Genomic DNA, 127,590 nt, shown 5'->3' with positions numbered 1-127,590 from the left:
GTCTGCTATCTCCCTCCCACTGTATAACAACCTACCGATCGAATAAAGCCCTATTAAATTTTCTGCAACTTCACTTTCAAACAAGACTGCATGTCGTCTCCAGTGTTGATCTTCTTCTGTTTGTAGATCTCCCTGAGTCTTCTTTGGTCTCCTGCTGCAAAGATGTTTCATAGTAAAAAGGTACCTTTGACAGAGAATGTGGTGAATAGTAGTCTTTCAATGTCAGTTGTTGCTCTTTCTGGATAACTGTCCAAATGCCTGTTTTTAATACCCCAAACATGGAATAGTCTAATTGGTTCAATTTGTCAAATTTGTAAAATTCCCGTTCTGTTGTGATTTCGTATTTTAGGGCGTAATTTAAACTGCTTGGTTAAATTTGGAAGTGCTGTGAAAACAACTCAGGTATCCAGGTTACAGCCAAATGTTACAACTTTCCATTCTCCAGCAGACTCTGTCACTGCTCGGTAGTCACGTGACAGGTCGAGAGTGTGGTGCTGGAAAAGCAGAACAGGTCAGGCAGCATCCAAGGAAGAGGAAAATCGACGTTTTGGGCAAAAGCCCCTCGGCAATAATGAGGGCGCTTTCTAGCTTTCAGCTTTCACTCTGTCTTCAAGGTACAGTACACGTTTTCAACTGCATAACAATAATTAATTTCCTCTTCGAGGATTGGACATATTTGGGTAATTTTCCACATTGCCAGGTAGACGTCAGAGTTGGAGCTGGAATTAAACTGCTTCCCCAGGGACATGGCTTGTTGTACAGCACAAGTCTTCACTCTTATTGCAGGAATGGTGTCTTGGCCCATTGCCTTCGGCGTATGTGCTGTGTTCAGCTATTCCTTCATGTCACATGCAGCGAACTGAATTGCTTGATGATAGCAATCTGTGAATCTGTGGGCATCATGACGAGGTGGAAGTGGATCATCTAATCCACACTTGTGGCAGTCGATGGTGCACAAACTTTTCTTTTACACTGGTGTACAGGGTTGTTCCATTATTTAGGATAGAGATATTTGGGGTGACGCCTTCTCCAGTGAGTTGGTTATTAGTTGATTACTATTTATGACTGAACATGGGATTACTGCAGAGCTTCAATTGCATCTGTTTGTCTTGAAATCAATTCGTCCTCTCTATCAAATGTTAATTCTGCTGTTTGGAATATAAGCAGTCAAGTGCAGTAGTTTTAATGGTTTTTCAACATTTATGGGTATACAAAGCATTGACCCTAGCAAGTTCACCCAAGCTCATTACTGAACCATGGATCGGTTTGATGGTTTTAATAGACTAATGGATAATCCTGTGGCAACAATTTCAGATTGCAGCTGAATAAAATCCTGCTTCTGCAGGGTTTACAGCACCACATCAGTGTCAGACGTTCTCTACTTAAGAGGGTTGGATAGGTGGGTCACTATTTACAGTGGGCTTTTGATCCGAGAATTAATTTAGGACAGTGAAGAATTGTTGATGAAAGAGGAGTTGTGCAGTCATAAACTCTGAGAGTCATACAATATGAAAACAAACCTTTCGGCCCAACATATCCACGCTCACCAGTTTTATAAAACTGAACTAGTCTTAGTTTCCCGCATTGGCAAGACTTTTCCAAACCTTTCCTATTCAAGTACACATCAGATTGTGTTTTAAATGCTGTAATTGTATTCACCCGTTACCATTTCTTCCGAGTGCTCGTGACATATACACACCACCCTCTGTGAGAATCAGCTGCATCTTTGATCACTTTGAAATCTCTCCCCTCTCACCTTAAAACTATGCCCTCTCGTTTTGGACACCAGTCCCCTGGGGAAAATGATTCTGGCTATTCATCTTATCCATGCCTCTCATAATTTTATAAACCTCTATGAGGTCGCCCCTTCATTTCCTACGTAAATGGAAATACATCCAAGCCTGTCCACTCTATCTCAAAACCTCCAGACTGTCACATCATTTAAAATACTTTTGCATCATTTCTAATGTGTGGCATCCTTCGTATAGCAGGGTGACAGGAATTGTATTCAATATTCCAAATGTGGCCTTTCCATTGTGTTGTACAGCCACAACATAATGTCCCAACTCGTATACTTAACATACTAACTGATGAAGACAGGCGTGCCTCACGCCTTCTTCATTGCCCTGTTGAACTGCGATTCCAATTTTTAAGGAACTATGCACCATGATCCCCTTCGACTCTCTGGTCGGTAACATTCTGAGTGCCCTATCATTGGCTGTGTAAATCTTGCCATGTTTCGTCGAAAAAAATGTAATACCTCACGTTTGTCTGCATGAAGCCCCATCTGCCATTCCGTGACTCACTGGTCCAGTTGATCAAGATCCCATTGTCTTCTTAGATGGACTTCTTCACTGCCCACTATACAACAATTTTTAGTGGCATCTACAAACTTACTATCCATGTTTCCTATGTTCCCATCCAAATCATTTATCAAAATAACAAACGCTAGAGAGCCAGAACTGAACCTATGGCATACTGCTGGTAACAGAGCTCAAGCTGGACCAACAAATCTCTTCCACCACGCTATGTCTCCTACAGATAAGTTTTTTTAAAAAAAATCTAATTGGTTGGCTTTCCCTGATTCTCTGTGATCTAACCTGATTAACCAGTCAACAAAGGACAAAAGGAAGACTGCAGATGCTGGAGATCCGCAGTCAAAAAGTGTGTCGCTGGAAAAGCACAGCCGCTCAGGCCGCATCCAATGCACAAGAGAGTCGACATTTCAGGCATAAGGTCTTCATCAGGAATGGTTGACCAAACCTTCCAACTCACCACCGCCGTCTTGGACTGTCCTACCTGTCTATCTTCCTTCCCACTTGTCTGCTCCACTCACCTCTATGATGTATACTTTTACCCCCACCTCTGTCTACCAATCGCATTATCACCTGCCTTTCCCTCAGCCAAGCCCACTCCCAAGTACCTTTCAGTCCGCTGGGGACACACCCCACATTCCGGCTGAAATTTGTATGCTTCAAACGCCGACTCTCCTGCTTCTTGAATGCTATCAGATCAGCTGTGCTCTTCTGGTGCCACACTTTTTGACTCTGGGTCTCACTATGGACCACGTTGCTAACGTGTGCTGCTTCGCTTTTGACTAGTTTCTTGGTCATCTCTTGAAAAAAATCAGGCATGTTTGTGAGACGCATTTTAGCTTGTACAAGATAATGCTGACTATCCACAATATGTATTTACCTTTCTGAATGCATGCAAATCCTGTCTCTCAGAATCTCCTCCAAACACATCCCCACCCCTGACATCAGACTCACAGGTTTGTAGATCCCTGGTTTTTCTTTGCATCCTTTGTAAACATAACGTCACAGCATTAGCTGTCTTCCATTCCTCCAGCACCTTGTCCGTGGCTGTCAATCATACAAACACAAATCTGAAAGGACTGCGGATGCTGTAAGTCAGAAAACAAAAGGACTTGCTGGAAAAGCTCAGCTGGTCTGTCAGTACCTGTGCAGAGAAATCAGAGTTAATGCTTTGGGTCAAGTGACCCTTTCTTAGAACTGTGAGGAATGATATAAATATCTCAGGTAGGGCCCCCACAATTTCTTCCACAGCATCCCACAATGATGTCAGATGCACTTGAACATTTCTTAGGTTTTTATCTATGGTTAAGCATTTTAAAACCTCCAGAACTTCCTCTTCTGTAATTTGGCTTCGTTTCAAAACATCATTTTATATATTTATTTCTACGAGTTCACTCGCTCCCATGTCTTCATGAGACGTGTTTGTATACTTTCTCATTCATCCAGCAGTAACAAGCTATAAAGCAGCGGAGTGGAGAAGGTCGAGTCCATGTGAAGAGTGTTAACCCAGCATTGCTAGATGCTTATGGACTGTGTTGTTGATCTGTTTACAGTGTTTCTCCGCTTTACCACTTTTACAGGCAAGTCTGTAATGTTTACATTTTAACATTGTTTTCTTTACTTTTGTGTTTTGTACACTCATTCTATACTTTGGAGTGGGAATAGCGGGGTAGGGAACCTAAGAGCACGTCTCATGTGGCGACTGAAATATTTTCATTGTATTCATGGAGTATATGTGACAGTAAACCGAATAAACCCAATTCATTTCGTGTAGTTCATGATACGTAGATGGCTTCTTTAATTTTAAGGTATCCTTTTCTCTCCGTAGTTACTCTTTTGGCCTTATTATACATGTAAAATCTCTTGTGATTCTCCTTAATTGTATTTGCCAAAACTATCCAATGCCCCATTTATCCCTCCTGATTTCCCTCCTACATGTATGCCTACATCCTGTATGCTCGTCAAGGGATTCACTGGATCCCCGCTGCCTATACTTGACTTATGCCTCGTTTTTTTTCTTGACCAGAGTCTCAATATCCCCTGTTATGTTCTTTTCCCTACTCCTGCTCGTACTGCCTTTCTCACTGACCGGAACATGCTGTCCCTGAACTCTCAGTATCTCCATTTTGAAAGACTCGCACTTGACAGGCATCCCTCTACTTGCGAAAAAAATCCCTAATCATTTTTTTAGAAAGTTCCTCCCTATTACCATAAAAACTGGCTTTAGAACATTAATCTGTTGAACAGGTCTATACTTTTCAGAACTATTTTCAAACTAATAAAATTGATGTCATTGGTCAAATGTGCCCACACTCTACCAACTCAGTCATTTGCCCTGCCTTATTTCCTAAGAGTAATTAACGTTAAGGCCTAGATCAGGTATGGTATACATGAATATATAACTACAAAGTAAGACATGTTGGGATGCTGTGTAAGTTTAAGTTCAGGTTGCGCGTTGGAGTCAACCTTGCATGACTGAAAACAAAAGACGAAGAAACATGACCTCGGCACAATGTGCAGCAACACAGAAGACAATTGTGACAGAGTGTGATTGGTTCATGGGGTGTAATGTAGGGTTAGAGCAATTGTTTATGCTAATGTAACAGGGATAGGGCCAGACTTTTAGAACAGCATAATCATTAGGGTACTCTCACTGTTCACGGGCTTTCAGGGTTGTCTGATCTGAAGGCCACAGCTTTTGTTCGCAAATAAAGAGTTATCATAATGAGGCGTTCTTTGCGTCTCCTGGTCATTCCGAACAGATGCTATCAACCATAACAGAATATGGCACTGCGAGCAGGGTGGGAAAGAGACCTACACAAAGGAGGCAGTAGCCCGAGGTTGCTTCCTGGTACATCCGCAACCCTCCCGAGTCTGACAGAATAAAGTCTGACCACCCTCAAAAAGAGATAAGCGTTTTGCTGATAATTCTGATTAAGTTCTGTTGAGTCAGAGAGGTCCTTGGAGATGCAGAAATGCAGAAAAGCTGGTGAAAAGTCTTTCGAATCCAAAGAACCAAAAAGACTGGTAAGAAATTGAAATTTTTGGAGACTCAGAGGATTGGTCAAGATAACTGTGCAGTGGGGTGAGTAACAATAGAAAGGATAAATTGTCTGATATGAAATTCCATTTGGTGTTAAGTCCGTGAGTTTACCTCCTCGCCAGCAGCGAGTGCCTGCACGGGCAGGCTGTGTAGTGTTAGTATGTCCCTGTGGTTACTGCCTGGCCAGTCACGAGAGTATGCACGGGCAGGGCTGTGTTGCGTTACTAAGTCCATGGGTTTACTGCCTCGCCAGTCGCGAGGGCCTGAATGGGCAGGGCTCTGTATGCGTGTGAGAGAGAGAAACTGTGGTTCAGTGCTGTGTTTCCGAGTGCTTGCAGAAAAGTTCGTGTGTGTGTGTGTGTGTGTGTGTGAGAGAGAGAGAGAGAGAGCGAAAGACACAGAGGCACTCTGAGTTTAACCGTTTGTGATCTGGTTTGAATGCACACATGCTTTATCGTGATTGAAGGTTTATGTCTTTTTTCACAGAGCTCGAGGTCCGGGAGTGTTTTTATTTTGATTTGCACTTTTTGAATTTAAGATAATTTCGTTAACTGTTTTTAATGAACCAGCAGTGATTAGTAAGTTCCACGGATACCACCCAAGACATTAGGGGTCTGCATTGGCAGAAGGAACGAGCTTAGATGGTCTTTATTAATTAGTTGAAATCAAGGTTGTTTGGGGACTGACAGATCACTAAGAGACAATTACAAACTGTAGAGTTAGGGAATACTTATAATATTCCCTAATTGACGAGGCACTACCAGACTTGTAAGGCAAAGAGGAGTGAACTGTGAGAACAGAGGCAATAGATTAGCTGGATTGAAATATATGTCAGGATGGACAAAGAAGCTCAAGTCGAAATATTCGGTAAAAAGGTCCCTGTATCCAAACATTACATCGTGAACATCTCAGTGAAATGGGAAACAAATAACTAAGAACTTTTTAACTAAGTGGCCCAAATCAGATATTCTTGATATAAGTATATGTGATGAAATGGAAGGATTAATTAAAAATCTCATACCAAAAGATGATTTCAATAATAAGAATGGAACAGGTGATAGAAATGTTAAAACTTCTCAGACAAAAGAGGGAGTAAAATTGATAAGAGCATACCAGGCATATGCAGGTACCAGGCAAGCTACTAAAGGACAACAAAAGCAGTATGTAACTGGTGGTCAGGCAGATAAGTCTCTTTATTATCCTGGCCTGTTGGAGCTAGATGAACTCCCGCCTTAATTGAACAGATGAAACACACAGCAATATCCTTTGATTAATGGAATGATGTAAATAGGAGGAGAGATTGAATGGTTTGAGGACAACGACGATAAAGCTAAACTGAACTAGAGAAGGGAGGAAATGAAGGAATTAAGAAAAGGTAACATGAGAGAGAATTGTTATGGGACGCAGTGGAAAGAAATAAACCAATGCAAGAACTTGGAAGAGGAACTTAAGTTACTGTGGACAGTATGAGTACAGAAAGAGTATGAGGAGTTTCTAAACTTTAAACAGGCTATTGATTGGAGTCAGGGAGAACGTGACCCATGGAAGGAGCAAACGGTTTTAGAACAGCGTGATCAGTAAAGTGTCTGAAGGGAGATGGATATAGAATCAGGGTCAGCATCCGAAAAGGACTCCATGGATGAGTTTGATTGTCGGGACAAAGAATCCTCACGTACAAAACGAATTATGCCCTTGAACATAAAAGAAGGGGTTGGGGGCGCAGACAGTCGCAATATGTTACCTGGGGGATCCAACATCTGGAGGGGCTCAGAAATGCATTGTCCCGTACATTTATGAGGGTGCAGGGAAGTAGATTAGAGCCTTCTAGACAAAACGATAGGACGATTGCTGGCTATGGGAGTGGTGAAGGGTCTGCTATTATGGGTGACAGGGCTCCAGAAGTTAGGTCGCAGACTAATGCAGGGGCACAATCAACTTGCCTTGAAAATATTGTTAGAATTGCACATGGAACGGCTAAGCGGTATTAGATTTTGCACACTTGGTTAGGCAGCTACGTGTCACAGCTAGGATGTATAAGGCTCAACTCCCTAACTTTGACTGTTCTGCAATGTGACTGCTTCATTACCCTTGCAAGCAAGAATTAAACAAAAGCTACAAACTGAGGTAGGAAGAAAGGTGGAACATTTTCATGTGTGTGTGCAAGAGAGAGGGGGAGAGAAAGAGAGAGAGAGAGAGAGAGAGAGACTGAAAATCTTGTGAAAAAATATTAATGAAATATTTACCCACCCGTTCTTTCTACAGACCATGACTGCTCTACTGTCAAATTCCAACTAGTGGCATTTTATGTTTACATGACAGCCAATCTTATTTAAATTCAAATTCGTTTAATATGGAGGAAGACGACACTACAATTTGACACCAGTATAAACCTGCTCTCAGATCCCCTATAATTCCATGCTATTGCCAAAGATCAGTTTCACCCCTTTCACCTTATTTGATGAATCAAAGATTTGACTAAAGGCAGTAAAAGCAGTAGCACTGTAAATCCTGACCTCAGTAGGTGCCTGCTCATTTTTCTTTCAAATAATAATCTAAACCTAGCATTATGGAAAGTCACATTTGTTAATTGAATGGAGAATTTTTTTTAGATTATATTAGATTACATTATAATCTAATGGCCCTTCGGCCCAACAAGTCCACACCGACCCGCCGACGCGCAACCCACCCATACCCCTACATTTACTCCTTACCTAACACTACGGGCAATTTAGCATGGCCAATTCACCTGACCTGCACATCTTTGGACTGTGAGAGGAAACCGGAGCACCCGGAGGAAACCCACGCAGACACGGGGAGAACGTGCAAACTCCACACAGTCAGTCGCCTGAAGCGGGAATTGAACCCGGGTCTCTGGCGCTGTGAGGCAGCAGTGCTAACCACTGTGCCACCGTGCTGCCATGAACTTTTTAGATTTTATTTTAAAATGAATTAGAACTGAAAGAATAAGGATAGATCCAAAATATCCTGACCCAACAATGTTGTTTTCAGAAAATTATGATGGCAGAATTAAGTTCTTCGTTGTTTTGTTCCCACTTGTTGCTCCCATTTTAAAACGTTGCGTCTCATTAGTTATTACGGAGTGCCAGTTATAACTTTATTCAAAATCAATTCCCATTCCTCACTAAGAATTGAATTTTTGATTGAACATTATGTTGTGAAAATTGTGTGAAAAAACTTAATATCTTATTGATATTAACTATGTCTTTGGATTCGGCCAATATTTGTGCATTAGAAGGATTTTGTTACCATGTGAGTAGTCAAGACTTTTTAGTGCAGCTGTTGTTATTTCACGGACTTTAAAATTGTAAATGAGCGATGACTGGTCAGAACCGCTTAAGGTACCTAATCTGGGATTTAAATGAAGGGACGAGAACCAGGTAATTATAATGGTTTCAGAGTTGGAAACTGTGTACATTTTACATTTTTCTAATTGATTTTTGAATAAATTAATTTCTGGTTTATGTTGATGGCTTTTACAAGGTTTTAATTACTTGTTCAGTTTCCACCTCTGAATTACAAGCAATGATTATATTAGCTTTCTTTAAAAAAAATAACCAATTGCATTAGCCTTGAATCACAAAATCAGAATTAATTGGCAGGATCGATTGGCTTTATATCTTAACACATTGTCAGTAATCTGTGTCATTGCCTCATGGTTACTTTGAAGAATGGCAGCATTGATTAATTACTAATTAAAGAGTGGAAGGCTAAAGCTGCTAGTAAATGAAAAGAGACTTTACTTCCCAGTTGAAGGAATGATGACGTACAGCAGATGGAACTCCCAACAGCTGGGAGATGTTCATAGCTGACTTCGAATGGGTAGATGCAAAACAAAAGGAACAGGAGAAGCAGAGTAAGGTCACTACGGCTGAGGAATATAAAAAGTGTTAAAGCAATAATGCTGTAAAAGATAGCTTACATTTTACTCGCAATCCTTAGCCAACTTCTGGCATGTCGACCCTGTTTGAAGATGGGGTGACGCTGGTAGGGATGAGAGATGAGGATTTTATTCTTGAATACTGGATGAGCCCTTAACATCTCCTGATTTCCCCGAGTATACCCCCCCCCCCCCCCCAATACAAACCTTTCCGTATTTTGAAAATGAGGCATCCATCTTCATAGCTTATATGATGGGGATGAGCGGCCTGAGCCTTCCTAACCAGGGGCCATCCTTGGAATCTGAGTAATGTTAATGATGTATATCCATAACTACAAGAAGAAACTGGCCCAATTTGCTCAAAGAATGATACAGATTTAAATGCAGAAAAATTCTAGGAGTGGCCTTAAAACGAATGGCTTGTGTTATAAGACTGACGTGAGTGGCCGTCTCTTTGATGGAAGTGGTATACAGCCCACAATTGAAAAATATCGAGAAACCGAGTCACCTTTCTTTAACCCTATGCTTTTGCTATGTATTCCTTGTGGTGTCGTAGACATGATCTGAACAGACAATAAGAACTAGCCCATGATTTCCCAGTCTTCTGGAAAAGGTGAGCAGTGATTTTCTATTGGGATGGCCAGAACCAGACTGAACCACGATCCAGGATACAGGTAAAATTGAGTATGTCCAGCACCTTCGTGATTTCAAACACAGTTGATTGGGACAGGCTTGATTGGGACCAGACTTCTCACGGTATGCACACAGAATAATGTTAGAAATGGAATATCGAACCTCATAATTCGCATATCAGTGCCCGAAGAGCAGTTTAAACATTTGATGGTTGACTATGTGGACATGACTAAGACAGTGAAAGGGAAACGATATCTGATAATGGCGATTGATAGATTCAGTAGAGGGGTGGAGGCAACACACTTTGAAGACTCAGGTGCTGGAACGGATATGAACTTTTCAACAAATGAAGGAGGTCAACGTGATAGGCAATGCCCTAATGAAATTATGTCTTACAGAAGAAAGCACTGCCTCATAAATGGCACCTCTTACCTCAAGTGCACTAGCAATGTGCCATATTGCCCAGATTGGTGTATATTGTACCAGGAATCTCCTCTATATGATCAACGTGAACTCATCTGAAAATGTAAATATGGTACGCCGTGGTCTACCTTCAAAAACAAACGCGTGTCCCCAATACAAGGCCCTGCACTCCATCACCATTTGGGCTTTGAGTGTTTCACGTGACGTGATGATGTCCTGTTTGGCCACTTTGTGGGAAAGTGCACCTGGACATGGGATGTCACACCTGGCGTTGTGCCTGTTGCAGGTGTCCCAGTCGCAGATCGTGCATTGGATGCCCAGCTTATCCCGATAGCACATACTTGTTGGTTGTGTGGCATGGAAGGAAGATTGAGGCTGACAATTCTCCTAGAATGGCCAGGCACCTGCACCGGTGTAATGCTATGACAGGAAATTGTTATTTCCCTGAAGGCTCTGTTTGACACTCCACTTCAACAGATAGTACGTCGCCATAGGGGAGATTATATCCTGGACCCGGTGAACCACATTGACCATACTCGGCAGCCAAGGAGCATTCCTAATGAATTCAAGGCCAGAAACGAGATTTGCTGAGGGCTGGGAAATGCTTCTCGCTGCCTTTGGTGTTAGCTAAAATGCTGAATGGATTATTTTTATTTACTGTAACCAGCAGAGATTTATTAATTACACCGATGATGCCATCTCAGCATTAGGTGTGCAGTTGGATGCAACCAACAAAATGGCATGTAAAATTGGCAAACCTGGGACTGGCTGGTGGCTGAAGAAGGTGGTGTCTGTGTAAAGTTTGGGGAACATTGCTGTTCCTTCATATCTAATAACATTTGTCCTGAGGGCTCGTTTACTAAGGCAATGGAAAAGCTGAGAAATTCTGAGAAGAGAGCTTAAGGAAAATGTAGGTCTGGTCATCAGTTCTTTGAGTGTTTAGGCAGCGTCTTGGGAGGTTGGGGTGGGGGGCGGGGGGGGGGGGGGGGGGCTTGGTTTGCCAAGATTGCAACCGTTGCTGCTATTGTTTTAAAAGCCCTTGCCGTTGTGTTGTGCTGATCTTTATTTCTGCTTAAGAAATTTTAGTGTGCATTACTGCAGAGCAACGCCTCGTCGTGCCAGTCTGTTCTGAGTTGTCTCCCATCGCAGAAGAGGTTTCAGCGCCAGGTTCCAGTTATTATGACCCGCTGTCCATGGAAGTGCAGACAACAAGTGGGGCCACGACTTTTTGATTTTTTTTTCAGTTTCATATTTCCTTTGACATAGTCTGCAAGGGATTCTGTTTTTTTTTCCTGTTGTAGACAATGGGGGAAGGGTTTTTGGCCCAGATACTCCAGAAATAGAGGAAGAACCCTTTGAGAACTGAATTTCTAAATTGCTTGGCGCGTTTTTCAGCCACATTAATTAGGTTCTGAAGGTCTTGCCTCATGGTGCTTTTTTTTTCTTTGTGTGGGAACAATAGTTCTCAAAGGGGGGAGGGGGAGACATATGGCAAATATGTACGTATGACTACAAAGTAATACATGTTGAAATTATGCATAAATGTTAGGTCTGGCTTGCGTGTTCGAGTCAGCCTTAGTTGACTGCATCCCGTCAGTTGACAAAAGCTGAAGGAACATGACCACGGCACAACATAATGGTCTGCAGCAAACCAGAAGACAATGTCGCAAAAATCTGATTGTTTAAGGGGATGAAATGCAGGCTTAGTGCGATTGATTATGTTAATGTAACAGGCTTAGGGCGTGTCTTTTAGAACAGCATAAATATTCGAATACTATCATTTTTCGCAGGCTTTCAGGATTGTCTGCTCTGGTGGCCACAGCTTTTGTTTGCAAGCAAAGGCTCATCATCTTGAGGAATTATCTGCATCTCCTGGTCATTCCTAAATGTGCTATCAACCACAACAAAGGCAGGCTTGAGGGGCCGGATGTCTGTGTATATATGTGTGTTCATGGTTAGAATATAGAACAATGCAGTGCATAACAGGCTCTTCGGCCCTCGATTTTGTGCCGACCCATGAACTATTCTCAGTTCGTCCCCCTACACTATCCCATCATCATCCAAGAATTGTTCAAATCTCCCTAATGTGGCTGAGTTAATTATATTGGCAGGTAGGGTATTTCACGCCCTTACCACTCTCTGAGTAAAGAACCTGTCTCTGACATTTGTCTTAAATCTATCAACTGAATTTGTAGTTATGCCCCCTCGTACAAGCTGATGTCATCATCCTAGGAAAAAGACTTTCACTGTCGACCCTATCTAATCCTCTGATCATCTTGTATGTCTCTATCAAATCCCCTCTTAGCCTTCTTCTTTGCAATGAGAACAGACCCAAGTCTCTCAGCATTTCCTCATAAGACCTTCCCTACAGACCAGGCCACATCCCTGTAAATCTCCTCTGCACCTTTTCCAATGCTTCCACATTCTTCCCGAAATATGGCGACCAGAGCTGTACACAATATTCCAAGTGTTGTATAGTTGCAGCATAATATTGCGGCTCCGGAACTCAATCCCTCTACAATGAAACCTAACACACTGTATGCCTTCTTAATGGCACTATCAACCTGGGTGGCAACTTTCATGGATACATGTACACGGACTCCAAGGGCGTGTATGCGTTTGTGTATCATTTTTTGTTTTTTTGTGTGTGCTTCCATGTGTTAGTGTGTGTACCTGTGCCTCTGTGTCGCTGAACATTTGAGTTTCTGTTGTTTCGGGAGTGAATCTGTTAAAATGGGTATAAAAATGTCTCTCCTCACTCTCTCACTTTGCCTGACACTCCTCTTCTGTTTAAAGTGTTGTAATACCACCCTCTTCTGGCCGGCCACACTACTGCACACGCAGCAGCTTTTACACAGTGACTTTCTCGCATTTGAATTGAATTAGCTTTATTTTCACGTGCATTCCAATGGGTGCAGTGAAATGTTTTCAATGTCCACGATTATGGCACAATCTTAGAAACAATATAGCCATGTATAAGTTCTTAAGTGTTTGCTGTAAAACTGAAAGTATAATGAGTTAAAGCCCAGCAGAAGAATAAAAACGAAACAAAAGAACAGACTTAATTACCAGTTTTTTCACCCCAGTCTGTGCCAGCACTGAATCTCCAAATATGCACCAGGTCCAACCTCCAGACTGTACTGGACCCAGTCTCCAGGCCACAATGGACCAAGAATTGTTACCACACTGGGCCTTGTCTCCGTGCTGCACTGGGCACAGTCTCCAGACTGCACCAGACTAAGTCACCACACCACACTGGGACCAGTCTCCAGATCACCTAAGACCCAGTCTCCAAACGAAACAGGGCCCAGTCTCCAGACTGAGCTGGGTCCAGACTCCAGACCACATCAGGACCAGTCCCCAGAACCACCCTGCCCAGTCTCCACACTGCACCCGTCTGAATCACCAGACCACACCCGGCTGAGATTCTTGATCGTACTTGGCTCAGTCTCCAAAATGCACCGGGTGCAGTCTCCAGACCACTGAACCCTGTCTCGAGACCAGAAAAGCCCCACTCTCCCGACAGGACTGGTCCATGTTTCCAGAGCGCACTGGGCCAAGTCTCCAGACTGAAGTGGACCCACTCTCCAGACCGTTCTGGGTTGAGTCTCCAGACCGCACTGGTCCTAGTCTCTAAACTGCACCTGACCCAGGCTCCGGGTTATACCAGGCCCAGTCTCCTGACTGCACTCGGCCCAGTCTCTAGACCGCATCTGGCCCCATCGCCAGACTGCACACAGCCCAGAGTTCAGACCACACCGTGGTCATCCTTCAAGAAAATCGGATGCAGTCTCCAGACACACCGGACCCAGTCTCCAGGAAACATTTTGCTTTAAATTTCGAGGTGTCATTTCCTCGTGCCAGCCTCCAGTCTGGGGTTCACTTCCTTTGCTACTCTCATTATAACTTTAAAAACTTAATAGTATGTGGGGAAATCAATTCAGAATAGAGAAAACAATAAGAAAAAGAAAGAACGGGTGGAGCAGAGGAGCTTTGGCTGGAAAATTCCGAGTCCCAAACTTAGTACTTCTTATGGCTGTTTCCTTCTTTTAACAGTGACTTTGGAGATTCAGAGCAGATTTGTCCGATTCTTTGGAATGCTCTCCCTGACGTATTAACAGTAGGAGATTAACATGCCCAATGCATCCCATTTGCTACCATAGTTTCTGCTTCAGGACTTCGCAATCCATTCTCAGTGAAATTTGAAGAGCACATCAAGAAAAAAAATCTTTAAAGTTAGAGGAAATGTAATAAACTATATGCTAACCGCTTCCAACGTGCTTCACTCAGAGTAATCTGGATGCAATTGGACAGCTTTGGCTGCATAGCTCCTCGTGGTGGACAGATATCTAGTACGGGTTCATTGATCAATGCACTGCTGTGGTTTGCATGGCTTCTGGAGCTGGACAGATATGGAAGGATGTGAAAACTTTGGACAGAGTTCAGAGAAGATTTAATTGGATTTTGCCTGGTATGGAGGGAAGGTGTTGGGAGGAAAGGCTGAGGGACTTGAGGATGTTTTCATTAGAGAGAAGAAGGTTGAGAGGCGATTTAATTGAGACACATAAGATAATCAGAGGGTTAGATACGTTGGACAGTGAGAGCCTTTCCCCTCAGACGACGATGGCTAGCACAAGTGGAGATAGCTTTAATTTGAGTGGTGATTGATATAGGGCAGATGTTAGAAGTAATTTATTTACTCAGAGAGTAGTAGGGGTGTGGAACTGCAGCAGTAGTAGACTCGACAACTTTAAGGGCATTTAAATTGTCATTGGATAGGAAGATGGATGAGAATTGAATAGTGTAGTTTAGATGGGCTTCAGATTAGTTCCACAGGTCGGCACAGCATCGAGGGCCGAAGGGCCTGTGCTGCGCTCTTGGTTAAAGGCTGTCCCGTTGATACCTGGTTGAAAACATCGTCCCCACCACCAACCAACCATATCAAAATAGCCCGTGTGTACAGAGGGCAATGGGGTTATTGGAAATATCGGAGAGCAGATAATCAGGGAGATATAGCAGCACTTCCAATGTCTGAATGAGTTGGAATGAACCGTCCAGTGCACATTGTATCGCTAAGTCCTGCAATCGTTCTCCATTTATAGAACATACAGCCTTTTATTCTTCCTGAAAAATTCACAGGTTCATTGTACCCACTTTATAATACATCTGCCAAATTGCTTAACCATTTACACATACTCTAACTCCTCTTGATAACTTAGATTCCTGTCTATGTTAACGTCATTGACAAATTTGGCAGAACATAGAACAGTACATTACAGAACAGGCCCTTCAGTCCACGATGCTGTGCCGAGCATTTATCTTAATCTAAATTCAACCTAATCTACACATCCCTCAATTTATTGCCAATCATGTGCTTGTCCAGCAGTCACTAAAAATGTCCCTAATGACTTTATCACCAACGCTGGCCAAGCATTCCATACACCCAGCACTCTCTGCGTAAAGAACCTACCTCTAGCCTCTTCCTCTATCTTCCTCAAATTGCCTTAACATTATTGCCCCTTGTGACAGATGTTTTATGCCTTCTGGAAAGTCTCTGGCTATCTACTATATCTATGCCTCTCATTATCTTGTACACCTCGATCAACTCACCTCTCTTCCTCCTTCTCACCAATGTAAAAAGCTCACTCAACCTCTCTCCAAAAGGCAAGCCCTCCAATTCAGACAGTCTCCTGTTAAATCGCCTCTGCACCATCTCTAGAACATCTGAATCCTTCCATTATTAGGTGATCAGGAACTGGACACAATATTTCAAGTATGGTCTACCTAGGATTTAATAGTGCTGCCACAAAACCTCGTGGCTCTTAAAATGAACTTCCCTGTTAATGAAAGCCAAAACACCACATGCCTTCTGAACAACACTATCAACCTGGGTATTCTCTGTCCATTTCTGTGTTATTTTCTAGCTACCGTGTAATACTCAAAAGCTGTTTCAAGCCCTTGCTTCCTCAACCTTGTGGAGGTAGTGCCCCATAATACAGTGGGGTGGCAACTTCAAAATGGCCAGGACTGTGTACTGGGTGCTCCAACAGATACTGTTAGGGAGAGATCGATTTACAACAAATAGTTTGGTGACAATGTTTCCTTCTTGTTGTTTCCCCCATCACTTCCCACAGTCTGGCTGCTGTGCATATGAGGCTTCGCCCTGCTTAGTCAATGTTGGGCTTGTGGAGACACTCTTTGTCATGAAGTTTGAAGTCCCACACCCAGAGTACGTTCTGTTTTCTTGTCACACTCAGTGCTTACTCCTATTTGTTTCAACATTGAGGGGAACTGAGTTATCACCGAGATGTGGAGGGCAGGAGATTTAGAACATAGAACATTACAGTGCAGTGCAGTGCCTTCGGCCCTCGATATTGCACCAACCTGTAGAACCAATCCGAAGCATATCTATACCACACGATACCAGTTTCATTGATACGTTTATCCAGTGACCACTTAAATGACCTTAAAGTTGGCGAGTCTACTAAAGCCAGTGCATTCCACGTAAATACTCTCTCTGAGTAAAGAAACTACCTCTGATATCTTTGAGGAGAAAGTGAGGTCTGCAGATGCTGGAGATCAAAGCTGAAAATGTGTTGCTGGAAAAGCGCAGCAGGTCAGGCAGCATCCAGGGAACAGGAGAATCGACGTTTCGGGCATAAGCCCTTTCTGAAGAAGGGCTTATGCCCGAAACGTCGATTCTCCTGTTCCCTGGATGCTGCCTGACGTGCTGCGCTTTTCCAGCAACACATTTTCAGCTTTTACCTCTGATATCTGTTCAATATCGATCACCCATCAATTTACATCCATGTCCCCTCGTTCTAGCCATCACCATCTGACGACAAAGGCTTTCATTGTTCAGCTTATCTAACTGATTATTTTGTATGTCTCAATTTAGTTACTTCTCAACATTCTTCTCTCGAACGAAAACAGCCTCAAGTCCGGAATCCTTTCCTTATAAGACCTTCATCATCAATGTCCATCATCAATCAATTTTCTTGTCCATCTTTAACCTGTTACCATGAGATTTCCCGGTCTCTGGAATCAATGTTTGGGAATTCCAGTGTAACCCTTTCCCTGACTGTAGCCCATGGTGCCCCCACATCGATGGGACAGGATATACCCAGAATGATGATGGGTTTTCATGAAACTTTACCCACCAGGTTTAATTCCGTGAGTATGACGATGTCACACTGCTTCCTGAACAGTCCAAATGACGAAAAGAGGTAATAATGGAGCAGGGAATAACGGGTTAAAAAGCTAAATGAAATGAACTCTGTCTGAATGTGTGTTGTATTCGCAAAACAGATGAAGGAATAAATGCATACATTCAGGGAAATTGATATGATTCAATGGCATTAGAGAAACATAGCGACAGGGTGACGGACAATGGGAACTTGAATATCCAGGACATTATATATTTGGGAGTGTTATACAAAACTGAAATGGAGGTGGGCAACGTCTCTGAGTGAGGCATAGCATCTGTAATTTTGTTAAAAGGGACCTTACATCAAATGATCGAGATATTGCCTTACCCCTATTGTTTTTGCTGCAAACTGCCAGTTGAATTAATTTTGGGGAGAGATTCCCACCCTGAGGCTGAGTTGGTTATCACCAAACGTAAAGGACAGAAGGGCATTTGTGATGTGGGTATTCATGACTCTATCACATTCTATACCCGACATTCCGTGGAAAATTCTGTACCCGACATTCACTGGAATATCCTATGACTGACTTGCCCTGGAGCATTCTGTAAATGACATTCCATAGAATATTCTATGACAGATAATCTCCAGAATATTCTGTACCTAACGTTCACCGGAACATTCTATGAACGACATTCCCTGGAACATTCTGTACCAGACATTACTTGTGAACGGCCGGATATCAGTGTTTTAAACAAAAGATCAGATCCCGAAGGAAGACATTCCATTCGAAAGCAGTTCGAAAGTTCAAAGGCAGTGAAAGAGGTGAATACGTTTCCCTGCGTTTACATTTCTTCACTATGAAGGGTCAACCTCAATGTAGAATAAAAAACAAATTTTCACCCTTCGCTTTTCTTCAAGGAATTGGGTGAGAATCCTTCAGGAGAGCAACGTTTTCACCCTCCGTATTATGAATTATAAAGAAGTGACCAGTATCTGGCCTTGATTGATCGAGTGTGTTGTAATATTCTGGAAACCATCTTACTTATGGACATGTGTCTGTGTGTTTGGACAGGCAAGGATTCTTGTGCTTTATGACACACTTTTCTCATTAATTCAGACCTTCACCTTTGTTATTTCAGCTCCAAGTATTTCAATAAATTTCTGAATGATGTGACAAATTTGGAAATCTCACTGTTTCCTCAATCAAACTCGTAACTTTGCCTCCAGTCTGATGTATGATTTGTTGTTTTTCCTTTCTCACAATTAACGTAGTGACTATCCGTGTCCTGCTTTATAACGATTGCAGATTGTTTCCATGTGTCAGATGTTACTGGGGGCCATTGCAGTAGCAGATCTACTGGTCATTATCACCAAACTGATATTGAGACTCAAACTGACATTGTTTATGATGAACAGTTTTATTTCATGTGGTACATCCTCGTGTGTAACATCCACATCTTCCTGCTTTATGCAGCCGTTGACGGTTCTATCTGATTCAACGTAACTTTCACCTTTGATCAACTTGTGGCCATTTGTTGCCAGAAACTAAAACGTAAATATTGCAGTGGGAAAATGGTGGCTGCAGTTTTGGGAGTAGTGACGGTGCTGAGCTGTTTAAAAGATCATTATCTGATATTTTATGCTCGTACCTTAAATCGGCTGGAGAAGCAATCCTGGTTTTGTGAGATAATATGCGATGTTTATGAGTCTCCTGCCTGAATTACAATCGAGTTCCTCCACCACATTTTAACTCTGGCCTTCCCATTTCTCCTGATTCTGCTGCTCAATATTTTCACTGTCAGACACATTTTAGTGACCAGCAGAGCCCGCAGGACAATCCGCGCTCACCCGAATGGGGACGCTCAATCTGACACAGAAATGAGAAACCGAAAAAAATCCAACATTTTACTGTTGTGATCTCAGCCAATTTCATCCTGTTCTGACCTACGCTAATGTTGTATTCCATATGGAACCGGGTGTATTGGATTGGGCATGATACTGTGAATCTACAGTCCTTTTTGCAGGAATTGCCTTTAATTCTGCAGCTGTTCGGTTGCTGCCCAAACACCACAATTTATGCTTTGACCCAGACTAAGTTCAGAAAGTAGCTGAAAAATGTGCTGAAATATCACTTTACACAAATTAATCAATCGACAAATACACTCATTAATCAATCCATCTGATATTTTCCCATTCCAGTTCAGTGCTTCAGAAATGAAGCAGCCTATCGATATGGTAGCAGAGTGTGGGTAGTGCTGGTTTGTCCAACCTTCATACACAGAGGGAATTTCAACATTTCTCTCAAATCATGGATCACTGCAAAAAGCCACCATCCCACAGAAAGTATCTATCACTTCAATTTTTAAACAACAGAAATGTTCATCACAAAGTGCCAAGCAGCAGAGTGAAGTATATTGTTGGTGGTCTTTGTATTGAAGAAGCTGAGCTGGATAAAGACAGAGTCAGTACCAACCCCTGGTCCTCAGGAAAGGGGAGGGCACCGAGCCCGAGCTCAGGAGTTGAATTTAAGTCACTCTGCCCTTGCTTTCACCTCTGGTGTTACACAAACTGCCCCATTCTCCTTCGCTCTCTCTCTGTCTTCCACTCTCTCTGTCTCCCACTCTCCTTCTCTCCGACTTTCCTCACGCTTGTGCTCCCTTCCATGGTGATGGGATCTGTTCTTAGAAGTACGGACGGGCTCAATCGCCGTTGTTCGGAGAGAAGAGTTGGGATGGGTTCCTATGTTGATGCTTGGAGAACCGAATGGTGATGAGTTCAAATGTCATTGCTAAGGGTACAGAATGTGGATGGGTTCGCAGGTTGATGTCACAGGAACAGAGTATGGATGCACTCACAATTCGTTCCTCAGAGAAGAGAGTGGCAATGAGTCCACAGGTAGCTGCTGGAGAAAATAAGTGAGGATGGGTTTACAGGCTGTGCCTAGTGGGACAGAGTGGGGATGGGTTCACAGGCCATTGCTAGGAGAACAGAGTGGGATGGATTCACAAGTCATTGCTGGGAGAACAGAGTGAGGATGGGTGTACAGACCATTTTCATGGGAACACTGTAGGGATGTGTTCACTTGTCGTTGCCAGTAGAACAGAGTGGCAATGAGTTCACAGGCAGTTTCTGGGGAATATGAGTGAGGATGGGTTCACAGGCCATTGCTACAGGAAAAGATTGTGAATGAGTCTCCAAGTTGTTGAGAGGAGAACAGAATGGGATGGGTTCACATGCCGTTGTTAGGAGAACAGTTGACGATAATGTTACAGTCTGTTGCTAGGAGAAGAGTGTGGAGAAGGTTTCACAGACTGTTGCTAGGGAACAGAGGGGTAATTGTTTGGGGAACAGAATGGGGATGGGGTCACAAGCCTTTGCTAGGATATTCAGCTGGCGATGGCTTCACTGACAATTCGTGAGAATGCCACAGAGGGAATAGTGTAGGGATGAGTTCACAGGCCGCTACTAGAAGAACAGAGTGAGGACTAAATTACAGTTCATTGCTGGGGACACAATGTCGCCGATTGGATCACAGGCTGTTGCTGGGAGATCAGAGTGGGAATGGAGTTACAGGCTGTTGCTAGGAAATAAGCGCAGGGATGTTTGCAGAGACCGTTGGTGAAGGAAAAGAGTGGAGGTTAGTCCACAGGCCGTTGCTAGGAGAACAGGGCGGTGATGTGATCACAGACTGTTGCAAGGGAAACAGAGAGGGATGAGGGTCATGGACTGTTGCTGGGAGACCACTTTGTGGATTATGTTCACAGACAGTTGCTAGAAGAAGAGAGAGAATGGTTTGACAGACTAATGCTAGGAGAACTGAGTGGTGATATGTTCACAGGCTGGCGATGTGGTCAAAGGAAAAGAGTGGGGATGTTGTCACAAAATGGTGCTGGCGAAACTATGCGGGTATGGATTCACAGGCCGTTATTGGGGAATATATTTAGGATGGGTTCACAGTCTTTAGCCAGTGAAACAGAGTGGGGATTGTTCACAGGCCCATTCTAGGCAAACAATTTGGGGATGAGTTCACAGACCATTGGCAGAAGAACAGAGTAGGGATGGGTTCACAGGCTGCTGCTGGGGGAAAAAGTGGAAATCCGATTACAGTCGTTGCAAGGGAAATAGAGTGGGGACAACGTCGCACACCATTGCTCTGTGAACAGAGTGTGGATGGGTTTACAGGCGTTCCTATGAGAACAGGGTTGGGGTGGATTTATAGGCCGTTGCTCGGACAGCAGAGTGGGAATGGGTTCACAGCCATTGTTAGGAGAACCAATAGAGAATGGGGTCAAAGACCATTGCTAGGAAACAGAGCGGGGATGAGGTGTCAGACTTTTGCTTGGAGAATAGAATGAGGATGGATTCATAGGCTGTTACCATGTAAATATAGTGCAGGCACATAACATTCCATTGCCATCGAACAGATTGGGTTCAAATGATGAAGCTGGGTGATCAGACTGAGTATGAGTTCAAACGTCTTTGCTTGGACATCCCACAAATGATGGGTACACAGATCATTGCGAGATGATAACAGCAGGGTTAGGTTCCAGGTCGCTGTTAAGCGAACAGACTAGGGTAGTTCCACATGCCATTGCTGGGGTAACAGAATGGGGACATGTTCCCAGGTTGTTGCTAGGAGAACAGAGTTGGGATGTGTTCACATGTTGATGCTATGGGAACAGAGTGACAATGCATTCCCAGGCTATTGTTAGGGAAACAGAGTGGGGATGGGTCACAGGTTGTTTCTAAGGAAGCAGAGTGTGCATGGTTTCACGGGACATCCCTCGTGGGAAAAGATGGCTGGGATTCACAGGCTGTTGCCAGGAGAACTTAGTTGGGATGAGTTTATTGGCCATTAGGGTGGAACAGCCATTGGACAGTTCCACAGCCCTTTGCTAATGAAACGGAGTAATAGTGGGTTCACAGATTGCTACTAGGTGAACAGAATGGGGATGGGTTGAGAGGCTGTTGCTGGGAGAATTATGTGAGGATGGTTTTACAGTTTGTTGCTAGGGGAACAGAGTTGAAATGCGTTCACAGGCTGTTGCTAAGGAAACAGACTTCGGATGGATTTGCAGGCTGTTGCTAGGCGAACAGTTTGACAATGGATTTAAACAGTCCTTACTAGGAGTACTGAGTATGGATGGATTCAGACATCGTTAATAGAGCAGCAAAGTCTGGATCCGATAAAAAGCCATTGCAGCTGGATTGACACACTGTTGGACCTTATGTTTCATAGAGAGTCCAATACTGCTGGTAAGTTCAAGTACAACTTTATCATGATACAGCTTTGTTACTGCTTCAGATTTTGATAGCAATACGTGAGGGGTCTTGTTCATTCTCATAGTTCCCAATGAGGATCTAAGTTCCAGAGGGGAGCTGTGGTGGTTTCAGCTCATATTTATTGCAGCTTTAGTTTTTTGACCAGCGTCATTTCTCCAGAGTGGTAAGCCTCTAGGGGATTTGCTCAACCCGACTCTCCCCCCGCCCAGCCCAATTCTAGCTCAGGGTATGGGGAAGTGGGGCATTGCGTGAAGGCTTTTCCATTCATTCCCTTCTTATGTCTTAGAGATGAGCTCATTGACACATACACATTACTGAAAGAGATAGTCAGGCTGGAAGCATGGAAGATGTTTCCCTATGGTTAGGAAATCTAGTATAGGTAGTGTGGTGCGGTGGGGGATGAGGTGATGCCATTTAGGAAAAAAACAAAGAACTGCTGCTGCTAAGATCTGAAGCAACAACAGATTTTTTGGGGGGAGCACTGTAATATATGTAGAGAAAAGGTAGTGTTAAATTGCGTGGTCCAGGAACCCTTCTTTGTTAACTTGGAGGAAGTTCAGTCATAGAGTTATTGTTATACAACTAGGAAACTGACCCTTTGGCCCAACTCATCTACACTGAACAGTTAGGGTGGGACGACCAAATGGTTTACTTAACAACCAGAAGTTCAATCTAGCATCAAAGATTTTCTACCCGGAGGTAGAAAATCCAGAGAGTTGTGCCCGAACAAAGGAAAACATCCATATTTATGTATTTGTGTCAACTCAACTGTGGAGCACATTGAAATTTGGGCGATTAAGCTAAAGCATATCAAGGGTTCCATTTCCAAATGCAATTGCAAAGAGCTGGCTTGCAAATGCCGTTGAAAATCTGGTTGAAGCCCACATGAGACACATTCGTGACAAACAGACTGTTGCCGAGGCCTTGGAGTTACAATGCGAGGAACAGCTTGCGAGTAGGTAGACGAACAGAATACACTGACCGCTTTTTGCTGTTTCAGGAAGGATCAAGTAAAACATATGGAAGGAGCATAATCAAAGCTGTTGCTGAAGATGTGTCTTGCACTTTCGTAGTCTATATATAGAGGAAATAAAGCCAGATGTCTGAAAAGATCACAGTCTCATTCCTCAATTCCGAGGAACCAAACAATTTTGCGTAGCTGACAGGTTTTCAAAGTCAAATGTTGGAACAGTGAAGAATCCCTATACCATATTAGTGCCTGAAGGTAAGGACTCTTCTCGATTTTAAATGTCTTCAGGTGATCATGAAAACCAAGATCCACTATATCCGACACAGTTCATAACTTGTCCATGATCTCCCACTAGAGGCCATATCACTAACAGACATAGAAACGTACAGCACAGAACAGGCCCGTTGGCCCACGATGTTGTGCCGAGATTTAATCCTAATGTAAAATATGGTAACTTAACCTATGCACCCTTCATTTCACTGCTATCCATGTGCATGTCCAGCAGTTGCATAAATGTTCCCAATGACTCTGCTTCCACCACCACTGCTAGCAATGCATTCCATGCATTCACAATTCTCTGCGTAAAGAACATATCTCTGATATCTCCTTTATACCTTACTCATAATATCTTCAAACTATGACTTCTCATACCAGTCAATCCTGCCATGGGGAAAAGTCTCTGGCTATTCCTTTCATTATTTTGTACACCTCCATCAGGTTTCCTCTCTTCCTCCTGGGGACTTATCAATCATAATGTTTTCCAAAATTTCTAGCACATCAACGTCATCAATCTTGATCTGGTCAAGACTGTATCCCAGCTCCTCTAAGCTTTCATTTACAACAAGTTCCCTTTCTTTGTTGAAAACTGAAGCAAAAAACTCATTTAGGGCTTCCCCATCTGCTGACACTCCACGCACAAGTTCGCTCCGCTGTCCCTGATCGGCCCTACCTTATCCCTGAGTATTCTCTTATTCCTCAAGTATGAGTAAAATACCTTTGGATTATCCCTAATCCGACTTGCCAAGCCTTTTTCATGCCCCCTCCTGGCTCTCCTCAGTCCATTTCTGAGCTCCTTTCTAGCAAGCTTGTAATCCTCTAAAGCTGTGCTGGATCATTGCTTCCTCCACCTTACGTAAGCTGCCTTCTTCCTTTTGACGACAACTTCCTCTGTTCTCGTAAGCCAAGGTTCCTTAATCTTACCCCTTCTTAACTGTCTGAGAGGAACAAATTTGTGCATCACTCGCAACAACTGCTCCTTAAATAATCTCCACATGTCTGCTGTGCCCTTTCTGTGGAACAATTGCTCCCAGTCTGTACTTCCCAACTCCTGTCTGATAGCGTCATAATTTCCTTTTCCCCAGTTAACTATCTTCCCTCGGTAACTACTCCTTTCACTCTCCAAGGCTATGCTAAATGTGAGGCAGTTGAAACTTTATTGCTGGAACAGCACAGCAGGTCAGGCAGCATCCAGGGAACAGGAGATTCGACGTTTCGGGCACAGGCCCTTCTTCAGGAATGAGCAGAGAGTGTTCAGCAGGAGAAGATAAAAGGTAGGGAGGAGGGACTTGGAGGAGGGGAGTTGGAAATGTGATAGGTGGAAAGAGGTCAAGGTGAGGGTGATAGGTCGGAGTAGGGTGGAGGCGGAGAGGTCAAGAAGAAGACTGCAGGTCAGGAAGGCGGTGCCGGGCTGGAAGGATCCGGCTGAGACAAGGTGGGGGGAGGGGGGATGAAGAAACTGGTGAAGTCCAAGTTCATCCCCTGCGGTTGGAGGGTTCCCAGTCGGAAGATAAGACGCTCCTCCTCCGACCGTCGGGTTGTTGTGGTTTGGCGGTGGATGAGTCCAATGACCTGCATATCCTCGGTGGAGTGGGAGGGGGAGTTGAAATGCTGTGCCACAGGTTGGTTGGGTTGGTTCGTCCGGGTGGCCCAGAGGTGCTCTCTGAATCGCTCCGCAAGTAGGCGGCCTGTCTCCCCAATATAGAGGAGGCCACACCGGCTGCAGCGGATGCAGTAGATGATGTGGGTGGAGGTGCAGGTGAATCTGTGGCGGATATGGAAGTTTCCCTCGGGGCCTTGGAGAGAAGTGAGGGGGGAGGTGTGGGCGCAAGTGTTGCACCTCCTGCGGTTGCAAGGGAAGGTGCCGGGAGTGGTGGTTGGGTCGGTGGGGGGTGTGGATCTGACAAGGGAGTCGCGGAGGGAGTGGTCTCTGCGGAAAGCTGATAGGGGAGGGGAGGGAAATATATCCTTGGTGCTGGGGTCTGTTTGGAGGTGGCGGAAGTGACGGCGGATGATGCGCTGTACATGGAGATTGGTGGGGTGGTAGGTGAGGACCAGTGGGGTTCTGTCCTGGTGGCGGTTGGAGGGGCGGGGCTCAAGGGCGGAGGAGCGGGAAGTGGAGGAGATGCGGTGGAGGGCACCGTCGACCACGTCGGGGGGGAAATTGCGGTCCTTGAAGAAGGAGGCCATCTGTGTTGTACGTATTTTGAACTGGTCCTCCTGGGAGCAGATGCGGCGGAGACGAAGGAATTGGGAGAATGGGATGGCGTTTTTACAGGGGGCAGGATGGGAGGAGGTGTAGTCCAGGTAGCTGTGGGAGTCGGTAGGTTTCATCAATGTAGCGAAGAAAAAGATGGGGGGTGGGGCCAGTGTAGTTGCGGAAGATGGATTGCTCCACAAATGTGAGGCAGTTGTGGTCACTTTCACCAAAGTGCTCTCCCACCGCGAGATCTGACACCTGTCCTGGCTCGTTGCCGAGCACCAAATCCAAAATGGCCTCTCCCCTCGTCGGTCTGTCTACATACTGAGTAAGGAAACCCTCCTGAACATACCTGACAAAAATGGCTCCATTCAAACCATCTGCACTTTGGAGGTTCTAGTCGATAGTGGGAAAGTTGAAGTCACCCATAACAACATCCCTGCTCCTTTTGCATTTTTCCAGAATCTGCCCACCTGTAAGATCTTCAATCTCTCTCCTGCTATTAGGTGGTCTGTAGAAAATCCCCAAATGTGGTGGCTGTTCCCTTGCTGTTCCTAACTTCCACCTATACTGACTCAGTAGACAAACCTTCCTCAGCAACCTTCGTTTCCGTAGCTGTGATGTACTCTCTGATTAGCAATGCTGCACCCATTTTTTTTCTACCCTCCCTGTTCTTTTTTAAATATTCTAGACCCTGGAATATCAAGCAACTATTCCTGTTCGTGTGAAACCCACGTCTCCGCTATAGCCACAACATCATAGCCCCAAGTACTGATCCATGCTCTAAATTTGTCACTCTTATTCTGGACACTCCTTGCATTAAAGCAGACACACTTTAACCGATCCCTACGTTTCGTCGCATGACAAACCTTTCTGATAGATTCAATATATCCTGTCACTGATCCCCTCTCAGACACGTGGCTCTGATTCCCACCGTCTGCCAAACTAGTTTAAACCCTCCCGAATCTCACAAGCAAATCTCCCACCCAGGATATTTGTTCCCCTCCAATTCAGGTGCAACCCATCCTTTGTGTACAGGTCGCATCTTCCCCAGGAGGTATCCCAATGGTCTCGGTATCTGAAGTCGTCCCTCCTGCAGCAGCCTCGCAGCCACGTGTTAAGCTGCATTCACTGACTGTTCCTCATTTCACTAAGTCGTGACACCAGTAGCAAACCTGAGATCACTACTCTCCTCGTCCTGCTCTTCAGATTCCAACCAAACTCCCTGTAGTCAGTTTTACATCTCACCAACTTACAAACTTCCCAGAAGTCCTTCGCTCCTCCCTCGCACCTCTTGGCAAATGGAGGCCCCCACGCCTGAAGAAAGTGTTTTAAACTGTTAGACTCACCTTCCGAGAAGTCCTTCGCTCCTCCCTCGCACCTCTCGGCAAATAGGTACAGACATCTGTACTTATCAGAGAAAGCAATAATTAGGCATCTCCCCTAAAACAAATTGATATGACTAACCTATCAGCTGAGACCGACCCATTGACGAGTGGAGTGCGACTCATGGCCTCCTAACCGACATCTAACAGTGGCAGAGAGAGAATCTGTGAAGTCTAGCCTATTGCTTATTGAGTCCATGTAAATATTCAGAAACAATGAGTCAGCCCGAATTAACAATAACAGTAAAAAGAGGACAGGCTTCCACCAGATATTTCTAAAGGAAGTTCTCCAAAAATTAAAGGAATACATTGAACAATACTGTGATCTCTCAAACATTTTGTTAAAAAGAAGTATGGAAACTCCACACGCCAATGGTCCCTGGATGATATTAAAATTATTTGGAGGAAAGACATCTGTTACAAAATGCATTCGCTGGTTATGCAACAAATTAGACAGCGACAAGAGATCTTAGCCAAATCCAATCATGATCGGGAAATGAATAATCTAAAGGAACAATTTAAAGCTGTTTGTGAATAACTTAAAACGGCAAAACAAAACATTGTCTGAAAGGGAGAAGTGTCTATCAATGAAAAATCCTTAACCTTCACCATATGCGAATACTCCATTATCTACAGACTCTGGGACACTCCAAGACCTGGATATGGTGAGTGTCTTGGAAAATGGGGGCAAACAATCTGGTCGCAGATCCAGTGAGTCTGAAGAAGAGGACTAGCCAGTTTTAACAACAGTACAGAGCAGGATTCAGAAAGAAAAATAAAAACAGAGGGCAAAAAGTTTTACGTTAAATATGAACATGCACAATGGGCAAACAATAATCTTCCCAACCCCAAACTGGTGAAAAGATGGCCTCTCATCCTAATGGGATATACCCAGATACGCAATGAGATAATACAGAAGATAAGTCATGATTGGGAGATCAAATTCCAATGAAATGATGTCTGTGAGCAATTCAAATTAATTCTGGAGAAACCAGAAGAAATCCCCAAACAAAGGAATCGAGATCCCCAAACAACTCCTCCGAACTCTATCATCCAGGAGTTCAGTAGAAGACCATAGTACTCCTCACTAAGCTAGTTGGAAAGTGAAATATGAGAAAGAGAAAAAGAATTGAATCCACCACTGAATTCAACAATGACTAAGGGCCCTGTTTATTCCCCTTATTGATCAAACAACACAAAATACAGTCCCAGCAAAACAAAATGTTAAAATGGGGGAGGATTGAATACAGATACAAACGGTCCAGCTGGCATGGACATGACCGCTCGCTGCCAAAGATGGGAGATAAATTGTCCAAACCACTAACCCTCCCAATCCCAAAAGAGGATGCTTAAGTACCTGGAACTAACTGGAATGGCTGCAAAGGGAAATGAATTATAGAGAGAGAGAGGGAAAGAGAGAGAGAGAGGGCGAGAGAGAGAGAGAACAGCTTTCAGGGCAGCGTTCCTGAAACAAAAGAGTTTTCCCACAGTTACGGCTGCACAAGAGGAATCATAGAAACATAGGAACAGAAGGAGGAGGAGCCTGCTTTGCCATTTATCATGATTATTGCTGATCATCCAACTCAAAACCCTAATCCTGCTTTCTCTCCCAGAACCTTTAATCTCATTCATTGCTCTATCAACCTTAATTGCTCTATCAAGCTGACTCTTGAATACATTTAAGGTTTTAGCATCAGCAGTTTCCTGTGGTAATGAATTCCACAGGCTCACCACGCTTTTCGTGGAAAAATAGCTCCACATCTCCTTCTTATATGGTCCACCCAGAATCCTCAGACATTAATCCCTGATTCTAGATGCACCTACCATAAGGAACATCCTGCCTGCATCTACCCTCTCTCGTAAGTGTATTTGAGATCGCTCTCCCATCCTCTCGTCTGAAGTCCAGTGAAAACAATTCTAACCTCGTCAGTCTCTAGTCATGCATCAATCCCGTCATCCACAGAATCAGCCTTGTAAACCCTTGCTGCACTTCCTCGAGGGCAAGAGCATCCCTCCTCAGAAAATGAGATTAAAAGTGCCCATAATATTTTAGGCGTAGCTTCACCACTGTCCTGTCTAACTGCAACAACAACATCCCTGCTCCTCTACTCGAAACCTCTTCAAAGAAGGGAAACATAGCATTTGGCATTCCCTACTGCCTGCTGCCACGCGTATGCTTACCTTCAGTGACTGATGCACAAGGACACTCAGGTATATAGAAATTGTTACATTAGTCCAAGATGGAGAAGTTGATCACACTAATCTATATTCCTGCGATTCTATTTCTGTATTTTTATTGTTGCGAAAAGTTATCAGCAAATGCTGATGGCTAAATTTCGGCATGTAACTACTCTTCAACACTGGAGGTCATGTCTATATTCTTAGCTTGCTTTGAAATCTGAAAATTATATAAATAAGCTACAGCATAACAAAGGTTAAGTTTACACAGTCTATTCCAAAGGCTGACTTCAAGTGCAGTTGAAATCTGTTCGAAGCAGACAGGAGAGTAAGTGATAAACTTCGTCTTCCTGAGATTTTATTGATTGTGGGAATAACTTCCAAATAAATCGACTAATGGAATGGATGGTCCGGTTTTCTCATTTTCTGAGAGGAACAAGTAAACAGTGTATGAAGAGCATAATTAAAGCTAGATCTGAGAAATAATTAAAGTGTAATTATATAGGCAATTTATAAGATACAAAACTGGATTTTTGAGACAATCAGGATATCTTTTCTTATTTCGTCGGAAACCACCATGCAGACAAATTGGGGTCAGTCTGCTCTTCCCAGAGTCAAGGAACCATCACGGGCGATCAGAATGCCCTCCCCTTGGTAATTGAGCAGACACAATAGGTCTGCCTATACTCCCCAGCATCAATCAGACACTCAATTTAGATGCAGTCGGCTCTCCATTGTGTCAGTGCCACATACATATTGAGGGTCAACCTACTCTCCCCGAGGTCTATGATGCAGACACAATGGGTTCGGTCTGCTCTCTTCCACGTTGTTACACGAATGCAAATGGGTCAGTGTGCTCTCCCTGGATTTGTGACACAGGCCTAGTGGGATCAGTCTGCTCGACCTGGCTTCAGAGATACAGACACAGGTGGATGGGTGCGGTCTGCTGCCTCTCTTGGGTCAGTGATGCAGACATAGTGGGGCCAGACTGCTTTCCCCTGGATGAGTGATATACGTCTGCTCTCCCAAAGGTCAATCTGTTCTCCCCTGCGTCAGTTATTCATACATAGTGGGGTGATTTTGCACTCCTCTGGGAAAGTGATATGGACTCAGAAAGGTCAGTCTGATCACCGGATTCAGTGGCACGCACACAGTGGGGTCAGTCTCCTGTCCCTGTGGTCAGTGTGTTATGGAGTTGATGGCGTGTACTGTACCATTAAGAGTGAGTAGAATCTGTTTTGCACTGAGATCTTGCAGGCACCTGTCATGTGACTGATTGGCAGTCTTAGAGTGTACTGGAAAATTGAAAATATTTAACATTTGGCTGTACACTAGATACTTCACATTGTTTTGACCACAATTTGCACCTAACCAATAAGTTTAAATTGTGCCTCGGGATATTAAAACCCTTTGAGTTTGAAGTTATTCTTTTTTGATAGCCTCAAACTAATCAGATGATCAGAAGTTTGGATCTTTAAAAGATTTTAGACATTTTAAAATTTAGACAGAGCCCAACTGCCATCGACATATAATAATTGCCTTCTAGAAAGAGACTGGCATTCAAAACTTGCTCCATCTTTTGTACCTTTGATTCATATGAAATATCTTTGCAGGAAAACGCAGAAGATGGCCCAGGGAGATCACAGCTGAAAGAAGAAGGACACCGTAGACGACAGCTGCTGTGTGGTTTGAAGTTTAGTTGATACAACAATAATACGACTAGCTATTATTGTGAGAAACTGGGAGGCACATAACAAGCAGTTCAGAGACAGGAGTCTTAGAGTTGTAAGCAGAAACTGTCTAGCATTCACTTTTAGAGATAAAACATAAATTGACTTTTTTTCTCTGTAAATATTGAAATTTGAGAGGTCTTTGTCACTCATACTTTAATTGATTAGGAGATTGTGAGTGTTCCTAATTCTGCTTAAATTAGCAGAATGGTTCACCGCCGTGTCGTAAGAGTTTGGGGGTTCGGGTGCATGATTTGGATGGGTCTAGGCACAGCTTGCCTTATATTTGGACTGATTTGAATAGATTTGGTGTACGGAAGATCCCAGCAGATTTAAACACTCGCCATTTACTGTCCTAGATCTTTAAATAGAACGTAGGTGAGACAATTTCTTTCATTTCAGTTGCATGTGGTTGATTAAAGTAGAAGTAAGAAGAATGGCTCTTAAGATTTTTAAAGAGTTTCTGTGATTGGAAGATATTTTCCAAATTTCCCAAGAAAGTTTAAAAAAACAGAAAAAGGTCATACTTTTAGAATTAGTAAAGAGATTAGAATTAGGTTAAATCAACGATAAAAGTGAAGCTGATAAATAAAGTAAGGGGGTTTGTCAAGCACTTAGGTGTGTCAGAGAAATAGACAAGGGCAGTAGAGTTAGAAAAAACTGAAATTACATTTTGAAAAATATAGGTAGAAAATAAAGAAAGGGGAGGAGAGAGATGAGAGAGAAAGAAAGATAAGAGAGTCAAAGAGAGAGAAAGAGAGAGAGAAGAGAGAGAGAAAGAGAGAGAAAAGAGAGAGAAAGAGAGAGAGGAAAAAGAAAGAATGAAGGTTCTTAAATGAGCAAAGAGTGAGAGAATAAAAGGGAGAAAGAAGAAAAGGAAAGAGAGAGAGAAAGGGAGAGAGGAGAAAGGGAGAGAGAAAAGAAAGAGAAAATGAGAGAGACTCGAACTTCAGCAGTTGCGAATTAGTCAATAAAGTCAAGTTAACTGGATGAAGGTGAAAATGGAATGTAGTGATATCGACCAGTATGTTATAAAAACTGCCACATTTTGATGAAAAAGATGTTGAGGCCTTCTTTATTTCAGTTTAGAAATTAGCTTTGCAGATGGAGTGGTCATAGAACTTGTGGGTAATACTAGTTCAGACTAAACTGGTAGGGAGAGCAGGTTATGTATTTGCAGTGCTGTCAGATGAGGGGTCAAGAGATTATGAAAATGTCAAATAGGTTAGAACATAGAACATAGAACAATACAGCACAGAACAGGCCCTTCGGCCCACCATGTTGTGCTGAACATTTGTCCTAGCTTAAGCACCTATCCATGTACCTATCCAATTGCCGCTTAAAGGTCACCAATCATTCTGACTCTGTCATTCCCACAGGCAGCGCATTCCATGCCCCCACTACTCTCTTGGTAAAGAACCTACCCCTGACATTCCCCTCTATACCTTCCACCCTTCACCTTAAATTTATGTCCCCTTGTAACGCTCTGTTGTACCCGGGGAAAAAGACTCTGACTGTCTACTCTATCTATTTCCATGATCATCTTATAAAGCTCTATCAAGTCTCCCCTCATCCTTCACCGTTCCATTGAGAAAAGGCCTAGCACTCTCAACCTATCCTCGTACGACCTATTCTCCATTCCAGGCAACATCCTGGTAAATCTCCTCTGCACCCTCTCCAAAGCTTCCATATCTTTCCTAAAATGAGGCGACCAGAACTGCACACAGTACTCCAAATGTGGCCTAACCAAAGTCCTGTACAGTTGCAACATCACCTCACGACTATTGAATTGAATCCCTCTGCTAATGAACGCTAATACACCATAGGCCTTCTTCCAAGCTCTAGCCACCTGAGTGGCAACTTTCAAAGAGCTATGGGAACATAGACACCAAGATCCCTCTGCTCCTCCACTTTACTAAGAACCCTACCGTTAACCCTGTATTCCGCATTCTTATTTGTCCTTCCAAAATGGGACAACCTCACACTTGACAGGGTTGAACTCCATCTGCCACTCCTCAGCCCAGCTCTGAATCATATATAAGTCCCTTTGCAGCCGACAACAGCCCTCCTCACTATCCACATCTCCACCAATCTTCGTATCGTCTGCAAATTTACTGACCCACCCTTCGACTCCATCTTCCAAGTCATTAATAAACATTACAAACAGCAGAGGACCCAGAACTGATCCCTGCGGAACTCCACTTGTAACTGGGCTCCAGGCTGAATATTTACCATCTACCACCACTCTCTGACTTCGACCAGTTAGCCAGTTCTCTATCCAACTGGCCAAATTTCCCACTATCCCATGCCTCCTGACTTTCCACATAAGCCTACATGGGGAACCTTATCAAATGTCTTACTAAACTCCATCCACTGCTCTACCCTCATCCACATGCTTGGTCACCTCCTCAAAGAATTCAATAAGACTTGTAAGGCAAGTCCTACACCTCACAAATCCGTTGTTTTGAGTGCTGATCAATTGGTACCAGAAGCGTATAGACAACGGTTCAGAAACATAACGAAGGAACCAGTTCTGACTTATATTGAGTTTGAAAGAATTAAAAATATTTTTGATAGATGGGTGCAGGACACAAAAATATTTAAGACCTATGAAGCTCTAAGACAGATGTTTCTGGTAGAGGAGTTTAAAAACTCATTTCCAGAAATGTTAAGAATTCATTTGGATGAACAGAAAGTTCGAGAAGTGAGAAGCGCAGCAGAGATTGCAAATGAACATACATTTGTGCATGAGAAAAGGTTTAGCCTCTGGCTAGAAATTCATCTAGTAAGGGATAGAAATTGGGATATGGGGTATTCTATCATATAAAACAAAGAGTAGAGCACACTGGTAATAGTTTACCCAAGGTTAAAAAAGAAGCCAAGATTGGGGAAAGGAGGTGAAAGGCCTTGGGTGTTTTCATTGTAATGGGGTGGGACACAGAAAATTACAGTGCCCGTGGTTTAAGAAAGGCACTGGAAAAATGCGTTTTCACTGCCAGAAAGTGGGACAAGGAAGTCATAGTGCTGATTGGTGAAGAAAGACGCTGTGGGAAAAGATGCGGTCAAAGAAGCTAAGCCAGTGGCATAATGAAAGTAGCAAACGAAACCCGAAGAAAGGTCGAGAAGCTGCAGCAGACTGCACAGCCTGGCAGGGGCTATGTGTGCAGTTAGTGCCTGAGCTCTATAAGGACTTCACCACTGTGAGTAAAGTTTACTCAGTAAGAACTGCGGGAGTAGGGGTAAAGATGTTATAATTTTGAGTGATACAGATTTTAATCAGTCTCTAATAGTAAAAGATTAACTTATTTGCACATTTTCTGATCTGATACACGAATGAGTGGTAATTTGTGGGATAGATGGACAGAACTTTTGCAGTCCTTCACTTAACATCAGGTTGCAGTGCCAATTCAAGATTAGTGGGAATGACTGACAGTGTGTCAGTTCCAGGAATCCAGTTTTATCTTTGGAACGATTTAGTGGATTTTTTTCCAGACTGTGTAGTAACAAATCCCACGATCAGAAGCTACAGACAGAAGAAAAAAATTAAGGAGAAAGATAAAGGTGTTGAGGTGCAGTTAATAGACAGACTGTTTGATGTCATGGTGCAGGAAATACCTAAACAGGCAGTGGGTCAGGCAGAAGTGTTTAGCCTTGAAAGACTAATGGTGTTGCAGCAGAAACAACACAAACCCCAGGAACCCCATCCAGGAGAAAGATATAAATCGGAAGCAGGAGACAACAGCTTCACTTCACTTGGAGGTCGCTACTGATGATGTTACTTAACCAGGTAATGAAATATCTGGATATCAAACCTACAGCTCAGCGAGCAAACCTACACCCTAAACCTCAAACCTTCATAAACCTTCAAAAACCTATGGGCGCAACACGCTACAACTTGCCCGAAGATGGGAAAGGAATGCCATCCGAGAAAGTTCCACCCACGAACAACTGTACTTCCTGCATGAATGTTTCAGAAAACAGGTATTGCCAAAATGTCTCCAATATAAACCGCCGATAAAAACACCTCAAGCCAGAAGTTTAACAGAACAAAACGGCCGCAGAATGCTCCGAGAACTAATCAATGACGCCCACCACAGACTGCGAAAATACAACCGGGAAATTGCGCGCCAAAAACTGTTATTCAAACAAGCAACAAATCAAGAATGGACAGACCCGGTAGAACGAGCCACAAAGACCAAATAACGACAAACACAGATAAAGAAAAATCGGGACCTGAAGAAAAAACTTGACAAACTCACACAAAAAAAGACAAAACCGATAACACAGGGGCATGGATAAAGAACTTATCAGGCCGGACCCTATCAGACACAGAAAAAGCGGTACTAGTAAAAGGATTAAATTTCAATTACCGAGCCACTGACAGGAAGGATTTCCTAGCGGCATTAGAAACCACATTGAAGGGCAACAATCTCACGGAAGAAACACAACAAACGATCAGACAGACAGTTGCACTTACTCTGAGCCGAAAGAGGGAAGGAAACAAACTGAACACACAAGAAAAGAAAGCCCTAGAAAACCTCAAAAAAGACAAAAACATCGTTGTATTACCTGCAGACAAAGGTCGGCTCACAGTCATCCTGAACAGAAGGGATTACATAGAGAAAGCCAATGCACTACTCGCAGACACTAACACCTACCAACAGGTGGTGCTAGACCAGACCCCACAACCCCACACTCTTCACCTCCATCAACATCGACCTGGCAAAGGAAACACTTACCACACTTTTAGAAGAGACCATCACACACACACCAACCACCATCAATCACATTACCAACGAAAATATCATGAAGCTAGTGGACCTGTGTCTCACCACCCACTTCACTTTCAACAACATAGTCTACAAACAAACCAATGGCACACCCATGGGATCTCCGCTATCAGGATTCACAGCCGAAGCAGTAATACAAAGGCGAGAACAAACAGCCCTACCAACCATCAAACCAAAAATCTGGGTCCGCTACGTAGATGACACCTTTGTCATCACAAAACGAAACAATATAGAAGAGACATTTAACATCATCAACAACACCCTCACAGGCATAAAGTTCATCAAGGAGGAAGAAACCGACAACAAACGCGCATTCCTGGACGTCACAGTAGAAAGAAAGGACAACGGAGTATTACAAACCTGTGTATACAGAAAACCGACAAACACTGACTAAATACTCAACTACACCAGCAACCATCCCAACACACAGAAACAAAGCTGTATCAGAACACTATTCCAACGAGCCACCACACGCTGCATCACAGACGACCTTCGGAAAACAGAGGAGAACACAGGAGAACGTATTCAAGAAGAACGGATACTCAAAAATTACAGTGCGCAGATTCCTCAGGAACAAACCACGACAAGCAGACCAAACACAGCCAGAAACCCTAACCACCTTACCATACATCAAATAAGTTTCAGAAATGACATCCAGACTACTAAGACCCCTCGGAATCCTGGTAGCACACAAACCCACCAACACTCTCAAACAATAACCAACAAACTTAAAAGACCCAGTACAACCCATGGACAAAACCAATGTCATCTACAAAATTCCATGCAAGAACTGCCACAAACACTACGTAGGAAAAACTGGAAGAAAGTTAGCCACCAGGATACACGAACACCAGCTAGCCACAAAAAGACACAACCCTCTCTCCCTCGTAGCCCTACACACGGATGAAAAAACCCACCAATTCGACTGGGACAACACATCTATCCTGGGACAGGTTAAGCAAAGACATGCCAGAGAATTCCTAGAGGCCTGGCACTCCAACCACAACGCCATAAACAAACATATAGATCTAGATGCCATCTATCAACCCCTCCGGAAACGAACAGGAAGTGACATCACCACAAGCCCCAGGAACCCCATCCAGGAGAAAGATATAAATAGAAAGCAGGAGACAACAGCTTCACTTCACTTGGAGGTCGCCACTGATGATGTTACCTAGCCAGGTAATGAAACGTCTGCATATCAAGTGTGCTTCCAAATAAACCTGTTGGACTATAACCTGGTGTTGTGTGATTTTTAACTTTGTCCACCCTGACCAACTGTCATTTCCAGTGAACCAATCAGACTCCAACAATTCTTTTCCTGCCTTTTCTTTCCTTCCGCAGCTGTTTATCTGTGGGTTAAGGGACAGGGCTGTATCCAATCCCAGCTCTAGGGCGGGCTCTCCGTTCCCTTAAATAGGCAGCACCGCAGCAGCCTCAGCATTGACAGCAGCAGCCTGTGTGTGTGTTCCAGAGAGTTAAAGAAAATGGCTAGAACCAAGCAGACAGCGCGCAAATCCACCGGAGGGAAAGCTCCCCGCAAGCAGCTGGCGACCAAAGCGGCCCGCAAGAGCGCTCCGGCCACGGGCGGAGTGAAGAAGCCTCATCGCTACAGGCCCGGCACGGTGGCTCTGCGGGAGATCCGCCGCTACCAGAAATCCACCGAGCTGCTGATCCGCAAACTGCCCTTCCAGCGCCTGGTGCGAGAGATCGCTCAGGACTTCAAGACCGACCTGCGCTTCCAGAGCTCGGCGGTGATGGCCCTGCAGGAGGCCAGCGAGGCTTACCTGGTGGGACTGTTTGAGGACACCAACCTGTGTGCCATCCACGCCAAGCGGGTCACCATCATGCCCAAAGACATCCAGCTGGCCCGCCGGATCCGCGGGGAGCGCGCCTAAACGGAGCATAGCCGGCCCTGCACATTCACCCCGAGAGAGAGAGAGAGAGAGAAAAACACAACGGCTCTTTTCAGAGCCACGAAACCATCCAGAGGGGGCAGGAAGCGATAGGGGACCTGAGAGCACGACATTAATTTGTTCCCTCCGCACGAAGTCAATTCTGTTGTTCTTCAATATATTTTGAATCTAGCCGAGCCGGGAGGGGAGTTAGTTGGAAGACACGGCTTTCTGCGGCACCGATTAGTACATTGCCATGAATGTTATGCAATTATTACATTATATATTAGGTCGGGGAATGTTTATTCCGGATGAAATCTCCTCTGTCCTCATTGTCTCCCTTGGTGTTCCCACCAGCTGTCTTTGCTGAGAAAGCAGGCGGGAAAACATGGCGCCAAAATCATCAACCGTTTTCTTTCACATTTGAAAATCCCGCCACGATGTAGATCAGAGAAGGCCGTTTTATAGAACACAACGCATTCGTACTTAGTCGTTAATTTGCTTTTCGATTATAAAAGTCTTTCTTTAGGGTACTGAGTCCAGAAGCTATTTAAAGGATTCGAGATTCTCTTCGAAGGGAAGTTTCAGTCTCGATGGGCCGAATGCCCTCATTCAGCCCTGTCAGGATTTCATGAACGTTCTTGTCCGTGAGCGCATTGATAACGAACACTGCCTTTCGATATTATTTTAATACCGTGCTCCCTTATTGCAGAAGCTCCACATTAACTATTCCAGTCCGGCAACTGTTCTGGTTCTAGCTGACAGCAGAAAACCTCATTTACATCATTCAATCATCATTGCCGCCCCCGCGGAGTTTTGGAAATTGAAAAATCAGTGTGTAATGTATCTACCCATGGATCTGTTTCCCGGGGTTGACACTCAGGGCTCACATCCCAACCGGGGCTTGTAGCTCCTGGAATAACCAAATGTTAGAGAGTAACTTGAGCAGATAGCAGCAAACAGAAGGAAAAAAAAGATTTACTGGTGTTTAATATGCTCCCAAGAGGCAGGGAGTAGAGAGGGCACGTTTCCTTCTCTTGAAGCCAGCGTCAAATCATCAATAACTTTCTTTCCGATTTGAAAAGCCCGCCGATTTACAAACAACGGAGTATGTTTTACATTGAAAAAGAGGACGTTGTTCAGAGGAGAATCCATCAATACTTGTTAATTCGGTTACAAATATATACCTCAGACAAAGTTAGAAATCACACAACACCAGGTTATAGTCCAACAGGTTTAATTGGAACCACACTAGCTTTCAGAGCGCCGCTCCTTCATCAGGTGGATAAACCTATTGGACTATAATCTGGTGTTGTGTTTTTTTTTTAACTTTGTACATCCCAGTCCAAGACCGGCATCTCTAAACCATACTTCAGGCAATCTCTCTCGCTCATCCATTTGCCTAACTGCATCTATCTCTTTCTACTTTTTTCTCTTTTCTGGACCTGAAGAACTGGCAGAAACAAAAGCATGCGCCAAGAACTGCAATCTGCAATTAATCTCTTCATTTCACATTTCGAAAACACTCCGATATGTTGATTAAACATTACAGAACGTTCTTCCGGCTGAGCTCATTAATCGTCTTTAGACAATATTTTAATGTCGCCTAGCCTTTGTGCACTAGTTCTGACATCAGCAAAAGCTCCACATTTGCCATCCCAGTCCTGCAGCTGCTCTGGTTTGATCTCGGTTCATTTTGATAATCTCTCACCGACAGCAGAAAGCCTCATTTACTGTCATCTGGAATCGGAGAAAACAGCGCCATCTGCTCCTCGTACTCAAAAACGGGGGCACGTTTCTTTTTCGTTTGCCTGTAGTATTATTCACTGTTCATATCCCACCGTGAATGGTGGCTCCGGAACTGATCAAGTGTTAAAGTGTAACTTCAAGAAATAGAAACAGCTGAAAAACGACTCACGAGTGCTCATATGCTCCCCAGCAAGGGGAAACGGGACTGAAGACACAATAATTAAATAATGTGCAACAATTAAAAAAAACATGCAGGATGAATAGACAAATGCAGAATAAATCTCACTTTCAAACAAAAGAAACTTCAACAATGTCTACGTTCAATTCGAAACCAAATGTCTCAGTGATAACACAGAACCCAAAGCAAGGAAATATCCTACACTGATTGACAGGACCATTTTTTTTTTAATAAACTGATCTGTCCATTGCTACATGATAGTTTTATACTGATACTATGTACAATAGGATGTGAATGCCTTTTATTCACCTGAATCACAGAATTGGTACAGTACAAACGCAGGCCATTTATCCCATTCTATTATTTTACTGTTCTGCATACAAGTTTTCAGTAATTGTTGGGATTCTGAACTATATGCCCGTCTGCTTTCCTCTTCCTTAACCCACAGACTAAGCAAAAACTCAGAATTCACAAAATGCTTAGAGGTTAAGATAAAGACCCCATTTCAACATCCTCATAACTTTTCCAATGGAATAAATCACAGTCACGGAAAATATTAGTGGCTGCCAGGGAATTAAGCCAAATTGGTATGTAAGAGTAGAAACTGATTAATACAGATTGAGAACTTCACTCCCACAGTCACACCGCAGAAACTGACTAAGCTGCTCCCACATATTCACATTGCAGAAGCTGACAGAGAGAGAATGTAGTTACATATACATTCTCATAGCTCAAAAAAGGGCAGGACTTATTGTTTGGCAACACTCCCCATAGTCCTACCATTTACTGTATAAGACCACCAGTGCATATGAACAGCTGCTTGAAAGTTGTAAAAAAGGTGTTTGGCATGCTTGTCTCCTTTGGTAAGTGCACTGAGTTTAGGAGCTGGGCCATCATGTTCGGGCTGCATAGGACATTGGTTAGGGCACTGTTAGAGAACTGCGTACAGTTTAGATCGCGCTGCCATAGGAAGGATGTTGTTAATCTTAAGAGGGTGCAAAAAAATTGACAGAAATGTTACCAGTGTTTGAATTTATCGGGAGAGGCTGAATACGCTGGGGCTTTTTTCCCTGGAGCATCGGAATCTGAGGGGTGATTTTTACAGATGCTTATAAAATCATGAGGGGCATCGATAGGATGAAAAGCCAAGGTATTTTTCCTTGGGTGGAGGAGAATAGAGGGCATAGGTTTAAGGTGAGAGGGCAAAGATTTTAAAAATAACCTGAGGAACAACCTTTTCATGCAGAGGGTGATGTGCATATGGAATGAGTGATGAACGTGGAAACAATTACAACATTTAAAAGGAGCCTGAATGGGTAAATGAACAGGAAGGATTTAAAGGGATATGTGCCAAATTTAGACCAGGTATATTCCTGTCAAGGTGAAAGGAAAGGCTGGTAGGTATAGGTAATATTGGATGACTAAAGAAATTGAAGGCTTGGTTAAGAAAAAGAAGGAAGCATATGTAAGGTATAGACAGGTTAAATTGAGTGAATACTTAGAAGAGTATAAAGGAAGTAGGAGTATACTTAAGAGGGAAATCAGGAGGGCAAAATGGGGACGTGAAATAGCTTTGGCAAATAGAATTAAGGAGAATCCAAAGGGTTTTTACAAATACATTAAGGACAAAAGGGTAACTAGGGAGAGAATTGGGCACCTCAAAGATCAGCAAGGCGGAGAAAGTGGGGGAGATACAAGATGAGTATTTTGCATCAGTATGTACTGTGGAAAAGAATATGGAAGATATAGACTGTAGGGAAATAGATGGTGACATCTTACAAAATGTCCATATGACAGAGGAGGAAGTGCTGGATGTCTTGAAACGTAAAGGTGGATAAATCCCCAGGACCTGATCATGTGTACCGAAGCACTCTGTGGGAATCTAGAGAAGTGATTGCTGGGTCTCTTGCTGAGATATTTGTATCATTGATAGTCACAGGTGAGGTGCTGGAAGACTGGAGGTTGGCAAACGTGGTGCTACTGTTTAAGAAGGGTGGTAAGGACAAGCAGGGGAACTATAGACCAGTGAGCCTGATGCCGGTGGTGGGCAAGTTGTTGGAGGGAATCCTGACGGATAGGATGTACATGTATTTGGAAAGGCAAGGGCTGATTAGGGATAGTCAACATGGCTTTGTGCGTGGGAAATCACGTCTCACAAACTTGATTGAACTTTTTGAAGAAGTAACAAAGAGGATTGATGAGGACAGAGCAGTAGATGTGATCTTTATGGACTTCAGTCAGGCATTCAACAAGGTTCCCCATGGGGGACTGGTTAGCAATGGAATGCAGGGAGAACTAGCCATTTGGATACAGTCCTGGCTCAAAGGTGGAAGACATAGGTTTCTGGTGGAGGGTTGTTTTCCAGACTGGAGGCCTGTGACTACTGGAGTGCCATAAGGATCAGTGCTAGGTCCACGACTTTTCATCATTTATATAATGGAAATGAAGGTGGACAGCGAAGAGGGTTACCTCAAATTACAACAAGATCTTGACCAGATGGACCAATGGGCTGAGAAGTGGCAGATGGAGTTTAATTCAGATAAATGCGAGCTGTTGCATTTTGGGAAAGCAAATCTTAGCAGGACTTATACACTTAACGGTAAGGTCCTAGGGAGTGTTGTTGAACAAAGAGACCTTGGAATGCACGTTCATAGCTCCTTGAAAGTAGAGTCACAGATGGGTAGGATAATGAAGAAGGCGTTTGGTATGCTTTCTTTTATTGTTCAGAGTATTGAGAACAAGAGTTGGGAGGACATTGGTTAGGCCCCTGTTGGAATATTGCATGCAATTCTGGTCTCCTTCCTATCGGAAAGATGTTGTGAAACTTGAAAGGGTTCAGAAAATATTTACAAGGATGTTGCCAGGGTTGGAGGATTTGAGCTATAGGGAGAGGCTGAACAGACTGGGGCTGTTTTCCCTGGAGCGTCGGAGGCTGAGTGGTGACCTTATAGAGGTTTACAAAATTATGAGGGGCATGGATAGGGTAAATAGGCTAAGTCTTTTCCCTTGGGTCAGGGAGTCCAGATCAAGAGGGGTTTAGGGTGAGAGGACAAAGATATAAAAGAGACCTAAGGGGCAACGTTTTCACACAGAGGGTGGTGCGGGTATGTAATGAGCTGCCAGAGGAAGTGGTGGAGGCTGGTTCAATTGCAACACTTAAAAGGAATTTGGATGGGTATATGAATAGGAAGGTTTTGGAGGGATATAGGCTGGATGCTGGCAGGTGGGACTAGATTGGGTTGGGATATCTGGTCGACATGGACGGGTTGGACCGAAGGGTCTGTTTCCATGCTATATATCTCTATCATTCCATGCCAGCCAATGAGATTTGATTAGTTTAGGGTATCTGGTCAGTGTGCACTAGTTGGATCAAAGGTTGTATGTGTCTACAACCTGAAAGTTACAGGTTTGTAACTAGACTTTCATATATACACTGCAAAAGCTTGACAGGTGGCATATGATAAATGCAATTACATAGTCAGAAACCAAACACTGACAGATACAAATTATTAACTGCACCCTGAGATACACAGAGCAAAAGCTGGCATGCATATACTCATACAGACAGAAAAGCCGTTCAGGCATCGTGTCTGCACCCACAATATCTACCACTGAATGTTTGCTAATTTCCTGCACTTGTCCCATATCCTTAAATGGTATGACATTTCAAGTGCTCATCCAAATACTTTTACAAGGTTCAGCTTTCCTGGTTTCACTGCCTTCCCAGGCAGTATCTTCCAGATTTCCACCACTTGCTGAGCGAAAGAGACTTTCCCTCAATATATTTACCCCCATCCTACATCATAGTGAGAATCCTTATTTTTTACCATATTCTAACCCAATCACCACTTGTGATTGATCGCTCAAACAAGGGAAACAGCTTCTCGACATTCACCCTCTCCATACGCCTCATAATCTTTCACACCACAATCATGTGCCACCTCAGACATCTCGGCTCGAAAAAAGAACAATCCAAGCTCATTTAGTCTCTCGTTTTTTTGGAAGTAATATTTGTGCTTTGATCCTAATCCCTGATACTGAGTCTGAGTTTAGCACTGCTGCTGTCACTGTCGGTTTATTGTAAATGATTTGTTCTGGCTACCTGAAATAGCGCATGCGCGGTGCTGCCCCTTTCCCAAAGCTGATTGGTCCTGCCCAGAGGAGCGCATGCGTGAGTCCCTCCCCCAGCGCTGCCATTGAGGAGCGTTGACTCAGTGAGTGCAAGAGGTTTGTTTGAAACAGACCGCAATGGAGAGATCAGCGCCCAGGGAAGCGAGGGAACAGCAGGCTCCTTCCAGCAGCACATCGGGATGGGAGCCTGGGACACAGGGGGTCTCCGAGACCGGGATTGATTCGGGGTGAGTTCAGGGAGAACCGGGGGCTGTATGTAAGAGGCCGAGCGGAGCAGGAACTGGGCCCGGAACTTGGAGTGAGCGGGCTGGGGGGAAGAGAGAGGCCTTTCTCGGGCTGTGTGTGGGCCTGCTGAGGGAGGCAGAGCGGGAAGAAGCTGCTGTGGGACATTCTTGGGGTTTGTAATCCCCTAAACACTGATGGGAATTCTGCTTAACTTCTGTTTCACGCTGTTTATTGATATGGGGCGCTGAATAATGGAAGCACAGACCATAATTTTGGAAATCGTATAAAGGACACGTATTAGAGTGAACAGATTTGAAGTTTCGAGTAAAACAATAGACATAGCGTCACTTGTTCTTTCCTTCAACATTTAGTGTATTGGCAGCTTACTATTGATATTTGTCAGCATTGCAGCTGCATCAAGAATTCTCATTCATGGATGTGTGCAGACGTTAGTTCTGGATCTCACCCAATTGTTGCAAAGATGCAAATAAAAGGTGACCAGGAGCCACTCGGGGAAAGAGTGGAATTGAAACCTGGTTCTGTTTGAATTGCGAGGTTTAAAAATATCCTAATGATTATTAACTGACTATCACACTGATCAGTTTAATCTTGCCTAACTTGGCTTATGTTGATTTACAGCTGAAAAATCTTCCGTCTTCCTCCAAACAAGTATTTGAATGATGAAGACAATGTCATATTTCCTCAGTACAAAGCCAAGTTTGACCAGCTGCTTCAAACAAACAGCAGGTATGTTACCACTGTCAAAGCTGAAAGCACAGATACGGAACTGATTGGATCAGACTTAGTTTGAGCTCAATTTCCAGAGATATATCCAAACAAGCAAACAGTCAGATACAATTGCGGAAAGACAAGTTTCTTTTTTCTCTGCATTCTCCATAGACATCTTCCCAGTTTCAATTGATATGATTCATAGGCCACAACCATTCACAGTATTTTTGAAGCTGACTGGTTGTCTGATGTAGGCAATTGGTGTACTAAATCAAGTTTACATTTTAAATGGGAATTTTAAATGTCACAAATTGGACAAACAATGAAATTATGTAAAAGCATGATGTCAACAACCATATGTGACAAGTAGTGAATAATTACTGAGCACACACACACATACACAAAGGTACTGACTGATCCAGATTGAACCATCATATCAACACCCAAGATACAGAGACTAACAGCGATGTACACACATTAACACTGGAGGAAACAGAAATGAATATTTACGAAATGCTTACACAAAAACAAGCAACTAAATCCCATTCAGCCAGCATTCCATTTCACTAAGTGTGTCATGGCAGCAGAGGAGCTGCCAACCCCACCTTGATCTCAACATATTCACCTTGCATGGATAGAAATTACATTTTCACACTGCCCAGTATTCATTTTTTAATTTAAAAATGTGTAACTTGGTCTCCAAATTCACTTTAATCTTCTACAAAGAATCCCAAATTCCCCACCCTATGAAATATCACAAACAAGCAAGAAAATCAAATGTCATATCGTCAATTTAACAATATAATCAAGTAATCACCCTTTAATTCAACAAAGAAATTAATTTGTAAATTCTCCTTTTTTTGAAAGTAGAGTTCAATAAATTTGCCTGAATGATTTAAATCTTCTCTGCTGCATGACAAAAATACAAGTGTTTTCGCTTTCCTCATTGCCACCATAGAGCACCAGGAGAGTACTGCTAATGGCTTGCACCATCACTCCACAGAGCAGGATTATGTAATACTCACAATAGAATAATGAAGTGAACTAGCCAATTCTCTTTCCTGTAGCAGAAACATTGTGGTCAATCGGCTACAATACAATTTATTTGTTTGTTCCCCTTTCATTTTGACACTACCAAAGGAATGTAACACCTATCCATTTCTCAACATTATTCACAAAAGTATGTAGCTATGCACTGAGGAAAAACTGATGACATCCTGAAGAACAGCCCATGGTATCATTCCTGCCAGTTTGAGTCTGCACTATAGGAGTTGGAAAACCCTTTAATTTCCCATTGCACAATCCATGACACAAATCAAATGCACTGAGCAAAAACTAACAGGTACATATTGATAAGTGCACTCACACATTCACGTAGCTGAAATTGACAGGCAAAGATTAATATCTAAATTCATAGTCAGAAAGCAGAAGCTGGCATGTATAGTTTGATGACTCTACTTATACATTTACAGAGCAGTTAGATTGGTAAGTATATTCTAATTTTCAAATTGCAGAAAAGTTCATGTACAGATTACTAACTGCACACGGTAACACATATAGGAGAAATCGATAAGGAGAAATTGAGGATGATATTTAAATATCGGAACTGGCAGGTACAAATTGTTAAGCACATTCACATATTCGTAACACAGAAGCTGATAGGATAAATGCACTCGCACATTCACATGGCAGACACTGAAAGTTACAGATTAATAACTGCACACTTAAATACACACAGCTGAAACTGCTAGGAACAAATTAGTAAATAAACCCTGACATTCACATTGTAGTTACTGTCAGGGAACGTTTGATAACAAATGTATCATATCCACAAAGCAGAAACTGACAGGAACAGATTAGCAATAACACTCAGTTTCATATTGCATAAAGCACAGCAGAATCTGACAAGTATAGATTGATAACAATACTCAGTTTGACAAACAAAGCCTGACAACTACACTCTCATATTCAACTCATATTCACATGGCAGAAACAGTTGCAGGTTGATATCTACTCACACCCATTCACATTACAGAAACTGACTGGGACAGATTGATGATGACACTCACACATTCATATGACAGAAACTAACAGAGGTTCAGCTCCATAACTAACATCACATATAGATGTTGGAGAAGCTGACTGCTAGAGACTGATAATTATACTCTCATTCACATTGCAGAAACTGAGATGGGTAACTGCACCCACATATTCACATAGAAACTGACAGGTACAGATTTATAACCACAGTCACAAATTCACATTGCAATAACTGACAGGGATAGATTGACCCTCCCTTTGAGATATTCTAAAAAAAAGTAAGCAAACAATATCATTTATTCAAATTACCAATACAGCTTCCTACAACATCAAGGGATATACTTGATCAGGTCTGAGAGTTTGATACACCTTTATTTATTTTTTAACATCTCTAACACCTGCACTTTTGGCATGTGCACTGACATCAAATATTTTTCAAGATATCAATATCCATTTCCCCAAGTTTCCTAGCTTCCACTCCTATGTCTCCAGGCATAGAACAGTAACTGTACTCCCATATTCATATTACAAAAAAATAGCAGATTCAGATTGATAAGTGCGTTCATACATTATCAAATCAGAAACTGATGGGGAGAGATTAATAACTAATCAATTTATATGTAATAATTCATCTAGCAGAAACTTTCAGATATAGTCTTTTAGTTAGAATTAGAATCCGTACAGTTTCAAAACAGGACATTCAGCCTGACCCTCTGAAGATTATCTCAACCAGAGCCATTCCCTTATCACTCTACATTTACCCCTGACTAATGCACCTAACCCACACATCCCTGAACACTATGGGCAGTTTAGCATGGCCAATTCACTTAACCTGTTCTTTGGACTGTGGGAGGAAACCGGGGCAGCCAGAGGAAACCCACACAGACACGGGGAGTATGTGCACTCCATGCAGACAGTCGCCCGAATCGAATCCAAGTCCCTGGCGCTGTGAGGCAACAGATCCAGCCACTGTGTCGCATAATGTGCCGCATTCTACAATAATATTCATACTGCAGAAACTGGCTGGTACAGATTGATTACAACACTTGTATATTCACAGAACAGAAACTGACAGTTACAGATTGATAACTACATTTTCATATTCACTTTGCAGAAAATGACAGGGATAATTTAATGAATATATTTGCATTTTTACAAGCAGAAACATTCAGGGATATATTAATAACAGCATTCATACATTCACATATCTGAAACTGACAGGTACAGATCAAAGATTTAACTTGCTTATTGATGTTGCAGAAACTGAGACACACAGATTGATACTTGCACTCATACATTCAGATAGCAGAAACTGGCCGGCACAGATGGATAACTAAACTCACTTGGAGGAAACTGACAAGAACTTTCCCACAGCATAACCGAACAGGTAAAAATTTATTACTACACTTCCAAGTTCACAGAGGGATAAATACATTGTCATGTACAGTTTGATAACAATACTCAATCATAACAGATCAGAATCTCACAGGTCCATATTGGGAACTACACTCTCTCATTCACCTTGTAGAAATTGACAGATGCAGACTGTTAACTACTCTGACACATTCACAGCACAAACTGACAGGAACAGGTGGACAACTCCCCTCATTCATTTATGAAGCAGAAACTAACAGGTACAGATGATAACCACCACTTACATATGCACAGAACAGAAAGTTACAGTTGTAAATTGATTACTGGACTGACACATTCACATTACAGAAACTGACATACATTTTGACAAAGGCATTCAAACGTTACCAAACCAGAAACTTGCAGCTACATGTTCATGTCAACACTCCCATAGACAGCAGAACCTCACAGGGGTAGGTTAAGAAATACACATACGCATTCACATAGTGGAAACTGACATGTCCATATTAATGACTATATTTGGATGTTCACAAAGCAAAGACAGATTGATTACTGCACCATATTCACAGAGCAGAATCTGACGGGTATATTTCCATACGTACATGTCTGAAACTGACAGGTTTACAAATTGATACCCTCATTCACATATTCACAACACAGATACTGACAAGGAATGATTGTTATATGCACTCACATATTCACCAAGCAGAAACTGATTGGTACAGATAGATAACTAAACTCACATGTTGAAATAACAGAAACTGAAAGGTACAGACTGATAGCAACACTCTCATTCTCATAACTCATACTGCCAGATATTGGTTGAGATGTACACTCTCATTCACATAGCAAAGACCGGCAAGTATAATTTAATTACTACCTCGGATTTATGGAGAAGACAATGACAGGGACAGATTGGAAATTACACTCTTCTAGTCACATATCAAATTGTACCTGTGACTTTTTGTTAACAACACTTCACTTTCACTTAACATAAACTCTCAGATACAGTTTGATAAGTACACTCAATTTCACGCAAAATATGACAGGTAGAGATTGAAAACTGCACTCTCATATTGACTTGGCAGAAACAGATAGGCATAGATTCAAACCTGTGCTCACATATTCACATTGACGAAACTGACTGCTAAACTTCTGTATATGCAGAGAAAATTTTCTGACAAGTATAATTTGATAAAGACACTCAAATATTCATAGGGCAGAATGTATTGATCACAACACTGTCTCACCGAGCAGAAACTGACAGGGAAATATTGATAAATACACTCACATATTCACATTGCAGAGACTGACAGGAAGCATTGCTTCCGAATTTCTCATATTTACACAGTGGAATTGGTCAGGGATAGCCTGACATTTCGCACACATATTCAGCCAGAAAAACTGACAGGTATGGATTGGTAACTACATTTACAGATTCTGACAGGGACAGATTAAACTAAACTCTCAGAAAAACTCAAAGCAGAATCTGATAGGTACGGCATGATAAATTCATTTACACATTCACAAAGCCAAAAACTGACAGTTACTCATTGATAATTAAACACTCTGATTCAGAGAACAGAAACTAATGAGGAAAGATTGATCAATTTACTTTCACATTGCAAACACTGACGGCAATAGATTCATAAATACACCCTCAGACACAGAGCAGAAACTGTTAGGTACAGATTGATAACTGCATGCCTGTATGCATATAGCAGACATGGACAGATTGATAACTCCATTCAAATATTCATACAGGAAAAATTGACAGCTATATTTACATATCCATGAAACAGAGACTGGCAGGAACAAATTGAAAATTGAGATTGCAGAAATAGGCCGTGCTCTCAGCTGCAGGGTTATGGGCTGTTAGCAGGAACATGGGATTAAATGGCCATCTGGTGTGTTTGTGTTGGAATGGACAAGATAGGCTAAATGGCCCTCTTATGTGCAATGTCATTTCAATGGATCTATAGTTCTATATCAATCTGTCGCTGTGTGTCACTGCTATGTGAATACAGAAGTAATTTAAGTAAGGCTTAGAAGGACAGAATGTGAGAGTGTGGTTGTTATTCACAAAGTAGGAATTGACATGAATAGTTCAATAACTAAACTCATATTCACAGACCCACTTGCATTGGATAGTCCCATTCATGGAGCTGTACAGTTATTGGTTCGTTTCTGGACCTCAGTCAATTGGTATTGAATTAACAAAAAGAAAAATCACCAGACATGGAGCAAGAGTAGAATCAGACATGTTGTTCTGTTTGAATTCCTGGCTTTAAATACAAAATTCATGATTATTAACAGAATGTTGCGTTGATCAATTAAAGATGGGCAAACTTGGCTGATGGTGATTTACAGGAGATTTCACTTCTGTTTTCCTCCAGGTAAATACTTGAAGGATCAAGACAATGTAATATTCCCTCGGTACAGAGCCAAGTGTGACCAGCTGCTTCTAACAAACAGCAGGTATGTTACTGCTGTCAGAGCGAAGAACATTCTTTCCACTGTCGGAGTGAATTGAGTCAGCTACACATTGAGCTCAGTTTGAGAGAGATGTTCAAACAATTGAGAAGATATCAGTTTGTTTCTTTCTCACAGTTCACAATGCACATATGTCCAGTTTGAACAAATTCACCATTCACAGCTCATTGATATTTGCACAATTTTGAAACTGGAAAGTCTGAATTCTAGTCCAAAATATGCACTCATGAACTGAAACAGATCTGCCTGCAATCACCCTCATAACAAGTATCACATAACGAATCACACCCTCACAGAGAATATTAGTGGCTGCCAGAGAGATACATCCCTTTACCAAATAGAAACTGACAAGCATGCATTGATACCTTTGTTCACTCATTCATTTTGCAGAAACAATGTCATGGATAGATTCCTAACACTGAGATGTTCACATGACAGAAAGTGACACACACTCTCTTATTTTCATTGCACACACCAACAGGAATGGGTTGACAACTACACTTTCATATTCAGATATCAGAAAGTATCACGTACAGATGAATGACTGTGCTCAAATGTTCACCTATCAGAAAGTGGCATTACGGATCAATAACCAAACTCAAATGCTGTCAGGTAGAGACTGAAGGTGACACACTCATTCGCAGAGATAAAAGAAAAACTGATAGGTATGTTAGGATAGCTAAAATTACATTCAGATGTCGGAAACTGAGACGGACAGATAGGTAAGTACACTCACACTTTTACACAATAGTAACTGTCCTAGAAAGATTAATAAGTGCACTCCCATATTCACAATGCAGAAACTGACAGGTACAAGTTGATAACACTCCCATTTCACAGAACATGAACTGACAGGTACAGTTTGATAACTAAATTCACATTCACACAGCAGAAACTGAGAGCGTAGATTTATAACAATAGTCATACACTTGAATTGCAATAACTGACAGGGACACATTAATGACAACATTTACATGTTCATGTGAGAAGAATGGACAGGTACAGGTCGATAAATGAATTTTCATATCCACAATGCAGGAAATGAGAGATTGAGACTGTGGCTTTAACGGGTTTTTGTCTTTTTGTTCTTGAAGAGCAAATTTAAGGCAGAGCCACCGAGCCACGAGAGCAACAGTTTGAGGCCTATCGGGCATCTTTACAGAAAGCTGAAGACTCATCAACAGAAATACTTCATGTTTGAGAAGGACACCTTGAGTTTATTGTTTTTGGAGAAATTTAAGAACAAAAATTACAGACTGTTTAGATGAAGCTTACTGTCGCAGCCATTCAATTTGCAAATTACATACATGGCAGGGCGAGGGAACCTAATTGCCAAGGTGTTGTTGTGACTTTGATGAAAAAAGATGGAAGCGTTACATAGCAGGAAAAAGTGGGCTGTCGTAGTGAGTGTTTGCATGCTTAGAGTCAATGAAGTGTGTAAGTATTGTTTACTAATAATGTAAGGCTAAGGAATTTTTAAAAATTGGGCCATCTCTGTATATTGATTGGCTCTTTTTAAGAGGGGTGGAAGGTTTGATGATATTGTGGCTTGAAGATATTTATTTTGTTCTTTCTTTCTTGTTGAAGAGAGGCTTTATGGCAGAAGTATCAAGAAGTCTGCACTAGAGTAAACAGTTTAAGGCTCCTTTTAAAATTGGAACAACAGAAGCAGCCTGGATGGATGTGGTCAAGCTCTCACAGAATGACATTTTTAGTTTTGGCTTTCAGCAAAACTGTTGGTGTCTTGAAGACAGGAAAGATAGTTTTTTCCTCTCAGTTACAGCCAGAAGCTGCAGATTCTCTTTCTGCTACTGGAGTCAGATGTGAGACTATATACTTTATTGAATTTATCTTTTGCCAAGGATGTTTATGGGATATTACTGTATTGGAACAGTTAATTAGGAAGTGATACTGTATCCATTATTCTGTTAAGTATTCCAGTAGAGTTAAGTAATTCCAATTTCTTCTTTATTGCTTTGTATATTAACTACTATGGACAGGACAAAATGCACCTTTTAAAGCCACACAATCATTCTAACTGATAGCTGCCCTCATATTCACGTAACAGAAACAGACTGGTACAGATAGATAACTACACTGCCATATGCACACCAGAGAAACACTCAGGAATAGATTAAGCCAAATTTAGATATTCATAAAGCAGAAGCTGACAGGTACAGATTGATAACCAAACTCTCATATTCACAAACCAGAAAATGTCAGGGAAAGATTGATGACCATGTTTACAACACAGAACCTGACAAGGTGAGACTGATAAAAGCATTCACACAGACTCGTAGCAGAGACTGATAGGGATAGACTGTTCATTACACAGACATATTCACTGAGCAGACACTGATAGGTACTGATTGGTAATGCCAGTCAAACATTCACATAACAGAAATGAACATAAAGACATGGATAGCAAAACCCCCATTTACATAGCAGAAACTGTCAGGGACCAATTAGTAAATACATTCTCACATTCACAGAGCAAACACTGACAGGGACAGATTGATAACTACAATTACACATTCTCACAGCAGAGACCTAAAGGATAGACTGAGATACTCACAAAACAGAAGCTGACAGGTACATGTTGATAACCACATTGACATATTCCCAACAGAGAAATGGACAAGGTAATACTGATAAAAGCACTCCCACATTCACATAGCAGAGACTGATTTTGGGAGACTGAAAATTACGCAGACAAATTCATTGAGCAGAAAGAAACGGGTACAGATTGATAAAGCCAGTCAAACAGTCTCATACCAAAGACTGATAGGCACTGCAATAGTAAATACCCTTACACATTCTCACATCAGAGACATTCTGGGATTGTGATAATTACACTAATGTAATCACTGTGGAAGAACGGACAGGTACAGACTGATGACTACACTCACACATTCAAATGGCAGAAACTGACAGGGACAGATTGTGAGAGAGTAATAATCATTTACCTCCTGAAAGCTCACATGAACAGATCAAAAACCACGGTCCCGTTTTACACACCCTTAACCAACCTGAAATTCTGAACAACACTATCTCACAGTGTAAGCAGGGAATCACGGTGATAAAACAAGTTTTTTTAGATTAGATTAGATTACATTACAATGTGGAGACATGCCTTTCGGCCCAACAAGTCCACACTGACCCGCCGAAGCGCAACCCACCCATAGCCCTACATTTACCCCTTACCTAACACTAAGGGCAATTTAGCATGGCCAGGTGAATTGGCCATGCTAAATTGCCCGTAGTGTTAGGTAAGGGGTAAATGTAGGGGTATGGGTGGGTTGCGCTTCGGCGGGGCGGTGTGGACTTGTTGGTCCGAAGGGCCTGTTTCCACACTGTAAGTAATCTAATCTAATCTAATCTAATTCACCTGACCTGCACATCTTTGGACTGTGGGAGGAAACCGGAGCACCCGGAGTAAACCCACGCAGACACGGGGAGAATGTGCAAACTCCACACAGTCAGTCGCCTGAGGCGGGAATTGAACCCGGGTCTCTGGCGCTGTGAGGCAACAGTGCGAACCACTGTGCCGCCCAAACACGCGATTGTCACAATTAAAATTCACACAAGTATCATGTTCGAAATAATCCTGAAATAACAGTGACCAGTTCAGAGTGAGTACAAATGACTTGTGACCAAATAAAGTTCAGAGAAAATCCACATAGCAAAGTTCATAATGAAAAAAAATCTGCTAGAAACTGAAATGCACTAAATAATATCTATTCTAATGTAGTGCAAAGTAAGATTTCAGGAACTGAAATATTGGCAGGAGGCTGCTGACACTGATTGAGGAGCCGAACAGGGAGTAAAATTCATGTTGTCAGCAGAAAGCAAAAGGCACAGGTCACAGTACGTCAGTTCCCTTTAGTCATTGAGGTAATCAGAATAGAACTGGCAATGATACACAGGCTGGCAGCTATTCTGAGTAATGTATGAATACTTTGGCTGATACTCATTGGAGATTTGAAGAAGAATAGGGGAAAAGATAAGTGAAGGGAATTTACAGAGTAGATGATGGTAGAATGTCCTTTATCTTCAGAGAATGTAGAGCAAGAAACACAAGCAAAAAAGAACATTCCTTAACTCCCATTTTCCTCTAACACAATGTAATTGTCAAATAGTTTCATCATTTCCAGGAGTAAAACACACACCCTGTCAGATTGCAATGCATTTTCTCACTTGACAACAAATGTGATGCCATTTTAAAATGGAACAGAAAAGAAAACCATTATCAAAAGATACAGAATACATTACAATTAGAATCTCACATTTTAGAGTAAGGTCGGAATTTGATCCCTTAACAAAATTTCGGTTTGTGTTTCCGATGATATTGCAGATCTTCACAGATCCACATTGAGTCCCAAACTAACCAATCAGAGAGAAGCTACCGTGCCTACGACGTAGCCAATCAGGAACCAGGCTTTCCCCCATCCCTCATTAGCATTGATGACGCCGACAGTCTATAAAGAGCGAGCTCCGAGTCCGCTTTCCCTTATTCTGTGTCTGAGAGTGAGCGGCGCTATGGCTGAGGAAAAGAAGGGTCAAGTTGCCAAGAAGGGCGCGAAGAAAGCGGTGAAGAGGGCGCCAGCGAAGGGCGGCAAGAAGAGGAGGCGGTCCAGGAAAGAAAGTTACGCCATCTACATCTACAAAGTGATGAAACAGGTTCACCCCGACACCGGCATCTCCTCCAAGGCCATGAGCATCATGAACTCGTTCGTCAAAGATATTTTCGAGCGCATCGCGGGGGAGGCTTCCCGCCTGGCCCATTACAACAAGCGCAGCACCATCAGCTCCCGGGAGATCCAGACCGCCGTGCGGCTGCTGCTGCCCGGGGAGCTGGCCAAGCACGCCGTGTCGGAGGGCACAAAGGCGGTGACCAAGTACACCAGCTCCAAGTGAGGGACCGCATTGCACTGAAACAAACACATCCACAACCCAAAGGCTCTTTTAAGAGCCACCCACACCTTCCCCGAGACGGCTGAATCATTGTGTTTTTACAATTAATACGAGATTTGTGTTTTATAAACGTTCTGTCAAGTATTGATTGATCGCTGACCCGGTCCGCGCCTTATTCTCGGATACGTTCATGTATATCTTGTAGTCCGTGCCTGGGGAGAGAGATCATGTTAAACCTCGCTGTGTCATTTTTCAGCTGATTGTATGTATCCTTGTTACTCTGTTATGCGATCAGTTCTGGAGCTACAAACCCCGGTGGGGCATGAACCCTGAGTTTCATCCCCATCAAACCAAGTGTCCCCAGCGCCCACCGGCAAGCAAAAAAAAAGTTTCCCTCTGAGTCCGATTTTACTTTATTTATTTTTAATTTCCAAATCTCCGCACGGGTATTGTCCGGATGCAGAGCTCGGAAAATGCACCGAAATAAAACTAGAACAGCTGCAGAAGTGGCAGAGGGAATGTGGAGTTTTTAGCGATCTATGATCCTGTCCAGCAAGGAGGGCAACTTGACAATATTCTCGAACGATCGTGTTCACTATTAATGCGCTTACTCGGGAGGACGTAATCTCATGTTGTACCAGTATATCGGGGTGCTGTTGAAATGTGAAGTAAATGATTAGTTGCAGAGTGCAGGGTTTGGCGCCTCTTTTTGGGTCCGCTTATGTTTAACGTTTGGAAAATCCCAATTCATGATTAGAAATGGGCAGGTTCTAGTAGGCTAGGGAATGAGGTCGAGAGTTAATGTAAAGGGCCCACTTTTCATGTAGAAGTAAATTATCTTGAGTATTCGTGCATTCTTCTGTGTTTAAACTGCCTACTTTTCGGTACATATTGGCGGGCTTTTCAAATTGTAAAGAAAGCGGTTGATGATTTGGCGCCGGTACTTTCCGCCCTCCTCCCCGTGCCCTCTCCGGATTGGGGAATGAGGCAGATATCTGATTGGGAATTGAAACAACGTTAGGAGGGGCTGGACAATGGGACCAATCAGAAATCGCCGCCCCACCATTCCTCCCGAAGGTATAAGAGGCCGCAATGTGGGCGGAGTGCAGCATTCTCTGTGAAAGTGCTTGTGAGATTGTGGCCATGTCCGGAAGAGGAAAGGGCGGTGGGAAAGCTCGCGCCAAGGCGAAGTCTCGGTCGTCCCGGGCTGGCCTGCAGTTCCCGGTGGGCCGTGTTCACAGGCTCCTGAGAAAGGGTAACTATGCTGAGCGTGTGGGTGCCGGTGCGCCGGTCTATCTGGCTGCGGTGCTGGAGTATCTGACGGCTGAAATCCTGGAGCTGGCCGGCAACGCGGCCCGGGACAACAAGAAGACCCGCATCATCCCCAGGCACCTGCAGCTGGCCGTGCGCAACGACGAGGAGCTCAACAAGCTGCTGGGAGGGGTGACCATCGCTCAGGGCGGGGTGCTGCCTAATATCCAGGCCGTGCTGCTGCCCAAGAAAACTTCCGCTGCTGGATCTGCTAAAAAATGAAGAGACCATCCTTGAATCTGACAACCCAAAGGCTCTTTTAAGAGCCACTCACAGCATCTGTGAAAGGAGCTGAACACCCCGGTCTGTCGGATTGAATTACCTTCATTTAATTGGTATCGGTGTCAGTCCCTGCCTTATTCGATACTGTACTGTCATTGTGTAGGATCGAATATGAAACCTTTCCTCATGACCGTTTACCGTTTGAGCCGTATTGATACAACGCTATCTTAACAGTGCTCGGAGTACATAATTTATATTGCTTGTAGATGTCTGTGGTCTCGTCTCTTTAATTATCGTCCTATAAATCAGATCACATCACATTACAATGTGGAAACAGGCCCTTCAGCCCAACAAGTCCACACCGAACCGCAACCCACATTTTACCTCCATTTACCCCTTCACCTGGCACTACGGGCAATTTAGCAGGGCCAATCCACCTGACCTGCACATCTTTGGACTGTGGGAGGAACCCGGAGCACCCGGAGGAAACCCACGCACACACGGGGAGAACGTGCAAACTGCACACAGACAGTCGCTTGAGGCGGGAATTGAACTCTGGCGCTGTGAGGCAGCAGTGCTAACCACTGTGCCACCGTGCCGCCCACTAATGAATCACTCTGTCCCTGTACTACCCGCTCACAGACAGTTTCACGTTATCTTGAACTGCATTTAGGAAGAGCTGAATGACCCCAGTGCCGCGAATAAGTTTATAATGAGTGGTCGCTGACCCTGGTGTTTTATTCTCGGCTGAGTTCCTGTGTCGGGTCCTTTCCCTGGCCGGAGAGAGGGAGCAGAATTAAGGCAACAGTCATTTTTCAGCTGCTTCGAGTTGGTCAAGTTGCTATTTTATACTCGGCCAGTTCGGGAGCTACCCGCCCCTGTGGGGTATGACCCTGATTTTGATCTCTGGCAAACAGAAGTGAGTCCACATTCGAGTGGTGCTGGAAAAGCACAGCAGGTCAGGCAGCACCTGAGGAGCAGGAAAATCGACGTTTTGGGCAAAAGCCTTTTGCCCGAAACATCGATTTTCCTGCTTCTCGCATGCTGCATGAACTGCTGTACTTTTGAAGCACCACTCTGATCTCCAGCATTTGCAATACCCACCTCTGCCAAACAGAAGTGCCCTATCTTTGAATTCCACAGATAGATTCATTTTACAGTTAAATTTCCCATACACCGAGACTGTTGTTTAATTGCACAGTGCTCTGAATGAGACTTTCTGCTGTCGTTTCCAAGCTTTCAAAATGAACTGAGATCAAACCAGGACAGTTGCCTCACTCTTGCAAGGGTCAGTCAAATAGCACAGAAACCAATCCTTCTGTCCAACCAGTCCACACCCAATATAATCTCAAACTAGACAAGTCCCACTTGCCTGTCCTGCCTGTCCTTGGCACATAACCATCCAAAATCTTAACAATGATCTACATTGTGACTGTATCCATATGCATCACCCCCTTTTGAAATTAATTCCATACAATCCATACTGTTTTTAAAAACTTACTTTTAAAATCTTTTTCCTTTTACTTAAAAATATGTCTCATAGTTTTGCGATCTCTTACCATAAAAAAAAACCTACCGTTCCCTTTACCTTTAGCCCTCATGATTGTCAAAACTCTACCACCCATCAAGATCTTAGGCTCCAAAAAACAGAAGTCCCAGCCTATTCTTACAACGGAATCCCTCCATTCCCATCAATATCCTAGTAAAGTTTTTCTGAACCCTTTCCAGCTCAATAGTATACTTTTGATAACAGGGTGACCAGAACTTGATACGGTAATCCAGAAGAGGACTCATCAACATCCTATACAACTCCTGTACTCAAAGGTCTGAGCAATGAAGGCAAGCACGCTAGATGTTTTCTTCACCACATTGTCTACATGTGAAGCAAACTTCAAAAATATGCAGCTGGCCAACTAGGTCTCTCTGTTCAACAGCACTACCCAAGGCCCTACTCGTAATTGTATAAGTCCTACCTTTGTTTGTTTTGTAAATATACAATGCCTCAATAACTCCATCTGCCATTCCTCATGCCATTGACTGATTTAATCAAGATTTGTTTCTAATCTGAGATAGCCTTCGCTGTTCACTATACCATCAATTTTGATGACATCTGCAAAATTACTAACCATGCCTTCTGTATTTTCATCGAAATCATTTACATAAAAAACAAGCAAAAGTGGACCCAGCACCGATTGGGGTGGAACATCATTGGTAACTTGCATCCAGTCTAATAAGCAACTATCCACCTCCTGCTGTTATGCCAATTTTATATTCAGTTGGCACACTCAATCTGAATCCCATGTAATCTAACCTTGCTATTTAGTCTACCACGCAGAATCTTGTAAAAGGCTTTACAAAACTTCAAGTCAATAATGTTTACCACAGTGCCCTCAATCTTCTTGGATACTCCCACAACAATCTCAATCAACTTTGGGAAATATAATTTCCTTCTACAAAACAATCCTGACAATTCCTAATCATTCCTTGCCCTCTCCCACCACCCTTCCCCAAACCGTACATTTGAATCCTATCTTTCAGAATCACCTCCAACAATGTACCCACCACACAAGTCAGACTCACAGGTCTATACTTCCCAGGCTTCTCCTTACATCCCTTCTTGATATAATGGCGAAATATGACCTGATATCCAATGTCTGCAAGGGGCACCAGAATATCCTCCTTAACTTCCCACAATGTTCTGAGACACTAGATCAGATCTCTGAGATTATCCAACTTTGTTTTCAAAGACCTCCAGCATTTCCTTTTCTGTAATGTGAACTGTTTTTAGATGTACCCTCATTTGCCCTGGACAAACTAGATTATTCACAGCTATTAATGACAATGTACTAAGGGTAGACATTTGTCAGCCATTTTGGGTGAGCAGACATGGGCCATTTTTTGTTACCAGCAGATCCAGTTCACCCCTGCAATTCTGTTTGAATTTCAGAAGATGGGAGAGGCAGAAAATGAATTTTTACATCAGTATTTTTACTGGGAAGCAGGCAAACTCAGGAAAATGGGTATTGCTGTTTTGAAAACCGTTCACATTACAGAAAAGGTCTTTGAAAACAGGCCTAAACTTAACTAACCAGAACAGAAAGCATTCTTACAAATCTTATAGCAACTAGTTAAAATTAAATGTATTTGGTATTTTAAACACACATTTTAATTAGGACAATGGGAAATATAAGACGAATAACAGAATTTCATAAAGAAAGCACATGAGATACAATGAATAACAGAATTCAAACTGACTCACAGATCAAGCCAGCCTGAGAGGTGTGAAGGAGTCTAGCAATTAACTTTGGAATGTGAATGAAGAGTGATTATCGTGTCTGTTCAATGCCATGAGGTCATGGGAAGCTGAGGCCTGGTAAGGGACTGCCCGTCATTGATTCGGTATCTTATAGGATTGAGTTTACGAAGTATGAAGAAGGATCAGAGTGATCAAGTTGTATGTGATTGTTATCAGCAAATTTATAAAAATACTGCTTTATGTTATAAATTTAGAGTGTGTCATGATCTCCCTTTCAGGGCAGGTCTCTGGAGAGAATCCTTTTCCCCTGCTTCAAACTGGGTTTTGCACGAATAAATCTCCATTTGCCTGAGTTCTGCCTGCCTGCTGAGTTTGCATTCCCTTTCGGGGGGAAAAGGCTCCAACAACAACTACCTCTTTGATCTTTAAGGTGCCCTACTCTCTTTCTCTCCCTCATTGTTAACTTGCATTGAATGATCTTGTTGAATCTCGTTGAATTATGCTTAACCTTATCTGCCAAGACTATCTGGTATCCCCCTCTTTGATTTCCTAATCTCCCTCTCAAGAATGCCCTTACTATTTGCATAATGTTCAAGAGATGCATTTCACCCCAGCTGTCTATGTCTAATATATGATTTATTTGTACTTGCAAATAAAACATTGACTTTGCTGGTCCTCTGATGCTGTGCTTTTCCAGTTTCATTTTTATCAACTCTGACTGTCCTTACTAAAAACCTTACATTTATCCACCGTATAGGCAGCATTTTGGCACAGTGGTTAGCACTGCTGCCTCACAGCGCCAGAGACCTGGGTTCAATTCCTGCCTGAGGCGACTGACTGTGTGGAGATTGCACATTCTCCCCATGTCTGCGTGGGTTTCCTCCGGGTGCTCTGGTTTCCTCCCACAGTGCAAAAATGCACAGGTTTGGTGAATTGGCCATGCTAAATTGCCCGTAGTGTTAGGAGAAGGGGTAAATGTAGGGGAATGGGTCTGGGTGGGTTACGCTTTGGAGGGTCGGTGTGGACTTGTTGGGCCAAAGGGCTTGTTTCCACACTGTAAGTAATCTAATTAAGTTGCTTTTGCCCATTGACTTCTCCTCAACACAATCACAATGCATCTTCTTTCACACCTCACCATCCAACCCAGTTTTATTCATTTCTCAAGCTGGAAATATTACATTTAGTTTTCTCTTCTAAATCATTGTGACTATATTGTGAAGAGTAGGATTCTAATCATGATTCTTGCCATGATTCCTAGTCATAGCTTATCAACGAAAAAATTATCTATTTACTCCCTCTACGTGTTTTCTTTCAGCCAACCAGTTTTGTTTTAAAATCCATCTCAACACCATGTTCTTTATTTTGTTTTATGTGTTTTACTTTGTCAAAAGAAACATCTGAATGATGCCATCTGAATATTACCTCTACTCCAGCAGATTTGCCAAGCTGAGAACATAAAACATTATGACACAAGAACAGACATTTCAAATCCATGGTGACTTTGTTTGGTAGGAGAAAGTAAGGACTGCAGATGCTGGAGATCAGAGCTTAAAAATGTGTTGCTGGAAAAGCGCAGCAGGTCAGGCAGCATCAAAGGAGTAGGAGAATCGACGTTTCGGGCATAAGCTGAAGAAGGGCTTATGCCCAAAATGTCGATTCTCCTTCTCCTTTGAAGCTGCCTGACTTTGTTTGGTCCCAATCTTTTTTTTCACAGACACTCTGCAAGTATGTGTTTATTTTTCCTGCGGGCTGAGTGGCCAATAATTCCCAGATTATCTCTAACTTGCTTTTCAAATAGATTGGTTACATTAGCTAACCCACAATCTGTGGAAAACATTGCAACGCCCCTGGAATCTTGGAACATGGCTATTCACTATTTCTGTGACCACTATGTTAAGTACTCTGGGATGTGGATGACCAGGCCCTGCTGTTTCCCAGCTTCAATCCTATCCATTGTCCCAACACAATTTTCCAAACAATACTGATTTGTTTCAGTTTTTCGCTCTCACTGAACTCTGTGTTCCCCAACATTTCTGGTGCTTCATTTGTGTCGTCCTTTGTGATCAGAGAACAACAGTTATGTATTTGGGTGGATATCCACTTTTGCTCCCTATTATGGACTGCCTCTTATTGATCTTTGTGTTCACGAACCCATGTTTTTTTTCCAATTTCCTCTTTACACATTTATCAATACTTTAACAGTTAGTTTCTTTTTCAAAACATCTGCATGCTTATTCCAGTCCTCATTTTCTCTCTCTTAATCAATGCCCTTGATCTCATTGTTTGCTGAACTTTAAATTGTGGCAAAAGTGAGGACTGCAGATGGTGGAGATCAGAGTCAAGATTAGAGGGTTGCTGGAAAAGCACAGCAGGTCAGGCAGCATCCGAGGAGCCGGAAAATCAATGGTTTGGGCATTCCTTCATCAGGCATAAGGTTGGGAGCCTCCAGGATGGAGAGATAAAAGGGAGTTGGGTGTGTGTGTGTGTCCTGGGGAGAAAGTAGTTCAGAGTTTAATAGATGGATGGAGGTGGGGATGAAGGTGATAGGTCAGAGAGGAGGGTGGAGCGGATAGGTGTGAAGGAAAATTGGCAGGTCGGACAGGTCATGAGGATGCTGCTGAGCTGACAGGTTGGAACTGGTGTAAGGTGGAGGGAGGGGAAATGAGGAAACTGGTGAAGTTCACAAAGTTGATTTTAAGCATACTGCAAAATCTTTTGTAAGGATGCCTACCTTGAAGAAGTTCTCCCCCTCTCTCTATAAAGATCTCAGTGAGTCTCTCTCTCACTGCAACCCCTATATCATCTCCTCTGCCCTGAACTCTAAATTGTTCCCAGGCTTTATATTTGTCTGTTTATTTTCTAACCAATTTGTATGCCTAGTCTTGGGATCTCACAGAACCTGAAAGTTTTGTTAAGTTTACAAAAGTAATACAAAAATTGTGTAAATTGTAAAACTTTCCAAACTCAGGGCAAGCTCCATCTGAAAAGTTAAATGCAGTTGATGTAGGGAGACATCAGCTTGATAGAGGGCAAGTTTCTCTCTAAGCCACACACCATAATCACTTGGAAATATATCCCCTTTCCTTCACTGTCACTTGATCAAGACCTTGGAATTCCCTGTTCATGGCATTGTAGGCAGGACATGGACAACAGCTATTCCAGAAGGTGGCTCACCACTGCCTGCTCAAAGGGGAATAAATGCTAGGCTCAGCCAGCGACGTCCACGTCCCAGAGTGAATAAACAGAAACACCTGGGGTCTCTCGTTGTGGCATACAATACATCAGGAGAAAGTGAGGTCTGCAGATGCTGGAGATCAAAGTTGAAACTTTATTGCTGGAACAGCACAGCAGGTCAGGCAGCATCCAGGGAACAGGAGATTCCAGAAGGGCCTGTGCCCGAAACGTCGAATCTCCTGTTCCCTGGATGCTGCCTGACCTGCTGTGCTGTTCCAGCAATAAAGTTTCAACATACAATACATCACAAGGTCACTTTATGTCTTTCACTGTGTCTCACACCTGCACACACACACACCATGGGTGCTGGGGAAAAAATAAGCACTACCGCACTTAGGTGGTAGTGTGGGGGTTAATATATTAAAAAAATATAAAAAGAAAAAAAAACAGGAGACTCCAAAAAGAAAAGAAGAAAAAAAAATACATCACAAGGTTTCTGTCTGCAGCATACCTGACACTAACATCTGTTGTCCACTATACACTAAATCGAGGCCCAGAGACGTTACTGCACACCCCTGCTCCAGGTCTGATTTTTGCACACGCCTCCTGAACCAGAAACAGGGACTAACACTGTGATGCAAGACTCTCTCCAACAGTTACATTCTGCCTGAGTAAGAGTGTTCCACTTATTTCATTTGTGTTTCTATTTTCCAGTTATGTTACTTTCTTAAAGGAATTAATATTTGTGGATGAGGGTCAGCAGGATTACATACCACAGTTAAAATAAGATCAGACGTGATGTTATTGAATGGAGAAGCACAGGGGATGGGCCGAGTGGCCGCCAGCTTCTCCGCTCCCTGATCAGATTGTGAGCCGAAGGGAGGAGTTATTAACATGACCCAGGAATGAGCTCCATTGGAACTTCCTAAAGGGGGAATTCCCAGCTTGAAACCTTCTCTGCCCTTTCCCCCACATCCCCAGTTCCTTTGCTCAAACTAGGAGAAAAGGGAATTGGGGGAAATGACTAAATTATGTTTGTTTCTGGGAAGCAGTGGGTAAAGCAGCGCGTACGCGATGCAGTCCCTCCCCCAACGCTGACAGTTCCCGAGTAGAGGAGCGCATGCGTGAGGCCCTCCCCCAGCGCTGCCATTGAGGAGCATTTACTCAGTGAGTGCAAGAGGTTTGTTTGAAACAGACCGCAATGGAGAGATCAGCGCCCAGGGAAGCGAGGGAACAGCAGGCTCCTTCCAGCAGCATATCGGGATGGGAGCCTGGGACACAGAGGGGGCTCCGAGACCGGGATTGATTCGGGGTGAGTTCAGGGAGAACCGGGGGCTGTTTGTAAGAGGCCGAGCGGAGCAGGAACTGGTCCCGGAACTTGGAGTGAGCGGGCTGGGGGGAAGAGAGAGGCCTTTCTCGGGCTGTGTGTGGGCCTGCTGAGGGAGGCAGAGCGGGAAGAAGCTGCTGTGGGACATTCTTGGGGTTTGTAATCCCCTAAACACTGATGGGAATTCTGTATGGCTTCTGTTTCCTGCTGTTTGTTGCGAATAGACATTGAAGTGTTGGGAAATAAAGGGCAGTGTATCTAAATGTGATAAAAGTGCCCGTTGTTCTTCCTTTAACAGTTAGTGTCTTTTTTAGGAGCTGAATATTGAACCGTGCAATCATTCTATTTTTGGAGCTCTTTCATCTGAGTAAATTGTTTCAGAATTTCGCAAACAGAAAAAGACTGGCAGCAGATCAGTGTTACTTTGTAACCAGACCTTGCTGTTTAAAAACAGAAGTATCATGATCATGACCTGAATGTTGCGTTGATCAGTTGATGTCTTTCTACTCGGAACTCATGATATCTCTCTTTTCTTCCTCCAGGCAAATGTCTGATGGACCAAGACAATGTAATATTCCCTCAGTGCAAAGCCAAGTGTGACCATCTGCTTCTACCAACCAGCAGGTATGTTACTGTTGTCAGATTGGAGAACATCCTTTCCACAGTCAGAGTGGATTGAGTCAGATACACATTGAGCTCAATTTCCAGAAGTATGCATTCAAACCAAAAATCTAACTCAACTAATGAAATATTTTTAAAATTTCTCCTTATACTCAATGCACAACAGCACAACTCCAATAAATTCCATTATACAGAGCCAGTTATCATTTGCAACATCAGAAGAGGGATAGACTGTATCCTGATATGAAATATACATTCAGGAATTACATGTAGTAAAGGCAATTTTAAAGTTACAATCAAGGTGAACAAATAAGTCATGCTGTTACATTGTTACAACAAGGATATATGAAGAAGATATTGAGTGCAGATGCAGAAGGAAACTTTGATATTTTCAGTAACTGAGAAAGTCAAAATTACATTTTTGATAAATCATTGTCCTGGAAAAGACACAACAATTAAACTATGTAAATTCCAAATGAACCTCTGGGCCAAAGCCTGATGTCGAGAGAGTGCTCATTGCATGTGTACACACCCACAACCACTATCTCCATCCCACCCCCATATGTGTGTTAGCGCGCGCACACACCATTCTATCTCCCACAAAGCTACTGACTGATTAACAATAGCTGCAAATTTGTACACCATCCTGAAATACACATTACAACATCTAACAGTGATGAAGATCCATATACACCGCAACTAGCAGAAAACATTTCATCAAACTGATTTCTACTCTCAGATCTCAAGTTAAAGAGATCTACAGCACAGAATATGTCTGTTCAAATTATTAAATCTGCACTAATCAAAACAGTCTATAACAACACAGTTGATTGAAAGGGATTAGAATTATTAACTCAATGAGTATTCCGTTTCCATAGATTTTTCATGGCAGCAGAGAAGTTGTCATCCCCACCTGTGTCATAACGCCATTCTCCATTTCATTATTTTGTAGGATTTTTTTTTTCAGTCCAGAAAGAAAGTTTTTCTTATTAACGTGTGTCTTTCAAAATTTGTTTCAAGAAATCTATGAAGAACCCTGCATTCATCTTGACTATCTCTTCATTAAACTATAAAAAACATCAAGGACCAAGGGTATAGTTTTGTTAAGGAGTCAATGGAATCAGATCATTACTATTTAAAGCAGTGCAGAAAGCAAGAAAAAGCTAAAATTGATAGGTTTGTCAAGCTGCTCCTTTATTTTAACCACCAAGAGTTGGTTGTTCAATAAATTGAGCTTGACTGTTTAAATATTCTTCACCGATAGTGGAAAATAAAAGACCTTTGTTTTCCCCCGCCCTACCAGAGAGCAACACAGGAATACTGCTAATGGCTTGCACTAGATCCTGTCCAGATTGGTAAATAAAATAGAATTGACCAAATCTCTTTTCTGCACAAGGAGCATTGTCTTCAGTCAGTTGCAATGCAGTTGAAGTGTTCACTTAGTTGCAAATTGATTTGGTTAATACTGATCATTAATTCATTGGTAATGTATGTCACAATACAAACATTGATAGCATCCTGAAAACCAGACCTTGATATCCCCACTGTTCCTGGTTAGACTCTGCACTATAGGAATTACAAAAGTCTATTGCTTTTCTCCCCTTGATTCTGAAGAAAAGCACAGATGCTTTTCTGCTGTAATGTGTTGCATGTTTACCTGTCCATGGCTGTTATAGGCTCCAAAACTAAAGAACATAGGTTGTGGACGTTATGCAACTACATGTACGAGGCCAATTATTAGGAGATATACAAACACATCCACTTTCACTGACGGGAGCTGACTCCAGTGGCAATGGATGAAACTTCATTCATGTCAAGTAGCAGAAGTTTAGTAAAATTAATTGTGCTTGCAGTTACTAAAAGTGACATGTTTCAATTTAGATGACACTGAACCACTTTGAAATACAATAACCAAGAATAAGGACCATATTGGTATCAAGTATCAGAGACTGATCGATTGAATTTAGTTCTCAGTCTCAGCCTGGTGCTGATGCAAACACACTTTATCCACGCTCCCATTTTGTTTGAGGGCCTGAGTAATGCAGAAACATTTCCATACATTTTATTGAATGAAACACTGATTTATAAGGCATTATCAGATCATGACATGCAGAACTGGAAACATAAGGAGATATGCAGAAAATGTCAGTGTTATATAGACCAGTACCGCTCCTTCAAAGTGATTCAGATTGGCAGCACAACAGAAAACTCACTCGCGCACTCAGACAGTTAATGGAGAAAGGGAAAAAAAGAATGAAATTTAGGCCCAGGTATTTCCAAATATGGACAGTTATAAATTGACTCACCAAACCATTAATCGCTTCAGTTAGTGTTAGATGTTACATTTTACAGTGTCCAGCAGCAACTGATAAAGACTCCTGCATACACAATGTAAAAAAAATTCTGAAAACAATAGCATTCAGATTCATGGCAAAGTAAACAATGAACCAACATTAATCCCTCGCTTACAAAGTGTTAGTGAATATTGATTGAGTTCATCCAACGCTCAGACCAAACAAATACAACTCATGGTGTAAGGAGAATGAGATTCACACACTCCACCTGATGCTGTTGCATACAAAACCAAACTGGCACTATAGTTATTCAATGGCAGAATACTGCAAAACTAATCTCACATTAGCATTTACCTTGAGATACTGGCAGTGAGTGGATGATGTTCAGACGCCCAACAGTTAGTGGAAATTAGTATGGAGAACAGATGAACAACAGAATGTCCCAGTGCAGACACAATGGGCTGAATGGCTGTATCAATTCTGTGACTGTCATAAATCACAAAATGCAGAAGAGTTTAAGGCCCAGTCACAACACCCTTAAAAACTATCACAGAATGAATCTCAGTCACAGAGAATTCTTTTTCCTAAATTCATTCATGGGATGAGGGCGTCACTGGCTAGGCCAGTATTTATTGCCCATCCCTAACTGCTCAGGGGGTAGTTATGAATCAACCACATTGCTGCGGGTCTGGAGACACAAGGATGGCAGTTTCCTTATAGGACATTAGTGTACTAGATGGGTTTTCCTGACAATCAACCATAGATTCCTGGTGATGATTGGACTCTCGGAATATTATTGGCTGCCAGAGAATTAAGCAACTTTCATACATAAAAGAGTTGAAAGTAGTTGGTACTGATTGAGTACTTGACTCTCTCAGTCACACAGCAGAAACTGACAAGTATAGATCAATTCCAAAACTCTCCTACGGGCAAAACAGAAACTGACAGGTGTAATTGATAGCTGCTCTCACATATTCACTCTGCAGAAACTGAAAGGGAGAGAATGATACATAAATATCCATGCGCACATGCACGCCCGTGCACACACATGTGACTAAGCTAACACATTTACTTAGCAAACACTGGCATCTATAGTCTGCTTAATGTATTTGCACATTTATAAAGTAGATGTTGACAAATATAGATTCATAACTCCATCCTGAGATACACAGAGCAGAAATTAACAAGGACAGATTGAACAATCACACTCACATGGCAGGACATTTCAGAGGAAAACTGATAACTACATTCTCATCATCAAAACTTATTGGAACAGATTAATAGCATTCCCTGTTTCAAATCGCATTAATTGACATGTACAGTTTGATAATGACACTCATGTTTACAGCACAGAAACTGACAGGTAGAAATTAATAACGAAAATTGCTGGAAAATCACAGATTTGGCAGCATTGGTGGAGGGAAATCAGACTTAACATTTGAGGTCTAGTGACCCCTCCTCAGAACTGATTATGTGCATTTTCCTACCATTTGGTGTTCTCATTGCTGGGGAAAATGAGTGTAGATTGGGTGTCCATTGTGCAGAAAACCTACATTCTGTCCAGAATCATGTCCCTGAGCTTCTCGTAGAATGCCACTTCAACACACCACCCTGTACCCCGGCCAACATCTCTGTCTCAGGCTTGCTGCAGTGCTCCAGCAAAGTTCAGCGCAAGCTGGAAGAACAGCACCTGATTTTCTGCTTAGGAACTCAACAGCCTTCTGGACTCAATATTGAATTCTACAACTTTAGAGCTAGAGCTCTCCCATATCATTACCCAAAACCCCTCTCACCACACAGTGTTATCACAGGGTCTTCTATTGTACACCAAAACTCACTAACAGTCTCTATTAATAGCTATTACCATCCTCGTCTGACTGTGATCCACTAGTTTATCTGTTCAACTGTTCTTCCCTCTCTGGATTCTAGATGCATTCACCATTTACTCCCTTACCCTTCAACACACCCTGTCCTCTGCAGAAAATCTAATATTTTCCTGGCTACCATCTCTTCACAGGAAGGTTTACTGGACTGGAAATTTTAACTATGATTTCTGTCCACAGTCTCTGACAGACCTGCTGAGCTTTTCCAGCAATTTGTTTTAGTTTCTGATTTCCAGCATCTGCAGTTCTTTTGGTTTTCATTTAGAGATTAATAACTACATTTTCATATTCACAGAGCAGAAACTACCAGGGAAAATTGATAACCACATTCACATGTTCACAAAAGAAAATCTGCCTTGCAAACAATGATAAATGCACTCACATTTACATTACAGAGCCTGACCAGGAAGGGTTCTTAACTAAACAAAACATTCATGAAGCAAAAACTAACAGGGACTGTTAAAAAGTAAATTGTCGTATTCACATAGCAGAACCTGGCAGACGTAGATTGACAATTACCCAAACACATTCAGTATTGAGTACAGTTGTTGAGAGGTCACCTTGCAGCTGTACAGGACATTGGTTAGGCCACTGTTGGAATATTGCATGCAATTCTGGTCTCCTTCCTATAGGAATGATATTGTGAGTCTTGAAAGGGTTCAGAAAAGATGTACATGGATGTTGCCAGGTTTGGAGGATTTGAGCTATGGGGAGAGGTTGAATAGGTTAGGGCTGTATTCCCTGGAGCATCGGAGGCTGAGGGGTGACATTTTAGAAGTTTATAAAATCATGAGGGGCATGGATAGGATAAATAGACAAAATCTTTTCCCTGAGGTGGGGGAGTCCAAAACTAGAGGGCATAGGTTTAGGGTGAGAGGGGAAAGATATAAAAGAGATCTAAGGGGCACATTTTCATGCAGAGGGTTGCACTTGTATGGAATGACTGCCAGGAGGAAGTGGTGGAGGCTGGTACAATTGCAGCATTTAAAAGCCATTGAGACTTGTATATGAATAGGAAGAGTTTGGAGGGATATGGGCCGGGTGCTGGCAGGTGGGACTAGATTGGGTTGGGATATCTAGTTGGCATGGACAAGTTGGACCGAAGGATCTGTTTCTGTGCTGTACATCTCTATGACTATGACTCTATGACATTCACCAAGGAGATTTCCTCACTTGGATAAGGGAATTCAGCATGTCCATAAAGACTTATGCAAATTTTTATAGATGCAACATTTCCACTTCCCCCTGTCTTGGGAAAGCAACCAACAACATGAAAGACCCATCCGACCCCAGTTATACGCTCCTCCCCCCCGGTCTGTCAGGTTGAAAATTCAGAAGTTTGAATACACCATCCAACAGATTCAACAACAGCTTCCCTGCTATTATTAGATTTTTGAACGGACCTCTAAACTTTGATGCTAATCTCTGCACCTTTTCTGCAGCTTTAACACTGGATTCTGGATTCTGTTCTAATTACCTTGATGGACCTTGGATGAGATGAACTACCTGTAAGGTGCACAAAAAAATACTTTTCAATTTATCTCAGGACATGTGATAATAATGATCAAATTACATGAACAACTGCAGTCTTATGTTCATATAGCAGAATCTGAGGGGTACAGAGTGATAACTACAGTCACACAAACTGACAGGAAAAGATGAATAAATCCACTCAAAACACTGGAATTACAGGGCCTGACAGGGTAATATTGATAATTAAACTCTCTCATTCACAAAGCAGAAGCTGATAGCAACAGGGGAAACCTCAGCTCACACATTCACATAGCAGGGATAGATTGACAATTACATAAACATATTCACCAAGCAGAAACTGACAGCTACAGATTGATAACTATATTTATGTATTCATGCAACAGAGTCTGAAAGGTACAGATTGAGTTACACTCACTTTGTCAAAGAAGAAATTGACAGGTAGAGAATGATAACTGTACTCCCACTTTCACATCGCTGAAACAGACCACTACAGTTTGATTAATACACCCATATTCACAGCAGAATCTGATGGGTACTGATCAATAACTGTATTCACATATTGACAGGAAATAAACTGACAGGGACAGGTTGGTATCAACTCTCTCAAATTGATGTAGTAGAAACAGATTGACAAAAACACTCTGGTGTCAATAGCAAAACCTGACAGGTACTGTTTGATAATTGCATTCACACATTGGTATCGCTAAAGCAGACAAATAGAGATCAATATCTACATTCACATAGAAGAAACTGATGGGTACAATTTGATGATTGCATTTAATATTCATACAGCAGAAACTGACGGGTAGATACTGATAATGACACTTGAGTTCTCATAGCTGAAACTGACAGGTTCAGGTTGATAACTACACTCTCAGATACACATTAGAAACTGTTCAGATTGGTATGTAAGCTCACACATTCACAGGGCAGAAACTGACAGGTACATATTAATGACTAAACTCTCACATCCCCATCAGTTAAAACACACAGGGAATGATTTTATTTACTTAAAATGTATTTAACAACCAGTCCCTGCAAGTTTATTGTGTTTGGATATATAAGTTTAGTTATCAATCTATATCTGTTAGTTTATGCTATGTGAATGTATGAGTGTAGTTATTAATCTGTCCTTGTCAGTCTCTGCAATGCCAAAATGTAAATATATTTACTAGAGTGTGACAGGGACAGATTGATAACTACATTTACTCACACATTTGCACAGTTTATTTTAACAGGTACAGGTTGACAGCTGTACTCCCACATTCACCTCACTGGAACTGACAGGTATGGCTTGATAAGGAAACTCTCACATCCAGATACGCACTTGGGTAACCCTATTGTGGAGGTATTGGTTAGTATCTGGTTCTCAGTGAATTGGTATAGATATTTTTATTACAATCACCAAAGAGCAGCTCAGGCCAAGAATAGAATCAGACCTGTAGTTCTGTTGGACTTGCCAGTTTGAAAGAAAAACAGCCTAATGATTATTAAATGAATGTTACATTCAAAGGTTTGATATTGTCAAACTTAATGTTGATTTACAGGAGATGTCTCTTCTGTCTTCCTCCAGACAAATACTTGAAGGACCAAAACACATTCCCTCGGGGCGAAGCCAAGTGTGATCAGTTCCTTCTAACAAACAGCAGGTATGTTACCGTTGTCAGACACTAAAGAACATCCTTTCCACAGTCACAGAGCAGTTTGAATTAGATGCACATTGAGCTCAATTTCAAACAAAGAGTCAAATACCACCAAGGAATAACAATTTTTTTCTCTCTCTCCATTCTCCATGCACATCACCCCATTTCCAATACATGTTATTATTCACTGTCATAGAGTCATAGCTTTACACAGCACCGAAACAGACACTTCAGCTGGACTCATCCATGCCAACCAGCTATCCTGAACTAATCCAGTCTCATTTGCCAGGACATGGCCCATATCCCTCTAAACCCTTCCTGTTCTTGTATCCATCCAGGTGCCTTTTAAATGGTGTAATTGTACTAGTCTCCACCAATTTCTCTGGCAGCTCATTCTATACACACACTACGTCACATTGAAAAAATTGCCCTCCAGATCCCCTTTAAATCTTCCCCTCTAACCTTAAGCCTATGCCCTTTCGCTCTGGACTCCCCTACCCAAGGGAATAAATGTTGTTTATTTATCCTCTCCATAGCTCTCATGATTTTATAAACCTCTATTAGGTTACCCCTCCGAAAACAGCCTTAGGCCTATTCAACCTCTCCCGATACCTCAAATACTCCAACCCTGGCAACATCCTTGTAAATCTTTTCTGAACCCCTTCAAGTTTTACAATATCTTTCTGATAGGTAGAAGACCAGAATTGCATGCAATATTCCAACAGTGGCCTAACCAATGTCCTGTACAACCGCAACATGATTTCCCAACTCCTGTAATCAATTCACTGACCAATAAAGGAAAGCATACCAAACCTCCTTTACTATCCGATCAACCTGCCACGCCATTTTCAAGGAGCTATGAACCTGCACTCCAAGGTCTCTTTGTTCAGCAACACTCCTTAGGGCATTATCATTAAGTGTCTAAGTCCTGCTAAGATTTGCTTTCCCAAAATGCAGCACCTCACATTTATCTAAATTAAACTCCATCTGCCACTTCTCAGCCCATCTGATCAAGATCCTGTTGTAATCCGAGGTAATCATCTTCACTGTCCATTACACCTCCAATTTTGGCGTCATCTGCATAATTACTAACTATACCTCTTGTCAGGTGGGTCAGTGGGCTGAGGAGTGGCAGTTGTCGTTTAGCTTACATACATTTTGAAAAGGCAAACCAAGACATGAATTCCACACTTAATGGTAGGGCATTGGGGAGTGTTGGTGAACTAAGAAACCTCAGTGTGCCGGTGAAGATTTCCTTGAATGTACTCCAACAGGTTTATTTGGAAGCACTAGCTTTCAAAGCACTGTTCCTCTTTCAACCACCTGATGAAAATCAGTGCTTCAAAAGCTAGTCTTTCCAAATAAACCTGTTGGACGAAAACCTGGTGTTGTCATTTTTCACTTTGTCCACCCGAGTCCAACACTGGCATCTCCAGGTCCATGAAAGTAGCTGCAGATAGACAGGGCAGTGAAGAAGGCATTTGGCGTGCTTGCCTTCATTGTTCAGAATATTGAGTGTAGGAGTTCGGAGGTCATCTGGTGACTGTGCAGGATATTGGTGATTGTGTACACTTTTAGGAGATTGTGTACAATTCTCATCAACCTGCTGCAGGAAGAATGTTGTTAAACTTGAGGTGGTACAGTAAAGATTTACAAGGACGTTATAGAGATATAGAGTTGTACAGCATAGAAACAGACCCTTTGGCCCACCATGTCCATGATGTTCAACAAACACCAAACTGCATTCATCCCATTTACCTGCACTTGGCTCATAGCTGACTATACCTTGGCTTTTTAAATGCATGTCCCGATGCTGCTTAAATGTTGCGAGAGTACTCAATCACCCTCTCAGGCAGAACGTTCCAAACTTTACCCACCCTCTGGGTCAAAATATTTTTCTCACATTTCCTCTCAGCTGTTTTCTCCTCAACTTCAACTGGTGCCCTCTGGACTTAGACACATTGGTCACGGGGAGAAAGATTCTCTCAATCTACTCTGCCTACATTTCTGATAATTTGGTATTCTTCAGTCAGATCCTCCCTTAGCCTCCTCTGCTCCAAGGAAACAAAACTCAGTCTATCCAGTCTTGCCTCATAATGGAGACTTTCCAACCCACTGCACCCTCTCCAATACAATCACATCCTTCTGATAGGGTGGCAGCCAGACCTGCACACAGTATTCCATCTGTGGCCTAATCTATGTTCTATAAAATTTAGGAGAAAGTGAGGACTGCAGATGCTGGAGATCAGAGCTGAAAATGTGTCACTGCAAAAGCAACCTGCTGCAGGAAGGATGTTGTTAAACTTGAGGTGGTACAGTAAAGATTTGACCTGCTGCGCTTTTCCAGCAACACATTTTCAGCTCTATAAAATTGTAATAAGACTTCCTTTCTTTTAAATTGTACAGCTCAGGTACTAAAGACCAGCATTGTGTATGCCTTCTTCAGCAGCCTGTCTGCCTGAGTTGTTTCCTTCTGGGATCTATAGACTTGTATACCAAGGTCCCTTTGTTCCTCAGTACTCCCTTGGGACTTACCTTTCATTGTGTAATTCTTTCCCTTATTAGACCTCCTAAAATACATTATATCATACTTTTCAGGAATATCAGAGCCATTGTTCTACCGGCTGTATTCCTACTGTAGCCTGACACCGTCCCCTTCGCTGTCAACAGTGCTGCCAATTTTCATGTCGAAGAAGAAAGAACAGTACAGTCACATGCCCTTTGTCCTCCAAGCCTGCACCAACACATTTCGCACTTCCACACTAAAATCTCATCTACAAACATAGTAATTGTACCTTCTGCATTCACATCCAAGTCGTTAATGTACACAATGAACAGCAAGTGTCCCAGCACTGATCCCTGTGGGACACCGCTGGTCACAGGCTTCCAATCACAAACACAACCCATCACAATCACACTTTGCATCCTGTCTGCAAACTAATTTCAGATCCAGTTTGCTTAAGACTCCAAGAGCCAATCTTAGACCAGTCTTTTATATGGGACTTTGTCAAAGGCTATCGGAGTTGCCTGTACCTGCCAGAATAGAGTGGCCCATATCTGTGAACACAAACTGACCGATAAGTGGAAAGTATAATTAAACAGCAAAATGTGAGAGACAATGGCAGAAACTAAGCACATCAGCCTGCTCACACACTGAGGCATAATGATTCCATTGAACAAGCCACTCAGAGGACAGTAAAAAGGACCTAGCCTGTTCACATTCGAAACAGTTCTGACACGCAGACCTAAGGTCTGAGAAACGAGTAACTCCAGCCACATTAAATGAAAGGGAATTGTGCCAGTAAATGATCAGGCACCAGATGTTAGATACAGCCCATTAATCCCCTAAAACAACTGAGGGGGCAACAGCTAGAGTTATCTTATACTACTCAGTTTCGTAACTGTATGACTTTACACATTTTAACTAACTTTAAGAGAAATCAAAGTTACAAATTTATAGCAAGTAATGCAAAATTAACTGTTTTCTGTTTTTTCTTCATATACAATAAGGACCATGGGGCATGTAAGAAGAGCAATAGAATTTGATTAAAATTAAATATAATGAATAACAGCATTCAGGATGTCCCACAAGAAAAGCTAGACTGACAGAAGCCCGAAGCAGTGTAGCAAGTAACTCTGGAATGTGAACAAATAGGAGACATAGAAAGATCCCAAGGCTCAGAGATTACAGTATCTGCTAATCACCTTCAGATCATGTTAACCAGGAGCTGTCCAATGGATGCCCATCATTGATAAGGTGTCTCATAGGATAGGGTATGCAAAGTAAGAAGAAGGAACATATAAATCACATTGTATGTGATTGTTCACAGAAAGTGTACAATAAATACTGCTTTTTTTATTGTAAAATCAGAGTGTGCCATGGCGCTCACCTCCGAGGCCAGTCTCAGGGGAAGATCCTTTGGCACTCTCCCGGCATTAACTGGTTTCTGGTTGAAGAAACACCTACCACTTGCCTGAATCCTCCCTGCTTCCTGAGTCTTTCTTCTTTGGTCGGTGGTTACGCTCCTTCAAAGGCCTTTTTGTTGTCCATGTAAACTATATCAACTGCACTACTCCCATCAGTACGTTTCGATGCCAGAACTAGAGGATTTGAGTTATGGGGAGAGGCCGAATAGGCAGTGTTTTTTTTTATCCCTGGACTGTCTGAGGCTGAGATATGACCTTATTGAGGTTAATAAAATCAAGAGTGACATTGAGAGGGTGAATATGCAAGGTCTTTTTTCTAATGCTGGAGAGTCCAATAATAGAGGGCAAAGGTTTAAGTTGAGATGGAAAAGATTTAAAAAGCACGTGTGGAGTTACTTTATCATTGCAGAGGGTGGTGCTTGTAGGGAATGAGCTACCAGAGGACGTGGAGGTGGTGGGTACAATTACAATTTTTTGTAGGCACCTGGATTGGTACATGAATAGGAAGGGTTTATAGGGCGACAGACCAAATGCTGGCAAATGGGACTTGGTCAGATGAGGATCTCTGGTCAGCACTAACAACTTGGACCAAAGGACCTGTTTCTGTGCTGTATAACTATATGACACTCTGAAGGCCAGACCTTGATATCACTACTCTGGATCAGTGGTGCTGGAAGAGCACAGCAATTCAGGCAGCATCCGAGGAGCTTCGAAATCGACGTTTCGGGCAAAAGCCCTTCATCAGGAATAAAGGCAGAGAGCCTGAAGCGTGGAGAGATAAGCTAGAGGAGGGTGGGGGTGGGGATAGAGTAGCATAGAGTACAATAGGTCAGTGTGGGAGGAGATAAAGGTGATAGGTCAGGGAGGAGAGGGTGGAGTGGATAGGTGGAAAAGGAGCTGGGCAGGTCGGACAAGTCCGGACAAGTCAAGGGGGACAGTGTTGCTGGAGGTTAGAAACTAGGATGAGGTGGGGGAACGGGAAATGAGGAAGCTGTTGAAATCCACATTGATGCCCTGGGGTTGAAGTGTTCCGAGGCGGAAGATGAGGCGTTCTTCTTCCATGCCTGGTGGTGAGGGAGCGGCGGTGGAGGAGGCCCAGCACCTCCATATCCTCGGCAGAGTGGGAGGGGGAGTTGAAATGTTGGGCCAGGGGGCGGTTTGGTTGATTGGTGCGGGTGTCTCGGAGATGCTCCCTAAAGCGCTCTGCTAGGCGCCCAGTCTCCCCAATGTAGAGGAGACCGCATCGGGAGCAACGGATACAATAAATGATATTAGTGGATGTGCAGGTAAAACTTTGATGGATGTGGAAGGCTCCTTTAGGGCCTTGGATGGAGGTGTGGGCACAGTTCCTGCGGTGGCAGGGGAAAGTGCCAGGATGGGAGGGTGGGTCGTAGGGAGGCGTGGACCTGACCAGGTAGTCACGGAGGGAACGGTCTTTGCGGAAGGCGGAAAGGGGTGGGGAGGGAAATGTATCCCTGGTGGTGGGGTCTGTTTGGAGGTGGCGGAAATGTCGGCGGATGATTTGGTTTATGCGAAGGTTGGTAGGGTGGAAGGTGAGCACCAGGGGCGTTCTGTTCTTGTTACAGTTGGAGGGGTGGGGTCTGAGGGCGGAGGTGCGGGCTGTGGATGAGATGCGTTGGAGGGCATCTTTAACCACGTGGGAAGGGAAATTGCGGTCTCTAAAGAAGGAGGCCATCTGGTGTGTTCTATGGTGGAACTGCTCCTCCTGGGAGCAGATACGGCGGAGGCGGAGGAATTGGGAATACGGGATGGCATTTTTGCAAGAGATAGGGTGGGAAGAGGTATAATCCAGGTAGCTGTGGGAGTCTGTGGGTTTGTAGAAAATGTCAGTGTCAAGTCGGTCGTCACTGATGGAGATGGAGAGGTCCAGGAAGGGGAGGGAGGTGTCAGAAATGGTCCAGGTAAATTTAAGGTCAGGGTGGAATGTGTTGGTGAAGTTGATGAATTGCTCAACCTCCTCGCGGGAGCACGAGGTGGCGCCAATGCAGTCATCAATGTAGCGGAGGAAGAGGTGGGGAGTGGTGCCGGTGTAATTACGGAAGATCAACTGCTCTACGTAGCCAACAAAGAGACAGGCATAGCTGGGGCCTATACGTGTGCCCATGGCTACCCCTTTGGTCTGGAGGAAGTGGGAGGATTCAAAGGAGAAATTGTTAAGGGTGAGGACCAGTTCGGCCAAATGAATGAGTGTGTCGGTGGAGGGGTACTGTTGGGAACGTCTGGAGAGGAAAAAATGGAGGGCTTGGAGGCCCTGGTCATGGCGGATGGAGGTGTAGAGGGATTGGATATCCATGGTGAAGATGAGGCATTGGGGGCCGGGGAAACGGAAGTCTTGGAGGAGGTGGAGGGTGTGGGGAGTTCCTGGATTAGGGGGTTAGGACAGTGTCGAGGTAGGTAGAGATGAGTTCAGTGGGGCAGGAGCATGCTGAGACAATGGGTCGGCCAGGGTGGTCAGGCTTGTGGATCTTGGGAAGGAGGTAGAACCGGGCAGTGCGGGGTTCCCGGACTATGAAGTTGGAAGCTGTGGGTGGGAGATCTCCTGAGGTGATGAGGTTCTGTATGGTCTGGGAGATGATGGTTTGGTGATGGGGGGTGGGGTCATGGTCAAGGGGGAGGGAGGAAGAGGTGTCCTCGAGTTGGCGTTTGGCTTCAGCGATGTAGAGGTCAGTGCGCCAGACTACCACTGCGCCCCCTTTGTCCGCTGGCTTGATGGTGAGGTCAGGATTGGAGCAGAGGGACTGGAGGGCTGCGCGTTGTGAGGGTGAGAGGTTGGAGTGGGGGAGTGGGGTCGACAGGTTGAGGCGGTTAATGTCCTGGCGGCAGTTGGAAATGAAGAGGTCGAGGGCAGGTAATAGGCCAGCACGGGGTGTCCAGGTGGATGCAGTGTGTTGGAGGTGGGCGAAGGGGTCCTCGGAAGATGGGCGGGAATCCTGATTGTGAAAGTAAGCTCGGAGGCGGAGGCGATGGAAGAATTGTTCGATGTCACGGCGTGTATTTTTACCTTGATATCACTACTCCCAGTTAGATTCCGCACTATCAGAATTGCAAATGTCCATTGCTTTTCCCACCTTGACATTTAAGAACAGCACAGACTTGTGTCTGTGGCAATGTGTTGCAGTTTTACTAGTCTGTGAATCCAAAGATACAAACAATTACAGAAAATAAGATCTTTCCCATTCACTTCAGGAAACATGAACTGAGAACTCTCTCCTGTCCCAATCTGCTGTCCGCTTTATAACAAGCATTTAAACTGCTCAGTAACACAATGCAGGAAGACTGAAGCAGGGTCAAATCTGTCTGTATACACAATGGAGAACAGCCTGAGTAGTCAACATTAAATTTTAGTTTCTAAGGTCTTCACTAGACAAGGTGGCTCTACTCTGTGGCGGCCTGTCACATCTGATGAGAGTTTTGAAGGACCAGTCCCATTGAATAGCACAGACTGGCAGGTAGATAGTAATTCCCAAGTACACAAGCCGTACAAGTGAATGGAAGAGCAGAGCAAACAGTTACTGACTGCGCCTGTTATTGTCCTTATTCATGTAATGAAGGGTGTGAAGGAAACTGATTTCTGGACTCAACAAAGAATGAGATCGTGCCAATACACAGTGGGTATAGAATAACTTGCAAAGCACAGAAATACTGTCAGGTTAGTAGGTCCACAGGCAAAAATAGAAAAATCATGCCTGATTAGATAGCAGGCTAAGTGTCAGATTGAAACAATATTGCATTTTACTTCATTTCCACAGTGAAAACAGAACACATCTCTTACAAAATGACTGAATAAATACTTTGTTTTCAAGTGGTCCAAAGGGAAATTAAATATTGACATGAAAAGGTACACATTCAGACAGATCCCCAGAGATTATTGGACACAGAATGAAAAACCTGTCAGACAATGGTCTTGTTATAAACATGTGTACAATAAATTCAAAATGCACATTCAGAATATAATTCACAATCATAAACCCTACCGTAGAATAACAGTTGTGGAAATTGTCCAAACTACTCTATACTGTCAAAGACTGACAATGGTATAAAATCTCTCATTTTCTTTTACAGTACATAGAATTTCTCCAGTGCAGATAGAGATCATTTGGCCCTCCCCTGCAACAACTCTCCAAAGCGGATCTCGCCCAGATGTAGACCCCCACCCGAGATATTGATAATAATGTTCAAATTTTAACAATGCTGAAACTGACATGGACAGATTGATAATTAAACAATCACATTCACAGAGCAAAAACTGTCATATTCACATAGCAGAAACCAACAGGTATGGGGTGATAACTTCACTCGAGTATGCATGGACGAGAATCTTATTGGGAGAGAGTTATACCTCTACCCGTGTATTCAGTGAGTAGAAACCCAGGCAGATAACTTCACTCAAGAATGCACATCGCAGAAACTGACAGGGAGAGAGTGACAACTGTACTCACATATTCACGTGGCAGAATCTGTGAGTTGCAGATTGATATACAGTCTAGTAACATACCGACATATAAAGACTGTGAAATAGGGTTTACAAAAATGCTTTACCTCCCAGAAACAGACGGGCACAGATTGGTGTACAGAATGTGGTGCTGGAAAAGCACAGCAGGTCAGGCAGCATCCAACGAACAGGAGAATCAATGTATCGAGCATAAGCCCTTCATCTCAACGTTTCAGGCATAAGCCCTCTGATCCTCAGCATCTGCAGAACTCACATCTCCTCGGGGCACAGATTGCAGGAATATTACTAAGTGGCTGGCAAATAGCGTAACGTTTTACTGCTTACATCAGTGCTTGATGGATACAGAATAAAACCTCTCTTGAAGTAACACTAGTTGACTATTACACAGAGGAGCGGAGTCTGAATGGACAGATGCTGAGTTAATGAAAAATGTGTAAATAAGGACATGACAGATACAGAGTAAAAGTGACACATCTATTGCATGCTAACAGTTGCTGGTTAACAGGTATTCACATAACACTGAGAAATGCTATAAATCCCTACATGAAGCTGCATGATGCCTAAGCAGTTATCGATAGGTCTCTGGGCCCATAGCTATCAATCAAGTTCTCAGAAATGTATTAATCCCACACTCGAGATGTGACTCAACTCTTGACTCAAGAAAAGTATGACACAGAAACTTTTTCTTTCCATTTCTCTTTAACTCTGTGCAATTGAGAATGCGTTGCCTCAACCCCAAGCGTAGAAAACACTCACGGTCAGGTTCCAGCGGATTGTGTAACTTGATGACAAATGTAATCACAATTTCAAATAGATGATTTTTTTTCACACAGTGATAAGTTCTGTGTTAATTCAGCATTCAGAGGAAACTAAGTGACAGAGCAGGGCAATGTCTTTGATCATCCAGCTCACTCCAGCCCCAACTGTATCTGGGATGGAACCTTTTCTCCCCAACGCTAACTATTCCTGAGTAGAGGAGCGCATGCATGAGGCCCTCCCCCAGCGCTGCCATTGAGGAGCATTTACTCAGTGAGTGCAAGAGGTTTGTTTGAAACAGACCGCAATGGAGAGATCAGCGTCCAGGGAAGCGAGGGAAAAGTAGGCTCCTTCCAGAAGCACATCGCGATGGGATCCTGGGACACGGGGGTGGGGGGTTCCGAGACCGAGATTGATTTGGGGTGAGTTCAGGGAGAACCGGAGGCTGTTTGTAAGAGGCCGAGCGGAGCAGGAACAGGTCCCGGAACTTGGGGTGAGCGGGCTGGGGGGGGTGGTGGGGGAAGAGAGAGGCCTTTCTCGGGCTGTGTGTGGGCCTGCTGAGGGAGACAGAGCGGGAAGAAGCTGCTGTGGGACATTCTTGGGGTTTACAATCCTCTGAAATCTGTTGAGATTTCATTGTTTCCCACTGTTTGTTGAGATTGTGCAGTCAATAACAGAATTGCAGACCGACTTTAGGAATGGGATACTCCTGTAAAAGGTGTGGGTCTTGGAAAAAATAAGGTATAGCACCGTTTTTTCTCTCTCCAACAGGTAGTGTATTGGGAGTTGGATATTGAACTGTGTGAGCATTCCGGTGGTGAGTAGTCCCACTCATGGAGCTGTGCCATTGTTGCTCAGTTTCTCCATCTCACTCAATTGGTATCGAATCATATGAAAAACAAACACAATCTCCAGACAAAGAGCAGCTCAGTGCAGCAATGGAATCCGATCCGTGGTTCTGTTTAAGTTGCTGGCTTAGCCTAACGAATATGCAATGAATGTGACATTGATCAATATTACCAGACTCTCCTCATGTTGGTTAACAGGGGGTGTCTCTCTATCTTCCTCCAGACAAATACCTGAGGGACTAAGACACTGTAATACTTCCTCAGTTCAAAGGGAAGTGTGACCAGCTGCCTCGAGCAAACAGCAGGTATGTAGCCCATTGACATTTACACACCAGTTTTGAAGATGGATAAACTGAATCCGTATCCCAAATGGACACTCAGGAAAAGGATTAAAATCTGCATTTAATAAGAATATTTTCTACAATGTAGATAAACAAATAGATCATACTGTTACATAGTTTCAACAACCATCCATGAGGTAGCTGCTAAGTACAGAGATGGAGGGAAACTGTGCTCATCAACAGTTTCTCTCTCTCCATTCTCAGTGCACATCACCCCATTTCCAATAAGTGTTATTATTCACAGCCATCGAGTCATAGACATGTACAGCACAGAAAGAGACCCTTTGGTCCAGCCTCTACCACTTATCCATGCTGCTCATAATTTTATGAACCTCCTATAAAGGTCCCTCTCCAGGGAAAACAGCTCCAGCCGATTCAGCCTCCACCACTAACTCAAATCCTCCAACCCAGATGAAGCACATTTACAGTTTATCTGTGACTGAGAAGGACAGCATTAATCTTTTACTGAATAGTCATCACAGACAGAGACGACAATTAAATAATGTAATTTCCAAACAGTCTCTGCAAAAGTCTGAGTTTTTCTCACACCTAAATGACGACCTAGTGGTAGCTCATGTGCTACTCACAACACCTCCTTTCCATAACCCACTGGCAATACAACTTCATACAGTTCTGCCCATTTCTCATCAGCCTGAATGTGTGATGGTCTCCATTTCCTCATTAAGACATCATTATTAAGATAATAATATGCAGGGATATATTCAGATTCTTTTTGTGTTGGCTTTTTGGTACAATTCCTTTAAATTTTCATCTTTCTGCTGTAACTTGGTTAATTTATCTCAGCTAAAGATGTCTGCTTTGTCATCTATCTCTTCCCGGTTTGTCTCAACCATCTGATCAACCAGAGTCTCTGCTAATTTCCCTTCAACTTTCTTATCTGTACTCTTTGATCTCTCCTGTTTCAACTGGTGACTTTGTCACCACACAGTCTGGAAAATTCCCAGGTTATATGTCCAGCAATAATTCAGTTGCCTGAGTTTTCACTGGCTTTTCAACAGCAGCACTCCTACCGGTGAATCAACAATATCATTAGCAGGACAAATTGTATTCCCGGAGCTGAGAGTTTGTCCACTACCCCTACCACAACATCTCCACTCGTCACTGCACTGGACACTCTAACCTCACTTCTCACAATTCAGTGTTTCTTGCCTCAACATGAATTCCCGTTACTAGTACATTTTCGAGCAATAGTCCTTCAGAGGTACATATCACCTCATCTTTCAGCATCACAGATTGAGAGGATCTTTGTATGTCTTAATATTGTAACCACTTTACCTGATCCACCTGGCCTTTGCGAGTAAACGTTACCTTCAGAGGTGGATGGTTTAAGAAGATCTGGCACCTCCGTCCAGCTTGTACATTCTGGTGCAGCTTTCGAATCTCCATTGTGCTTTCTGTTACCACTCCAACAAAATTCATTGGCTTATCCTGTTTCCTACATCTGGCTTCCCAGTGTTTTTCCTAACCCACCAACACTCTGATTTCATGTGGCCTACTTTATTGCAGGGAAAACACCAGAGCTTTTTAACTTCCCTTTCCCCTTCAAGGATTTCCTTTTTAACTTGCGATAAGTCATCCTTACGACCTTCACTGAGATCTATCATTTCCTTTCCACGTGAGGATTTCTCTTATCCTCAATTTCTATCGCTCATGGATTGAAAATGGTTTTAGAAGCCAAACTTTGATCAACTCATAAGCATCAGCCGTTTCAGCTGCCAGTCTTGCCATTTTAACTCTCTGCTCTTCCTGAATTCGTGAAAACCCATGTGGAAGTGAATTTTTGAACTCCTGTCTAAGTGCCAATTTCCAAAGTTCAAACTCCCTCTCTTTCTTTCTTTCCTTTCTCTCCTTTTCTCTCTCTCCTCGTCCTCTCTTCTGCATTTAATCATAATTCAAATGATTTCATTTCTGTTGCCCTTTCCTTGTCTTTTGCCTCTAACTCAAGTTGCTGCATTTTTCATTGAATGTTAGCCATTTCTGAAGATTCTGATGGTGTTTCCAACAAATGTAAATGCTGAGATACTGCTGTAATTATCTCTCCTTTCCTCATGGAAGGACACAGCCTCAATCCCAGTTTGTCTGCTATTTCCAGCAGCTTAACCTTAATCATCTTTTGTAAAAGCCCCAAAATCGCTTCTTCCACCTGCAGAAAACTCTTGTTGACTGAAAGAGCTATTGCTCTCCGAAGCACAGTTTAAACCAACTGAATTCAAAACCTGGAACAAAAGACACTAACACCTACCACTCGCTGCCTTCAAGTCCAACAACCCTAATCCCAAATCAGAACTACAGAATAAATCCTGCAAAGAGCCCCCTAACTGGTATGGACCAGGCCAGATCCCCTCAAAACATTTCAAGTAGCCCGGATCCTAACTTTGCTAATTGTTTTAAGCAGGTGTAACTCAGATATTCCAGAAGTGATGTAGCTGGTCAAACCACATAGTTTTAAACAAAACAGAACTGATTTACAAGATTATCAAATGAAACACAAACAAATGCTCCTATGCCTTAAAAGAAAACAGAATACTAAATAACTTAACCTATCTCAAAACCCAACAGATTATACCAACTTAATGATGCTGTTCCCAATACTTGCAATAATCCCCACAAAAACACCCTTTGGCACAAAAAGATAAAATCAAACACAGGGTCCTACAGGAGGGATGTCAGAGAGAGAGAGAGAGAGAGAACCAGCATGGACCAGCTTCTTTGGGTTCAGCAGCTTTTTCAACTGCCTGATTGCTTTCAGTCAATAGCCAGACAGCCAAAAACCAAATCAAACCAGAGAAAAGCTGAGCTGGGAAAACTGGGCCACTCCCCTTTCATTGTACAAGTGTTCTTTTTAAAAATGTGGAAGCCTTTTGCCTGAGGCATTATCTATTAGCTATAATTAAAATGGCCCTAAAACCCATCAAGTCAGACTTTTCGGAGCCTGTGTCTTTTACAAGCTTGTTAAAGGAGCAGCATCATCACAGCAAACTGGTTCAAAAAGTAAAAGCCATGGGATACAGGGTAATGTGTTGAATTGGATGCAAAGTTGGCTTAGTAACAGGAAACAAATGGTAATGGTTGATTTCTGCTCTTGTGAATGGAAAGTTGTTTCAAGTGGTGCTCTGCATGGCTCAGTGTTGGGACCTCTGCTGTTTGTTTTATACATTAAGGATTTGGACTTGAATATTGTGGGCAGATTTGTGAAATTTGCAGATGACAAAAGTTGGCCATTTAGCGGATAGTGTAAAGGATAGCTGTCAGCTCCAAAAGTATTATAGATGGTTTGGTGGAGTGGGCAGGAAATAGGCAGATGGAGTTCAGCTCTGAGAAGTGTGAGGGAATGCATTTTGGGAAGTCAAACAGTAAATGGGAATAGACAATAAATGGGAATCATTTATTGATCATTGATAATTGATTCAAACGAAGTGGTGTAGGATTACATGATATGTGAGGAAAATGTTTTTTATGCACAGAGTGGTGGGTATCTGGAATTTGCTGCCTGATTTGGTGGTGCAGGCAGAGACCCTAAACTCTTTTAAACAAAAATCCCTGGAACTGCACCTCAAGTTCCGTTAACCGCAAGGCTACGAGCTATGGCAAGAAGATGGGATGAGAAAGGGCCTTTGGGGGTCTTTGGATTGGCATGGACAAGATGGGCTGATTAGCCCCCTCTGTGCTGTATTATTTTTATGATTCAATAGTTATCAATTGGACCCTGCCAGTCTTTGCAGTGTGAATATGTAAATATATTGACCATATAATGAATGTTACATTTTGATAACTACACTCTCACATTCACCAAGCAGAAACTGACAGGGAAAGATCAATAACTAAACTCACATATCCAAATACACACTTGTATCTGGTAAGCCCCATTTATGGAGCTGTATGGGTGTTGTTTCATTTCTGGATCTCATTTCTTTGGGCTTAGAATTTTAAGAAAAAATGGGCAAGGAACAGCTCAGGTCCTCGGATGCTGCCTGAATTGCTGTGCTCTTCCAGCACCACTAATCCAGAACAAGGAACAGCTCAGGGCAGGAGTGGAATCAGACCCGTGGTTCTGTTTAAATTGCTGGCTTGAATTTAAAAAAACCTTAATGATGAGGAACTGAATGTTACATTGATGTTACCAATCATAGCTGATGTTGAATTACAGGAGGTACCTCCTCTGTCTTCCTCCAGGCAAGTACTCAAAGGACCAAGGCAATGTAATATTCCCTCGGTACAGAGCCAAGTGTGACCAGCTGCTTTGAACAAACAGCAAGTATGTTACAATGATCAGAGTGAAGAACATCCTTTCCACAGTCACAGAGTGGATTGAGTCAGGTGCACATTGAGCTCCATTCCCAGACAGATATGTTCAAAGCAAGAGTCAAACACCACCAAGGAAATGGAAGTTTATATTTTTAAATCTATATTCTAAATGCATCCTACCCAGTTTCAATCAACTTGAATGAATTCTCATCCAAAATATACACTGCATTGAAATCTGAACATCGAACAGTACAGGACAGAAATGGGTCCTCCAGCCCACCATGTTGTGCCGAACATGCCGCCAAAATGCAATTGATCCCTTTTCCCTGGCCTTGGTCCATAACCCTCCATTTCTTACATATTCATTTGCTTACCTAAAAGTCCTTTCAATACCCTTGTTGTATCTTCCTCCAACTCCAACCCTGGCAGTGTGTTTCACTGCTACCACTCTCTTTGTTTAAAAATAAAACTGCCCCTTGTGTCTCAGAGTCACAGAGATGTACAGCATGGAAACAGACCCTTTGCTCCAACCCGTTCATGCCGACCAGATATCCCAACCCAATCTAGTCCCACCTGCCAGCACCCGGCCCATATCCCTCCAAACCCTTCCTATTCCTATACCCATCCAAATGCCTCTTAAATGTTGCAATTGTACCAGCCTCCACCACTTCCTCTGGCAGCTCATTCCATACCCGTACCACCCTCTGTGTGAAAAAGTTGTCCCTGAGGTCTCTTTTAAATCTTTCCCTCGTAAGTATACTCCTACTTCCTTTAAACTCTTCTAAGGATTCACTCGACCTATCCTGTCTATACCTGACATATGCTTCCTTCTTTTTCTTAACCAAACCCTGAATTTCTTTAGTCATCCAGCATTCCCTATACCTACTAGCCTTTCCTTTCACCCTGACAGGAATATACTTTCTCTGGATTCTTGTTATCTCATTTCTGAAGGCTTCCCAATTTCCAGCTGTCCCTTTACCTGCGTACATCTGCCTCCAATCAGCTTTCGAAAGTTCTTGCCTAATATGGTCAAAATTGGCCTTTCTCCAATTGAGAACTTCAACTTTTAGATCTGGTCTATCCTTTTCCATCACTATTTTAAATCTAATAGAATTATGGTCACTGGTCCAAAGTGTTCCCCCACTGACACCTCAAGTCACCTGCCCTGTCTTATTTCCCAAGAGTAGGTCAAGTTTTGCACCTTCTCTAGTAGGTAATCCACATACTGAATCAGAAAATTGTCTTGTATGCACTCCACAAATTGCTCTACATCTAAACCCTGAATACTGTCAGTCCCAGTCTATGTTTGAAAAGTTAAAATCCCCTACCATAACCACCCTATTATTCTTACAGATAGAGTCATAGAGATGTACAGCATGGAAACAGACCCTTCAGTCCAACCCGTCCATTCCGACCAGATATCCCAACCCAATCTAGTCCCACCTGCCAGCACCCGGCCCATATCCCTCCAAACCCTTCCTATTCCTATACCCATCCAAACGTCTCTTAAATGTTGCAATTGCACCAACCTCCACCACATCCTCTGGCAGCTCATTCCATACACATACCACCCCCTGCGTGAAAAAGTTGCCCCTTAAGTCTCTTTTATATCTTTCCCCTCTCACCCTAAATCTATGCCTTCTAGTTGTGGACTCCCCGACCCCAGGGAAAAGACTTTGCTTATTTATCCTATCCATGCCCCTCATAATTTTGTAAAGCTCTATAAGGTCACCCCTCAGCCTCCGATGCTCCAGGGAAAACAGCCCCAGCCTGTTCAGCCTCTCCCTGTAGCTCCGTTCCTCCAACCCTGGCAACATCTTTGTAAATCTTTTCTGAATGCTTTCAAGTTTCACAACATCTTTCCGATAGGAAGGAGACCAGAATTGCACACAATATTCCAACAGTGGCCTAACCAATGTCCTGTACAGCCGCAACGTGACCTCCCAACTCCTGTACTCAAAACTCTGACCAATAAAGGAAAACATACTAAATGCCTTCACTATCCTATCTACCTGCGACTCCACTTTCAAGGAGCTATGAACCTGCACTCCAAGGTCTCTTTGTTCAGCAACACTCCCTAGGACCTTACCATTAAGTGTATAAGTCCTGCTAAGATTTTCTTTCCCAAAATGCAGCACCTCGCATTTATCTGAATTAAACTCCATCTGCCACTTCTCAGCCCATTGGCCCACCTGGTCCAGATCCTGTTGTAATCTGAGCTAACCCTCTTCGCTGTCCACTACACCTCCAATTTTGGTGTCATCTGCAAACTTACTAACTGTACTTCTTATGCTCGCATCCAAATCATTTATGTAAATGACAAAACGTAGAGGGCCCAGCACCGATCCTTGTGGCACTCCACTGGTCACAGGCCTCCAGTCTGAAAAACAACCCTCCCCCAACACCCTCTGTCTTCTACCTTTGAGCCAGTTCTGTATCCAAATGTATTCCATAAGATCTAACCTTGCTAATGAGTCTCCCATGGGGAATCTTGTTGAACGCCTTACTGAAGTTGAAATGACTGGAGGCTAAATCCAGCACTTTAGACCACTTGGCCACGCTACAGTGGTTATAGCTGAGATCTCCTTACAAGTTTGTTTCTCAATTTCCCTCTGACTATTCGGGGGTCTATAATACAATCCCAATAAGGTGATTATCCCTTTCTTATTTCTCAGTTCCACCCAAATAACTTCCCTGGATATTTTTCCAGTAATATCCTCCCTGAGCACAGCTGTAATGTTATCCCTTCTCAAAATGCCACACCTCCTCCTCTCTTGCCTCCCTTTCTGTCCTTCCTGTAGCATTTGTATCCTGGAACATTAAACTGCCAGTCCTGCCCGTCCCTGAGCCATGTTTCTGTAATTGCTATGATATCCCAGTCCCATGTTCCTAACCATGCCCTAAGTTCACCTGCTTTCCCTGCATTTACTTCCCTTGCTTTGAAGTAAATGCCGTTTAATTTATTAGTCCTACGTTGTCCCTGCTTGCCCTGACTGTTTGACTCGCTTCTGTTCTCAACTGTACCAGTCTCAGACCGATCTCTTTCCTCACTACTTCCGTAGTCACCCCCCCTCCCACCTTACTAGTTTAAATTGTCCCGAGCAGATAGAGGAAATTTCCCTGCCAGTATATTAGTCCCCTTCCAATTTAGGTGCAATCCGTCCTTCTTGTACAGATCACTTCTACCCCAAAAGAGATTCCAGTGATCAAAAAATGTGAATCCTTCCCCATACACCAGCTCCTCAGTCACGCATTCATCTGTTCTATCCTCCTATTCTTGCTCTCACTAGCTTGTAGCACTGGGAGTAACCTCCTTTTTAAATTTCTGCCTAACTCTCTGTAATCTCCCTTCAGAATCTGAACCGTTTCCCTTCCTATGTTGTTGGTTCCAATGTGGACAATGACCTCTTGCTGTCCCCTCTTCCCCCGTGAGAACATTCTGTACCCTCTCTGAGACATCCTTGATCCTGGCACCAGGGAACCAACACACCATTCTGCTTTATCGCTGCTGGCCACAGAAACATCTGTCTGTACCTCGGACTACAGAATCCCCTCACACAAATGATCTCCTGGAAGCCGATGTACCCCTCATTGCATTAGAGCCAGTCTCAGTACCAGAAACTTGGATTCTCAGGGGAACGTAGTATGAACAGCCATCACCCCCCTACACTTTCCAAAACATCATACCTGTCCAAAGGGAAATCAAATATTGACATGAAGAGGTACACATTCAGACAGATACCCAGAGGTTATTGGACACAGAGTGAGAAAGCTCTCATAAAGTGGTCTGGTTATAAACATGTGAACAATGTGAACAATAAATTTTAATACAGATGCAGAATATAACTTACAATCAAAAATTGTACCATTGAATAAAAGTTGTGGAAATTATCCAAACTGCTTTACACTGTCGAGACTGATAATGATAGAAAGAGTCTCACTTTCATTTACAATACATAGAATTTCTCCAGTGCAGAGAGGGCTAATTTGGCCCATCCCCCTGCAACAACTCTCCAAAGCGGATCCCACGTAGATGTAGACCCCACCCTATCCCCATAACTCCACGTTTACCACAGTTAACCCACTGACATTGCACATCCTTGAATAATACAGGACAATTTACCATGGCTAATCCAGCAAACCTGCACATGTTTGGACCATGCAGAGAAACTAGAGCACTCAGAGGAAATTCATGCAGACACGGGCAGAACGTGCAAACTGCACACAGATAATAAACCAAGGCCGGAATTGAATCTGTGTCCCTGGCACCACTGTGCCACCATGCCGCCCTGACATGGATGGCAATAGATAAAATCTTATTCATGTTGAGCAACAGAGATTTGAAGCTCCTGCAGTTTCTGCAAGTGTCATGTTTAACAGAGACAAATATATAAGTACACTCACTTATTCACAGAACACAAACTGACAGGTACAGATACTTTCAGGTACAGATGCACTCATCCATTCATATAGTTGAAGCTGTTAGGGATAGACTGATGATTGCAGAAACTGTCAGGTACAGATTCAAATCTGCACTCAAACATTCACATTGCAGAAACTGACAGGTACATTTTGATAGCAGGATCTCACAGTTATATATTGATAACTACATTTTTACATTCATCTCGAACCTAATGAGGCAGATTGATAACTAAAATCACATTGACATAGCAAAAGCTGACAGGTGGAGACTGATAATGCCACTCTCATATTCACACAGCAGAATCTGACAGGGGCAGATAGATAATTGGACAGTCATCACATCACAGAAACTGACAGGGAGAGATAGATAACTAGACAGTCATATTCAAATTACAGAAACTGATGGACAGATCAATAACTACACTTCCATATTCACAGATCAGAAACTGACAGGTGCAAATGGATAGGCAAAGCTGAGGACTGCAGATGCTGGAGATTAGAGTCAGGAGTGTGGTGCTGGAAAAGTACAGGTCAGAAAGCATCCAAGGAGCAGGAGAATTGACATTTTGTTTAAAAGCCCTTCATCAGTACAGATGGATAACTACACCAATACATTCGCATTGAACAAACTGACAGGAAAAGAATGATAACTAAACTCATGTATTCCTGTCGCTGAAAGCAACAGGTATATTTCAATATGGACCCCCACATGTTCACTTCGCAGAAGATGGCAGGTTGACATTGATAACTACGTTCACATTTTAAGAACGTAGAAACTGACAGAGACAATTGATTAAACTATCCCATTTACAGACTAGAAACTGTCATATTCACACAGTAGAAACCACAGGTACAGGCTGAGAAATTCACATAGGTATGCACAAAGCAGAATCTTACTGGGAGAGGGTGATACCTTTACTCTCATATTCAAATAGCAGAAGCTTAGAGATTCAGATTGATAGGCTCTCACTGTATGTATAAAATGGTTGGGTATATTCTCATTGGAGTTTTGAAGAACAATGTATGACCTTTCGAGCAAAAGAAAAAGATCTGAATGGAGTTGGCAGAGTTGATGCTGGGAGTATGTCAATGCTCATGAGAGAATCCTGAGTAAGGAACAAAGTTTTGAACAGGAAGCCTTCTGTCTAAGAAAGCAATGCAGAACATTCTCCCCTTGTTCAGTTCCGCAGAGAGCAGTTAGGGTTGAGTTATCAGCTTAATTTATGCTAATGTAGCCATATATCTTTTTTGATACATAAGGAAGTCTTTGGTTATGGGCGCTAAACATCAAAATGAGATGAAGACCATAACTAAAGCCTTTGTGATCTGTTCTCAGGACAGAGTACACACAGGCAGATAGAAATTCACAGAATTCTCATGCTTCTTATGGTCTTCTGCTTTGAGATATTTAAAGTGACACAAGATTGAAAGAAATTAATAACTACAGCCCATATACACTGTATCTGCAGCATCATTCACCATACATTTTATCTTTAACTTACTGATGTGTGTGCTCACAGATCACACTGATCAATTCAGTTATAAGTTACCCTGATGTATCAAGGATGGAGTTAAAAAAACATTAACCATGCATTTCATCAGAAACTTTGAGATGTTGAGATATTTGCTCTCTGTCATGTCAGTGATTGACTGAAACTGAGTAAATACAAGATTAGAAACAATAAACTGGCAGTTACAGAATGAAATACTGAGTCACTTGCAAAGCAATAAATTGTGAGGATATAATACAACTATTGATTAGCTAGAAACTGGCATAAACAATGTAACATCCGCAGTGACATTGCAGATATTGTCAGTAACAATGTACAAAGTATTATCCTTTATCAAAATGCTGCAGTTATAAATACAAACGCAAATTCAATTTGCAGAAGCTGATATTCATAGGGCATGGGAGTGGAGGATAGTGAGTTCTATCTGAGTCTGTCCAAAGTGGTATCTGGTACTTTCAATATCGGTACACCAACAGAGTAAAGCAACAAGGTACACTTCAGAAGGTTTGAGTTACAGTCCAGTAACATATTGACATGTTAAGACGGTGAAGTAGAGTTTACAAAAATACATCCTAGAAACAGACGGGCACAGATTGGAGTCGAGAGTGCGGTGCTGGAAAAACATAGCAGTCAGGCAGCATCCGAGGAGCAGGAGAATAGATGTTTCAAGCATAAGCCCTTCATCTCGACCTTTTCGGCATAAGCCTCTGATCCCCAGCATCTGCAGTTCTCACTTTGTCCTGGGGTACAGATTGGAGGAATATTTCCAAGTGGCTGGCAAATAGTGTAACGTTTTACCGCTCACATCAGTGTTTGATGGTTACGGAATAAAACCTGTCTTGAAATAACACTGACTATTAGATGGAGGACCAGAGCCTCATTGGACAGATGTTGAGTTAATGCAAAATGTGTAAATTAGGACACGACAGATATAAAGTTAAAGTGACGCATATATATAGCATGCTGACAGTTGCTGATGAACAGGCTTTCGCGTAAGACTGAGAAATGTTATAAATCCCTGCATGAAACTGCAAGACGCCTAATTGAAAAGTGCAGCACGTTACACTGCACGTACTTTCAAAGCCCACAGTAATCGATACGTCTCTGGGTCCACAGTTATCAGTCAAGGTCTCAGAAATATATTCATCAATATATGACTCAACAAAAGTATTACATATAAACTTTTTCGTATAATTTCTCCAACTCCGTGCAATTGAGAACGAGATGCATCAACCCCAAGTGTAGAAAACACTCACAGTCAGGTTCCAGTGGTACGTGTAACTTGCCGACAAATGTAATCGCAATTTCGAATGGATGAGAGCTTTTTTTCACACAGTGAAAAGTTCTGTGTTAATTCCAGCCTATACAGAGGAACAGAAACAGCCATGCGGAGATAGAAACACATCAGCACAACAACGAGCAAAAGGAAACCGAGCTAATACCACAGTCACTTTCTGTATCACAGACACGAAACAAATTTCCCTCAGTCAGACTGACAGGAACAGAATCACCATCCACTTCACATGTCGTTGCAGATCCAAAGTGGATCTCACACTAACCAATCAGAGAGACTCAATGTTTGGGAATGACTCTGTGTAAACTACCCAATCAGAAGCAAGGCGTTCGCCCATCCCTCATTAGCATTGCTGACGCCGTCAGTCTATAAAGAGGGAACTCCGAGGCCGCTTTCCCTTATTCTGTGTCTGAAAGTGAGTGGGACGATGGCTGATGAGAAGAAAACTCAGCAAGCCTCCAAGAAGGGCGCGAAGAAAATCATTAAGAAGGCGCCAGCGAAGGGCGGCAAGAAGAGGAGGCGGTCCAGGAAAGAAAGTTACGCCATCTACATCTACAAAGTGATGAAACAGGTTCACCCCGACACCGGCATCTCCTCCAAGGCCATGAGCATCATGAACTCGTTCGTCAAAGATATTTTCGAGCGCATCGCGGGGGAGGCTTCCCGCCTGGCCCATTACAACAAGCGCAGCACCATCAGCTCCCGGGAGATCCAGACCGCCGTGCGGCTGCTGCTGCCCGGGGAGCTGGCCAAGCACGCCGTGTCGGAGGGAACAAAGGCGGTGACCAAGTACACCAGCTCCAAGTGAGGGACCGCATTGCACTGAAACAAACACATCCACAACCCAAAGGCTCTTTTAAGAGCCACCTACAACTTCCCTGAGACAGCAGAACCATTTCTTTAAGAGTTGTTTGTTTTAGTTCACGTGATTTTTGATAAGGCATTTTAACTTCTCGCGCTATATGTTTTTGTGTTAATAAGTGCTTTGCAAATTATTCGGGAGTGGGGTGGAGAGTGCAGATCAGGCGCCAGTGAGTCATTTTTCATCTTGTTCATCCCTGGCAGACAAATGCCCACGTCTTTCACCCCCACAGTGGTGTATTTTACCTTCTGATTTACTTTACGTTTCCAATGCGCGGGTTTGATCCGACATTTCACGATGCAAAATAACACTTCATGCTGTCAGTGAGAACTTTCAAATCGAATCGAGAGAACACCAAAACAGCTACCGGGCTGAAACGTGGAGCTTTTGCTGAATCTGATCGAGAGCGATAAGGGAGGACAGCTTTAAAATATCGTCTGAAAAAAACGGGTGGTACTGAAATGTGAAAAAGAAAGACAGGTTGCAGACTGCAGTGTTTGGCCTGTTTTGTTTCGGCTTCTTCTCAAGGTTTAGAAAATAACCCACTCTTAATATCAGAAATGGATAGATACAGGTCGGCAAATGAGGGAGAGTAAGACCGTGTGAAGTACACATTTGTAAACTAAAAGTAAATTAACGTGTAGTAATATTTTTTTGAACTTCCTCAGTTTTTTGTACTTCATTTTTCAGGTAAAACATACTCCTTTATTTGTAAATTGGCGGGCTTTTCAATTTTGAAAGAAAGCGGTTGATGATTTGGCGCCGGTACTTTCCGCCCTCCCCCCCGTGCCCTCTCCGGATTGGGGAATGAGGCAGATATCTGATTGGGAATTGGAACAACATTAGGCGGGGCTGGACAATGGGACCAATCAGAAATGGCCGCCCCACCATTCCTCCCGAAGGTATAAGAGGCCGCAATGTGGGCGGAGTGCAGCATTCTCTGTGAAAGTGCTTGTGAGATTGTGACCATGTCTGGAAGAGGAAAGGGCGGTGGGAAAGCTCGCGCCAAGGCGAAGTCTCGGTCGTCCCGGGCTGGCCTGCAGTTCCCGGTGGGCCGTGTTCACAGACTCCTGAGAAAGGGTAACTATGCTGAGCGTGTGGGTGCCGGAGCGCCGGTCTATCTGGCTGCGGTGCTGGAGTATCTGACGGCTGAGATCCTGGAGCTGGCCGGCAACGCGGCCCGGGACAACAAGAAGACCCGCATCATCCCCAGGCACCTGCAGCTGGCCGTGCGCAACGACGAGGAGCTCAACAAGCTGCTGGGAGGGGTGACCATCGCTCAGGGCGGGGTGCTGCCTAATATCCAGGCCGTGCTGCTGCCCAAGAAAACTTCCGCTGCTGGATCTGCTAAAAAATGAAGAGCCCATCCTTGAATCTGACAGCCCAAAGGCTCTTTTAAGAGCCACTCACAGCATCTGTGAAAGGAGCTGAACTCTGTCGGGTTGAATTACTTTTAACGTATAGAGCCCTGGCCGTTGTACCTAACATCGCTACATTTCTATCTCCTTTTTATTGGATACTGTTACTGTCGGTGGCAGCAGAGGAAGATTATATCATAGATTACGATTGTAAGAGTGCCTGGAACTACATTATTTCTCATTACACGGTCACTGTCTGAGTGACCAATGTTCTATGAGTTTAGAATAGTGTCACGGATGTTCCCGATCGGGTTTGGCTTCACATTTCCCTTAACTGCATCAGTAAGAGCTGAATCCTCCCACTGTCTCTGCATCATTTCCCTCTTCAATTTATTCTCTGCTCGGTTCGTATTCACTTTTCTTTCCCCCCAGCCTCTGGCGAGAGAGGGTGTTCAACAGCAGTCAGTCATTTTTCAGCTGTAAAAGGAGGGAATGCGGTAAAGTGAGATTGTGTGAAGTTTAGTTTCCTAATCGAAAAACCACTCAACGTAGTCGTGCATTCTCCTGCTCGTTTATACGTGATGGTGGGCATTTTCAAATTTGAAAATAAGCCGTTGATCTCTTGGAGCCATTTTTTTTCCCTTTTCCTCTCCTGCCTCCACCTCACCACAAGCCATGTTAACGCAAAGGGAGTCAATGAGGAGAAGGGTTTTTTCCACAACTATCTAACCCCATACCAAAATTTGATGTGAACATCACTCTAATTACTATATTTCCGCAATCCCTGAATGAAGATCTCATTATTTGCAAATTCGCTGCCGCTGCTTTCTGTCTTTGTTATTAACTGAATTCCAAGAGAAATACTGTACGTGTCCCTATCGCTTCCTGCGCTCTCTGGATGAGCAACCAAACTTGTATCCGCTGTGAATCAATCGAAAAACTGCCAAGTTAAACATCTTATAAGCTAAAACAGTGTACACCGATAAAATTACAGAACCACACTATCAATAACTTTTTATTTTATCCAAATTATTGTGCCCGACGACTATTTGTAATCGCTGCCTGAACGGGCAGGTGGAAAGAACGCGCCCCATAACACATTTGCAGCTCCCAGTAACAAAACTGAGCTGTGTTATGCCAGGGAAATGTAACATTAATGTCTGGGTTCCACGATAAATAAAAAGCCAAGTACACATTAATATCATTACTGAAATGGACAGGTATTCACGAGAAAGAGGATCAAGGTCACGGAGAGCAGGCACAAGAATAATTATGAGAAATATCAGCCATGATCGAATGGCAGAACAAGCTGGACGGGCAGAATGGCCGAATGCTGATACTACACCTTACAATTACAAAGATGCGATTCTTTACATGGAATAATCAGGCTGCACAACAGTAGAGTCTCGATTGGCCGAATAGCCTCTTATCTACTCTGTAGGAATACTTGCAATTTTAAAATCATTCGCCACGGCAAACAGCAACAAAGTGAACCGTCCACTCCGAATGCTCTCTGCCGTACCGCAGAACACGGCATTAGTACACTTTTGGAACTGAAGAAGTTGTAAAGGTCGGGATAAACGTGAAATAACCGGCTCCAGCAACATTCCCCTCAGTGTGCGCTGCCTTCCCCGCCCTCAGGTCTCCGCTCTCTATCGGAGAGTTTGGGTGGCTCTGAAAAGAGCCTTTGGGTTCGCTGGAAAAGGGTCGCTTTATCCTCAGCCGCCGAATCCATAGAGAGTGCGGCCCTGGCGTTTCAGAGCGTACACCACATCCATGGCGGTGACTGTCTTGCGCTTGGCGTGCTCAGTGTAGGTGACCGCATCCCTGATCACATTCTCCAGGAAAACCTTCAGCACCCCGCGGGTCTCCTCGTAGATCAAGCCCGAGATGCGCTTGACCCCGCCACGGCGAGCCAGGCGCCGGATGGCTGGTTTGGTGATGCCCTGGATGTTATCACGGAGCACTTTGCGGTGCCGCTTCGCTCCGCCTTTTCCCAGGCCTTTGCCTCCTTTACCTCTTCCAGACATCGCGCTTCTTCACTCCAACCGCTGCTAAATGAGAGCCGAGCTGCCTCCCCTTCCTTTTTTATACAGCCCGGTCCGACCTGGCTGAGAAAGAGCTGACAGAGAGTGAGAGGCGGGTCCGGAGAGGAAACTGAGTGACAGACAGAGCAGGGAAATGGCTTTGATCATCCAGCTCCACCTCACTCCTGCCCCAACTGTGTCTGGGACCGAAGCTTTTCTCCCCAAGATTTGGAGATGCCGGTGTTGAACTGGGGTGTACAAAGTTAAAAATCACACAATACCAGGTTATAGTCCAACAGGTTTATTTGGAAGCACACGAGCTTTCTGAGCGACGCTCCTTCATCAGGTGATAGTCCTGTCCAGAGGAGCGCATGCGTGCGGCCCTCCCCCAGCGCTGCCATTGAGGAGCATTTACTCAGTGAGTGCAAGAGGTTTGTTTGAAACAGACCGCAATGGAGAGATCAGCGCCCAGGGAAGCGAGGGAACAGCAGGCTCCTTCCAGCAGCACATCGGGATGGGAGCCTGGGACACAGAGGGGGCTCCGAGACCGGGATTGATTCGGGGTGAGTTCAGGGAGAACCGGGGGCTGTTTGTAAGAGGCCGAGCGGAGCAGGAACTGGTCCCGGAACTTGGAGTGAGCGGGCTGGGGGGAAGAGAGAGGCCTTTCTCGGTCTGTGTGTGGGCTTGCTGAGGGAGGCAGAGCGGGAAGAAGCTGCTGTGGGACATTCTTGTGGTTTACAATCCTCTGAATCCTGTTTTAATTTCAATCTGTTTCCCGCTCTTTCTTGAGTTTGGGTGAACCAACTGTAGGAATGGGATACTTTTGTAAAAGGACATACACTGGAGTCTTGGTAAAAACATTAGAAATAGTGCCGTTTTTCCTATTTCTAACAGGTAGTTGGGGAGTTGGATGTTGAACTGTGTAAGCATCCTGGTGGTTGAGTATTCCCATTCATGGTGCTGCGCAGTTGTCGCTCAGTTTCTGGATCTCACTCAACTGATATCAAGTTAAAAGTGGCACAACACCAGGTTATAGTCCCAACAGTTTATTTGGAAGCACTTGATGTATAACATTATGCACCAACATCTCCAAATCAACTGGTATCGAATCACATGAAAAACAAACACAATCCCCAGACAAGGAGCAGCTCAGAGCAACAATGGAATCAGATTCGTGGTTCTGGTTAAGTTGTTGGCTTTTAAAAAAAAAACACACACACATCCTAATTAATATACAATGAATGTGACAATGATCAGTTCAATATTGCCAGACTAGCCTCATGTTGAGTTACAGATGGTGTTCCTGTGTCTTCCTCCAGAAAAACACCTGAGGGACTAAGACACTGTAATACTTCCTCAGTTCAAAGCACAGAGTATCCAGCTGCCTCTAACAAACAGAGGGTATGTAGCCCATTGACGTTTACACACCAGTGTTGGAGATAGATAAACTGAGTCCTCATCCAAAATAAACATTCAGGAACAGTATTAAAATCTGCAATTATTAAGTGCATTTTCAAAGTTACAATGAAGATAGACAAGTAGGCCACATTGTTGCATCGTTTCAACAACCATCCGTGAAGGAGGGGTTAAGTACAGAGATGGAGGGAAACTGTGCTCACTGACAGGGCAAGAGTTACTGAAGAGTCGTCGAGTCATAGAGACAGAGAGCATGCAAACAGATCCTTCGGTCCAACTTGTCCAGATATCCTAACCTAATCTAGTCCTATTTGCCAGCACTTAACCCATCTCCCTCTAAACACTTCCTATTCATATTGTTAAAGTACAGATTTGAGATGGCCCAGGGAATCCCTTGTGGACTCAGACCTATCAGCCTCTCTTTGTTCGTCCTGGAGATGGTACTGTTTGGTAGTCTGGAATAAAAACCTCTTACAAACAGTTTAGTTCAATGTTAGCCTTCCCCTTTATTTACCAATAGAATCACTGTTACAATGTAACATTGACACCTAAAACCTTAGAAAAGTAGGATACCAACTCTTCCTTTAAGTGCCCTCGCAGGCTATTCCATTCTTCTGTCTCAAATAGGCTTCCTGTTTACAAAATTTTACAAAAAACACTGCATGTTCTTAATTAGACAGACAGTGGAAAGGCAACAATTCGTAAGGAAGAGAAGTTAATTAACAGGTCTGTGTGCGCTTAACTGATCACTCCTGTAGGCCCTTAGCCATCCATCAGGGGGAAAAACAGATCCAGCCGAGTCAGTGCCTGTTGGTGAGGTAAGTCCCTGTCATAAAGAGGTATCAGTCTAAACTAAGTGGAAGAGGTCATAAGGTAACCTTGCACAGCTTGCATGTCAGATATCACTGTTTTACAAAATGGCATCTTAGTGAGGAGGGCAAGCTTTGACCATAAAATGGCTTCCTGACAGATAGTGTCAGAATCTCTTCAATGATCAGTTTAGAATAATTTTTAAGCTCGGGGCAGACTCCTGCTTTTTATCTTAAACACAAAATCATTCTGTACCTGAGGCTGAAAGGTTACATTTTAAATGATTCATTAGTGTCAAATTAAATATGCTTTTTTTTTCAGGGCTGTGATTCAAATTCAAAGACGACAGAAGATCTGACGAGTTAGAATTGACAGAGGATCAGTTGTGGTGTGTAGGAACACCAAGTAAGTTAAAGCTTCATCAGTATTACACTTTAGAGTTTGTATTTCATAATCAGCGATGGCTACTCAAAATTACCATAAAGTCCCAAAATGCAAATAAATTCAAAACATTCATCTCTCTGTCTCTCTCACACACACACCACACACAATAAGAATCCATTATAATTGATAGGATCTGACCGTTTATTACAAGACTTTTGACATGCTTCTAGGATGACGCCGAGTTTCCGAGATCATGATCAAACACTGTCATTAATTTCATAAGCTAACATCTGTGAATGTTATCACTGTGTCCTTTTTACACAGATTCATTGATGTTAAGGCAAATGTTCTTAATTACTTGAGAGCATCCTGTTATCACTTGGTGAGAATAGATTTTTTTTAATCTTCTGCACATCCTGGGTTCCCCCTTTTGTGGCCTGATGCCTCCCTGCCTGTCCTGTTTATTTTCTTGTGTTCTATAATTCAACATTACATTTAGTCTAAGTATTTAAGGACAAGTTTCAAGGCTTTCTCATTATACCCACTCAGATGCCTTTTAAATGTTGTAATTTTACTAGGCTCCACCACTTCTCCATGCACCTTATGATTTTATAAACTTCTATAAGGTCACTCTCCAGGGAAAACAGTTCCAGCCTATTCAGCCTCTGCCAATATCTCATTCTCCAACCGGGATGAATCATATTTCCACGGAGTTTGTGTGTGACTGAGAAAGACAGAATTAATCCTTTACTGAATAATTGTCACATACAGAGATGACAATTAAATAATGTGAATTTCAAACACACAATCTATGTAGGTAGCTCATGTGCTACTCGCAATATGTCCTTTCTATAACCCACTGGCAATACAACTTGATAAACTTCTGCCCATTTCTCATCTGCCTGAATATGTGATGTTCTCCATTTCCTCATTAAGACATCATTTTTAAGATAATAACATTGAGGGATACATTTGGATTCATTTTGTGTATGCCTGTTGATACAATTGCTTTAAATTTTCGTCTTTTTGCAGTAACTCAATTAATTTACCTGAGCTAAAGACGTCTGCTTTGTCGTCTATCAGTTCCTGGTTTGTCTCAGCCATATGATCAAACTAATTTGCTAATCTGCTAATTTCCCTTCAACTTTATCTGTACTCTTTGATCTTTTCTGTTTCAACTGGTGACTTTGTGACCTCGTTACCACACAGTCAGGAAACATCCTGCAATAGTTCAGTTGCCTGAATTTCCATTGGCTTTTCCGCCACAGTCGGCAGCACTCTTACCGGTGAATCAGCAACATCACTACCAACAACAAATTGTATTCCTGGAGCTAAGCGTTTGTCTAGTACTCCTACTATGACTTTTCCCCTCTTCACTAGGCACTCTAACCTCACATCTTACAATTGAGTATTTCTTGTCTCAATGTGAATTCCCGTTACTCATACCTTTTCTGGCAATAGTCCTTCAGAGGTACATATATCCTCATCTTTTAGCATCACAGATTGAGAGGATCCTTCTATCTCTTAATATTGTTACCTTTTTACCTGCTGCTTCTGGCCTATGTGAAAAAACTTTAGCTTCACGGTGTATGGTTTAAGAAGATCTGGCACTTCCTCCATAAGCAACCTCTGACCAGCTTGTACATTCTGGTGCAGCTTTCTAGTCTCCACAGTGCTCTCTGTTACCACTCCAACAAAATTCACTGGTTTATCCTGTTTTCCTACATCTGGTTTCTCAGTGCATTTCCTAACCCACCAACACTGATTTCATGTGGCCTACTTTATTGAAAACATCAGAGCTTTTCACTTCTCTTTCCTTATGATCTTCACCAAGATCTACTTTTTACTTTCCATGTGAGAATTTCTCTTACCCACAATTATTATCCCTCATAGATAGAAATTGATTTTAGCAGCCCGATTTTGATTTATTGATCAACTCAATCATCAGCCATTTCTGATGTCAATCTTGCTGTTTTAACACTCTGCTCTTCCCCGTGAGTTCTCATTAATTCAGGAAGCAAACTTTTGAACTCCTGTCTAAGTGCCAATTTCTGATGTTCAAACTCCCTCTTTCTTCCTTTCATCTCTCTCCTTTTCTCTCTTCTCCCTCTCTTCTGCTTTTAATTGTATTTCAAACTGTTTCATTTCTGTTGCCCTTTCCTTGACTTTTGCCTCTAACTCAAGTTGCTTCATTTTAAATTGAATGTTAGCCATCTCTAAAGATTCTGATGGCATTTCCAGCCATTACCTGTTGAGCTATTACTGTCATTATCGCCCTTTTCCTCGTGGATGGAGGCAGGTTGAGCTCCAGCTTGTCGGCTAATTCCAGCAACTTCGCCTTCAGCACTTTTTTGCACAAATCTGAAGTCACTCCTTCCACCCCCCCCAGAAAACTCTTGATGACTCAAATAGCCATTTCTATCCCTAGCACTATTTCCTGATGAAGGGCTGATGCCCAAAACATTGATTCTCCTACTCCTCAGATGCTGCCTGACCTGCTGTGCTTTTTCAGCACCACACTCTTGTCACCGATCTTCAGCATCCGCAGTCCTCACTTTTTCCAAGCACCGTTAAAACCAATTAAATTTAACACCCAGAACAAAAGACACTAAGACTTACCACTCACTATCTTCGAGTCCAACAACCTGAATCCCAAATCAGAACTACAGAACAAAACTCTGCAAACAGCCCCCAATCTGTTATGGAAAAGGCCAGACCCCCTTCAAACATTTCAAGAAAGTAACCCAGACCCTAACTTTGCTAGTTGTTTTAAGTGGATGTAATGAAGATATTCCTGGAGGGATGCAGCTGGCCAAACGACGTAGTTTTAAACAAAACAGTATTGATTTCCAAAATTACTAAATGATACACAAAAGAGAACAGAATATTGAATTACTTAACAAATCTGATAACCCAACAGATTATACCAACTTAATGATGGTGTTTACAAAACTTAAAACAATCCCCATGAACACCCCTTGACACAAAAGGTAAAATCAAACACAGGGTCTTACAAGAGAGATTTTAGAGAGAGAACCATCACGGACCTGCTTCTTTGGGTTCAGCAGCTTTTTCAACTGCCTAACTGCTTTCAGTCAATAGCCAGACAGCCAAAAACCAAATCAAACCAGAGAAAAGCTGAGCTGGGAAAACTGAGCCACTTATTAAAAATGTGGAAGTTTTTTGCCTGAGGCTTTACCTGTCAGCTAAAATCAAAATAGCCCTAAAACCCATCGACTCAGTCTTTTTGGAGCCGGTGTCTTTTACAGGCTTGTTAAAGGAGCAGCATCATCACAGCAGACTGGTCCAAGAAGTAAAAGCCCATGGGATACAGGGTAATGTGTTGAATTGGATCCAGAGTTGGCTCAGTCACAGGAAAGAAAGAATAATGGTCAATGGCGGCCATTGTGAATGGAAAGCTGTTACAAGCAGTAGGCTGCATGGCTCAGTGTTGGAACAGCTGCCATTTGTTTTATACATTAATGATTTGGAGTTGTATATATGATGGGCAGATTTGTGAAATTTGCAGACAACACAAAAATTGGCCATATAGAGGATAACTGTAAGCTCCAAAACTATATCGATGGTTTGGTGGAGTGGGCAGGAAAGTGGCAGATGGCGTTCAGCTCTGATAAGAGGTTGGGGTTGTGTTTCTTGGAACAGAGGTGCCATGATTAAGGAATACCCCCGTATCCCCAGGTCTGGTTATCCCAGTTTCACTGACCTGCGGTTTACTGTCGTCCAAGCATATAAATGGGAATGTTTCAGATCAAGGGACCAGGAGGCTGCCGGGAACGTATATTTCCATTTAAATTAATGGGTTCACACCTATCTAAAGATTTGGGCTTCCTCCATAGGTCCTGGAATGTATCCCCCACAGGTACGGGGGGGTCTACAGTACTAAATAGTGAGCTAGCTGATGAAGGAAGAGCACTCTGAAAGCGTGCACTTCCAAATAAACCTGTTGAACTATAACCTGGTGTTGAGTGATTTTTAACTAATTAGTGAGAGGACGATATTAGAATAGACAGGAAGAACCTATTTTCTTTGGCAGAGAGTTCAAAAACCAGGGGTCACAGATTCAAGCCAAGTGGCTGTAGGATTGGATGATAAATGAGGTAAAATGTTGTTCATGCAGAAAGTGGTGGGTAGCTGGAATTTGCTGCCTAATTTGGTGTTGCAGACAGAGACCCTAAATTTTTTTAAACAAAAATTCCCTGGAACTGCACCTCAAGTGTTGTAAACTGCGTGGTTATGGGCTGTGGCAGGAAAGTGGGATGAGAACCTGGGTGTGTTGGCTTTAGCATGGACAAGATGGGCTGAATGCCATCCAATGCTGTATTATTTTTATGATTCTCTAGTTATCAATCAGACCCAGTCAGTCCCTGCTGTGTGAAAATGTAAATATATTTACCATATACTGAAAGTTACAGTTTGATAACTACACCTACGCATTCACCAAACAGGAACTGACAGGTATAGATCAATAACTAAACTTACACATCCACATACTTGCTTGCATCAGGTGGCCCCATTCATGAAGCTGTATGGGTGTTGTTTAGTTTCTGAATCTCACTCAATGGGTTTTAGAATTTTAAGAAAAAATGGACAAGGAGCAGCTCAGAGCAGGAGTGGAATCAGACCCGTGGTTCTGTTTAAATTGCTGGCATTGAACAAAAAAAATCATAATGATCACTAACTAAATGTTACATTGATGTTGCCAATCACAGCTGATGTTGATTTACAGGAGGTATCCCTTCTGTCTTCCTCCAGGCAAGTACTCAGAGGACCAAGACAATGTAATATTCCCTCGGTACAGAGCCACGTGTGACCAGCTGCTTCGAACAAACAGCAGGTATGTTACCGCTATCAGAGTGAAGAACATCCTTTCCACAGTCACAGAATGGATTGAGTCAGACTCACAGAGCTCTATTTCCAGAGAGACATGTTCAAACCAAGAGTCAAACACCACCAAGGAAGAAGTTGTTTATATTTTTTAATCTATATTCTCAATGCATGCTACCCAGTTCCAATCAATTTGAAAAGAATCCTCATCCGAAATATACACTGCATTAAATCTGAACATTGAACCACTCTCCACGTCCTTCCTGTAATGTGGCGACCATAATTGAAAAATCACAATGCCAGATTATAGTCCAGCAGGTTAATTTGGAAATACTAGCTTTCAGAGCGCTGCTCCTTCATCAGGTAGCTGTGAAACAGGATCATGAGACACAGAATTTATAGCTAAAGGTTACAATGTCATGCAACTGAAATTATATATTGAATAAATCTGGATTGTTAAGTTTTTCATCTTTTAAAATGGGCTGCAAGTTTCTGTTCATTAAATGTATATATCCCAGAACTTCTTTAAGTCACATTCTCAAGATGTCTTCAGGTTTTATTTAATAAAGGGTGACATCTCAGCTCAGGCAATATATTAAAGGTGTGAGGTTAGAGTCTGTCTGTATCCCAATCTTGAGTCAGACTGGCTCTATCATCAAAATAGAAATTTATAAAGTACTACATCAATTAACTGCCTGCAGGTTGTGCTCTTTTTGAGTAAAATAGAACGAATCTGCAAATTCACCCCATAGATGTGTGTGTGCGCATGACTGCGCCTGCGAACGTGTGTGTGTGTGCACGCTTGATAAAGTGTGCGTATGAGTGTGATGGTGTCAGCCTGTGAGTGGGTGTGTGCATGGGTCTGAGTGTGGGAGTTGTATGCATGTATGTATGTGGGGAACTGTGTGGGTGAGAGGGGGTCTGCATGAGTGTGTGTGAGTGAGTGTGTAGTGTGCCAGGAACCCAAGATCCCAATTCGAGGCTGTCCTCATGGGTTCTGAACTTTAGTAAGGATACTTTTCACTTTATAATAGAGGTGAACAAATAGACAATGCTGTTAGTTTGAACAACCATATACGAAGTCGATCATGAGTACAGATATTGAAGGAAACATTTCAGCTATCAGGAACAGAGAAGGACAGAATTAATCTTTTGTCACAATACTCTAAGTATGACCTAACCAAAGTCTTATAAAGCTGCAATAAGATATCCTGACTCTTGCACTCAATTCCCCAACAAATAAGGCAAGCATGCTAGACACCTTCCTCCAGATACCACCCTATTGACTTGCATAGCCACTTTCAGGGAGCTATAGACTTGATCCCCAAGATCCATCTGTACATCAACTACTTTCAGAGTCCAGCCATTTACTATATATGTTTCCTTAACATTTGATCTCCCAAAGTCCAGCATCTTACACTTTGCCAGATTAAGCTCATCTGCCGTTAGTGAGTTTTGAGAAAATGTGTAGCTCAGGTTGAGGCTTTGGTTGTAGGTTTGCTCACTGAGGTTCAAGATTCATTTCCAGACATTTCATTATCCTACTAGATAACATCTTCAGCGGGCCTCAGGCGAAGCAATGCTGAAAATTCCTGCTTTCTATCTATATGTTTAGGAGTCTTTGGTTTGGTGGTGCCATTTCCTGTGGTGATGTCACTTCCTGTTCCTTTTATCAGGGGGTGGTAGATAGGGTCTAACTCTGTGTTTGTTGATAGATTTCCGGTTGGAATGCCATGCTTCTAGGAATTCTTGCGCGTGTCTTTGTTTGGCTTGCCCTAGGATGGTTGTGTTGTTCCAACCGAAGTGGTGTCCTTCCTCCTCTGAATGTGAGGATACTAATGAGAGAGGGTCATGTCTTTTTGTGGCTAGTTGTGTTCTTGTATCCTGGTGGCTAGTTTCCAGCCTGCTTGTCCAATGTAGTGATTGTTAGTCCTTGCACGGTATTTTGTTCATGACATTATAGAGTCATAGACATGTACAACATGGAAACAGACTCTTCGGTACAACCCATCCATGTCGATCAGATATCCCAACCCAACGTAGTCCCATCTGCCAGCACCCAGCCCATATCCCTCCAAACCCTTCCTATTCATATACCTGTCCAAATACCTCTTAAATGTTACAATTGTGCCAGCCTTCACCACTTTCTCTGCCAGCTCATTTCATACTCATACCACCATCTGCGTGAAAAAGTTGCCCCTTAAGTCTCTTTTATATCTTTCCCCTCTCACCCTAAACCTACGCCCTCTAGTTCTGGACTCCCTGACCCCAGGGAAAAGACTTTGCCTATTTATCCTATCCATGCTCCTCATTATTTTGTAAACCTCTATAAGGTCACCCCTCAGCCTCTGACGCTCCAGGGAAAACAGCCCCGGCCTGTTAAGCCTCCCCCATAGCTCAAATCCTCCAACCCTGGCAATATCTTTGTAAATCTTTTCCGAACCCTTTCAAGTTTCACAACATCTTTCCGATAGGAAGGAGACCAGAATTGCAGCGATATTCCAACAGTATTAGTTTTGCTTGTTGTCTGTATAAGGTCTTTCAAGTTCATGAGCTGCTGTTTTAGTGTCTGTTGGGTTTGTGGGCTACCATGATGCCAAGGAGTCTGCCTAGTCTGGCAGTAATTTCTGAGATATCTTTGATGTAGGAGACAGTGGGTGGGGTTTCTGGACATGTTTTGTCTGCTTGTTTGGGTTAGTTGCTGAGAAATTGACGGACTTGTTCATTGGGTACCCATTCTTTTTGAACACACGGTATCAGTGATTTTTCTCCGCCCTGCGTAGTTCCTCTGTGCTGCAGTGTGTGTTGGCTCGTTGAAATAATGTTCTGATGCAGCTTCGTTTGTGGGTGTTGGGATGATTGCTTCTGTAGTTCAATATTTGGTCTGTACATGTTTTTCTGTAGATGCTGGTTTGAAGCTCCCCATTTGCTGTTTGCTCTAGTGTGACTTCTAGGAATGGCAGTTTGTTCTTGTTTTCTTCTTTTTAGTGAATTTTATGCCGATAGGGGTATTATTGATGGTCTTGAAGGTTTCCGCTAACATGTTTCATTTAGTGATGACAAAGGTGTCATCCACGTAGCGGACCCAAAGTTTGGGTTGGATGGTTGGCAGAGCTGTTTGCTCAAGTCACTGCATTACTGCCTTTGATAAGAACCCTGATATTGGAGATCCCATGGGTGTTCCATTGGTTTGTCTGTAGGGTTGTTGTTGTTGAAGGTGAAGTGGGTGGTAAGGCATAGGTCCATTAGCTTGATGATATTCTCCTTGTTGAAGTTTGTGGTGTTTGATATGTGTCTTTGCATCTTCTAATAGTGTAGTCAGTGTTTCCCTGGCCAGGTTAATGTTGATTGAAGTAAACAGGGCTGTTACATAAAAGGAGACCAATATTTCATCCTCTTCTACCTTAGTGTCTTTAATGGTCTTCAGGAATTCTTGGGTGGAGTGGTGAGAGTTTTCTACTAAGTGTTTTAGACTTTGGTGTAGCTCCTTGGCCAATCTGTAAGTTGGTGTTCCAGGTAGTAAGACGATGGGTCTGAGGGGGAGCTCCTGGTTTGTGAATTTTGGGTAATCCGTAGAATCGTGGTGTGTTGAATCCATCTGGTTTCATTTTTTTTTTTAAGTCCGTCTTATTTATTCCTCCAGATTTCTGGAGTTTTCTTTGAGTGGGGCTGTGATTCAGTTCTCCAGTTATGGAGTCAGGTCTATCACTCTTTGTTAGTAAGTATTGGTATCTGTAAGTAGTGCATTTGCTTTCTTAATGTAGTCTCTTCGATTTAGAATGATTGTCAAGGGTCCTTTGTTTGCAGTTAGGATAACAATGTTTTTATCTTTTTTTTTAGTCTTTCCAGTGCTTTCCTTTCTTGTGTATTGAGTGTGTTTTCTTCCTTTTTCCTGCCACTCCCTGAGAAAAGAACAGGAAGTGACTTCACCACAGAAAATGGCATTACCAACCCAAAGAAACCCAAACATATAAATAGAAAGCAAGAACTTTCAGCATTGCTTTGCCTGAGGCCCAATGAAGATGTTACCTATTAGGATAACAAAATGTCTGGAAATGAATCTTGCAGCTCAGCGATCAATCTGCCGTTTTTCCGGCCATATCCTCCTGTATCCTTTGACAAGCTTCCACACTACCCACAGTCCATCAGTCTTTGTCGTCTGCATTTAGTAACGATAATTTTAATGTTACAATTAAGGCAAACAAATGGCTGATGTGATTACTTTGAGCAACCATATGTAAAATAGATATTGAGTACAAATTTATATTGAAGGAAACATTTCAGCTTTCAGGAATTGAAAGCAATGGAATTAATCTTTTGTTATGTATATAGACACCGAAATCAAATAATATGAATGCCAAATGCACATTCTCTGCAAAGCCTGACATAGAATGATTAGTGTGTAGGTACGTAACCAATTGTTGCCCCCCAACACACACACACACACTCTATCTCTCTGATTTACAATGAGTTTCAAAAACATACACCATTCTGACATACTTTCTAATGTCTAACTGCCTTGCAGTTCCATTGACATTGCAAGTAACAGAAAATATTACATTCAAAATGATTTCTACCCACAGATCCTTTGTCAGAGAGAGAGAGGCCGACAGCACAGAATCAGGCCCTTCAAAACCTTTGAGTCTGCACTGATCAGAAAAAAACAGCTAACAATTTTCATCATGATCAGCCAACATCAATTTGCATAAATGTATCATGCCGTCCCCATCTTTGTCACAACATCATTCACCATTTCTTCTTATTGCAGTAGAAGACTTTGTTTTGTCTGTTTCAGTCCAACCAGAAACTTTTTAAAAGATAATTGTGTACTACTTTCAAAATTAGTTGCAATTATCTACAAACAGCTCTGCATTCGTCCTATCCCTCCTGAGGATGTATCACATAAAAGCGTGAAATCTGACTGCAATTTCACAATTCATCAATGGAATCTAATAACTACCCTTCAAAGCAGTGGAGAAGGGGGAAAAAAAAGCCAAAATTGGTCGGTTTGTAAAACTGCTCGTTTTATTTTCAAGCAGAGTTGAACAGTGTTGATCATTCCTTAAATTGAATTTGACAGTTTACATATTCTGCACTGCGTGACAAAAAAAAATCCTTTTCCTTTCCTCCTTCCTACTATAGAGTAACACAAGAGTATTGTTAATGGTACATCATCACACTACAGAGCAGGGTAATGTTCTGTCTACATCAGAAAAAAAGTGAATTAGCCAATTGTCTTTTCTGTACAAGGAACATTATGGTCAGTCAGCTCCAATGCAATTGAATTGTTTGTCACCCTTGCACTTAGTTGCAAATGAATTCAGTTTACACTGATTGTTAGTTCAGCAGTGTTCAGAAAAGTACATCAATATGCACTGAAACAAAACTAATGGCATTCTGAAGACGAACATTTTATATCAATACTGCTGTTAGATTCCACACTATACAAGATACAAAAGGTTCATTGTGTATCCTATCTTGACTCTGAAGAACAGCACAAAATCCTTTCTTTTGGAGTGCGTTACGTTTTCACTACACGTGATTCCTACAGGCACTAACAATTAAAGAACTTTGGCTGTTTCCCATCCACTATAGGAGACATCAACTGAGTTACAGAGTGGCAACATAAGAGCAAACTCACTCAGCCACTAGATGCTGAAAGGAAAAGAATAAAATTAGGCCTGAATTATTTCCTGATATCTATTGACTCTCAACATTACTTATCACAGCTGAGGATGTGCAGTGCCCAGCAGCGCTTGATAAAATCTACTGTACAGGCATGCACACACAATGTAACAATAATCTGAGACTGAAATGCAATACAATTAAGCATCATTGAAAAGAGTTTATTTACAGAGTTTATGCTACACAAACCCACAACTGAACATAAATGAACAAGATCAAGTAAATCTCCAATGAACCCTCTCCACAGCTTGAGAATACTGCCTTAAAAAAAGTGCCCAGAACTGAACACAAATGAGATCTGACTAATGATCTGTGATTGAGATTGTGGGAAACATATCAAAACTAGCACTATAGTTATTAAAAGTCGGATGACAGCAGAACTGATGCCGAATTCTCCTTTCCATGGAGACACTGACAACAAGTGGATGAAGTTCACATTCCCAACAATTACTACAGAACTGATGCATAACAGGATGTTCCAGTACAGACACAATAGGCTGAATGGTCTGCTTCTGAGCTGTGCCATAGCAGTGACTCTGATTTTGATGAGAAAGGAGATGACATGCTGTTGTGTTGCATATTTGTATGAAAAATATCAGACAGAAATGGACTGACATGTAGAATAAAACTCTCTTTCACAAAATAAACACCAACAATGTCTGGGTACAAATTAAAACTAAATGTCTAAGTGATACCACAGATCCCAGACTCTCTACCCAAACAGGAAATGCGTGACCAAATTCAGAATGGTTCTCAGAATAAAGCAGTTTCCCTTCTGCCATTGCCCTTTCTCCTTTCTCCCCCACCCACCCCGACAGACTGACAGTCAACTAAAAAAATCAGAAAATGCGGAAAAGATGAAGATCCAGTCTCAACACCCTCATAACAAATATCACAGAATGTATCACATAGACAGAGAGAATATTACTAGCTTCCACTTTGATACACAAGAGTGGAACCTGACAAGTGCACTCATTCATGTTGCAGAAATAGACAAACAAATGATGACGGTACAGTTACTGTGATGCAAATCTGGGACAAATAGTCTCCATCGGTCAGTTTCTCTCAACTTAAGTCTCACACTCGCATTGCAATAACTGTCAGGGACAGATTAACAACTACACTCTCATTCACGAAGCTAAAACTGACAGGAACAGAATTCACAGAGCACAGTCTCACAGGTACATATTAGTACCTGCACTGTTCACATTCATCAAACTGGGTCTGACAGGTAGAAATCGATGGGTCCTGATGAAGGGCTTTTGCCCGAAACGTCGATTTTGCTGCTCGTCGGATGCTGCCTGAATTGCTGTGCTCTTCCAGCACCACTGATCCAGAAGGTAGAAATCGATATTTAAGTTCACATATTGACAAGGCAGAGATTGAGGGGCATAGATTGGTAATTGCATTCACATACTGATAGGAGAAATTGACAAGTACAGATTAATATTGACAGTCTCAATTCACAGAGCAGGAACAGACTGGTAAGTCCACTCACATTCACAATCGGGGAAACGGACAGGGAGCGATTGATAGTTACATGCATATAGAAGTAACTGACATTGATAACTACATTGGTTATATAAATGATTAGGAGTGGGTGTTGAGGATATAATTTTTGAATTTGCAGTTGATACTGACCCAGGGAGATGAGTGATTGGGAGGATGATGCTGAGTGACTTCACAGGGAGATTGACAAGTTGGCCAAATGGACAGATATTTGGCAATTAATTCCAATGCAGAGAAATGTGAGGTAATGCATTTTGCTACCAGAAACACAAAGCAACAATGCAGGGTCAATGGTACGTCTTTGAAGGGAGCACTGGAGCAGAGGGACCTCGGGGTTATCATTCTCTTAAGTTGGCCAGGCAAGCTGAAACCGTTGTGAAGAAGGCTTATAGGATCCTAGTGGTTATAGAGGCATTGAGTATAAAACTGAGGAAACGATGCTACACCTCTAAAAATCATTGGTCAGATCGGTTTTGTTCATTTCTGGGCTTTTATTTAAGATAGGAACATCAAGCTCTGGAGAGCATTCATTGAAGATTTACTAGAATGATAGCAGGAATGCATAATTTTACATACAAGGAAAGATTAGTGATATCAGGCTCCTTTTCCTTGGAGCAGAGAAGATTAAGAGGGGAACCTTATGGAGGTGTTCAAAATTATGCAGAATTTTGGTAGGGGAAAGAAGAATATTTTGTTACCAATAGTTGGTAAGTCAATAACTCAGGGTCACAATTTCAAGATTGTCAGTAAGAGAGCTAGGTGTGAGATGAGGAGAAACGTCTTTCCACAGAGTTGTTAGAATTTGGATGTGCAGCCTGGGATCATGGTGGAGGTAGATTCCATATGAGGTATGAAAAGAGAGCTGGATATGTACTGGATGTGATGAAATTAGAGGGCAATGAAGAGAGGGCTGGAAAACAATCCCACCTTGAATTATTTCCAGCTGACGACAATTTAAACAAAAGATGGAAAGTACAGCATAAAATCTGAAATCTCTGCCATCAACAGTTAGATTGTGCTACAACGGGATCAACTGACACACTGAGGGTTGTGGGAGAGACAATTATGCAGATGGTTTCTCAAGACAAGTCCATCTTTGGAACTGACATCTTGCTGAGTGAATTGAGACAAAGCCGAGCTGAGTCACAGAAACGTGACATTGCTCTGCCTTCTCTCCCTTGTCCTCCTTATTTGCTGGAAGGTAGGATTGCTATTGATCGATTTGTGAAGCTTCACAGGCTTTCTTCTGTACTGTCTCACAATGTCCATGGAAGCCTGGCATAAACGTTTCCCTCTTCATCTTGACCTGGTTCCTCATCCTCTCCTGTAAATTTGTGCCTCAAGCTGGCGTATGTGAAGAAGGGTGGTTGCTGTTCCACTTGGTCAGCCTGAACACAGGTCAACACTGAAACGTAGTAGATAGGATCAGGACCAAAATTGTTGGCGTTGTGGACAGAGAAGGTGATCGAAGAGTACAATGGAAATTTGATCAACTGGGCCAGTGGATCACGGAGTAGCAGAAGAAGTTTAATTTAGATAAATGGGAGTGTTGCATTTTGGTAAGGCAAACCAGGGCAGGACCGATACTGTTCATTGTACAAGTCTGGGAAGTGTTTCCGAACAAACAGACCTAGGGCGTGCATGTGGATAGTTCCTTGAATGTGGCCTTGCAGCTAGACACAATGGTGAAGGCGGCGTTTGGCATGCTTGACTTCATTAGTCAGAGCATTGACGACAGGAGTTGGGGCATCATGTTACAGCTATACAGGATGTTGGTGAGGCCACTTTTAGAACACTGTGTACAGTTCTGGTCAACATGCTGTGGAAAGGATGTTCTTCAGCTCAAAAGGGCACAGAAAACATTTTCAAAGATGTTACCACGACTGTAGGGTTTGAGCTTTAAGAAGAAGCTGCATAATCTGGGAGTTTTTCTCCCCTGAAGCATCAGAAGCTGAGGGGTGACCTCATAGAGGTTATAAAATCACGAGATAAAAGCTGTGGTCTTTTACCCAGGGAAGGGGTGTCCAAAACAAGTGGGCATAGGTTTAAGGTGAGAGGGAAAGATTAAAAAGGGATCTGAGAGGCAAACTTATCACACAGAGGATGCTGCCAGAGAAAGTGGTAGAGGCAAGTGATTTCAGAGACATTTGGAAAGGGACATGGATAAGAAAAGTTGAGAGAGATATGGGCCAAATGCAGACAAATGGGACTAGTTGAGTTTGGGAAACCTGGTCAGCTTGGGCTGAGGGGCCTGTTTCTGTTCTGTATGACTGAATTTGAATGGAAATAACAAACTTTGCCTGAAAGACAATCAGAATGTACAGGAGGAGCTGTGAATATGTGGGGTCATTATACAGACCAATTTGTCTTGGCAAAGCACATGATTAGAACAAGTCAAAAACTGATTCTGACACATGTTATTTCTCTGTACTCTGAACAGGATGTAGTCATCTCTGCCAAGGTGGGAAGTGGATGGAATTCCGAAATGTCCTTGAACCAATCAACTTGCTCAGCCAGAAGGCAGTGAAGAGTTTGCAAAGGGTTAGGAATCACGTGCAGAGCAGAGTGGGTAAGGAGGTCAGATTTCATTCCCTGAAGGACCATCACAGACCGGAACAGGAGAAGGCCATTCATTTAATAGCATTGTGGCTGATGCCCCATTCCTCACACTCACTTTGCTGCACTTAACATGTAACCCTCAATTCCTCGACTGATCAAGAATCTATCTATCCCTGCCTTAAACCTGCTCCCTGCCCCCACACACAGCTCTCTCTGGCAATGAGTTCCAAAGACTCACAACCCTCTGAGAGAAGAAATTCCTCCTCACCTCAGTCTTCAATTTTGAACCAGATGGTTGTTTGTTCCTGACAACAGTCATCATTAGAGTCTTAACTCGTGGGCAGTACAGTGGCACAGTGGTTAGCACTGCTGCCTCACAGCGCCACAGACCCGGGTTCAATTCCCACCTCAGTTTACACATTCTCCCTGTGTGTGCTTGGGCAAAGAAGGGGTGAATGTGCAAACTCCCAATAGACAGTCATCCGCAGTTGGAATTGTTGATGGGTCCCTGGTGCTGTGAAGCAGCATTGCTAACCACTGTGCCACTCAACGTTTTTGCCACTGGCCATGTAGGGGTTGGTTAGCTCAGTTGATTCTATAGTTGGCTTTCAATGTAAAGTCACGCTGACAGCATGCGGTTCAATTGCTGCTCTGGTTGAGATTACTGTGAATAATCATTCCCTGTGCCTTAGATGTGGTGACCCTCAGGTTAAACCATAAAACAGTTGTTGCTTTTTCTCTCTTTGTCTCCCCCACACCTCTTTCTCCCTCTCTCTAATGAGACAATGGTGAACTTACGTTAACCGCCTACTAAAAACATAACTTTGCTGATTAAAAATTAACTGCCCTCTTTTTCACTGCAAAATAACTTATGTGTTTCCTTCCTGATGCAGGATTTCAGTAAACTGTAAATAAAAGACATTTTACCAACAATACATATCTAAATGAACTGGGAGAGTATGCACAGGGAGATTTATCACATATTGCCTTGGGGGCTGGAGAGTTTCAGTGATGGAGAGAGATTGGATAGACTGGGGTTATTGTCCTTACAGCACAGTAGATTGAAAGAGAGGAATGTATAAAATGATGAGGGGTGAAAACAGGGTAGGCAAGAAGAAACGTTCCCCCCTTGATGGAGGTGGGGCGACGGGCACAGATTGAAGGTAAGGGCCAGGAGGTTTTGAGGGGATGAGAAGAAAACCTTATTCAAAAAGAGGGTGGTGGGGAATCTGGAACTCACTGCCTATAAGTGAGGGAGAGGCAGAAACCGTCATCACATTGAAGGAGGATTTAGATGTGCACTCATGACACCAAGGTTATGGGGCCAAGTACTGGGGAAACGGGATTAGGGAATAGTGAGGTGGTTTTACTGACCGGCACAGATTTGATGGGCCAATGGGTCTTTTTCTGGACTGTAGACCTCTTGGAAACTATGACTAACTCATTTTGAGATGTGTATTCCACATCCAAGATACCATCTAACCGTAACATGATTTTGTACATTTCATGTTCAGAGATAAGGAGCCTGTTGTTGAAAAAGAGATTGAGCAGTTTAGGCCAATACTCTCTAGAGTTTAGAGGAATGAGGGGAGAGCCAACTGAGGGATATAGGACGCTAAAGGGGGTGGGATTGACAAAAGAGACAGACAGAGTATGTTTCCTCATGTGGGACAGTTTAGAATGAGAGGATCATTGTTTCAGGAGAATGGGGTGGGACAGATTGAAAACAGAGATGGTGAGGAATGGCTTCTCTCCAAGGGAGACGAAGTGGGAATCTTTGGAAATTCACCCCCCAGTGTTTGGGGGCATATGCGGACACTGAATACATTGAAGGAGGGGACCGTCAGATTATTGATCGGTGAAGGGTGAAAGGGAGCGGGGGCAGGAAATTGGAGCTGAGACTGCAATGAGATCAGCAAAAGCTGTATAGAATCAGGGAAGCAGGGTCCCGAAGGCTCCTAGCCCGTATGTTGTGTTGGTCGTCCAGCTGCCTGAACACTTTTTAGTGTGGGTGACTCATAGCACATGCTCAGAAAGCTCTGAATCTAAGGGACTAAACTGTATGATGCATCACAATCTCTTCGTCACTTAGTAACCAAGACCATATGATATAGCAACCATTCGGTCCATCAAGTCTGCTCCACCATTCCATCATGGCAGATTTGTTTCTTAATCCCATTCTCCTGCCTTCTCTCTACTGATCAAGAACCTCTGTCTTAAAGACATAATTGACAACCATCTGCAGCAATGTTTTCCACAGATTCTCCACTGTCTGGCTGAAGAAACTCCTCCTCATTAAATGGTGGAACTGGGTCAAGGGGCTGAATGACCTCCTCCTACTCCTTTATACGAATATTCCACATTAATAAATCTTGGAACCCCTGCAGTTACAAAGTGGCACTTTCACACACCAGAGCAATTAGTGATTTCAAATAGAAACTGCAAGTCCAAATGTTTTATTTTCACACATTCCAGATTCCCACCATCTTCTGGGGGAAACAATCCTCAAATCCCTCCTTAAACCTCTTGCCCTTCATTTTAAAATGATGCCCCCCTTGTTACTGATCTTTTGACTAAGGGAAACATCTGCTTCCTGCCCCCCTGTCCATGTCCCTCATAACAGAGTCAGAATCACACAGCAAGGAAACAGACCCTTCAGTCCAACTAGTCCATGCCGTCCATAATCTCAAACTAAACTAGTCCCACTTGTTTGCACTTGGCCCATATCTCTCCAAACCATCCCTATTCTTGGACTTACTTAAATGTCTTTTAAACACTGTAACTGTCCTCATACCTTGCCACTTCCTCTGAAAGTTCAATCTACACATGAACCACAAAATGTTGCCCATCATGTCATTTTCAAAAATGTTTCTCCTCTCACCTGAAAAATGTGTCACCTGGTCTTGAAGTTCCCCCACCCTCGGGAAAAGACACCTGCCATTCACCTCATCTATGACTATCATGATTTCATAAACTTCTATATCCCTCAAACTTCTACCCTCCAGTTGAAAATAGTCCCAGTCCTTCTAACTCAGACGCTCCATTCCCAACAACATTCTGGTATATCTTTTCTGAATCCTCTCCAACTTAATAATGTCCTTCCTCCAACAGGGCAACCAGAACTGGACACAATCTACCAGGATAGGCTTCACGAGTGTCCTGTACGACCACAACAGGGTGTCCGAACTCTGATTCTCAATTGTGTGAACAATGGAGGCAAGTGATCTAAACACCTTCTCAAACACCCTGTTTACCTGTGACACAAAATGCAAAGAATTGTGTACCTGAAACCCTAGGGTTCTTTGCCTTACACACTACCAGTCTTTCACACCTCTGTCATGTCCGCCTCCCCCATCAACCTTCTCTGTTGTAAAGGAAGCAACCCAAACTTCCCTCCAATGCTTCCAGGAAGAGATTTGTATTTGCGGATCTTAACAATCAGAGAAATACCAGCATGAACGCTGACCAATACGTGACGGTGTAAGATCAACAGCTCACAGATTCATGCTCACCATTCAATCGAATTGACTCGATTTCCCATCACGTCCCTTGGAATGAAATATTTCCAGACCATTACCCAACCAAGTTCCAATCCCGCTCACGACAACAATTTGCTGCTGTTCACGTATGAAAACCCCTGGAAACAAGGTCACTGAGCCATGGTCCCAAGGAATGACCTCTTGGAATCATCTAGAATGTGGCTCAGAACTTCTACATTCACAGAATCACAAAACGTTACTGCACAGTAGGAGGCCATTTGTGTCTGTACCAGCTGCTGAAACAGCTACCCAGCCAGTCCCACTCTCCAGCCCTATCTCCGTAGCCCACTAGCATCATCCCCTTCAAACTTAAATCCAGCTCTCTTTTTGAACTTCCCGTGGAATCATCCGCCACCACTCTCCCAAGCAGCACATTCCAAACCCAACAACCCAAATAAATTTCTCCTCATCTCACTCTCTCACTGACAATCTTGAAATTCTGACCAGCCAATTACTAATTGACCAATGAGTGAGAAACAACAACTTTCTTTCCCCTGTCAGAATTATTGATAACTTTCAACATCTCAATAAGGTCAACACTTCATCTTCTCTGCTTGAAACAGAATAAGCTCAATCTCTTCAACCACTCCCTCTATCCAAAATCCCTCATCGTTGGTATCATTCTTGTAAATCTCCTCCACACTGTCTGTAGGGTTTGAACAGCCTTCATTAAGTAACGTGTCCAGAACAGAACAAAACCAGCCTGCGTAACAGAAGGCCAACTCTTTTTGTCAAATGTTTTTCTAAATTCAACTTCTGTTGCCTGTGAAGGTAAGGTGTTGCACACATGCAAAGAAATACCCAACAGATCAAAGGCTTATCTCCAATCTGATCTAATATTCTCCATTCAATATTTGTGCTGTCGCTGGAATTAATTCCTTTTCTGCTCTACTTTGTTTTGGGTGTTGGGTTAGCTCAGTTGGCTGGATGGCTGGTTTGGAATGTGGAGTAACATCAACAGCATGGGTTTGAATCTCTCACTGCCTGAGGTTACCATGAAAGACTGTCCTTCTCCACTCCTCCCCTTGTGAGAGACATGGTAACCCTCAGATTAAACTACCACCTACCAGTTATCACTCTGTCTCTCTGTGATACTCCAGCTGGAGGTCCACCAGTGTCTTGTATAAGTTCAACATCACCTCCTGTTCTTTGACTCTTAAACCCCTATTAATAAAGCAGAGAATGCTTTGTGTCTTATTAACTGCTCTCCCCCTGTTATGCCACCTTCTCTGATCTGTGAACGTATAACCCCAGCTCCGTCTGTTCCTGCACCCCCTTTAGAATTTTACCCCCCAACTTTGTATTGTCTTTCTATTTCTTTCAACCATAGTTTTTCACCAAATTTGTTTTGAATCACTGTTGTCTTTATTTGAATGTTCACTTATTAAAACCTATGTTGTGAAATCAAACTTCATTTTTTCCCTCTGAGTAGATTTGATTCATTTCCTTGCTACTAACGAACAAGAACATACAGGCTAGGATCAGGTTGAGTCCATTTGGCCCATCAGGAACCTGCTCCTCAATTCCATATGATCGCAGCTGATCCCATCTCAGCCTCAACTCCACTTTCCTGCAAACACTCCCTTTGACCCATCACTGATTAACAATCTGTCTGTCTCCTCCTCCAATTGATGCAGTATCTTGGGTGGGGAATGGAGTGGGGTGTTCCCATTGATGTAAAATCCCCATCTCATTTGAGAGAATTCATTCCTCCTCATCTGTTTCCAATTTGCCCAGCTCCTTATCCTAAAATGATAACCTCTCGTTCTAGATTCTCACACATGAGCAAACATCCTCTCTCCATCTCCTTTGTCAATATTCCCTTAAGCATCTTATAACCGTCAGTTAGATCTCCTCTCTTCCAAAATCCAGAGAAACTGCTCAATCTCTCATCTAAGACAAACCCTTCATCTCTGGAAATGATCGAGTGAACTTCTTCTGACCTGCCTCTGTCCTCAAGTAAAGAGATCAAAATCGTACCAGTCTGTTCTCATAAGACGAACCTTTCATCTTGGCAATCAATTCAGTGAATCTCCTCTGAAGTCCCCCCAATTCAACTACATCCCTCCTCAAGTAAGGAGACCAAAACTATCTGCAGTAGTCCGGATGTGGAAACCCACACTGTCCAGTTGCAGTAACACTTCACTATTTTCAGATTCCATTCTTTTTGCAACAAATGCTCTCCTTTATGACCTGCTCTAGCTGTACACTACTTTCTGAGATTCATGCACAAGGACATCCTCATCCCTTAGCACCAAAACAATTTAAACTTTCTCTCTCAATCATATGACATCTTGCCTTTTTCAATTCTTCCGACTACAATGGATACCCTCACCACTGATGGGACTGAACAACGTTCAGTTCAGTGTCTAACGGAAATTGAGATTGTATCCTCGATTTGAACTGTTGTGCTTTGGATTTGCAAATGAGTCAGACACAATAGGTCCATTTGCTCCAATTTGTCTAACAAATGTAAAATTGCTGGGTTTGCACCACAGAGTGATTTTTAGACTATTTGGACAGTGTTTGAATACTGTTTGAAGTTGCTAACCACCTCAATAACTTACCTGTGCCACCGGGAACTGCTGGAGGAATCAGCTGGAGAAAATGAGAGAAAGAAAATGGGAAAGTTTTATTGTAAATATTCAGCTTCACCTGCTTGCAAATGAATCTGGATGTTTTGACTGATGCGCAAGCAACAATTATTCCAAGTTTATATCTGGGCTAACCATTCCTCTGAACACACAACATTACATTGTATGGCTCACGAAGTAATTTCATCTGCCACTTGTTCAGTCTGCCCACATCCTCACAAAAAACATTCCCACAGTGTTTTATTGTTTGTTTTTAAATTAATTTTGGATTGTGGGAATCACTGGCCGGGCCGAGAATTTATTATCCATCCCTCGTTGGCCCCTTGAGAAGGAGGTAGTGAGCTGCCTTCTTGAACCACTGCAGTCCCTGTGCTGTAGGTAGACTCACAATAACATTAGAGAGGGAATTCCAGGATGTTGACCCAGCAACACTAAATGAACAGCTAATATATTTCAAGTTGGGATGGTGAGTGGCTGAGGGGGAAACTTGCAGGAAGTGGTATTCTCATGTAACTGCTGTCCTTGCCCTTCGAGGTGGAAGTGGTTGTGGGTTTGGAAGGTGCTACCTGAGAACCTTTGGTGAATGTCTGCCGTGAATCTCAGGTGGTACACACTGCTGCTACTGAGCACAGGTGATGGAGAGAGTGGATGGTGTGGATGTGGCGCCAATCAAGCAGGGGCTGTGTTGTCCCTGGATGGTGTTCGGCTTCTCAAGTGTTGCCTACAAGGTGCATTGCAGAAGTGAGTGAGTGTGTGTGTATGTGTGTGCATGTAAAAGTATGTGCGAGTGTCAATGAGAATGTGTATCTCTCTCGCTCTCACACACACATGCACACCTTCATACTGTCACCCAAACTCCCACTTATACTCTCTCATACATACACCCTCATAGGCTCTATGTGAGCAACATTACTTTGAAACCCAAGTGGAGCAGGATCGCCAGGGTTACCTGTTGGAGTGTCTCACCCACCTTGTTTCCTGTTCTGGAGTTTAATTGGAAGCAATGTGACGAGAGAAAGGATCAGAAACATTGGGACAATGAGTACTCCCATCTCAGTGCTGTGTTCCTGTGCTGGATTCAGAGAGGGATTTCTTGTCAATAACATAATTCCTTCAGCAAACATCAACCCCAGTGTTTTCTGTTCCCTGTTGCCCTGCCCCCCTGCCAACACCCGTCCATTTGGAGGGAAACCCTTGTGTCTGTGAATGTCGTTCCAAACTCTCACCATCGCAATGACATCACTGTTTCTGTGCAGCCTGTCTCAATAATAACATCTTACCAATCCAAGCCAGAACATTCGAAGCTAAACTCAAAAGATCACTCTGCATCCACTCTCTCTAAATTGTTGACTGGAAATTACTGTCCCTCACTTTCACTGCCAAGATATATCGAGGCAAAACTTCCCTGTGTCGTGCACCTGTCAGCGGCAACCGAGCCATTCACAGAGAAACATTGAAAATATCATCGGGAGGAGGCCATTCGGCCCCTCCAGCCTGCTCTGCCCATTCAATGGGATCATGGCTGATCGCCCAACTTCGTCCTGTGCCTCCCCGCGCTCTCCCTTTTGCCCTCGATCCAACTCCTTCCTGAACAACATTCTTGCCCTGACTGCTTTCTGTGACAGAGAATTCCACAGGCTCCCCACTCTCTGGGTAAAGACATTTCTCCCCATCTCAGTCTTGTCACGTCTCCTTTAGACAGTGACCCCCTGGTTCTGGACCCTCCGCCTGGCACCAGGAACACCCTCCCTGTGTTTACTCTGTCTTGTCCTTGTTCAAATTTAATAGATTTCTATGAGATTTCCCCTTAATTCTTCTCAACTCCAGTGAATATCGTCCGAACCGATCCAGTCTCTCTCCACCCGTCAATCCTGCTATCCCAGGAATCGCTCTGGGAAACCTTTGCTGCACTCCCTACATAGGCACAATGTCCTTCCTCAGATAAGGAAACGCCAAACTGCACACAGGTCTCCAGGGTGTGGTCTCACCCTGTCCAATTGTAGCAAGCCATCCCTGCTCCAGGACTTGAAACGTCTCTCTGTGAAGGTCTCCCTTATCTGAACAAGGATATTACACACTCTCTCTCTCTCTCTCTCCCTCCCCACACAGCTGCTGCCCAACCTGCTGAGTTTTTTCAGCACTTTCTGTGTTTATAACCTGCAACATTAACTCTGTCTCTGTCTCTCTCCACAGATGCTGCCAGACCTGCTGAGTGTCTGAGGCAAATTTTAGAGAGTTCATGTCAAGTCTTCAGCTGCACCCCAGTGAAGAACCAGCATGGATCATGGATGAAGAATGGATTACCTAGCACCGTGAGGCAGATGGAATTACTGGTTACATTAGATATTATTCCACTGGGACCCCTGTTGATCACGAGACACTGGTACCGGCCTTTGTACTGAGACTGGAAGGATTAAATGTCCTGTCTGAGCTAGAGTTGTAATTCCCACTGGCATTGTTTAAGGCTTTCTGTTGAAAGTACCATTAAAAGTAGGGTCCAGTACCTCGGCTCAGTACACACTCTGGAACAAGACAACTTCCAATCAGAAACTCCGTTTTATTGGCTCTGCGGGTGAGGAAAACCCCAGCAACAGGAACTGAAACAAAACAAGACAAAGAGGAAATGAAAGATCGGACGGTGAAATTTTCTCTCTTGTCACAATGTTACTTTCGATGACTGGATAATAATTGATGGAAAGGAGAAATAAAACAAGCGAAATTTCACATCATCACAAAGTCTTCCTATGTTGTAAAATCTACATTTCGAAAGATTTGTGTTAATTATGGATGGCCAAATGGTACATCATCCAACCATGGCCTCTTGATGTTCAATGGTGTTACCACCTCCACTCCACTATCAACATCCTGAAGGTTACCGTCACTGTCCCCACCCTCTTCCCACGATCAACATCCTGAGGGTTACTGTTGGGAAAGTTGACATGGTTTGCCTGGAAGCCATTTTCCTAATCTGGCTGAGAAACCATTTTGTGTCCTCAGAACTTTGCTGGCTGTGCATTCCTTACTCTTAGGAAGATAAGGCCTACCTTTCAACGTTACCTAAGGTGTCAAGTTAGTGTTTTTACCACTTTGATGAATGATCAGGGCAGGCTGTAGAACGAGTCAAGTGGACAAGTCAATTAGTCCCACTTCCTTTACGTGTTATTGCCACTTCACGGTCGTTCATCTAATTAGGGACATCTCTGCTTAGTGTTAGTAATCTGAGTAAATACTTGTGGAATGCATAATGGTGCTTAGTTTTGACCCTAATGACTAACCTCCAATTTAGTACCAAACTGTGTAATCAACAATCAGCCTCTATCTGCTTTCTCTATATAATCCTGTAGTATCCGGTGCTATCTGAATAGCACCAAGCCACAGTTAGGATGGTGAATTCCCCATGATATATCCTGTAATAAACTAATCAGTTCTCAAGGTCTGAGTCTCGAGAGTTTTCTTCAACTGTTACCATCACTGTCCACATCCCCACTATCAACATCCTGGGGGTTACCGTCACTGTCCCCATCCCTACTATCAACATCCTGGGGGTTACTGACACTGTCCCCATCCCCACCATCAACATCCTGGGGGTTACTGTCACTGTCCCCATCCCTAATATCAACATCCTGGGGGTTACTGACACTGTCCCCATCCCCACCATCAACATCCTGGGGGTTACTGTCACTGTCCCCATCCCCACTATCAACATCCTGGGGGTTACTGACACTGTCCCCATCCCCACCATCAACATCCTGGGGGTTACTGACACTGTCACCATCCCCACCATCAACATCCTAAGGGTTACTGTCACTGTCCCCATCCCTAATATCAACATCCTGGGGGTTACTGACACTGTCCCGATCCCCACCATCAACATCCTGGGGGTTACTGTCACTATCCCTATCCCCACTATCAACATCCTGGGGGTTACCGTCACTGTCCCCACCCCTACCCTACTGTCAACATCCTGGGGGTTACCATCAGTGTCCCCAACCCCACCGTACTATGAACATCTTTGGTGTTACCATCAGCCTCCCCCAGCTTGTATTGTCTAACTTTCCACCTTTCTCTGGTGGATCGCTTAACAAGGAATTGTAGGTCAGAGGTCTACAGAACAGAAACAGGATCTTCAGCCGACTGAATCCATGCCAATTAAAAGCAACCAACTTTATTCTCGAATATAATTTTCCCAGTAATAGGGTCATACAGTACGGAAATAGACCCATCGGCCCAACGCGTCCATGCTGACCAGGTCTCACAAAAGAAACTAGCCCCATTTGTTTGCATTTAGCCCACATTCGTCCAAACCTTTCCGATCCATGTAACTTTCCAAATGTCTTTTAGATGTTGGTATTGTACCCACTCTCACCACTTCCTCTGGCAGCTCATTGCAAATATACATCTCCATCTGTGTGAAAAAGTTACCCCTCAGGTCGCTTTTAAATCTTTCCCCTCTCACCTTAAATCAATGCCCTCTAGTTTTGGACTCCCCCACCCTGCAGAAAAGACCTTGGCTATTCACCTTACTCAAGCCCTTATTTCTGCAGGAAAATACAAGGACTACTTAATTTGACTCTAGCCTGGCATCACACGTGCACATCTAAATCTTTCTTCAATGTGATGAGGATTTCTGCCTCTCTCACTCTTTCAGGCAGTGAGTTCCAGATTCTCCACTACCCTCTGGGTGAAAATGTTTTCCCTCACATCTCCCTCAAAACTCCTGTTTCTTACCTTCAATCTATGCCCCTCCTCCAGTCATTGATCAATCCATCAAGGGGGGAAAAGTTTCTTCCTGTCTACCTCCCCCCCCCGCATTATTTTATACATCTCAGTCATGTCACCACACTCAATCACCTCTGCTCTCAGGAAAACAACCACAGTCTGTCCAATCTCTCTCCATCACTGAAACTCTCCAGCCCCCAAAGCAACATCCTGATAAAT

The 127,590-nt window shown here is 43.0% G+C and overlaps 5 protein-coding genes and 3 long non-coding RNA genes across 11 annotated transcripts; all 8 read left to right on the top strand.

The window, feature by feature from the left end:
- Positions 1–37,759: 37,759 nt before the first annotated feature.
- On the top strand, positions 37,760–38,170 carry LOC148135607 (histone H3). The gene has a single exon (XM_087984606.1). The coding sequence runs from the start codon at positions 37,760–37,762 to the stop codon at positions 38,168–38,170; it is 411 nt and encodes a 136-aa protein (XP_087840732.1).
- A 6,151-nt stretch (positions 38,171–44,321) lies between these two features.
- On the top strand, positions 44,322–53,542 carry LOC122544674 (uncharacterized). 2 transcript variants are annotated; one of them, XR_015755008.1, is made up of 5 exons: positions 44,322–44,452; positions 45,090–45,197; positions 50,990–51,071; positions 52,181–52,523; positions 52,674–53,542. It is a non-coding gene; the product is annotated as an uncharacterized LOC122544674 (long non-coding RNA). The 2 variants fall into 2 exon arrangements; XR_015755007.1 differs by lacking the exon at positions 52,674–53,542 and having other exon boundaries at positions 52,181–52,629.
- A 1,938-nt stretch (positions 53,543–55,480) lies between these two features.
- LOC122545991 (histone H2B-like) lies at positions 55,481–56,992 on the top strand. The gene has a single exon (XM_043684840.2). It carries the CDS (start codon positions 55,551–55,553, stop codon positions 56,001–56,003), a length of 453 nt encoding a protein of 150 aa, XP_043540775.2. The 5' UTR covers positions 55,481–55,550; the 3' UTR covers positions 56,004–56,992.
- A 100-nt stretch (positions 56,993–57,092) lies between these two features.
- LOC148135606 (histone H2A-like) lies at positions 57,093–57,769 on the top strand. The gene has a single exon (XM_087984863.1). The coding sequence runs from the start codon at positions 57,093–57,095 to the stop codon at positions 57,531–57,533; it is 441 nt and encodes a 146-aa protein (XP_087840989.1). The 3' UTR covers positions 57,534–57,769.
- A 7,312-nt stretch (positions 57,770–65,081) lies between these two features.
- On the top strand, positions 65,082–91,739 carry LOC148135605 (uncharacterized). Of its 3 annotated transcripts, none has more exons than XR_015755253.1 (6): positions 65,082–65,275; positions 65,833–65,914; positions 71,531–71,596; positions 73,156–73,231; positions 83,454–83,535; positions 87,766–91,739. It is a non-coding gene; the product is annotated as an uncharacterized LOC148135605 (long non-coding RNA). The 3 variants fall into 3 exon arrangements; XR_015755252.1 differs by having other exon boundaries at positions 71,531–71,601; XR_015755250.1 differs by having other exon boundaries at positions 71,531–71,601; positions 73,130–73,231.
- Positions 91,740–95,491: 3,752 nt separating this feature from the next.
- LOC122544585 (histone H2B 1.2-like) lies at positions 95,492–95,899 on the top strand. The gene has a single exon (XM_043683903.2). The coding sequence runs from the start codon at positions 95,492–95,494 to the stop codon at positions 95,870–95,872; it is 381 nt and encodes a 126-aa protein (XP_043539838.2). The 3' UTR covers positions 95,873–95,899.
- Positions 95,900–96,843: 944 nt separating this feature from the next.
- Positions 96,844–97,567, top strand: LOC148135604 (histone H2A-like). Its single transcript, XM_087984864.1, has one exon. The coding sequence runs from the start codon at positions 96,844–96,846 to the stop codon at positions 97,282–97,284; it is 441 nt and encodes a 146-aa protein (XP_087840990.1). The 3' UTR covers positions 97,285–97,567.
- A 1,730-nt stretch (positions 97,568–99,297) lies between these two features.
- Positions 99,298–126,086, top strand: LOC148135603 (uncharacterized). The gene is made up of 6 exons (XR_015754992.1): positions 99,298–99,874; positions 101,859–101,942; positions 106,695–106,776; positions 116,401–116,529; positions 119,631–119,735; positions 124,846–126,086. It is a non-coding gene; the product is annotated as an uncharacterized LOC148135603 (long non-coding RNA).
- The last annotated feature ends 1,504 nt before the right edge of the window (positions 126,087–127,590 follow it).

This window comes from Chiloscyllium plagiosum, unplaced genomic scaffold (genome assembly GCF_037043375.1).
Source record: "Chiloscyllium plagiosum isolate Xiang-an unplaced genomic scaffold, Cpla_swu_hap1 HiC_scaffold_49, whole genome shotgun sequence".
In the NCBI taxonomy this organism is placed as follows: Eukaryota; Metazoa; Chordata; class Chondrichthyes; order Orectolobiformes; family Hemiscylliidae; genus Chiloscyllium; species Chiloscyllium plagiosum.
Note: the sequence above shows the minus strand (reverse complement) of the source record. Positions and strands in the feature narration are given on the sequence as shown.

Bases quoted from the DNA above. Each gene is read 5' to 3' on its own strand.
- LOC148135604 (XM_087984864.1), top strand. From the start codon at position 96,844: ATGTGGGCGGAGTGCAGCATTCTCTGTGAAAGTGCTTGTGAGATTGTG.
- LOC122545991 (XM_043684840.2), top strand. From the start codon at position 55,551: ATGACGCCGACAGTCTATAAAGAGCGAGCTCCGAGTCCGCTTTCCCTT.
- LOC122544585 (XM_043683903.2), top strand. From the start codon at position 95,492: ATGGCTGATGAGAAGAAAACTCAGCAAGCCTCCAAGAAGGGCGCGAAG.
- LOC148135606 (XM_087984863.1), top strand. From the start codon at position 57,093: ATGTGGGCGGAGTGCAGCATTCTCTGTGAAAGTGCTTGTGAGATTGTG.
- LOC148135607 (XM_087984606.1), top strand. From the start codon at position 37,760: ATGGCTAGAACCAAGCAGACAGCGCGCAAATCCACCGGAGGGAAAGCT.